At 35.7% G+C, this 108,349-nt stretch overlaps 2 protein-coding genes across 2 annotated transcripts; both read left to right on the plus strand.

Moving 5' to 3' along the window:
• Positions 1-28,738: 28,738 nt before the first annotated feature.
• On the plus strand, positions 28,739-39,127 carry Cisd2 (CDGSH iron sulfur domain 2). The gene is made up of 3 exons (XM_089255895.1): positions 28,739-29,009; positions 33,819-34,030; positions 38,933-39,127. Exons 1-3 carry the CDS (start codon positions 29,006-29,008, stop codon positions 39,020-39,022), a joined length of 306 nt encoding a protein of 101 aa, XP_089112021.1. The 5' UTR covers positions 28,739-29,005; the 3' UTR covers positions 39,023-39,127.
• Positions 39,128-42,523: 3,396 nt separating this feature from the next.
• Positions 42,524-106,296, plus strand: Dlg5 (MAGUK family member discs large 5). The gene is made up of 26 exons (XM_089255910.1): positions 42,524-42,976; positions 60,451-60,611; positions 60,896-60,980; positions 61,217-61,368; positions 63,475-63,639; positions 64,597-64,920; positions 65,912-66,154; positions 66,769-67,093; positions 68,469-68,685; positions 69,592-69,727; positions 70,047-70,171; positions 73,223-73,325; positions 74,408-74,584; positions 75,075-75,258; positions 81,644-83,549; positions 84,136-84,298; positions 85,016-85,118; positions 85,824-85,992; positions 86,677-86,872; positions 88,040-88,142; positions 94,377-94,590; positions 95,936-96,180; positions 99,436-99,665; positions 100,829-100,938; positions 102,756-102,865; positions 103,609-106,296. The coding sequence occupies exons 1-26, from the start codon at positions 42,691-42,693 to the stop codon at positions 103,710-103,712; spliced, it is 6,336 nt and encodes a 2,111-aa protein (XP_089112036.1). The 5' UTR covers positions 42,524-42,690; the 3' UTR covers positions 103,713-106,296.
• The last annotated feature ends 2,053 nt before the right edge of the window (positions 106,297-108,349 follow it).

The raw sequence follows: 108,349 nt of genomic DNA on the forward strand, positions 1-108,349 counted from the left end.
AAGGGGGAGGGGCTCAGGAAGGGCAGGGCAAAAACTTTCTGAGTTTTTGAACACGGTGACCATATAACAAAAAAAAATTATTTATTTATTTTGATAACTAAACAACCCCTTGCAACATGAATGACGTATCTGAGGTCCATACATTATTTAGATACATTTTCTAATTGGAAGTATGCGTCTAGGATCAATGGTTCTCCAGTAATTTGCGGTGCGAGGAGATAGCTATGTATCCTGTATATGTAAAATTATTGTTAAGTATGGTATCCATAAGTGAAGAACAATGTGTATTTACTCTTTTTCCTCTCAAATTTCGAAAAATGTTAAAATATTTTTTCAGTTTAGTTTTCGAAATAATTAAAAAAAAAATTGCTGTAACTAATTATTTCCCATAGCCAGAAACGGAATTAAATAATATTCGACAATATGTGAGAAAAAATTAATTACAAGAAAAATTAAATTTTCTACTAAACATGAAACTCATTATCCTAGGAGGTGCGGGAAGGAAAATCACGTAAGTGCACTCACGGACCGTAGCCGTTGAACGTTATACAGAACGTTATACACGCTCAAAAGAGCCTTATTCTTCTTTATCTTGGAGTAACACAATAATACATTGGCATAAAATGATAATATTGGAAGAAAAAAAATGAGAAGATAAAAGTATTTTGTTGCGGAAATTGCCTTTTTTCCACCAGTTCGTCACATATTTGATGTCTTCGTTTGTGAGACTGGCTTAAGCATTGTCTTGCAAGATGAACTAATGAAGGTTTAAATTATTTACAAAACATATATATATACACATGTACACAAGTGCACACACATTTTTTAAAATTCGGACACATATTTTGTATGGAATATGTTTTTAGGCCTTAGATGTTTCTCTCAGAAACTCGCGAGTGTCGTAATTGGAGATCTTTCTCAGATATCGCTGACACGTCCTTTCTCTTGTTTCTCGAAGTAGTTTGAGCTATTTTCTTGATGTGGGAATACATGGACGATACCTTCAAATCTTTGTGCAGATCATGGGTGAGGCGGAAAATTTTTCGTGCTCCAATGAAGCGCCTGAGGACGTGATTCTGGAATTGTAATTTGTACATGTTGCTCTTGGATGCGGAAGCCCAAGCTGGGACACCAAGTGTTAACACTGGGCGAATAATTTGTTCCTACATCAAAACATTGTTCCTCGAATTGAGTTTCGAATTCGGATAGCAGAATCTCAATTAGATTCTCCAAAAGGATCTGGGCCTTTTTGATTGTTCTTGATATGGCTCCTAAATATGAATCTTTCATCCAGGGTGACATCCAGGTTCTTAGTTTGAGTCGATGGCACGATTTCTTGTCGCTCCATGATCATCTTCGTGTATGATGGGATGAGTTTGTGAGCCATATCATCACACATTTGTTCGATTTCAAATGGGCATTGTTGTGTGCATTTCATCTTCCAACATTTGTTATCAGCTTCTGGAGGTTACTTAGCGCCTTCAAGGGCTTCCTGTCGGTTGAAATTAATATAACATCGTCAGCATATAAACCCAGGATGCTCTTTGGTACCATAGGATACCATCCATTAAAATATTGTGGATCATCGGGCCCAAGTTGGAACCTTGGTTAATTCCTGCGGTTATGTGTCTTTTTCCTGATAATGAGTCGTTTATCTTGCCCTGAAAGGTCCGAAAAGATAAATATGAACTGAAAAATTTCATTATGATTGAGAGGTAGCCCCTATTTATCATTTTGAAAAACAGCCCTTGATGCCAAATTTTATCAAAGCCCGACTGCAATCTAAAAGGGCTGCAACAAAGTAATCTTTATAATTTTTAACTGCTTGAAGTCACCCTAACAAGCTGATGAACTGTTCCGTGCTCTGCCTCGAAATCGAACTGTTCCGTTCGCCCTAAGTTGAATTCTTAAGTAAATTCGATCTGTCTTGCAGCAAACAACTCTTGAATAACTTGGACAGATGAGAAAGAAGAGCGATATGCCTGGCTTAACGTCCAGGACCCATTCGTCGAACCTCTCGTTTAGGAAGTTCCTGATAAGGCTTCGCGTCTCGGCCCTTCTTCTATTGTACTCTGAGTGAAAATCTGGATACCTGGGTTTTCTGATACAATTTTCTGTATCTGTTCTTTCTTACCTTTTCTTTGAGGGAGATGGAAGCGCTAGTGTATTATGACTTTGAAGTTTCGTAGAAGCTGCAATGTCAACGCATGCCTGTATGTCATTCGTGATCTTTTCCAACTGGGTTTCCACATCCTCTTCTGTTTCCTGCTGTGGAATCAGTATAGATATGTCTTGGAGTAAACATTGGTATTTTTTCCAGTCTATCTTTTTGGAGGTGTATAGGTCGGTACACGGGTCATGCAGTTTTTAAGAACTTCAACTGGTAGGTGATCTGAGTTAAGAGCACTTAGAACCTTCGATTGTAGTTGAAACTGTAGGTTTTTTATCAGCGTTATGTCCAGAGTATCTGGTCGGCAGTTAAGATTCTATGAATAGTAATAGTAAGTATGAGTTTGAGATCCTACGATATCCGCATTTCTGTCGCAATGTTCTTTTACATGCTGAAGAGTCAGTTCTGGAACCCCAGTAAGAATGTTTTGTATTTAGGTCTCCCACACACTGCTATAGTTGGCATGTTGTCTGTGAAGAAAACTCTGATGACTTTACAGTCCAAAATCTTGTCTGGCAGTTTATACAGCGACGCGATTCGCATTTGTAGACGCGACCGAGCAACAAATCGACGGCCACAGCCTCCGCATCTGTGGAAGATGGTAACTCCATGATGTTGTAAGGAAGAAGATTTTTTAACATATATAGTCACACCACCTTTGATACCAGTGATTTTATCATTTCTTACACATGAGAAGTTCACAATTTTTGCCCTTTTCCCAGGATTAAAAAATGTTTCGGAGACACATGCCACGTCAATTTTTCTGTCTTCAACAAACTGACGGAACTCTGACAAAACACTCTCCAATCCGTCTGCGTTCCATTGTAGAAGAGCGGCGATTGGTTTGACCTCTCTTGGCAATAAGTCAGCACTTTTAAGATCTTTAAAAGCGTTTCCTCTAGTGGCGTCCTTCTGTTCTTTGGTTTGGTACTGAGCGTGGCGGAAAGGCATTCCTCGACTGTATCAAAAATATCGTCTAAATGAAAATCTTGGGTAATGATGCTGGAAACGACATCCTTCCACCACTTACTCGTTGAAGATTATAACCTAAATTATTTCCATCTGATTCCGAACATCCATCTTTTGTTTGTTAGGTCCATTTGTATTAGATCCTTCTCTTGAATCCACGGTAAATTCCTTGTAGGGTCCTTGTGTCGGTATCCTTACTGGGTTTTTGCGTTGGCTCCCCTCATTCTCTTGTTGTGTCCTTGTGTTGTTACCCGTCTATTTTCTTGACTCCTGCTGACTGTGTGCTGCATGAAAATTCGGCTGTAGTGGTTGGACCTAAACTTTTCTACAATCTCTTCTGTGTCTGAAACATTCGACAGCTTAAGCCGGCAACTCGTGGCTATGGTAAAACAACTTCACCAATAGTGCTTTATTCACCAATGTCAACATCACAATAAAAACCTTGTGTAAGTGCCAGTAATAATAAAATTCAGAAATGAGCTATCGTACACCCTGCATTTTATAGGATTCTGATTTACTTTTGTGCAGTGTCCTCTTTCGACAAAAATTTGAACTTTCCTGTACCAAAAAAATTCCTTTCCTTCCCCCCCCCCCTCCTTCGTGAGAATAACTTTTTTCGCAATCCGCATTTAACTTTCCCAATTCCTTCCATTTTTATAATTTTTTAGACTATTTACGAATTTATGGGACACCCTGTATATTACACGAAAGCAGAACATTTCGCGAAGGAAGGAAATATTTCTCAAGAATGTTTTGAAAATTTATTTTCTTTCTTATTTATTTCCTGTCATGGAAATTTTTAATCAAATTTAAAAAAAAAAACGAAGAAGGAAATATAATTTCGAATCCCGATAAATATAATTCTTAAAGGGAGCCGGAGGGCTGATGCATCGTTTCACAACAACCAATACTCAAAGAGAAGAAAACAAAAAATCAAGGAATGAGGGGGGAAAGTATTAAATTTTTTGGTCCTTAAGTTTTATTTAAGTCGAGACAAGTCTTTAAAAACCGTAACCTCTCTGAAGCGATGTTTGTAAAACTGGAGTTGCAGCCACTAGTTTCCGTATCATCCTTATGGGACAAACGCCGCGCAATTAACTTGAGCCGATATTTTTCAGCTAGACATTGTAAATAGCGTGCAAACTTAACTTTCAGACATCTGAGTATGGGCTAAGTAAGGTAAGCTGCGATCCATATATAAAACCTCTTTTTTTTTCCACTTTTACTCAACACTGTTTGTTAATCCGTATTCAATCGCTGACTCACTGTTTTTTTGTCATTTTTTGAATTAAGTATGACATTTGCAGATAATGACTAATGATTGATTGCCCAGGCAGGGCGATATTATGTGAACACATAGTTTATTGATGTAATCCAGCCAGCAAAGGAATTGAAAATATGTATTTCTCTCGTTATTTTAAAATACGACACAGAACGTAGAGTGTAATGTACCGCAACATGCATACGAAATACAATTGAGAAAACACAAAAATAATTGCCTTTCGTAAAGATATAACAGACATTGGAACTGTTTTTTATGTATATTTAATACTCGAAGAATTACGTGTGGCAAGTGAAATAATAGTGGATTTACTTTACTTTCCCCGTGATGAAATAACAGAAATATTAATGACTGAAAAAGAATACGGAGGCAGTCGTAGGGGAAAAAATCAAGAATTTAAACTACCGATATCTTGGCCCATTCGTCGAATAAAAATCCCTGCATAACGCATCCATGCAGAATGTTACGATTTATAGATGATAGATGACGTGATTCGTTCGATGACTCTCAGAAATATCGAAATCTGTTGACAACAGCAGATGATACCGGTTCAGTTTAGCGCAAGGACATGCGATTGGCGGAGAACTGGCGGTGGGTTGGCAAGAACATTCCAGAGGGTTCCGCCCCTCCAGACAGTGGCACCACAAACCTGGTACTATGAAATATAAATTTGTGGAATATTCTTTTTCTCGAAGTTTCGACCAGACCTATAAATAGTAGGGAGAATGAGAATAGGAGATTCCAGAATAGAAAGACCCGATAAAAAGTCAGTTGTGATTGAACTTTGTGAGAAAGGTGTTAGCATTTATTTATTTACAATAACCCCAGAAGACATGAAATGCACTTATACTGGAAGAAAAAAAAATAAAAATAATAGAACACGGGAAGCATTTCGCATACGGAGTCAGGTCGAAATCCTCAATAGCAGAAGGAAATTTTGCGTAGGAGGCGCATACAAGTTCTGATGGAAGACTGTTCCATATTCTCGCCACGGCATCTGTATCCGTGGAAAAAGCAATCTCTTCTGGCCGTTGGTATTCTTATTTGGGAGCGATGTAAGCTACGTAAGTTAACTCGCCTGTCTATGATCTCAAAGAAAGGTTCTCTCGATGGTAGATAAACAATTTAGTGAACTATTTTGCAGCACATCTTCCGATCTGCAGCGATTCTATGCCATTCCAGCGAGTGTAAACCCAGAAATTGAAGTCTCTGATAATAAGATAGACAGCTCATGCCAGGTATTCGTTTAGTAAACGACCTCTGTGGCTTTTCGAGGAGCTGTATGTCCTTGATTTTGTAAGGGCTCCATACTTGCGAACAGAACTCCAGAGTCGGGCGAACGTACACACAGAAAGCATATGACAACGTATGCAACGTAACACACTTACGGTATGCCGTACGTAACATATATGAAATTCTATTAGCTTTGCAGACTATGCCATGATAATGATCAGTGAAATCCAGAATGCGGCTCATTGCAATACCTAAATCCAAGCATGTATCCAATTGCTGTAACGTTTCATTACCTACTAGTTGATAATATTCAGGATCGGTGCGCCTGCCTAAATGCATTGATCCACTTTTTGATGTTGAAATATACTGACAACTCCACTGGAAAAGTTGTTAGCATGCAATTCTTAGGCCCCCCAGTGTTTTCCACTGGAGAGAATAACTTCACGTTATCAGCGAATTGCAATAGAGAGATGGGTGACACAGCCTGAGTAATATCGTAAGTGTACAAAGTAAATAAGATCGGGTCTAACGCCGATCCCTGGACGACTCCGCTTGGCACCTGACATTCTCTAGACATGACGCTGGCTACGTGAACCTGATGAACTCTGTCCGATAGCAGTTCTTGAATTATCCTCACAACTTTATCCGGAACCCCCATGCAAGCTAGCTTCCTCAGTCGTAGCAATCTGTCTACTTTATCAAATGCCTTTTGGAAATCGACGTAAATTACATCAATCTCTTGTCCAGAGTCTATAGCTCTCTCCCATGTATACACAAATCAACTGCTGCACTGGTAAGGAGCGGCCAGGAATGAAGCCAAACTGAACTGAGGGGATTAAGCCCATCTCATCGGGAAATGGAAGAAACTGATTGACGATGCATCTGTCGAAAAATTTGCAGGATATATCGGTTAACGATACCGGGCGATAATTATTCGGATCTGCCCTGGAGCCTTTATTCTTATAAATTGGACGAATAACCGCTAGCTCTCTGATTAGGTTGTAAATAAGTGTAAATTGCTGTTCTGTAAATAAATCCGTTTGTCCGTCGAACCGCTCCTTGTTTTGCAATCTCGAAGTCTTGTGAAAACTATCCGGAACAAATATGTATAACAACAGTAGCATTAATATACCGTACTGTGGTGAATAACACAGCGAATTCGCTCGAACTGTGTGGGGGGGGGGGGGGGGGTTGAAAGTTTCTGGTCGTCCCGTATACACAGGATTGAAGTGCGTACACAGGAGAAGGAAGGTGCATTGCATTGTTTTTCTCAAAAATTATTAGGGGTCAACACCCTTACGAAATTTATTGGGGCGGGGCTCAAATGGCTTCAGCTCCAAGGTTCTGGCACCTTTGGTACTCACCTATTACATCTAGTTACGTCCGTGATCGTTCGGAGCACTACGAAGAGCGATAATCGACTGAAGTTCGTTTCCTGTGATTTTTTTTTCCAGTTTAGAGGCGAACGGTTTTTCAACTTCGAGAAGCGAATGCGAACCGATTTCTTCTTTGAAAAAGTTTCTCCGCCGAGAGCAGTCCTTTAACTCCAAGCAATTGCCATCTTCACCTCAAACTATGGAAGACAAATGGCACCACCAAAAGAACACAAAACATGCATAACTGTAACAACATAAATACTTTAAGGACCATGCATGGGACTCAGGACCAACGTTCCGGCATGTACCGATTTGTTAAAAATTCCGCGCAGGAATGTGTACGAGTAACGTGTACAATTAAGTGGTGGTAGTTTAAAGGCGAGAACGGGAATCGATTTCCTTTTCGGTAAAGTCCCTTAACAAGGAGCGGCAGACCCACAACAATATTTTTGTTATAATTAGGTACAATTGTGAGTAATGTTTTTGTTTTTCCACCATGTTCTGTTCTTAACAGTGAAATGTTCGTACACCACTATACATATAAAAATAAGGAATCTCCTTGACTTCCCTCCCCCCCCCCATTGTTTTCTCCATATGTGGCTCTTTTTTCCGCTTCAAATCACCCTCTCTAAGGGCAGATTCCGTAAATTGCTTCCAGCGATATGCCCGAGTTGTTATCGATTAAAAAAAAGAAAGCAGCCCCACAAAACAATAACTACATGCATGAAATAATTTCGACCATTTCATGATTTGCTGCACACGAGAGCTAATTAGACCGGGACCTACAATTTATTGCCGATTCCGAACGGCAGCCTTTTTTATACTCACCGGAAAATGGTGCTCTAACCCAACACTATCTATAGCAGCAGGCCTCTGCACGCAGTTCGTGACGTCACTGAAGAGGGTCACACATGTAGCCATTGGATATAGCAGGCCGACGCGTGCGGCATCTTTACTCCTTTTTTGTAGTATATCCAATGACTATAGGTGAAATGGACGACTTCAATGACGTCCGAGCGCGAAGGCTTTCTGCTATAGATAGTTTTGGCTACACACTCTCGGTGTGGGATTCCCTGCGGTAGCGATTTTTTTCTGTGGCCGTGTCGCTGTTTCTGTTGTACCCCTGTGTCGGGAAAATTTCTGACAAAGCTGAACCGGGTATCGAACTCGCAACACCTCTAAACATCCTTTGGTACTTTAAGCGAGTATCTTATAATTAGCGATAGTAGCAGCAAATAACTCAATCATAATGGTTATAAGGAAGCTTCCTTAAAGAAAATAATAGAAGCTAATGTGCATAACAACCGAGGACGGATCTAGAGACTCTTGTCGGAAGAGGGGGATTTTTTTTTTTCAGGGTGGGGGGGGGGGGGCTATGTTATACAAATTTTTCTTTCAGTGTTGGGTTTTATTCTTCTGGGGGGTAATTATACCGATTAACTTCCTTGCCCGTGGAAACAGCCACTGATAAATACTGTGTATGAAAAAATTGAGGGGGGGGGGGGAAGAAAGCAATCTGGTTTTTGATTTGGGACTAACTTCGAAGAAGAAAAAATTCAAGAAATTGGTGAAGGAGGAGGGTCTGGAGTGTGTCTTTTTCTCGAAGTTCAACCGAAATCACAGCGAATTGTCGAACTTCGTTTAAGAAGACGCTATTCGTCATGACTACGACCAGCTATGGCTACGATCAATATTTCACTCGGACGCGTGAACTTTGGCGTGATGTGGATGCGAGGGTTCGGAGGCGCGAAACAAGCAATTCCTTCCCAAAGATAGATTCATCGCTCTCCACTAGTTGAATAACAGAAAACCCTGCGCTTGCGCTAGGCTGGTCGATAGACAGGTATAAAGAAAGCAAAAAAAAAAAAAAATGCCGCCTTCTTTTTCAAATGATCTCCTTCCCCATCCCAGATATACACTCGAGTTCATTCATATATATAAAAAAAACCACTTTGTCCATCTTCGTTTCTTTCTCTCCCCCCCCCCCCAACCTCAATATTGGCACACATATATGCAAATTTAGGGTGACGGGATCGTCTATTTTTTTATTTAATTTAGTTCAAAATATATCTCACTTGCAATACAATTCAATTCTCTGAATGAATTGCTCCTAAAAAATTAAGGAAATCTAACTCTGCTTTTTTTGATATCCTATATGATTATTAAATAATCGCGAAAATTCGATATTTTCCCATTACAATGTCTACATAATCACGCCGAAATGTAAGAAACACCGAGGAAACAAAACTGCAGATGTTCTATTTTCTAAAGACATCATTCTGAACATCATAAACTCGACGGCAGCAGTAGAAGTACCTTCAATATTATACTTACATAACGTAAAAATTCAAGCATTTTTACTTCAAAATATCGAAGACAGGTGACAACACTAGCTACAACACGAAGCAAGCACAACTCTGACAACATAAATACGTTACAGGCACACATAGACTCAGCACACACATTCCGTCATGTGTCGATTTGAAATTCCACAGAGGAATGTGTACGAGGTGCATGTACTCGTACTTAAGCGTGTCCGGAAAATTCACCGCCAGCAATTCACCGCCGGAAAATTCACCGACCAACAATTCACCGCTAGGAAAATTCACCGACCAACAATTCACCGCCATGCAATTCACCGCTAAGAAAATTCACCGCTAGGAAAATTCACCGACCGACAATTCACCGCCATGCAATTCACCACTAGGAAAATTCACCGACTAGCAATTCACCGACAACAGTTCAATGCGAGGGAGTGAGCGATTGAGTTACTGAATGAGTGAGTGACCCAGTGAGTCAGTGATTGAGTGAGCGATTGAGTTACTGAATGAGTGAGTGACCCAGTGAGTCAGTGATTGAGTGACTGAGTCAGTGATTGAGTGACTGAGTCAGTGATTGAGTGACTGAGTCAGTGATTGAGCGACCGAGTGAGTAAGTGAGTGAGTGACCGGGTGAGTGAGTGACCCGGTGAGTGACCGAGTGAGTGAGTAAGTGATTGAGTTACCGAGTGATTGAGTGACCGAGTGAGTGACTGAGTGACCGAGTAAGTAAGTGATTGAGTGACCCAGTGAGTGACTGAGTGACCGAGTAAGTGATTGAGTGACCGAGTGAGTGAGTGACCCAGTGAGTGACCGAGTAAGTAAGTGATTGAGTGACCGAGTGAGTGAGTGACCGAGTGAGTGAGTGACCGAGTGGGTAAGTGATTGAGCGGGTGAGTGAGTGACCCAGTGAGTGACCGAGTAAGTAAGTGATTGAGTGACCGAGTGAGTAAATGATTGAGCGGGTGAGTGAGTGACCCAGTGAGTGACTGAGTGACAGAGTAAGTAAGTGATTGAGTGACCGAGTGAGTGAGTGACCCAGTGAGTGACCCAGTGAGTGACTGAGCGACGAGTAAGTAAGTGATTGAGTGACCGAGTGAGTAAGTGATTGAGCGGGTGAGTGAGCAATCCAGTAGTGACTGAGTGACCGAGTGAGTAAGTGATTGATCGAGTCAGTGATTGAGAGGGTGAGTGAGTGACCCAGTAGTGACTGAGTGACCGAGTGAGTAAGTGGTTGATCGAGTCAGTACCCAGTGAGTGACTGAGTGACCGAGTGAGTGAGTAACCCAGTGAGTGACCGAGTAAGTAAGTGATTGAGTGACCGAGTGAGTGAGTGACCGAGTGGGTAAGTGATTGAGCGGGTGAGTGAGTGACCCAGTGAGTGACCGAGTAAGTAAGTGATTGAGTGACCGAGTGAGTAAATGATTGAGCGGGTGAGTGAGTGACCCAGTGAGTGACTGAGTGACAGAGTAAGTAAGTGATTGAGTGACCGAGTGAGTGAGTGACTGAGTGATCGAGTAAGTAAGTGATTGAGTGACCGAGTGAGTGAGTGACTGAGTGATCGAGTAAGTAAGTGATTGAGTGACCGAGTGAGTGAGTGACCCAGTGAGTGACTGAGTGACGAGTAAGTAAGTGATTGAGTGACCGAGTGAGTAAGTGATTGAGCGGGTGAGTGAGCAATCCAGTAGTGACTGAGTGACCGAGTGAGTAAGTGATTGTTCGAGTCAGTGATTGAGAGGGTGAGTGAGTGACCCAGTAGTGACTGAGTGACCGAGTGAGTAAGTGGTTGATCGAGTCAGTGATTGAGCGAGCGAGTAAATTGGTTAGTGAGTGAGGGAGTGGGTGAATTGGTAAGTGAGGGAGCGAGTGAATGGTCAGTAAGTGAGTGAGGGAGTGAGTGAATTGGTTAGTTAGTTAGTTTTTAACGTAGTAATGTCACAAATGATTAAAAAATCCGATTGTTCCGAAAACGTATTTATGATGAAGTGTAGATTTGAAGACACTTGGATCGGGAGTCCTCTTCGTCGTCAGCCGCGCTTTGACATTTGGAACTGCTTTCATGGAACGCGTAACGATTTACCAACAATTCTATAGAAGGATGGCATCGAGCGTTCCAACAGCAATTATCTGCTCACCACCCAGATATATGGAAGTTCATCGGTGCCATAAAAAGAGAACTGAGTTTGAATGAAGTTCGGATGGAGCAAATTGTAAGTGGACAAAACCATCACATTGATTAGGAGAAAGAAATACCGGGACTCTGCGCAGAGATTAAAGAATTTAGTTGATAAGTATCATCAAGGATGTGACATTAAAGACTGTTTGAGAGGTATAGCTCATAATGTATCATTTTAATTATGATATCAATATTTGTGAGAAATGAATATTTTTCTCCCGTTTTTCCTTACATTTGCGTGTTATCTGTTTTTCTAGATTAGTAGATTGGAACCCTTTAATTATAAATATGTAAGGGAGGAAATCGTGTCGAAAATTGTTAAATAAATACTGTATGTTTTGAATGAAAATTATGTCAGATATTACTAATTAAATATTGTAGGTTTTGATTGAAAATTACCAATTAAATATGTATGTAATGAAAACTGTGTGAAAATTGTCCTTCTAAAATACTTCTCTAACATTGCCAAAAAGAATGTCATTTTTTATATCGTTTTTTGAAGCTGTGGTTCCGTGAGTTTCAGTTTTCGAAAATGTTATTTGTCACCCAAGAGGTTTTATGTCCAAGAATTGGATGTTTAAAACGAGATAATTTCATACGATTTTTGAACTCACGCATATAACTTTAAACAATATGAGGCTATGGCTTTCTTTTACCAGTTTTGCTGATTGAGAAAATTAAACTTATCTTTATATTCACTTTATTTCATTAATTTGTTTTCCAGCATCAGTAGTAGGACATAATTATATGGCCTCTACAAAACGAACTGCGTCGTAGTGAACTAATATGAGGTGGGGATCATACATAATCACCGGTAAATGTTAGAAAATAACTAAAAGAGCTCTAGAACAATATTCTAAAAGTGAAAGCAATACAGCCAGACTCGGTTATAACGCCGAAATCCCGCGAAATCTTCGATGTCGTTATAACCGAGTTTAACTGTATTTAAAATACTGGTTTTAATAGGTGTGGCATCATCAACAACCAATTTCAATCCACTGCTGGATGTAGGTGTTCTCCTTAGATTTCCCCTCAAACGAAATGCGATATTTTATGAAATTTTCGAAACTTCTATATGGTAATATTGCAACAAAAAATTAAACAACAAATTCAAGAAAGGAAACAGTTATTTTCCGGATATTATGCTGAGATGCTTGCCCGGTAGGCAAGAGGGCCTGGGTTCGAGTCCCGGCGGAGACGTGATGACTTTTCTTTCCGAGCTCACCTCAGCATAATATCCGGAAAATAACTGTTTCCTTGATATCTCTGGCTGAGAAAAAAGCCATCTATATCTCTCCAAATTCAAGAAAACTTCGACTATAAACGAGTAAAACCGTGACATTTTTCAAAAAGTCTGGATGGAGAAGAAAAAACAGAAAAACCGAACTGTCACGGAAAATACGAGACAAAATGCAGGACATGTGGTCACCGATGCTTAGACTAGATTTTTAAAGATTTTTAAAATCACCCCTACGAACAGCGAGCTCTAAATCCACCCCCGTCTTCAACATATAGGCTTGTGTCATCTGCGAATGAAATTATTTTACCGTTCTACTTAATTTTACATAAATCATTAATATAAACTAGAAATAATTATGACCCAAGGGCCGATCCTTGTGGGACTCTTTTCATTATATTTCAAATGTGCTGATTTTACCATTTATTATGGCAGCTTGTTTCCTATTGTAGTAATATGTTTTAAACCAGTATAGTACATTACCTCATTTGCCTGCTGAGAAGTGTTTTTATTTGTTAGAATATTTAAATAAACATAATCGAATGTTCGTTTTAAGTCTAAGACTGTAAGTCAAATGTCAAAATTCAATCCCCCTAATAAAGAGGGGGGGGGGGGTTGAAAGGTTATATGGATTAATCATCACTGAGCCGAAATCCCTGAAGCCATAAATATAAAATTTAGTAAGCATTATATGTTATTACCAGTTGTTATCCGCGGCTTCGCTCTCGTGTGTTTTTGCAATCTCAAAATTACTCTCACCTCATAACCCCCATGGGTGATGAACTTTCAGAAATCCTGTCTTAGTGTGTATGTACATTATAAAATATAATACTAACTAAATTTCATATTTATGGCTTAAGCGACTTCGGCTCAGTGCTGATTGCTCCATATAGCTTTTGAAACCCCCCTTAGGGGGTTGAATTTGGAAAAATCCTTTCTCAATGAGTCTATATTACAATATTGATCTAATGTCATATTTATAGCTTCAGCTGTTTCGGCTCGGCATAATTTTAACGTTGACCCCCCCCCCCCTCCGCTCTTATGACGCCCTTAGGTTGTCGAATATGGAAAAACCATTTCTTAGTGAGTAGGGAGTCTTTACGTCGTGAAAAAAACTATTCACAAAATTTGAGATTTACAGCTTCAGCGGTTTTGGCTCGGCGATGATGAATCAGTCAGGACATGTTATTTTATATACAGTACTAGGGGGCTCTGCCCCCCCCTACCACCTTTGGCGGCCAACCCCCCCCCCCCCCTTTTCTCTTCATAACATATCTTGTTTATTTCGTTTCACTTCATCAGCGTGCTATGGAAAGGGACACGTGAAAGCACCAGCTTACAGAAGAAGCGAATTTTATAATAATAAAGCAACAAAAAACAAATGTGATTCATCAAGTAACCCCAGAAAACTTCCCCATGGGGGTCCCCAAACTCCAATTCGTTGAATTGTAGTGGGGGCCCTGACTGGGTTTATCTCCGGCTACCGATGTGTTGCAAATTTTACAATGTTAAACAACAAAAATCAATGAGATTCATCCAGGGACACCCGAAATGAAACCTGTCAACTTTTCCCATGGGGCCCCGACCTGAAGGCTTGTCGGACATACCCCCTGTGAGTGGCCACGAAAATTTTTAATTTTTATCAATTTAAAAACGAATAAATCCAGGGCCCACATCCAGTAACGGGGACCCAATACGCAGATATTTAGTGGGGCACCCAGACACTGGATTTATCTCGGGCTTCCGCTGTTGAAAATTCTACAATGTTAAACGACAGAAAAGAATGAGATTCATCCAGTGCCCCCAAAATGAAACGAGACCCCTGACTCGGAAGCCAATCGGGCATCCCCTGTGAGGGCCACTGCAAATATTCATTTTACCAACGAATAAAATCCAGCCCCCCCCCCTCCCCGCAATTATCCTTGACTGAATTCGCAAATTTTATGGGGTCCCAGACTGGATATACCTTGGGCTTCCACTATCGCAAGGACCCCTGGAAATGAAACCTTTTAACTTCCCCATGAAGGTATATGTGCAATCCCCCGGGTACCCCGACCCTGTATGTTGGGAGCACTGGTGACATATGTATATTTTACGTATACATACCTCTCGGCATGACCCCCACGAGGGCAGGGCTGACAGGGGCCGGAACGTTTCTTATCGCTTTTTGATATTTTCACACTATAAATTAAGCACAGAGGGGCCCGTGAAAAGCTGGTTTGGGGGCCCGCCATCTATTTCAGCTTAGGGGACCTGCTGTAGGATGTGGGAAACTCTGGGTACATGCACATTACTTGGTCCCGATGTGTCAAATGGGTCCCGATATATGCAAGAGTTAAATGAAAACTTGACCCCAAAATCGTAACCGACTTCCGTAACACAAAAACGTAACAGATTTCCATCACTCAAAAAACGTCACCGACTCCCGTAATAAAAAAATCGTCACTAATTTCCGTTGCATAGGAAGTATATATATACGTATATAGTAAATATAGAGTACATATACTAGATACGCACTAAGGCGGGATTCCTGAAAGTTCATCACGTGAAATCGCGGGTAACAGAAATCCATTGGTTACTGATGATCAGCGATGTTTTTTATAACATCAAAGTGATAACAGGAGATGATTTTAAGCATTTTTAGGGGGTTGATTCATCGCGTATCCACTTACTTTATTATCTTTTAATTCTGTTATTATCCCTTTTAACATTTCATTAGAAGTTTCTGAGTAAAACAGAGTTAATGGAATTTTGTTGAATATACTATCTTGTATTGGGCAACAGCAATTTGTAATTTATACAAATACAAGGCCACAACAGGCAAAATGCCCAGCGAGAAAAATATGCCCAATAAATATGGATGTCATATATTTAAAAAATACAGCAACCCGAATCCGTATCATCTGAATTTCTTCTCATAAAGTCATTATTTAAACTTTCCGCCATATCCTTAGGACATGGCACTTACTCACTCAATAGATCACTCACTCACTAGATCGCTCACTCACTTAGCAGCTCGCTCACTCACTCACGGACTGACTTACTCGCTCATTGAATCAGTAACCCACTCGCTCACTGAATCACTTACTCACTCGGTCACTCAGTCACTCACTGGGTCACTCACTCACTCAGTAACTCAATCACTCATTCCCTCGCTAACTGACTCGCATCGAACTGTCGTCGGTGAATTGCATATCGGTGAATTGTTGGTCGGTGAATTTTCCTAGTGGTGAATTGCATGGCGGTGAATTGTTGGTCGGTGAATTTTCCTAGCGGTGAATTTTCCTAGCGGTGAATTGCATGGCGGTGAATTGTTGGTCGGTGAATTTTCCTAGCGGTGAATAGCATGGCGGTGAATTGTTGTCGGTGAATTTTCCGGCGGTGAATTTTCCGTAAACCGTACTTAAGTACAGTACAGTAATACGGGGTGGTCATAAAATAACTTTGCCCACATGGCCGCAGCACCTAATGGCCGCCAAAAATTAACTAATCAAATGAAATTCGAGATTATATACGAAAAGAAAGAAAAACAAAACTCTAGCGCTCTCTCTCTCTCTCGTTCACAGTAATTGCAACAAAACTTCGAAAAATTCTAAAGAAAACACTCTTTCTTTTATGCATTGTAAAAATTGATTGGCGAAGTAAAATACCATGCACGGCGTTGAAACGGTACCCGTTGCACCATAAACGCTTGTGCAGAACATAGACAAAGGAATACGTTCTCCCCAAGGGCTTGGTGCGCAATTTGCTCGGTCAGAGACCTGTTGATTTTTGGAAGTTCCCGACCGAGCGTTAATTCATGAACCCCTTGCTGAGACCTTTCTCTGTCAGCATCCTGTGTCGGCGTTTATGGAAAATAAATCATTGGTATGTATGGTATGTAGATCATTTTGCAACGAATAAAAGTGAGTGTTACCATTTGAATTTTTCGAAATTTTGTTGCTGTAACCGTAACCGCGAAATAATTGTTTTGGTTTTTTCTTCTCATTCTCGAGAACAAACACCTATATCTCGAATTTCATTCGCATTAGTTGGTTTTTGTGACTACTAGGGACCCGTATATCGCAATGTTATTTTATGGCCACCCATACATAAATGAGAATAAACTGAACATAATTGAAATATAAATGAAAAAAACACCATAATTAAAGCCGGGTTTTCCTAGGAGTAGAATTTCTGCGCCGTGTGCAGCGTGAAAACGCTGATTGGTTAAAAACTTGAAATTCAGGTTTTTTTTTACCAATCAGAGTTTTCACGCTACAAATGCTGTAAAAACCTGCTCCTAGGAAACTCCGGCTTAAGGCTTTTGAAAACCAAATTGGTTGAAATTCAAAAGTTGAAGTTTCATAATGTCTGACGCTTCCTAAATTTCAACCTAAAGAAACTTAAAACTCTTCTTGATAAACTTCCTCCCCCCCCCCCCCCCACTGAATACAGTACTATATTTCGAAAAATATTCACAACTGTGCTGCATTTAAAGGATTGCGCAGAAAACAGACACAATCAAATTTTAAAATATAAAATACCCATCTGCTTGAAATTTTACTCCAATTCCAGTCAAGTTACTTGCATCCTAATTCTGGTTTGATATAAACTTCATTTACCAAAATTTATATACATCTGATTTCCATTTATCAGTCTAGCGATTTATTTTTCCTACATGTGATATAATTGTAGATATTGCTGTACCTACAATGGGCAATACCTACAATTATTTCAAAATAAATAAATCGTTTCCTAGTTCTTTCGAAATTTAACTATAAATATATTTCGGAAACGAAAACACGCACCATTAAATAAGCACGGTGTGACAAAACAGAAATAAAGAGTCAAGAACATAATCACATTATATGCGATTTTGTAACTCATGCGCCAAGTTTCCATTTATTTGTCATGCAAAATATACGGGGTGTTCCTTCAAAATGTCGGGAAGGAATAGAAATTCTGGGGTCCTTCTAAAAATCAAAGTAAAATATTAAAAATTATCAGCACAAAGAGCAGAATCGTTCGGTGATAGCTAAAGCACTCAAATATGATTATTGGGGAAAATTTAAAAGTTATAATTTTTACACGAGGCTCCCGGCCGAAAAAAAGCAATTGGTAGAATTTACACCTTTTTTAATACCAAAAAAGATGCGTTTCGTAACAATTGAATACAAAGTCATTTAGATACTGGTGAGTGAAATTCTTGATTTTTTGCTTTTTTTTTTTACCCGGTCTCGAAAAAAATAACCCTGCGATTAAAAAAAACACCCTGTCGGAAAAAATAATCATGCGATTTTAGATTGAATTGAGCTTTCCGCCACATCAATAATTTAAAAAATGAAATTGAATTCTTGGCTTTCAAAATATTTAAATTCGCCTAGGCACACGAAGCCCAGAAAATGAAATATAAAATAATTAACCGGACCCACTTTTTTGAGTTTTAATATCCATGAAATAGCATTGATCTCAACTTTTTAGTTATTTCTTCTCAAGTATGAAAATGAAAGTTAATGTCTCTTATTGCCTTTTAATATTAAACTGCAACAATTCATGTAGTTCAATTCCTAAGGTGTTTTTTTAATTAATAATGACTCACATAAATTACATTGAAATAATTCCGCACCTTTAATTGGACAGGCAGATAGATAATTTAAACTTCAAATAAATATACATATATATATATCGAAATATTTATAGTGAAAGAAAAATCGATTTCATTTCCACATTTCTTTAATAAGTGTTACTTTCAATCTTTCATGAGCTGAGGAGGAAGTCACCATGTTGGTTACCTGGGATACTGTTTGTATGTGATATTAGTAATTCCTGGATTAATGTTTGTATGTCCCTCAAAGAAAGAGGGAAATATCACGTGATCCAAAAAACCTCATACGGAAAGTTGCGATATTAGTGATTCCTGGATAAGTGAATAAATTCTTATAAGGCATGTACGTGCCACCGCTCAGATATCCAGCCAACAAGGTGAATCCTACAGTTGGGGAGGGGGGGGGGGGTTGTCACCCTATACGAAGTCAGTTTTTTTTTTAAATCGGAAACCAATATTCATTCAGAAATTATTTCAAAAATATTACAATTATTTGAAATAATTCTAAATTTTTAGCTAAATTTACCGTTTCTATCATGTTATCCTCGATAAATTTTTGATTGCGGAATGAAATCAGAATAAATTTATTTAGAAATGAGAAAAGGTTAAAAACCAGCGCTGCTCTCAATGAAGCGAGTGGAGAAGACTAATGATTAATGAGAACAATCAATAAAAATTTTCGCCGTCTCTTGTATTCTCTTTATTGAAAAACTACTTTGAGACAGATTGAGTCGTGTTGGTTCGCTGTTGAATACCTCGAGAGAGAGAGAGAGAGAGAGAGAGAGAGAGATAAAATAGTTTCCATCGCAAAAACATTTAGTCTGCAAATGTGCAGATTAATTTCCAACGTAATTTGCTCAAAACGGATAAAAAAGGCACCAGATAGGTATCTGTTACCTACTTCAGAGGCGGATTCATGGTTTTGTTACCATAGTGTTGTCTACCACCGTGAAGGTTGCCGTCATGGTCCCGTGTTCAAACCCGAGAGAGAGAGGATATAGATTAAAATATTTTCCCTAACGGGGGAGCTTGAGACGACCATCGATAGATAGCGTCTTGATTTCCAACCCATCTCATTAATGGCAGTAAATTTCAATAAATCGATATGGCCAGAGTTGCTGTTTGGTAAAATAATACATAGTGTTACGAAAATTATGCTTAACCAATTTGTTGAAAACCCCTTAAGTTAACAAAACGATGAGGAAAAGAGAAAATTTCCCGTGTCTATTAAAAACTAATGCAGTTGAAATTTGAGACGAGACGTTATTTATAGGTCACGTGTTCAGTGAAGATCTCTACTTTTGTAAAATAGCTGTTTCTGTGAATAAATCTATTGCTTCCTGCCAATTTTTTCATCCTCTGCTCATTTCAACGATCTGTGAGAAATTTTCCGGAACAGTATATTGCTAGACGTCTCCCGCCCCACTAATCTAACAGCAATCGTAAATCTAACAGCTAGAGAGGAGTAGTATTGATTTTGATTGAGGAATGGCTAGAAAACAGTCGTATTGAGATTAAGCATTTTAAATTTGCTAAGTTCAATAAAGTTTGTTTTGTTATCGTTTGCAAAAGCCCGGAGTATATTACTTGAATCTGTGGCCATTCCTTGGAAGTTAAGTTGACAGATATTTTGAGAAGCGGGATTCAAGGACAACACTGCGATTAGAGCCAAAGATATCGCTTCTGGTGAGAGGAAGGAAGAAAGACCTGTAGAGGAGTGCTTGAGCGGGAATTGGGAAAGAGGATCCCGTGTCCAGGTGACAAAGTCGCCGACCTGAGAAACCTCATCAAGTCTGAGAATTATGAAGAAGACTTCATGAAGGGACTCCTCAAGCGGATCATCGAAACACATCGAGGAAGAAAAAGCCGAGTGACAATGAGAGGAACGAGGATCCGAGCAGCAATTTGAACTGGAGCATCTCCGAATAGCGTGTGCGTCACGAAATGATGATGACACCGAACGCCGTCACGTCGTTTCGAGCGATTTGACGAAGACGATACAGATGTTCAACTCTGAAAACGGAGATTTGAGTCTGTATCTACAGTACTTCGAGTGCCAAGCAGAACTCGCGAAAGTGCCAGAGGAACAGTCGGTCACTAACTTGTTGGTGTTGCTAGTGGGATCTGTTACCTTTTTACCTTTTATCGAAATTTCCGATACCCAAGGAAAGGATTCGCGAACCCAAGGAGAGGATTAATGACTACGCTTTCGTCAAAGGACTGTTGCTGAATCGATTCAAGTTAATGGCAGAAGTCTGTCCAGCATGAGCGACGTCCAAATTCGACTTGAAAAGGCTTTAGTTATGAATTGAATGTCTTCTTCTCCTAGTGGCTGTCACTCAAGTTTTTATGTATCTATTGTGTATTTCCCAATTCTTCCGATATATCTCGCAAGGCTTCCTATGTGTACGACCTTTCGTACGCACCGAATTGTTTTCGATCGACTTAACCACTGTTAACTCTGTAACTGCTGTTGTGGGTGGGGTACGACTGTCTGGACGCTCATAATAGTACGAAATGTTATGCTCTTCAGCAGACCGCTGAATGGGAGCAGCTTCTTGGCAGTTGGCCGAGTGCGAGTGGTGACTCCTTGGCAGACAGCCAAATAGAAGTGTCTCCTCGGCAGACGGTCGAGTATGAGCCGGGTGCTTCATCTCGTCACTCAGCGATCTCCCACAGCGGCAGAACCATATTTTTCACATATTTGTCATATTTTGTTATTTCGTTTTTATATTAATTGTCAGTTTTTGTGGGCCGCACTCGTGGCCTGTTGGCGATGTGCTTTTGTGCACCGGCACTGTCCTCCCCATTTTGTGTGTTTTCTTCCCGTCAGTGATAGTGGGATCTGTTACCTTTTTACGCACAATAAGGTTGGATTGACCAGGGTGCTCCAGCGAGTGTGGTTGGTTGGCTTGATCTGGACGGCTTGCCAGGCTCATTTGTGGCGTGTTTTTCCACCTTGACCTATGACCTTGTGGCAAACCAGCTTATATTCTCCTTTTGGAGACAGAGTGGGGGTCAAGGTTGGACTGGATGTCACTACTGAACGTAACTGAGTTCGAGTCCTTGAAAAAACTGATCATCACAGAGCAGATGAAATCGCTGGTACCGACGAACATTCATTAACATTTCATAATTGATCAATGGTTTAGCTTTGTGAACCCTGATGAATTGGCCAAAAATGCTCGATGAATATGTAAGCGTGAGGTCTGAGATTGAGGATATGAAAAGTCGCAACTTCGCCGGGACTGATGAACGAAGGTTCGTATTTTGCAATGATCAAGGAGAAGATATTCGCCAAAGAACTTGTGCTCAGGATCGAAGTGTGGACGTAGATCCACGGAGACATACGATGCTGGAAAGGACTTTGAATGGGAACAATTGGCCTCGTTTGGGTGAAGTTGTGCGTGTGCCGGCGAGGGACAGCGTGTCAAGCCAACCCGTTCCGAGAGACAATAAGAGGCAGAACTTAGAGCCCAGATGTTTTTCATGTGGGCACCTGGTTCGTCTCGCGTGATTGTTCCAGAAAGAAGAATTTAACCATTCGCCAGTGTGGTGTGGCCGGACATATTCAGAAGCATTGCGATCAGACTGCAACGAAGAAAGTAAATTTGGCAGCAAATAGTTGTGCTGATTGTTATGAATGGAACTGCATCAAAAATGCCAGGATCAATGACAGACGTCTCATCTCATGTTTGATCGACACTAGAAGTAGTATGACGTTGTTGGAGAAATCTGTAGCAGAGGAGCTGAAATCGGAAGAATTGTTCGGTTATGGAGATTTGGTGAAGCCATAAGCAGTTGCACATGGGCAACTTAACGTGAATTTGGAAGTGGATGGTGCGAAGTCAGCTATTGATGTGTTGGTCGTCGATGATAATGCACAGTCGTATGACTTGATAATTGGATGGAACGACCTGCTGTCACAGGAGATCGTGTTTGCCGAGAGTGGAGGAAGACTGCGCTTGTGTCACGCAAGTGAGTTGCCATGTGTTCGAGAAGAAGTCAGAGCTGAGGAGAAAAGGATAGAGCTGATGACCGTGAATCCAGAAGTGAACGGTGCAACGATAGAGGTTATTGATGCCAGAACAGATGAAGTGGAGGACGGACTGGTATAGGAAGCCAAGGAAATGATGTTTTGCTGGAAGTCGTGAAAAGGGAAACGAAGGTTCCGATTTTGAATGTAGGGGAACGTGGTGTGAAGTTTGATGAAGGACAGTGTATCGGTCGTATTTCAAGCGTTGATGATGAACTGAGCATGAGCGAATTATACGAATCGGGTGTAGCTGTAGGAAACTCCATAAGTCAGAAACTCTTTTGTGTGTGGTGAACTACGCAAGAATTCAGATGTTCCAGTGGATCAAATAGTAAGACTTTCGATAAATTGTTGCGTAAGTGCGGCCGTCATAGGATCAAGGGACATTCAAGTATCCTGCGAGGATGATAGTTTCAAGTGTGGTGTTAAAGGATGAACTGAGTGATGAGTCACAGTCTCACAATAAGAAGTTCGCCGATGTGGGTTCTACCACGTGTGAGGGTATCACGAGGACGTAAAGGACGAGAAATTCATGTAGATGAAATAAATTTTAACGATTCAACTGGAAAATTCAGGAAGACATTAAGGAAGTTGAAGGAAGCAAATCTGTTTGTGTTCCGCCGTATAGGACAAATTTGTCTGAGAGGACGGCAATCGGTGATATCCTGAAAGAATGGAAAGATAATGGGATAGTCACAAACTAGGTCACCGTATGCTAGTCCAGTATTATTGGTGAAGAAGAAGACAGGTGAGAACCGATTAGAGTTGTAGACTACCGTCGATTGAACAATCAGACAGTGCAGGACAAATTCCCATTGCCACATATCGATGATTTACTGGAAAATTTGGCCGGGTATAAAGTGTTTACGACATTGGATCTAGCTCATGGATACTTGCAGGTACCACTAACGGAGGAAGCGAAGTTGAAAACGGCATTCATCAATCCAGATGCAACAGGACAACGGGTTCATTGTAGTAAAGGATATCGTTGCATAGCGAGAAGCCGTGTCGGATTAACGCAATTTTGTGGGGAGGGAGACGGTTGGTTGGAAGATGCAACAAACCGGGGGAGCTGGGGTTATGGGGTCACCCCCAGAGAACATTTCATTTTATTTTATTGCTCTGGACCCAAGTAGTCGCCTGACGTCAAATATGACGTGAAAATTTGGTCATTTTCTCTGAATGACGTCAGTCAAAAAAATCGCATCATTTCAAAGTCATTTAATTGACCATTTTTTTTTAAACCACTCAAAATACCACCAAGTTGGAACATTTGGCGACAGCCCCAAATCGACAATCTGATGATACCAAACCAGAAACATAAAAATATGACTCGAATCATGGAGATTATTCTAGAAAGATTATATTGCCTATAAATATGTGGCGCCACTTTTCCGGAATTAATGCAGTTGTACTGAAGTTGTGAGGTCTAATCTGTAGATTAGTCGCTATTTTTAGGTCACGTTTCGTGAAGATCTCTGCTTTTGTAAATAGATGTTTCTGGGAATAAATCTGTGACGTTCTGCATTCTGTTTCATCCTCCGCTCAGAAAAATGATCAGGAACAATATAATTTAATAGGAGTCTTGTATGAAATTTTTAATATTAGACTTACAGGGCAATTTCAAACAAATATCGTTCAAGAGGAATTTATTGCTGTATTGAGTATCGTTGTGGCAAAGTTTGCCTTTTTAACTAGTTCCAAATTATTACTCTTTGGTCTATGCAATGGAATCTGATTAAAGCCCCATTTGGTATTGTCTATGTAAGTATAAAAACTGTATCTACGACAGTTCAGTGCTGCGACAATTCAGTGCGAGACAATTCAACGCAGTGATTGTGTTTTGTAAATAAAAATTCCCTTCCCACTTTTCCAGACTTAGGACCGGCATACTTTCAAAATGCTTTGAAATGATTTTGAAAATAAGGTGTGGTTAGATTTTTTTTTTTTTTTTTTGACACAAATATGTCGTCATGAGAAATGTATTATCATGTCATAAAAAGTAGTTAACGCTTGCAGCTGAAAATTTCCACGTGCTATTCCTCGTAGAAATCATCTGACGTTCGATTCTCGTAATTTTGAACTATTAAAAAAATCCTTTTTTCAGTGTCCCATAGCTCTTTTACGACGCTTAGTACCCAAGTTGTCGCCTGACGTCAATAAAAACGTTTTTGGAAGTCATAAAATGTCTCAAACATGACGTGATTAAATAGTCATATGTCCATTTTGGAAACGTCAAAAATTACCATTTGCGAATAGTTCAACTTTCAGAAGATAGATGGCGCTATTCGAAGAGACGGAAAGGGCTAAAATGTAGGACTGTGTGGCGAAGCTCGGATTCGAACCCAGACCGTTCGAGGATTATCCCTATGTATCTCACGCCATGCCTCTGCTGCTCGGGCTTAATAGCAGTGCGCACCGGACGTTATTTTATGCAGACTTCACAAGTATTGATTAGTTATATTACAATTTCAGCAGGCCCATCATGTAGGGGTACGGCGGGCGGCCGTTGCCCCTCCCCCCCCCCCGGCTTTTGAAAATACGCTAAAAAAAGTATATAAACTGAAGAGCCAAAAAAACTGGTACAGGCATGCGTATGCAAATAAAGAGATATGGAACCAATCAGATTACGGCGCTGCGGTTGGCAACGCCTATATAACACAACAAGTGTCAGGCATAGTTGTTAGATCGGTTACTGCTGCTACAATGGCAGGCTATCGAGATTTAAGTGAGTTTGAACGTGGTGTTATAGTCGGCGCACGAGAGATGGGACATAGCATCTCCGAGGTAGCGATGAAATTTGGATTTTCACGTACGACCATTTCACGAGTGTACCGTGAATATCGGGAATCCGGTAAAAAATTAAATCTACGACATCGCTGCGGCCAGAAAAAGATCATGCAAGAACGGGAAAAACGACGACTGACGAGAATCATTAAACGTGACAGACGTGCAACCCTTCCGCAAATTGCTGCAGATTTCAGTGCTGGGCCATCAACAAGTGTCAGCGTGCGAACCATTCAACGAAACATCATCGATATGGGCTTTCGGAGCCGAAGGCCCACTCGTGTACCCTTGATGACTGCACGACACAAAGCTTTACGCCTCGCCTGGGCCCGACAACACCGACATTGGACTGTTGAGGACTGGAAACACGTTGCCTGGTCTGACGAGTCTCGGTTCCAATTGCTTCGAGCTGATGGACGTGTACGGGTATGGCGACAACCTCATGAATCCATGGACCCTACATGTCAACAGGGGACTGTTCAAGCTGGTGGAGGCTCTGTGATGGTATGGGGCGTGTGCAGTTGGCGTGATATGGGACCCCTGATACGTCTAGATACGATTCTGACAGGTGACAGGTACGTAAGCATCCTGTCTGATCACCTGCACCCATTCATGCCCATTGTGCATTCCGACGGACTTGGACAATTTCAGCAGGACAATGCGACACCCCACTCGTCCAGAATTGCTACAAAGTGGCTCCAGGAACACTCTTCTGACTTTTGGCACTTCGCTGCCCACCTAAATCCCCAGACATGAACATTATTGAACATATCTGGGATGCCTTGCAACGTGCTGTTCAGAAGAGATCTCCACCCCCCCCCCTACTCCTACGGATTTATGGACAGCCCTGCAGGATTCATGGTGTTAATTACCTCCAGCACTACTTCAGACATTGGTCGAGTCCATGCCACGTCGTGTTGCGGCACTTCTGCGGGCTCGCTAGGGCCCTACACGATATTAGGCAGGTTTTACCAGTTTTTTTGGCTCTTCAGTGTGTGTATATATGTGTGAATTATGATATTATGAAAAGGCGAAAAAATGAGAAGAAATCGAAAAATTGGAGAAAATAGGAAAAATATGGATCAATGAGGAGGTCGTTCTCAAGGGGGAACCCCCCCCCCCCCATTCCTCCAAACTGCAGAAATGTTTCTAATGATGGTACGCCTAATAAGCATAAAATTACCACCCGTTCCCCCTACTGATGGTAATTTTACGCCTATTAGTCTTACCATCATTAGAAACATTTTTGCAGTTTGGAGCAATGTGGGGGTGGGGGGTTCCCCCTTGAGAACGACCTTCTCATTGATCCATATTTTTCCTATTTTTTCCAATTTTCCGATTTCTTCTCATTTTTTCGCCTTTTCATAGTATCTTATTTTTAATTTCGAGTTATGTGTATAAAGCAGCCTTTTTTGGCGCTATACTCTAACTTTTGAAGCTTTTCATTGAAATATGATTTTTCATTGAAATCTGGTTTTTGTCAATTACTCTGTTTATGCATACTATACAAATATATACATACATTGAGTACATGTGCTTTGCCCCCCACCTCCTGCTGAGTTTAGCCGATGGCAGTTATTTTTCCGTTTTCTTTAATTCTTTTATCCTTGAAAATTATAAGAATTATAAACATAATTATTTGCGTTATTTATAATTATCGAAAAGAAAAAGATTTTAAAAAATGCATTTTTTTAGTTCAATATACACGTCAAAGAATTCATTGCATCTTTTTCAATTGTTGATAGATTTCATAGATTCTCTGATCTTCCGTAAAAAACATGATATGGATGCAATAATAATTTATGTAATGTGTTGATAAATTTATATGAGCATCTCATTGAAAAGTTTTTCATTTCCATTCAAACAAAATCGCAATTAAAAGTACTTCATTTATCTTGTGACAACCAGTAACGAATAGGCGTGAGGTAATTTTGAAACACCCTCTGAAGGTTCATTAACAAACATTTTGGATAATTTCGATATTTTCATCCGGAACAGAATTTGTTTCAGTTCGAAAGAAATTAGTGATTTTTATGACGCAAAATCCTTTACGCCACTTCATGACTAGCCATGAAGGTCATGAAATGACCTGATATTTCATTGTGGTCATCAAGTATCACGTTATTTCCTGATCTTTATCGTTCGTGGTCATTAAATGACTTTGAAATGACGTGATTTTTTTTTTTTTTGACTGACGTCATTCAGAGAAAATGGCCAAATATTCACGTCATATTTGACACCAGGCGACTACTTGGGTATTTCCTTGACCGAGAAGATGCACTGCTTTAATTTAATTTCTTATAATCTCACCTTCGGTCAAGGAAATGCTAAGCGTCGTGAAAGAGCTATGGACACTGAAAAAAATAATTTTTTAAATAGTTCAAAATTACGAGAATCGAATATCAGATGAATTTCTACGAGGAATAGCACATAATTTTTAGCTGCAAGCGTAACTATTTTCATGACATGATAATCATAAGCCTAGATAGACTTGGAAGTCTGGGGGTGGGGGGGCACGATGATGATGATGTCAGTTCATATATACTCATATACATTAGATCAGTCGACTTCGCCTTTGACGCTGGGGGCAATGCCCCGCCATGGCTCCCCCCCGTCCCGTCCGTCCGTTCCCCGTATCTCCGCCCACGATAATAATACATTTCTCATGACGACGGCATATTTGTGTCAAAAAGAAATTCTAACACCTTATTTTCAAAATCATTACAAAGCATTTTGAAAGTATGCCAGTCCTAAGTCTGGAAAAAAGTGGGAAGGGTATTTTTATTTACAAAACACAATCACGGCTATATTGTTCTCCGCTGAATTGTCTGCGCTGATTTGTCTCGCGCTGAACTGTCGTGACACCTTAAAAACCATTATGAGAAAATGAAGAGCTACGTAAAACTTATTAGATTGGGACGCAGAAGCCCAGGTCGATAAGATACTTACCTAAAGTACCAAAGGATGTTTAGAGGTGTCGCGAGTTCGATACCCGGTCCGTCCTTGTCAGAAAACTTTCCTGACACTGGGGTACAACAGAAACGGCGACATGACAGCAGAAAAAATTGCTACCGCAGGGAGTCTCCCATCGAGGAGTTAGCGCACTAACCTCTCAATGAGTATAAAAAACAAGTCTGCCGTTCGGAATCGGCAATAAATTGTAGGTCCCGGTCTAATTAGCCCTCGTGTGCAAAAAATGATCAAATGAACTGCGAATAAATGATTACGATCGTTTAGTGACAATGGTTTATGTGGGTTTGATTTTCAAACTGAATAATCAAAGGTGGACGATACCAAATGCGTTGTCAACTTTGCTCACACTTGGCATCATTTTTAGTGATACTGTGAATGTCCCGTATTTTTCCCAAACAAATATGGTCAATCTATGATTGATCGTTTCCAAGGAAGTTTTAGCAGTTTAGCATATTTGGCAGGTTTTTTTCTCAAACGTGGTTTTTTTTGGCGAGAACGGCCGTTGTACCGTATTTCTCTGGATGAAATATGGTCACAAGTTGTGAAGTGAGATCCCAGAGTAAAGAAAAAATTCTTTGTTTACTAATTAACCAAGTTTCGGTGAATTCCGAGATAACAGTATTCGCGTAGTGGCAGATTGATCTATTCCACCCACTGAGCTATAAGTAAAGTTTACTTATAGCTCAGTGATTCCACCGCACAGATTGATCATCTTGGGTACTCTTCAACAGGGGATGGGTCCGAAGGCATAAAGCCCTGTATAATTGAAGAATAAGAAGATCGGGATCTGGTCAAGTTTGATTGCTTGCAGAGCATTTTTTGAAAAGACTGATTAATATTGTGCCCTCTATTTTTGCTGCGATGTGTGAGTACAGCAAATGTGGCTTATATTATTTTTAATGCATTGAAAGACGTGAAAAGTTTTATTTATCGAAGGTTGTTTGCGTTGACTGCATTCGTACGTGATTAAATGATCATTCATTAGTCGAGGGTGTCTTGTTCTGTAAACTCGTGATGGCATAGATCTCAATCGAAAAAGCCATCCGGGAGAGGGCGATAAATTAGAAAATTTCCAAGTTTTATGATTTCACTATAGGCAACTCAGAGCGTCTGTTAATATCAGTTCGCTTCCGAGTAATGGGCACTGTTTAAAAGAAGCTTTTTTAATACCTAATTTCAAAGGAATAATTTAAATAATTTCTGTTAACGTGACAAAAAAATGAATGAAGATGCTGTGGAATAGAGCATTTGCCACTACAATTAAATTCACAATCTACCAATAAACATGCCGTATAATGCACCTAGTAAACATTCAGAAATTTCTAATGAACCCGTAATGCTCATATGTGTAGCCCTATAGTGTTTATGTTGTCAGAGCTATGTGTGTGTTTCATGTTCTGCCATCTGTCTTCCCATATTTTTAAGTGAGGATGGTAAATGCTTGAATTTCTGTGTTATGCAATTATCTTGAAGGTATAACTACTCTCTGCAGAAACATTTTTCAAATGGATGATTGACTTGCACGTTCACGCCTAAAAGTTGGGAAACCAATTAACATGTGGGGGACATTCCCGCTCCCCTCCCCAAGACCATCAATGACTGATAATGGAAATGCAGTAGGACCTCATCATAACAGACTAATAGGGGCTGAAGGTTGCACAGTTTATAGCAAATAATCCCTACAGGGGTGTCATACAACAAGGTGCAGGTAATGAAAGTAAAGTATTTAGCTGTAAAAAGTATTCATTATGTATCGAATAAAAAACAGCCTTTAGTATAGGTTGAATTGAAAAAGACTGCATTAATCTTAATTTTTCTGGCTAACGAGTTGTACAAGTCATCTATGTTTATGCAAGAAAGAAATGATCGATGTTTAATCACTTGCTTGAAATGCCTTATTAAAGGAGTTAATTCTTTTCTTAACATTTTTGTTTTAGTGCTTAAAACTAGTTTTAACCTCATCAGATGGAAACAAACATCTTTTATTATTAAATTTTTTATTAACTGTCCGTTATTAGCAAAGTCTGTTATTATGAGGTTCTACTGTATATGAATTGATATCATTTCTTCCCCCCCCCCCCCCACAGCCTTTGAAGTTCATCTCCACCTATGATTAACATACTGCTGATTACATCACCAATAGTTAAACAGTGTTAGTCAAATCTGCTTGTTTATAATAATGTAATGTCCTGGTGCGAAGAATAGAGTGGATTAATTAAGCATACAATATTCTGGATATTTCTACAGTATAAACACTTGGAAAAAGAACTACAAGAAATAAAGGTGCACCATCAACCCTATGTGGATAAAGCACACTCCACCCAGATTGATGAGGGCTTTATTCAATTGACTGAGACAGAAACAAGGAACTTCCAAAATAAGGAAAATTTCTCAGATAGCATTACACCATTGCTGCTCCCCCAGAGATTTATAAAATATGGTATTTTTTTAACCCTAGAATACTACCTAAAACAATCTCTGCTTGTGATACCCATATAAAACTGTCTCTTAAGTACCATTCTAGGATTAAAAAGAAACTAAATTATGTTAAAAAAAATAGATATAATTGTCTTGATTTGGTTTAGTTTAAAAATACAAATAAAACTATCAATTGAGTGTTTTTCCTCAGAGAAAACAACAGGGTCAGTAAAAACCTTGGTTTCTTCAGGAAAAAACCCACTGGGTGTTTTTTCCAGGGTTCTTGATATTGAAGAACGAGGAAAGCAAGTTATGTATGCTGTTAGCCTAGTGGTTCCAGGGGCTGTAGAAGCTATGGGTATAACATAGAATCCTATGGGTTAGATTGTGTTGGGTAATTTACAGCAATTATTATGTAATTATATATTACAGTTGCCCCCCCCCCCCATATACGTGGGGATTACGTTCCGGGGGGCCGTGAATACGGAAATCCGCTAATAACAGGACAGGAACCATAGGTTTCTTATTGTATATCTCGTTTATCAAACATCATGAGAAAGAGCAGGGTGGCGCAGAGGTAGAAGGAAATGTAAAAGAGGGTGCAACGATTGTTGGCGATGTTTTATGAAAGAACGTTGTGATTTTTCTGTGTTTGGCGTGTCTTCTTCATATCATCAAGTATGTTGACAAGGCTTCCTCTACTCATTTTTCTACATGTGAAGAACGTAAAATAGAGGGATTTATATGTTATGAAAATCTACTGCTGATTTCAGCTTGTTAATTCCTTCCAGTATGTTACTTGTGGTGAACTTGTCTTCTACTTCTTTATCTCCATCTTCATCTGGTGCTGCTTTAGTTTCAGGACCAGTTAGCTGCATTAACTCCTCGGTCAACCCAATATCAAAAGAACTTTCAGAATAGCATATATTCACTCTCATGGTACCTCCTGACTTCCGGAGCGAAACACCATATAAACTAATCCAGGGAAAGGGTTTTTATAGTCCAAGCTTTTTTATTGTTCGTCCAAAATACTGGGAGCTTTGGCTAATTTTTCCCTTCAACGCTCGGATTCGTAGATTTGAAAATGATGGTGGGCTTTATCATACGCATTTTCATGCGCATACTCATACGCATTTGCGCAAAACAACATAGTAAGTCTATCTCTATCCGCCTTAAAACCAGGAGCTGGCTTTTTTCCTCTTGCTTAACTTCTTTGCGCCATTTTCTTCCAAAATAGTGTAGTTTCTTCAGCATTAAACACCTGGTGAGGTGCATAACCCTTCGCTTTAATAATTTTCTGCAAATTTTTTGAAATTTTCTAGCTGCCTCCTGGTCGGCAGAGGCTTGATTGCCAGTGCTTTTTAAATTGCTTGATCCGAATAGTTTTTTAAACCTATGAAATAACCTCCTTACTTGCATAAAATTCTGATGAAATAGATGTTTCACCAGCCCTTTATAGAAGAGTAAAATTGTTTCGCTTTTTCCGTTATAGCATTACAATCAATTGAAATACATTTTTGTATCAGTCTTGCACCCACAAAAAACAGTATTTTCTGTACGTGGAACACATGGATCCCATAGGCGCTGCAAAGTTTTGACTGCCACGGGTGCAGCTACAGCTCAACGAATTTCAGATTCCATTTTCTTAATATATCTCACCATTCATTCGTTGATTCCGTAATGGGGGACCACAGCAGGTATTGACTTTGCCAAGCATAGTCAATATATCAAATTTTTCTTGTCAAGTTTTAACTTTTTTATCTATCTTTTCAAAGCATTATCAGTAACACTAGAAGAATGAGCCATCCTAAACAAGCACAACTCAAATTTTTTGTAAACTAAACATGTGAACGACGAATGCTGAGTGTTGTAAAAAAAAAAATTCCAATGAAAAAAAAAACGCAAATACGGGGGGGGGGGGGCGACTGTATATCAGTTGCAGCTCGTTACAGAAAATTTGGAGGGGTAGTGTCAAAATTGTTTTGAATTTTATTTGATAATGGCGGGGGCCGATGTCTTCAGGGGCAAGTATGGCAGTTGCCTAAGGCAGGGGTCTTCAACCTATCAGACACAGCGGGCCGAATTGAAACATCCCACAAAGTTCGCAAGCTACCAACTTGTGTAATTTGGTGTTATTGCAATAGAAAAGGGATCAATTTGGCCCAGAGTGAAACAGAGACGAAAATTTTGACATTTTTTCACTTCTGAAAAGTTTTTGATTAATGACTGATTAAATTCTCGGATTTATTTTAATCTGAAATCACTTTAAATGATTTTCTGAAATGAAACTTCTTTCAATAATTATGCAATTATTCTTTTATTGATTGTGAGATATTTTCTATCTCATTGTTTCTCTTTTTTGATTTACAAGTTATTTCTTTTCAATTCTGAAATTATTTGTTCCAGAAATTCTAAAATTATTTTTTCATTAATTCTGAGTTTCATCTTTTTGTTCAGGATAATTTCTTTCAATAGTTCTAGAATTGTTTTTCAATCATTTTCTGAAAATGATCGGTGGGACATTACAAAGAAGCACTGAGGGCCAAATGTGGCTTGTGGGCCATATGTTGAAGAACCCTGGACAAAGGCCTCATGATTTTGGAGCTGCCTAATATAGGCTATATCCACTGACAAACATCTTTGACCTTAGTTGCGGGGGCTATTGATTTCTGCTTTGCCCAAGGATCCTCTCGCATCAAAATTGGATCCTGGCACAAATGTATTGGAAAAGTTGGGAACTTACCACAGAAATACAATATTTCTCTGGTAACTATTATGGTGATGGTAACAAATATATGTCAGTTATTCTCATGAAATAGGACAAAAAATGAAATAAAAAGTTACCAAAACAATGTCAACCTAAAAATCCAAAAAAAATTGCAGGGACACTTCTTTACCTGCTAATAAATGAAATATAGTCAGCAATAAAGTTTGTTAAAACCTAAGATTCAATAAGCAACACTTTAAAAAATTTCCACCTAGCTGAAGGAAATACTTTTCTATGTATTTTTCGTTCAATTCGTTCGTAAAATTTGTTCTATGTGTTATAACATTTGATAGTTACTCATCTATTCATCTATCAGCAGAAACTACTTTAGCTGTAGTAGTAGAGGTTTCAGTAGTTTCACAGTTAAAAATAAAAGTAAAGTTTCCTTCAGGGCTGAGGAGAGTAAAGAAAAAATTTACATTGCATATAAAAATATGAGTTTTAGCTTGAGTCTTAACTTTTTAATGTCACATTATCTATCTGTTACAGGGAAAGATTATATGCCAGCTTTACCTTGGCTGTTCAGTGCTACAGCTCTCACTTATGCTGTGTATGTGAGTTACCGCTTTACAAATAGGAAGAGTAGTAATACTCAAGTTAATTTAAAGATATCGAAAGATGATTCAAAAGTTGTGCATACATTTGACATAGAGGATATCGGTAATAAAGCGGTGTACTGTCGTTGCTGGAGGTCAGAGAAGGTAATTTTTCCTTAGTATTTCTTTCTGAGAAATTTTTTATTTGTCATTGCTATGAGGTTCTTTGTCTTTCAAGTACAGTAGAGTCTCGATAATTTGAGTTAGGTACTGGAATTCTTCAAAATTCCTTCCTAAAGAACGAATGCGAGTAATTTCAGTTTTAATTGAATAGTGTCTTAATCCCTAGGTAGGGGGATCTTCAGTGGAACTCCCATGCCAAACTTTTCCACAGGCCGTTGTATAATAAATTTATAATGTTGAAAAAGTAATAACATTCATATTGGGATCCCAGGGTATGAAGGCTTGACAGATCTAATCTTGCAGCTCTGAAGTGTGTCGCCAACCTCTGTCAGGGGCATCGCGAGGAGTTGGTGTAGTGCAGGGGCTTTGACCACTGCCACACCACAGGCCACATTTTCAGTTTCAGCTAGGCCTACATGTCCTTAAGCTACATTAAACATATGTTATCAAAGTGCTTGGTGGGCCACAAGTATCTCTTCAGTGGCCATACATTGGCATAGCTGCCAAGTCTCCCGAATTTTTCGGGAATCTTCCGAATTTTAGCTTCATCGTTCGACCTCCCGAAAAGTTCTTAAATCTCCCGAATTTTTACAAAAATCACAAAAATCCCTAATTGTCCCTAAAAATTCCCTACTTTGTTAAAAAAAATCCCCACTCATGAAAACAATCCCTAAGGAATTTCTTGTGGGGCATGAAGCCTCTTTTTTTCCCCCTTTCAAATTGCCGTCACACGTTGTAAATGGGGAAATTCCCTTTTTAAGGAAGTTTTACAAACCCTCTGATGGTAACAAGAAAGTTGTTTGTCTTATCGTGCAGGGAAATGGCTTAGCAGCCAATAATCCTGGATAATAATTGAAGATTATAGTGATGCGCATATGGTCAAAATTTCTTTTGTTGAAGTTACGTACGTGCGATATAACAAAGCATGAATACTGATGAACAAAAACATATTTAATCAATTTTAAAGATACTTATTCTGATGAATTTCCTTTCATCAAACGTTCCAGAAGAGGGCGACTTTTCTTTTTTGTACAATTTGTGTTACGGACATAAACATCGATCATGGAAAGACTGCCATCATCACTCGTGAAATGAAAAAAAAAACATCAAGCAAGTGTCACAAAAAGTCAGTGTTCTTTAAAAATTGACGCTTTTTCCCTTCATCTTCCGATGATTTTGGGGTCATTCGCGCAGAATGTTTGTTCACAGCATTTCTGATTGAACACAATATTTATTTTTACATCATTGAAGTTTTGGCCTCCAATTTCACTTGTTTTTTGCGTAGGAATTTCACATTCCCAAGGGTTTTACTTCCATGTGTGTAAAATCCCTATTTTAATTTGACTTCAGTTTTTGAGTAGGGATTTTATTCCCTACGCTTTAACTTTTATGTTTGGAAAATCCCTATTTTATTTGGAAAAATCCCTATTGTATTTATTAGGGAGTGGTTTTAGCATAAAATACGGGTTTGCGCGAAAATCTCCCGAATTTTCATTTTCAAAAGTTGGCAGCTATGCATTGGAGACCCCTGGTGTAGTGACGTCTGTTCAGTGCTTTGAAGCAATTCTTTTTTAGACTATTCTGACAAGCCACAAGTAGAAAGAGTTGGAGAAATACTGAATTAAGCCATTGAATCAAGAACAAAATTAGAGTAAAGAGTAAGTATGAATACAGAAGTCTAAGCCCCCACTCCCTAAAAGGAGGCCTCTGTCCCATTTACTTTGGATTATCAAGACTCTACTGTATAGTGCTCAATCTTTTTGTACAAGTATGTACTATTTCCCTCTTACCACCATATGGTATATGTACGCTTGCACAAGACTCAGTTTGCACTCGGAATGTGTCTAGCTTTCCAGAACGAAATATGCCAAAAACGGTGACGTACGATGCAGACCAATCTTGGAGAGAATTTTTCTGTGCAACTAATATTATGGCGATTTTCACCACATCTTATCTTAAGAAGTATTTAGACATCTTTTAATGCATGGTATAAAATATATTATGAGAATGGTTTGATATTTTTTCAAAAATATCAAACCATTCCAGACTGAATACATCTATTTCTGTGAACAAATCTATTTACTGGTTAACCAATTTCTGATTGTAAAATTCAAAGAATTCATGTGTAAATTCATACAATTTTACGAAATATCATACAATTTTACATATAGATACATTTAATATGTATTTTTGACTGAAAATATCAGACCATGATATTTTGAAAATAAATATCTGATACACATATCGTGATATATATTGATTTACATATATATCGACGAAGCCTGATTTTTAGACATTTTAAATGTATGACATGAATGTCGCTCTCCACTTGTTAATACAAGATATACAGAAGACTGGATGTTGTGAAGATATTTAGTATTTGAGATGTTAATTTTTTAAAGAAGGAAAAAACTCATCTCTGATATATACTGGCATATATATGCTCTAGCGAAGGAAAATCTCTATCTCCTCTGTAGCTTAGTGGTCAGAGCACTCGTCCGGCAATCGAGGGACCTGGGTTCGACTCCTGGTAGAGGCAGAGATGAGTTTTTTCCTTCCTTAAAAAATTAACATCTCAAATACTAAATATCTTCACAACATCCAGTCTTCTGTATATCTTGTATTTTAAATGTATATTTCTGCACTGCTAAATGCATGTTTTCTCATTTCTTGCGCATATTTTTCAGTTTTACTGCATATTTTTAGGGCATACTTCAGTGCTTTTTTTATGCTTTTTTTTTTGTATATTTTTTCAATTTCTGTGCATATTTTTCTGCATTTTTTTTGTAGATATTTTTAATTTTTAGGTCAAATTTCTGCATTTTCAAAAATCCACAGATTATTAAAAATGCAGAAATCCACATATTTAAATGCATTTTTATTTGTCATTTAACATACGTATATTTTTAATATTCCCATGGTGTATATCAAAAATTTTTTTAGAACACATTTTCTATTTTGAGAATATTTCAGCCTATATATTTTTATTTTCATGCATTTAAAATGCATATTTTAACATTTTTATCAATTTTTTTTTATCTTTAATCCCTTACTTTAGCATTATTAGATGAATTTGTTTTCATTTTTCACGCACATTTTTGATTTTATATCATATCTCTGCATTTTTAAATGAAGATTTTGTTTTAATTAGTGCAGGGTTTCAGCTTTTTTTATTGCATAAGTAAGCGGTTTTTTTGGGGGGGGGGAGGTTTTTTTTGTTTTTTTTTTTGTGCATTTTTTGCCACTTTTTAGCTAGTATAATCTAGTCTTTAATTACTACATTAATAAAATTGTCCCGTTTTTTCTGTGTTTTCAATGAAGCTCTCTTGTATTTTTATTTTTCACTGAAATCAAGCAGATCATTATGACTAAAAATATTTATCACACACATATTTGACTTTCCGGATTTTTTTTTCCCCATTGAAATTCATTCTGATCCATGTGCAGTAATACTTCGTTTCCCACCATTGATGATTGTTGGTTTTTTGTTTTTTTTTTGGAGATTTTAGCAATAACTGGAAATTTTGCTCAGTTTTAGATCATATTTGCAAAATTTGGCAATATTTTTCTCGAGAAAGCATGGTCATTTTGAGATTGCAATAGCCCAGGTTTTTTTGGGAGGATTTTTAACTTTTACGAAGCATAATTTGAGGACTCTTACTGGTTTTTCTATATCGATACGATAATTCAGAAAAATACTTATCTGACCCGAAGATGTTGATTAGACAAAATCAGAAGGCTTTGAGTAAATCATAAGCATTAGCACCTATACCACATGCTAATCAAGGCTGTTTGAAATGCTGTTTTTAAGACCAATTGAGTTTTTTTTAACTGTTATGTAGATTAAAAAAAAGAAACCGGGATATTTTGAGAAGTTATTTCTAATAAACCCACTAGTACAGTGGTTCTCAACCTGGGCCATATGGCCCCCTAGTTGTACTGGGATACCTGAAGGGGGCCACGGAAGAAAATTGGAAAAGGGGCCATCACAGGTGGTTTGGAGGGCTTCAGAGAGTTGAGAAGAAAAATTAAGGTATGAAGAAATAAAGCTTTTATATTAGTGACTATACACTTACAGAATCCAACAAAACCAGGGCCGTCTTAGGGCATGGACCTACCCGGGCCTCACCACCTACATTTTGCTACAAGTTCCCTAGAATGACGTTTTTCGCAGGTCCCTGGCTAGATTTTTCACAAACTACCTTCTCTATATTGAATTATAGTGTAAAAAACAAAAAATGATGAAAACCATATCAAGCCCCAAGCTGCAGCTCTGACTGTCCCACTCTTGTGAGGGGTCATGCCCATAAGTAAGGTGGGGACATTATGATATTTGTATAGTACAATAAATTTTGAAAATAAGTAGGAAATGTGTAGGCTGTTTATTTTCAGCTAAGTATGGGACTAACATAGCATCACTTTGCCTGGGAGGGGGGGGGGGCTAGATGTTGAGACGGTTCTGATAGAACTCGGACTAGCGGGGAGATCAATAAATTCTAGGCCAGTGGTCTGGATGCCAATTTTCTTTGCAAAATTTTCGTTCAGTATAAATTCAATGAAAAAATTATTTCAATACGTATGAAGGATCTTGCTTCTGGATGAGAGTTGAAGACTCGAGGTAAGACGGGGGCCACGGGCAAAAAAAGGTCAAGAAACACTGCACTAGTACCATTAAGAAAGAAAAAAATCATCTGTTCATTTATTTTCAAAGTGTATTTTTGAGAAAGTAATGAAGTAGTATATTCCCTTGTATCATTGATTATTATACTTTGGGCATCGCGGAAAAAGTAATTTTTGGAATTGTGTTGTTTTTTGTCATGAAATAGTATTTCTCCACTTCTTTTAAGAAATATATATGTATGCATGGTTTTTTTCCACTTCCAGTTTCCCTATTGTGATGGCACTCATAACAAGCACAATGAATTGACAGGCGACAATGTTGGACCCCTGATACTGAAGAAGAAAGAAGCATAAATTTTGTTTAATTTTTTCTATATAGATGTTATAGTTTAATTATTTTATATGCATATCAACTGTAGTAGGAAGAAATTTTGATTTGAAATGTATGTTGTTTATTGATTTCTGAGTGATTATTTCTTGTGTTAACATCCCCCCCCCCCTTTTCAAACAAGAATTACACTTTTTTTACACATATTTTACACTTTTTTTTTGGTATCTCTTGTTTAATTGCCAAATATCCCCTCGTTTTTCCTTCTTAAGTCTCAGCAACAATTATGAGATTTCTTGCCTAACTTCATGCTTTGTATTTATCTGGCCTTAAAACCCTCTTATGACGATGACAAACCCAGATGGTATTCATGTTGGAGCATATTTTTCATTCATATAAAGGAGGGGGAAGATGGTGTTTTCGAAATATAACTTTACTGAAGGAAAGAGGAGAAATATAGGAATATGCCCCTACAGTATAGAAAAAAATGTTCTTAATGTTTTCAACCCCAACAATAAAAACCATCACCTGCTCAAAACTGGTAAAGATAAAGTTCTGAGAAAGAAGTGGTATTTTACAGAGGGTTTGGTTGTTTCCTCCATGCCAATTATAATGGGAACCAGTGAAATTTGTAAAACTGCTAAAGGGTTAAAACAGTTCTCAAAGTGTGCATCATGAAGAGTTGGTATATGATGCGTATAAAGACTATTCTGGGCAGTTGCGGGTGGAAAAAAGTGAGAACCATTGGGTTATAACAACTGCATCCAGAGGCGTAGCTAACTCTTGAAAGTAAATGCAACTTTGGGCGTAGCCGAGAATAAAGCATCGGTATGCCGTGCGTTGCCATATGTCCCATACATGTAGAATTTTTTTTGAGCACACAGGAGATGGGGGAATGCAGTGCATTCATGAATAATATTGTCTCAAGTATTCGAAGTTCCAGCGACCTAAACAGCATATCTTGTTGATGAAACATTTCTCTCGCAATAACTTATTTTTTACATTAATTTTTTTCAATTATAAATTTTCATAATCCGTGAGTTAAGTGACACGCCTATTTCATATTTGCATGATGTGAATGAATTCATAAAAAAAGAATTTTGAATGAAAAAATGCTGGCTTGTTTCCGCAGTTCGGTGATTTTTTATACGCAGGACTGACAGAAAAAACTTCGTAATGAAAAGACATTTTATCATAGGCGGCGATAGACTCGGAAGTCTGAGGGGCAAGGTCCTTATTGGGGGGGGGGGGAGCACGATGATGTCCATTCATATATGATTATATACATTAGATCTGCCCACTCCCTTTTTGACACTGGGAGGCATTGCACCCCCCCGTATCTCTGCCCATGCATTTTATCAGAAGATCGGAACGGACACAAAACCTTGAGAAATACTGGTAAGTTCCGTATCTCTTATGGTCATTGCAGGTTAGAAAACTCCAGATATTTCCTATTGAATGGGCTGACCATATTTGCACGAGCGAAATACGAGGCATTGCCAATTATTGCTAGAAGTAAGCAAAGTCACCAACTCGTACTAAAAATCGCAAAAAGAAGTCGCCAATCCACGAAATGAAGTGCCACTTCAAAATTGCAGTGAATTAAAAAAAATGTATGAGATGAATATTCTTGTTCGCAGTCGTAATTATGTCAATGTAATTTCTGAGTTGGAAACAATTTTAATCTGATTTTAAGGATAAAAAGTAAAGTTGGCTTCATTGAAAATACGAGACAGTCCCGGAAAATACGGAACGTATGGTCACTCAACTGAGGAGTGAATGTCAAGAAATTTCCAAGTGGTGTTTCAAAAAATTAACAGGCGAAATAAAAGAACAATTTTGGTTAAATTTTCGTGAAAAAAAAACGGGGTTATGGAAAAAATTTCCCTATATCTTGGCTGACCATATTTACTTGAGAAAAATACGGTATATTGGGCTTCCAAGTGCCCCGGGCATCGCGGAAAATGAAGCGCTACTGTAAATTGCAGTGAATTAAAGAAAAACATGACCATTACAAACGAACACCGTTACAGCGACAATCAACAAACACTTTTCTATAATCCCCCAAATAAGTTTTCATAGGAGCAATTGCAGACCTGGAATTCCTTTACAACGAAATTTTGTTTTAACAAAGTGATTTCTTCTGCCTCTTGGAGTTTCGTTATAACGGGAACTCGACTGTATATTAGATCGTAGTTATCGTAATGCAATTTCTGAGTTGGGAAGATAATTTTAATCGTTGATTTGAAGCATATATAGGCGGAGGTAGACTTAGAAGTCTGGGGGGCACGATGATGATGTCAATACATATTCGATAAGTCGACTACACCTTTTGCCCCCAGCGTTCTTCTCCCCAGCACGACTCAACCCACACGGATAAAAGGCTTATATCTCGGGAGGGACAGAGCCTGGGCACGACCACCTAGATAACCTAGTTAACCTAGTTTTTTTTTACCGTTATTGCAAAAATTCACGATACTGCTGTAAATGTTTATATATTTTAAAATTAAACGAAATGTCATAAGAACTAGGGTTGCCTCTTTTGAAATATTGTCATATGAGGTTTTTTAGGGAAACGGGTCCCAACTCTACAAAAAAATTTATGTTAATATTTTACATTCCGTATTATTCATTGATTTCAAAATTTCTGAATGTAAGTTGCTCCACAGAAATCAAGTGACACCCCCATCCATCCAATAAGGCAAAACAATGAAGGGTTACTAGGACTGCCAGACTTTTCATATAGAAGGAATTTGATAAAACACGTGGGGGGGGGGTAGGTAGGGTGCATGCATTGGTTTGTATGTTCATGAATTAGTGAGGCCACATTTCACAAAAATTCTTGGGGGATCAAGTGACCTGAATCCTTAAGAGTTTTGCCACCTATACCCTGCCCCTAGCTGAAGCAGTCAAGAGATTTTATGTTTGAAGTTGATACTCAATTTCCTAGCAGAAAGAACATGAAGTGTTCTTTCTGCTATACTAGATAACTAGGTTATCTAGGTGGTCGTGGCCTGGGTCGTGTTTGGTCTGTCGGCGGGGGGGCATGCTCCCCACGTCCTCCCGTATCTCCGCCCATGATTTTAAGAATAAAAAGTCAAGTTGGCTTCGTTGGAAAACGGACATTTTTACAAAAAAACGTCAGAAAGGCCAAAAAAAACAGGGACTGTGTCGAGGGAAATACAACGGCCCGTATAGTTACTGTCTGTAGCTCAATATGCGGTATACGGCGACTTCACATTCCAGAGGATTCCTTAACCGTGGGTTCACCGAGTTTTTGTTAAGATTTCAGTTGATTTGTGAGTTCTTAAGCGAAAACGGCACATTTTCTGTATATATATTCTATGGTTGTTCTGATTTCGTGAGCTGAGATAGCTTTGCGTACATATGGACTGCCTGATGAACCAGAACCAATATTTTATTGTGATACCGTAAACGAAGGAAATTTTTGAATTTCATTCCTTCAAAAATCTCTTTTTTTTTCTTTTTTTTTAAAATCAGGAACAAATATTTTTCCAGCTGATGTCGTCATCGTTGTTGTTGTTGTTGCTGCTGATGGTTTGTCTTTCTCGACTGTCGCACGTCATTGAACCCTGCGAAACATGGCGGCTGTCAGTGGTGGTATAATGTGTTTGGTTTTTGTGGGGAGCAGTAATCACTGGCCCTATTGAACTCGTTTCGAAATGAACAGATTATGGAAGAAAAACACAAGGAATTGCTCAAATTTTACAGAACTCGATTTTTGCAGTGCGTCGACATCGACAGATTGATCCCTTACCTACAATCCAGTGGAGCGTTAAGTTGTGATGACGTGACTGACCTGAGGAAATACGGCAGTCCTGGCGCTAAAGCTGAAAAATTGCTCGATTTATTACCTTCGAAAGGTCCTCAAGCCTTCCAGTCGTTCTGCCTGGCCTTGGAAAACACATACCCGCACCTGCTAACGGTCATGTTTCTTAGCGGCAATAAAAAAGTGGGAGGTGAGTTCCGATTTCACTGGCTACACCTTCGTAATACGTGCTACCCACCCAGCGGACGATCCCATAGCGCTCCAGAGAAGAAGAAGCGCGAATTTATTGCCAAATTAACTAAACGGGACACATCTGTCTTTCCCCCCCCCCCCCGCACCAACATCTGAATTATTTCTGTAGGAAGTAGTAAACAAAAAACTGAAATTCATGTGAAGGGTATGAATGTTGAGCAACTGTAAATTGTGTCTTGTGTAAGGACATTATGATGTCAGCGAAATTATGTCCAATTTCTTGCTACGATTATCGTGGGTAGAACTCGTTATCATTACTCTAACTTGTGCTGATTCATTGCTCGGTGGATCTACTCTAAATTGCTATATATCTATGCTAAATTGCTCTCAGATGCCATGGCTTATTCATTTCATTGCTCCGTTGATATTTGAAGGAGAGTTTGTGCTGCTGTATGTGGGGATGTCCAGATCATACAGCTAAGAAACCGGGACATGATGTGAATTCCTTAATAAAAACTTGGGGTATCTTAAAAAAAAATTTTCAGAGAGGCCTTGACAAATTGCGTAGCAATGGCTAAAATTATCTGTTGGCGATAAAGTTTGGGGGTGGGGGAAGGATTTACACCCTACATTTCATCTATAGGTGGTGTTGGCTTTTTACAATATGTTCAGTTTGGTGTTGAATTGCAATTAACTTGTCATGGGCTTTTAGGCCATTGGAGATATTGGGGGTGAGAGTTACATATACAGTCAGACCACATTACAGTGACATCTTGGCTAACTAAGCTTTTTTTGTGTTTATATGGATTCGGTTAACGAACATTTAGGTTGTATGCATGCCACTCATCACATCAGAATTACTCTCACTTGAGTCTGATTAACTTATGTCCACGTAATAATTTTTTTACAAATGTACTCCCACTTCTCTTTCTGGAAGGTTTTCAACCATTTCATGTAAAATGAAAGATTCATCGCCAAAACAGAAAATTCCTCAGAAAAACCGGTAGCTTATGTTTTCAGAGCATGCATTCTTTCAGTGCGAGACTTAACATTGAACAGTCTGGGAGATTATCTTCTTCATCTACATGTATCGGGCACAGAAATGAGCTTGCCAAATAACAAATGGGTAGGGAAGGGACACGTGAACTCTACTGGGTTGTGTCAGCTCCTCACCAGCTTTAATAGACTAATAGTATACATTATTGTAAAATAGAAGGATCTCAGAGTATCTGTCTTGCTATAAATTCTCATTTATCTAATTTTGAAGTTGTTTATTTCAGCCTTCGGTAAGTTTTCATCTTTTTTTTATAGTGCTCTTTGATGTTTTAGAAAACCTTTTTTTTTTTTTTTTTTAATTTTGGGCAGAAATTAAAACATTAAACAATTTCCCATAGAAACTTATGGAAAATTAAGCTTTGGCTAGTGAATATAATTCCAGAACTTACACGGAACTCTCCCAGTTTTCCAGGACATCTGGCCATCCTAACCATGTACCTCTGTATTCGTGCCTATATGTGTGTCTGTTACGATGTGTAAGTTCCATGTTTCTCAATGTTACTATTCATAGATTGATAGAATTTCAATCTTAACTTTGTTACGCAGTTGAGGTGAAATAAATACATTCAGCGTATTAAAACAAGTCTTCAACAAACCCCAGATCGCCATGGTGACTAAAAAGCTTGATTTATATATAACTTATTAAGCTTGATAATATTTATTTGCAAACATTTATCAAGCTACCTCTCCCACTTGTGTTTTCCCATCTTTTAACATGTGTTTGATGTTTTGTTTGATATCACTCCTAATTTCTTAAGTTCCTAATTTTAGCTACACTGGAAGACATTTTAAAATATAAAAACTATTACTTCTACTACTTAATCATGCATGTAACTCGTACACATTTTCTCAGCAGAATTTCTAATAAAAAACTACTTTGTGCCTAAAATTTCTTAGTATGGTTACTAATTCAGAACCTTATAACATGGTAGGTGCAGATCTAGAGGGTGTGCTGTGGCTATGGCCCCTCCCAAGAGCCAAATAATATGTGAAAAGCTGGCCTGTATTGTAAAATACAGGACAATCCAGTGAACCTACACAATAAATCTCTCCTCTTGACATATAAGCCTTTTATTTACGGCCGCAACAAAGGTGTATGCAGAATCCACTAGAGAGGGCACAAGGAATCACTTACAGTGAAATTTGGAGTTGATAATCTTAAAAAAAAGTTTCAAATTAATATAAACTATAAGATAAATTAATAAAGATATTTACTTTTGAAATTTCAATTTCTTAACTAAAATATTTGAAAATATCTTTGATTTTTTATCTCAGTTGTGCACAAGTCTCCTGGGCATGAAAACAATACAAGATTTCCGCATGTATAACAACGCAAAAAGTGGTCGCCCGAAAGCTCAATGTTTTGCATCATTCTTCCAACTAGCTCTTAGTTGACTGAAAATGTTTTTGGGGTAATATTTCCCACAATAGCATTTTCTACACGAAAGAGTTATTTTCTTAAAACTAATCTTTTTTTCTTTTCTTTTTTTTTCATTGTTTTGCGACACGGTTTTTTAACTGTTTAAGGGCCAAACTATGAACAAAATCACTTGTTGTTTTGAAATTTGGAATTCGAGGTCCTTTTGCATGCCTATATATAGATCAACTTTGAAATTGGAATTTAAAAAAAAAAAAATTTCTTTGTTTTCCATGATGCTCCATAAATGAAACATTAGCACTTGGGGAGAGGTGAAAGCGGAAACTGGTATCGCCTATATTCTCATAATTTTTTATTTCTGGAGTACAGTTACCACATGAAATGTTCTATTTTCTACTACAAATTCACAACACACACCGATTTTTTTAACATAAAAATGTGTGGAGAGAATTAAATTTTTTTTCTAATGTTTGTGATAAAAGAAGGAAAATATCTTTATGGACCCGTTTGTCACATTGGTAGCATTTAGTGTTTTTTGGCAAACTGCACCCCGTCCTTGCTCCGCAGACACAATATAATGGCCATCAGATAGATGATCTGGCATCTTTTTTCAGTTGACAACGTGGACCTGGATGAATAACTAACACCTCCTTTGTTCATTGTCACTTTTCTTCTGAAGTCCAAATGTGAAATAAGTTCCGCTTCTTGCAACCCTGAATGAATTTTCTAGCATGCTATAATGGTCATATTTCAAATCTTTTCCAATAGAAACCAGAGCTGAAGTTTTTATTGGATTCTAGGAAGAATTTTTTTTTTTATCCCGTGCAATGGGGTTTTTTTGTTTTTTTGAATTGCTCAAAACTGTCTTGCCTTTTCTTGAAACATTCACATAAGTGCTGCACTTTTTCTGCCCTACATTTTTTGAAGAACTGGTTTTGGGAGTTTCTAATCCTGGTTGTTGCAAAATATATATAGCATTTCAGCATTCTCCATACATCAGTTGGAACTGTTGTGGCTAGATCATTTTTAACAATAACATCTCCATCTGTGATGCTCGTTTATAAATATCCTATTAGTTATATATATCTAAAAGTTTCTAAATATCCTACAGCCTCTTCTAATGTTGTGGTAATATAAATATAAACAATTCACACCAGAAAGCACATTCCTCTGTGTCATATTACCCCGAATTCGCCCCTATACACATGTTGAATGATCCAATAGAATCCTGCTCTCTTGCTCTTGAAAAGTCAATGTTTCATAAATGGAACATGCATATTTGAATGTGCATACCTTGTTCATGTGTAACATTAAAAAAAAGTAATTGATTAACTTTGATTGATATGTCAAGTGGTAGAATCACAGAAAATTTTCAATTTACTTCAAAATGGAAATTTTGACAAATTTTAATCAAAATGGAGAAAAATGCCCAAAAAATGTCAAATTTCAAAATTCTGTCAAAAAAGTTTTTATTGACCTGAAGTTTCCAAATTTATTTCAGAAAATATTTTGTACTCATCTCTATCTATATACACTATCTACCAATAAGTATTTGGACACCTATGCAAATGACGATATCTGCGGTCCTGAGATACGTCACGCCCTCCGCCGGTATATATCGTGTAGGAAACAACATCGGCATTAGTCGCATGCAAGATGCCGCGCAGTTCGGAGCTCTCTGATTTCGAGAAAGGTATAATTATCGGGTATCACAAAAATGACCGATCCTTAAGGGACATATCTAGCGAGCTGAAGTACCCAAAATCGACAGTGGCCTATGTGATTAAGAAGTGGAAGGTGAGCTGTGATTGTCGGAATTTGCCCCGAGTCGGCAGACCAACGAAACTGGGAGATAGAGACCGACGGGTGCTGTCCAGAGAAATTCGGGAGAACCACACCCAACCGATGGCCCTCATCCGCGAGGAGTTTCAACAGGCATCCGGGAGTATTGTTTCAATGAATACCATCTGTAAGGAAGCACATCTGATTGGTTTTCATGGTCATGCTGCTGCCCATAAGCCTTTGATCACAAAGTCCAACCGCGTTGCTCGGTTAATGTGGTGCAAAGCACATCAAAATTGGACCATAGATCAGTGGAAACGGGTTCTTTGGAGCGACGAATCAAGGTTCACCCTCTACTGTTCGGATGGCAGGGTCTGGGTCTGGCGTCTGCCTGGAGAATGTCTTCTGCCAGAATGCATTGTGCCAACAGTCAAGTTCGGCGGAGGTGGAATTATGGTCTGGGGGGTGTTTCTCCTGGTATGGACTGGGACCCTTGGTCCCCATTCATGGGAAGCTCAAAGCCGATGCCTACTGCACTATTTTGGATGACAATGTGCTTCCTACGTTGTGGCAGTTTTACGGGGTGGACCCCTGTTACTTCCAGGACGACAATGCCAGCTGTCATACTGCGAGGTTAACCAAGGCTTGGTATGGTGCCAATGGGGTTCATCAAATGGACTGGCCTGCCCAGATCGGAACCCTATCGAGAACCTCTGGGACGAGTTGGATCGCCGAATTAAGGGGTGCCCTACCCGTCCAAAATCGGTGAAGGAACTGACATGTCTTCTCCAAGCCGAGTGGAAGAAAATACCACTAGCCGTCACACAAGTACTTGTGGAAAGTATGCCCCGTAGGGTTCACGCTGTAATTGCCTCTCGTGGAGGCTCTACCAACTATTGATTTTGAATAAAGTTAGTTTTTCTTTTCTATCACAGGTGCCCAAATACTTATTGGTAGATAGTGTATATAAAATTGATTTTCTGTCTGTGTGTGTGTGTATGTATGTTCTCTATACAAATCTACAATTTTAGATCGATCATCGCCAAATTTTGCATATATACCAAATAAGACCCGACTTAAATGATAGGCTACTTTAAAATTTCCTCAGATTAGGGCAAATGCCCCAAATGGGCAAAAAACTGTCGGGGCAACAATAGTTTTTGGACCTCAACAATCACTTTCCGAATGTTTACTTTGGTTACCGTGGTTCCCTAGCAATGCGTTTCAGACGTGTTTATGCCTTTACAATGGTTTGTCACTTCTTTAATGCTGCCAGTTATGTATGATAATTTATGCCTTTATAATGGTTTGCTACATTTTCAATACTCTCAGTAATGAGGCTTTTTGAATAGACGTCATAATCATCACCAGCATCGCTTTGAGAGTCAGGAAAAGGGTGATCCTCATAGAAATCAGTGTTAAAATTGCCGATTTTATTGTAGAAATGCGGAAATTTGGTGGGGTTTTCAGTCTCATCAATAATTTTGAAAATTGTATTGAATTCTCGATTTTTGAAATATTGAGTTCGCTTAGAGTTATACGGAGCCCAGGAGAGTAAATATGAAGTAATTAGCCAAACCTATACTTTTGAGTTTGACATTCATGCAATAACATTGATTTCAACTTTTTATTTATATCTTCTCAAGTGTGAAAATTAATGTCTCCTTATTGTCTAACTGCATAAATTCATATAGTTTAGATTGTTTTAAAATTAATTATGGGCTCATAAAGTACATCGAAAAAATTTGACAGCTTTAATATTTTTTGATGCAGATGAATAACTAGAACTTCAGGGGGGGGGGGGAATCGAAAGACTTGGCACCCGTTGAAAAAGAAAAAAAAAAATATTCATTTCTACGTTTCTTTAAATCTAGATTTTTTTATTTCATGAGTCGCGCAGTAAGTCACCATATTGGTTCAATTTGGACACTTTTTGTATGTCCCTTAAAGAAAGAGGGAGATATCACGTGATCCAAAAAGCCTCATTGAAGAAAACCCGGGCAACGCCGGGTATTAAAGCTAGTATAGGATAAAACCGAAAATGTTAGAATAAATATTTTTATAAATAAAAACTATTTTCCATTTATGGAACATTGGCCTTGGTTAAATGGTTAAAATTGAGCTCAAAATTTGACATGGTAGATAAAAATATATGTATCTAGTGAAATTGTGACTGAAAACTATCAAAAAAATCAATTCACTTTATGATCTATGGTTAAGTGGGATAGTGATATGAAGCACATTAGAACTGCGGAGTAGTCATTTTTATTTCAGTTGGAAAATCCGTTTTTATCCAAAAATACATTATGAATGAATTTTTTAGGAAATAAAATTATTGTTTATTTTTCTGTTCTAAAAGTGGAGTATAGAATCGCCCATGCTTTGTCAAATTTCAGGCATAAACAAACATACAAAGTGTTTAAAAAAAGATGGGCTAATTTCTAAAATGGGGTAGAATGCGCTCAAATAATCTATGTTTTTACATGTATATAACACAACTATTTTGGCATCATTATACAATTATATGAAAAATGATAAAATTGTAAACACTTCATGTTCTTTCTGCTAGGAAATTGAGTATCAACTTCAAACATAAAATCTCTTGACTGCTTCAGCTAGGGGCAGGGTATAGGTGGCAAAACTCTTAAGGATTCAGGTCACTTGATCCCCCAAGAATTTTTGTGAAATGTGGCCTCACTAATTCATGAACATACAAACCAATGCATGCACCCTACCTACCCCCCCCCCCACGTGTTTTATCAAATTCCTTCTATATGAAAAGTCTGGCAGTCCTAGTAACCCTTCATTGTTTTGCCTTATTGGATGGATGGGGGTGTCACTTGATTTCTGTGGAGCAACTTACATTCAGAAATTTTGAAATCAATGAATAATACGGAATGTAAAATATTAACATAAATTTTTTTGTAGAGTTGGGACCCGTTTCCCTAAAAAACCTCATATGACAATATTTCAAAAGAGGCAACCCTAGTTCTTATGACATTTCGTTTAATTTTAAAATATATAAACATTTACAGCAGTATCGTGAATTTTTGCAATAACGGTAAAAAAAAAGAAGAAACCCCTCTGTAGTTCTAGTGTTAATGTTGTAGTTAACATTTTTTTCTACCAATTAATGCCCATGTACATGAGAATAAGGATTATTTTTTTCCCCTTTGTTGATGCAAAACATAGTGTGGGGAATCAAAATGAGATGGAACAATTCTTCAATTATAAGCCATTTATCAAACATACAAAAATATAGGTCATGAACATAGGTGTAAGCAAAGAGGGGTTTTGTGTTGAAGCGCCTCCTCTCCCCCCCACCCCAGAATAAAAAAGTTTAGTGCCCAATAAAATTCTGTGTACTCTACTTGGTCATGAATGCTTAGACACACATGTAAAAATAATTGTGCTATTTCATTTGCAGTAAATAGAGGGATCTGTGGTTTTCCAAGTTTGAGCCTAGAGTGCGAGCCAATCTCCCATTTATAAAAGTCTTTTCACAGAGAGTATAATCAGGCCTGCAATATCAAAAAAATTCATGCATGACACAAGTAAAAACCAGGTAGCCAATTTGTCTGCTTCCAAATTCAGAAGCTAGATAGCAGCACGCAACAAGCATTTTACAGAAACAGATTTCACGTTCAAGTTCACAACACACACTCAGATTCTGACATGTACTCATTTGTTAGAGGTTCCGTAGAGAGGAATATAAATGGTGCATGTGTGGTTTAGTAGTAGCAGCAAATAGAGGGAGTGAGGTCCCTTATAAACGTGCTACTAAGAAGCATGAAAGCATGCTATTTTTGAGCATATGCAGCCAATGAGGTTATTGATAACATTTGTACAAAGGTTACCAGCGATTGCATTGGTTGCATATCCTTAAAAGTAGCATGTGTATCACCGGTCTAACTCTTCAAAGAGCATGATTAATAAGTAACAAAGAAAAGAGAGGGAAAGAAGTATGTTGCGTTTTATTTTTGCCACTTACACAGATGTTTCTGGAATGCTCATGTGAAATTTTTATTGTATAAACATTTTAGTCTATCAAAGAGAATGAAATGGTGTAAGAGAATGTTTTTTTACTCAATTTTCATGAAAAGCAAGATTATTTAGTGTAGCTCAAATTAAAACTTATTTTGCAATATTAACTGTAACTATGGTTACTATGTTATATGATAGCTGGTAGTAGTATTAATATAAAGGAGCCAAATGTAAAGTTGAATAATCAGGGTTTAAATATTTTATTTCCATTGCTATCATATTGAGTAAAAATTGTATTGGTTGTGGAGGCAATAATTTTATAACACAAAGGAAATTTTTTTCTTCAAATTTCTCTGTTGCTGAGTGTAATACAAGAAAAAAGAGAAGAAAAAAAATTCATGGTTGGTTTGAGTTCGCTCAAGTGTTTCACATGCTCTAATTGGTTTCAAGCTGTACCTGCCTCATTTATTCAATTGTATTTAGGTCACCTGCATTAATTTTCAAACTTGGTTCAGATCTTTTTATAAGTATATTGTGGAGAAACATGGTAAATTTAAAAAATAAAAATGTTAAGCAAACGTCCTGCAAAAACATGTAATTTGAGATTTCATACCTTCTCGCAAGCATTTCAGAAAATATGAAATTGGGAGAAGAAGTGTTATATACATATATTTATTTATCAGAACAACATGGATATATACATTAAGGAATATTGTTGAAAACTATATTTTAGGTAATTAAGTTTTTAATCATTCTTAACTGAAAATATGAGACTAAATGTGAAACTGTTCATTAAATGAACAGGAAGTATTTATACATCTTTAGATTTGGGTGGAGGTGTTGGCAAAAATTATTCCAAAGGTATGTTTAGTTTAAATTTTTTTTTTTATCTGATGATTTGTCACTTTTCAAGCACAGTGTAAAATAGGCAATCTAGGCACCTATAGTCTGTTCAGGATCACTTGGGTCCTGATGTAAATAAACTGCTGTACCAATTTTTGATATCGCTCCGCATTCTTTATTTCTATTGGTTGTAATTTTACCTGCCCCTTCATTACATGTTCCAAACACGTGAGTTTTTTCCTCAAACATGAGATTGTAAATTCGTTATGAAGAATTTTCCTGCGATGAAATTTTTTTTCACTGTTCTCCAAATTTTGTTGAAATAAAAACTGTTGATAACACTAATTAAAATAGAAAGGGGTATATATCTTTCAAAAAAAATTTGATAAGGTGTTTTATCGTTATCATGGCACCCTCCTAAAGAGTTGACAGGGCTCCAGCCCAGGTACCTGCGACAATTCTTGTGATTTTTTTTATTTTTTCACGCTAAAAGTTTAGTATATAGAAGCAGGATTGTCTGGTTTAAACCTTGGTTTTAACCAAGTGGTTTTTTTCAAAAAATCAAATAAAAGTAGCCTAAATATATATTTTTTTTCCTTGAAAAATATCATATTGGTTCATTATTAGCCAAACTTTCATTTTTACCACATTTTATATCCTTGGGGTACATTCTCATCTTTAAATGACATAAGATTTTATAAGTGGTTTTTTTCGAAAAGTCTCATAAAAGTGCCCAGAATATATATATTTTTTTTCATATGAAGTTTCTTAATTATTTAAAGTTATATACAAAAGCCAAAATTTCTCATTCTTACAACATTGTCTAACCTTTTGCTACATTCTGATGCTCTATCTTTAGCAAATTCATAAATAAGGATTGCATCACACATCTAAATGTAGTGGTGTATTATCTCACAGGGTTTCTTTTTCCCTTCACAAAGAAGCAGCAACAGTAGTGACACCATCATGCTAGGGGCAGGTGCATGGCCCCCACATAGGGGGAGGGGCTGACAGGGCTCTAGCCCTGGGGCCCGGGACGATTATCACCATTTTTTTGCTTTTTCATGCTATAAATTAGCTACAGAAGTGGCCCGTGAAAAGTCTGACCGCGGGGCCCGCAAAAGATCCCAGCCTAGGGGCCCCGCTACAGGATGTGGGGGCCATGGGTAGGTGGTCCTATAATCCAATAGAGACCAGCTGTCCTTAAAGGACAGAGACTAGTGTACTAGTAGTTACATCACCTCACATACATTTTCATTTTCTTTCCCATAAGAAGTAGCACATCTCCTACTGTATATCTTCCAGTCTTAATATTCAATAGTTTTTTTTTAATACTTTTGTGGTAAGCCCAGTTAATCAAGATTCTACTGTATAGTAGTAGTAACAGGTTTATGAAAAATAATCAGCTATATACAGGGTGATTATACACTGAAGAGCCAAAAAAACTGGTAAAACCTGCCTAATATCGTGTAGGGCCCTAGCGAGCCCGCAGAAGTGCCGCAATACGACGTGGCATGGACTCGACCAATGTCTGAAGTAGTGCTGGAGGTAATTAACACCATGAATCCTGCAGGGCTGTCCATAAATCCGTAGGAGTAAGAGGGGGTGGAGATCTCTTCTGAACAGCACGTTGCAAGGCATCCCAGATATGTTCAATAATGTTCATATCTGGGGATTAAGGTGGCCAGCGGAAGTGTCTAAAGTCAGAAGAGTGTTCCTGGAGCCACTTTGTAGCAATCCTGGACGTGTGGGGTGCCGCATTGTCCTGCTGAAATTGTCCAAGTCCGTCGGAATGCACAATGGACATGAATGGATGCAGATGATCAGACAGGATGCTTGCGTACCTGTCAGAGTCGTATCTAGACGTATCAGGGGTCCCATATCACGCCAACTGACTGCACACGCCCCATACCATCACAGAGCCTCCACCAGCTTGAACAGTCCCCTGTTGACATGTAGGGTCCATGGATTCATGAGGTTGTCTCCATACCCGTACACGTCCATCAGCTCGAAGCAATTGGAACCGAGACTCGTCAGACCAGGCAACGTGTTTCCAGTCCTCAACAGTCCAATGTCGGTGTTGTCGGGCCCAGACGAGGCGTAAAGCTTTTTGTCGTGCAGTCATCAAGGGTATGGGCCTTCAGCTCCGGAAGCCCATATCGATGATGTTTCGTTGAATGGTTCGCACACTGACACTTGTTGATGGCCCAGCATTGAAATCCGCGGAAGGGTTGCACGTCTGTCACGTTTAATGATTCTCGTCAGTCGTCGTTGGTCCCGTTCTTGCATGATCTTTTTGCGGCCGCAGCAATGTCGTAGTTTTAATTTTTCACCGGATTCCCGATATTCACGGTACACTCGTGAAATGGTCGTACGTGAAAATCCAAATTTCATCGCTACCTCGGAGATGCTATGTCCCATCTCTCGTGCGCCGACTATAACACCATGTTCAAACTCACTTAAATCTCGATAACCTGCCATTGTAGCAGCAGTAACCGATCTAACAACTATGCCAGACACTTGTTGTGTTATATAGGCGTTGCCGACCGCAGCGCCGTAATCTGATTGGTTCCATATCTCTTTATTTGCATACGCATGCCTTGCCTGTACCAGTTTTTTTGGCTCTTCAGTTTAATTTGTAGTTTTGATTCCAAAACTATTCAATAAGAACTACTGGTCAGAATGACTTGAACATTTTTGGCCAGCAGTATAATCTATTTTGTGCAACCACATCATTTCAGCACTTCCACAGCATCAGTGTGTGGATAGAACTTCTATCAAGATGCACATTGCAATACCAGCAAAGCAGCTGCTGAAGGCCCATTTTGACAGGATGCACCTTAACCCTTGCAACTTCTGCTTCTGGCTGTGGGGGGAGGGGGGGGGGGGAGTACCTCAAAATTTCATAAACAGTGGTCGGATTGCAAACTTCGGTGAATTGCAATCTCCAGCACATTCCCTATATGTTAGAAGTTCCTCAGGAATATTAACGTAGGGGTGCGTTTGATTTAATAAAGCTGAATTTCAATCACATCCACATCATGACCCTGGCATATTCTAATCTGTTGTTGAACAAGAACTTTTGTGCTTTCAACCTCATAGCCAGAACACGGTGGGGAACATATTTAACATTTCTTGAGTAAGTTGTAGTTATTTGTTCAATTACTTCGTTTTTTGTGATGTTTCCATGAATTATGAAATCGTGCAATGCTATAATTAAGTTATCATTTTGCCATGGCTGGCTATCGTTTCCATTCTACGAGCAAATTTCCCACATGTTGGATGATGTCATTAATTTTACATTTTTAAATATTTTTTCCCCTTTACCAAATAAAATTGCATTTTTTCAGGAATATTCATGTCAATTTTCAAGTCATTTTGACAATTGTTCTTTTTTTATAGTGTTTTGAAATCAGAACCTTAGTTATAATCACCCTGTATATCGTAAATCATTGCTAATTAATCTGCATTATTTATGCTTCATTAAATACATTATATTCACCTAATTTTTATTATAGTTTTTGCAAAATAGCTTCCTAATTAAGCATACTGAAAGTAACTTGAGAAAACATCTTTATATATTATATATATGATTAATAACAGCATTAAAAGAATTTTGAAACATGAAGTAATCCATTGAGTTAAGCAAAAAATAATTAAATTGCAAAAGTTGGTTTTTGTTAAAATGTAAGAAATATTTATTGATTAATTAATATGGGAAGTGTTAATTACCATTAATAAACATTTTATTTTAATTAATTATTAGAAGTTTCAGTGATTTTCCAGAAATTTTATTTTTTAATGTTAATACTATTGAAAACGAAAACCAGTTGAAACCAAAAAAACCTGGTTTAAACAAAAAATAAAACCGGGTTTTTTACCAACCCTGTATAGAAGGGCTGTTGACAGGTTGGTCTGAGGGCCTGCAAAAGATCACCATTTGGGGGGGGGGGGGTCTTGCAGCAGAATGTGGGGCCATGGTCGTTGTTAAAGCTTGTGCGAGTTGTTTATTATTTTACAGCAGATAGAAAAATCCTCATTTTTTCTTATTACTTTTTTTTTTCTTCAAAATTTTACAATTTTATTTCTGAGCTAATTTACGCTGTATGATTTTCCTGTGCCGGATATGCATGCTAGGTCTACCAATTATAACGTGAAACAAATTATACAAATACAACGCCACAACAGGCAAATTGCCCAACGAGGTGGCTGACTTAAGAACATCATGGATCCCCGAGCCATTTTTTGAAGGCCCTACCTACTACTACTACACCACACATGCACCCCGCCCACACACCCCCGCCCCCCCCCCCCGCGCGGAACCCCCCAACGAATCGGTACATGCGGTTTTGTTGTTTCTCTGTAATACTTGTTATGTGTAGTGCTGCCATCTGCCACCAGTTTTTCTAACTATGAGTGAAGTGTTATGATTGAATGATTTATCATTGTAGGACTGTTGCTCTCTGTGGCGAGACTTTTTAACGGGGAGATCGGCTCGCATTTGCGCCTTAAAGTTGGGAACCACAGAAAACCAACTTCAGCCGACCGCCACTGTGGGGTTCGAACCCGGATCCTCGCATTGCGAGTCCGTCACTATAACCACTCGACCACCACAGCGGCTAATTCCATTATGAACAATTTACCGTTGTGTTGCTGCTTTTTATTTTTCTTGTGGGTCTGTATAATTAAATATTTCGTAATTATCCACGGGATGTTGCAGTTCCACTTTCACAAGAGAGTCATCCACATTATTTTGTTTCTTTACTCCAACCTGTTGTTAATATCCTGTTTTTTGCCAACACAATTTTGGGTTTTTTTATCCGTGCGTGCATTGCGAGCCATGACCCCAACATCTAGCAGCGGGAGCCCCTGGACTGGGATCTTTAATGGGCCCCCAGGCCAGGCTTTCTCACGGGATCTATAGTGTCTGTCATAATGAGGCTAACTGAATCAAAAATGAGCAGTACTCTTTCGAACCAGATTTTCAAAACTTTACCTTCATGTATTTGTGATAATCCTCAGACTTTATCGGCTAGCCGCCTTTGACGAAACCAATATTACTTCCTCCCAACAAGCTGCTCGAGCAGAAGTGCAAATTCTTTGGAAATGCGTATATTCACCACGATAAGTGACCCCCTCCCCCCTATATCCAGTGTAGGTCAAAGCGTGTGGGTGAGAAAAAAAAATTTTGTTTAAGGCAACTTTGTGTGTTTATAAGAGTCCAGAGCAGTTGCAAAGAAATGAATTTTCAAATGGCTGTGCCAAACATGATAGACACACATATTTAGTTTATGTCATCAAACAATAAGGAAGAAAGCTCCTTTTTCTTGGGAAAACTCTTGACGATGTGTATAAAAGTGTATAATACCAAATCTGTTTGCGAATAGGAATAACAATAATAAAATGAAACAATAAAACTTAGGTTAAAAAAGGGAAGGTAATGTTTGAGTGAGAAAGGACTATCCTGTGAACACCCCCCATGAAGACAGCAGCAAAAATGCTTTGACTGATCTTTAAAAAAAAAAATTTCCCCCTCTTCCAGATAACTTTTTTAAAATATTTATAAAGGAATAAATATTTTAAAAAAATAAAAATTATGAGGTATTTTATGATATGAGGGGCAAACAACAAAGGACTATATTTTTGGCGGTGTTGCACTGTAAGAAAGGTGAAATGGACATCTTTTGGCATCATTTTGGGCATCGCACACGTGCGATTTTGGGTTATATGTAATTACTTCTGGCATTGCACACGTGCGATTTTGGGTTATATGTAATTACTTCTGGCATTGCACACGTGCGATTTTGGGTTATATGTAATTACTTGTGGCATCGCACACATGCTTTTACTTACATTAGGACCCAAGTTAGAATGAACAGACTTTAGACAGCCCACTTCGAAGAATCAAAATTCCTGGACACAATCAAATACTCATTGATTTAAAGGGCCAGTATTTTTTATGCCAGGGGTTCTTGACCTTTGGTGTTCCACAAACCCTTTGTGCCAATAAAATGAAGCCCACTAGAAATAAATGAGCTTTCTTTGCAGGTTTGAAGTACAAATTACTGTATTGAAAATGAGTGTTATGTCAAATGAAAATGAAATTTTAGTTTGCATCGCTCTCAAGAAAATTATAAATGAAGTGTAAACTATCAAAGTTTAACAAGAGTACGTTGAAATGCATATGAAAAAAAGCCATTCTAAAGTTATATGCTTTCTATTTTCATTTCTTAGTTTTAGGGTGGAAAATAACCTTGATTTCAGTAGATTTTTTTTTTTTGTTGTTGTTTGAATGAACATTTCAAAATACTGTAGGCTATTTAATTTGAATCACCAGTCATAATTTTAACACACATCATATAGAACAGAATAAATGATTGAACACAAAATATTAAAAAAATGGTAACAAAAATATTGATAATTGAATGTCATTACGGTGCCTATATAACAATTCGTGTATGCAAAGGGGAAGGGTAACTCTTCCACTGAGCTGAGATTATAGTTATTTTTGCAGTAAAAACTCAGCAATGTGATGGATGGAGCTGAAGATGATCCTGTTTGAAAGTGACAGCCCAGGTGCAGATAAAAACCTGGCCTATAACCTGGGTCAGGACCCAGATAAATTGAGAGTGCAGCGGCACCTCTAATTATAAAGGAGCTATCTTTATAAATGGAATATATTAACTTCATCAAAACTCTCTAATGATATCAAAAAATGGTATCATTAGAGAGAGGTATATTTTTTCACTATATAACACTGTAAAATTCTGTCTGCCTTGTAGTTTATTCTTTGTATTTTGATATCTTTGAATACAAAGGGATAAAGAAAGAAAGGAAAAGTTTTCTTGTTTGTTTTTTTTTTCAATATACAAGAAAATCCTGATACATTTGAATAATCGACGTTTGCGTGTACCCGAAATTCCAAAACGAACACAGCTATGCGCGTTTCAGAACTATATGAAGTTGTCTACAACAGCGAGTAACTCCTGCTATAAGGAGTTTCAATATTTTTCTTTGTTTCTGCTACTAATGAAGGAACTTCACATAGTTCCGAAACACATATAGGTGTGTTCGTTTTGGAATTTTGGGTACACGCAAACGTCGATTATTCAATCGTATTATCAAACCCAAAAGGTAATTCATTTCTAAGAAAATCCTGAACTACATTTTTTTAAAAACTTGCATAACTTATCAATATTTTTTCTTAATTCTATAAATAAGTTTCATAACCTCTTTTTGATCCCACTCTGTGGTTTTCACAATAATTTGTAAATTTAAACACAATACTAGTGTCTAACTTAGTGCTAAGCTCACCAGATTCATTTTGGTGATAGAGTTCTGTGTCACCCAGACTAATGACAAAATACTCATTGGACTTCAACAAAATTGCCAAGTGGTCCACCTGGTAAAATAGGTGGTGGAGAGAGGGGGAAAGAATATGTGAATTCAATGCCAATTATGAAATCTAATCATATTGCTGGCAATTGCTTCTGTTTTACTTTTGGGTTATGGCTAAGTCACTGAAACGAGTACTGAATTTCCAATAGAATTATTGCAAATACTGTATTACCCTGGTTATCCAGCATGCTGTAAAAATCGAGGGTCGCCAGCTTTTTGAATGTTGGAGTCTGGTCCATTTCCGGCATGTCTGGGAAAATCGAAGTTTAATAAGAATCGTAGAATACATTCAAAAACCAATATCAATTCATATTAAGTATTGAATAAAAGCAAATCAGGATTGCTTTTCACTGTAGGAAACATGTTTTATACTAAGGAATTCAATAATGATGATAAAAATTGAGCATTTACTTATCAATTTAATTTAATTATTGCCATCCCAATATGTGCAAAATACAGATACTGTACTGCATGTTGAGAGATTTAAGAAATATGCTGTCGCTTTTATTATGCAATATCATGGTATGCAGTGTGATTATTCAATTTTTCGTTCTGTTCATTAAAATTTTACAAACTATGTCTCCATTAAACTAATCTACGTGTTCGAATATTCATGATATCTGACACTTTTAATAAAAAATCAAGATTTTTCAGGAGCAAAGGTCAAGCATAATGCTTGAACTAATCCTAAAGAAAGGTTTCCTAAATGCAGAGAACAGACAAGGTTCAAATCAGCCAATTCAATCAATTCTAAGAATGCAGATATTCACAACTTATCCGAAACTTGTCACTTGAATTTCTCAGCATGCCAGAAAATATGAGTATTCCTGGCATGCTGGGGCAATACAGTAAAAATATTCTGGTAAAGAAATCTATAATTGCATGCTTGTGAGCATACTAATGTCATAATAGTGGGCTTTCATGATAATGCCTTCATATTTCTATTTGAGTTTAAGCAAAAAAAAAACCAGAAAATACGTGATGTTTAAACAAATTTAGTTAGTTTTTTATTACTTTCTTTAAAAATAAAGGTATAAGTGAAGATATGCTAAGGAGTAACCCAGCATCAGCACCTCAGTCATTATGCTCTCATCAGGATATGGATCATTCATCAAGTAACATGTCTATTTTGAAGTCAGAGCTACAAATAGTGAACTCTGAAAGAGACTCTTGGTGTAGAGATCATTCTAAAGTAATCCCTGTTTTTAGTCTCTAAAAAAAAAACCGTGTTTTCTATCTATAATTTTTTTTCAAAATGTGATTTGATATAAAGCTATTTTTTAATATGTTCCATTGGAATGATTATGTCTCATTTTGAATCTCGACCATAACTTTTAATACTTTTATGGGTGTTTTTCTTTTAATTTTTTTTATTTTCCTGTATTGAATCTAATTATGAGGAACTTTTTACTTCAGATCTCACAAATATCTAAATTGGTTTTCTCCTCGAATATAATTTTTCTTCATTTTTACCAGATGGATAGAGATTCTTCATATCGAAGACTAACCGCAGGTGGTGATAGTATTGCATCATCTTTGAGCACTCTGAGCAAAAGTCACAGTGAGTGTAAACTTTTTTTTGTTAACGAATGGATGTTCAAAATTGATAAACTTTCTTGGTTGTTTCCATTGCTTCAATTTATGTTTTTGTATTAAAAAAGGGTTTTTATTTATTTATTTATTGTCATATTAAATAGTAACAAGTTCTAAATTTCACAAATTTATAGTATTTTAATGCCACACATTCAATGTATTCAGATATTAGTCAAGCCATTTCTTTTGTTTTTCTTCTTTCAGTTAGTACAAGTGACCATTCTTTAAATACCTCTCGTGAATATGACATTTTGCATCCTTCAAACGAAATTTATGTTCGTTATCCTGGGAAAGAATTTCCTCACAATGCTGAATCACCACTAAGAGAAAATGAGTTTTATCATTCAAAACAAAAAGTAGGTTTGCTTATTTCTCATCTTTTTTTTTTCTTTTTGTTTAATGTATATTTTCCTTCAAGTGTGATTTTTCAGAAAAATTTAGGCTTTTTTTTAAAATGAAAAACTGTTCAAATTAATTTTTACTATCGTGCTGCAGAAAGTACTGTGAAACCTTGCTCCAACATACTCAATATAATGGTCTTCTGTACATTGATATCTTATCAAATCATATTTGATATTGCTTTTTAAAATTTTATCACAATTCAATCATATTCTTTTTTACAATGAACCTTTCTTTAACAATATATTTTTATAAAGAAATTTTGAAACTGCAAATTCAATTTGTTTTTCCCAGGGCACTAAGTGCCATCTATATTTTTCACCACTGTGGTTACTTATTGCAAAGGCATAATGTGAAATGCTATAAACTCTTTTACATTTTGAAATATCTAACTGAATTTTATCAATAAGTTATTAGCCATAGTGTTTTTTAACTATGAATGAAGAAAAGAGGTCCAAAATAATATTTCACCTTACACAAAATTTAATGCCCCCCCCCCTTTTTTTTTTACATACACACTGACATAATTTCCAAAATTTTTGTGTTGTCCTCGGACTCTAGTCGCAAACAGTAAATTTTGGGTGCTGACACCAATTTTTTGGTTGATATGACCTAGTGGCTGAAATTTCTATAAAATATTATCTTCACATTATCATTTACAATTTAGTTACATACTCTTTAATCCTCAAAATTTAACTCTCATCATCTATAAGTGACTAGTTGCCCACATCTTCGCTCGCATGGATTTGGTAATCTGAAAATTGTTAGATGATGATTCCCTCCTATAACATTTCAAACCCTCATGACCCCCTTGGAGGTTGCATTTGCAGAAATCCCATCTTGGCAGGATTACTCTATATTACAAAGTATAATACTGAACTAATTTCATATTTGTTGCTTCCAGCATTTTGGGCTCATCGATGATTGCCCCCTTATAACTTTTGATCCCTTCCCCTTATGACCCTGTTGCAGTAGAATTTTAAAAAAACCATCGTTAGTGAGTTTTTACATCATAAAATAAAACTACTGACCAAATTTCATATTTATAGCTTCAGTAATCTTGGAGCAGCAATGATTGCCCCATATAACTTTTAAGCCCCCTCATGACCATTTTAGGGGGTAGAATTTTGGAAAACCCCATTGGTTGAAATTGGTCTTTACGTCATGAAATAAAACTACTGACCAAATTTCATAAATATAGCTCCAGAGTGGTTTCAGCTCGGTGTGATTTGTCTATATAGCATTTGAGCCCTCTTATGACCCCCCCTTAGGGGTCGAATTCGGAAAACCCTTTCTTAGTTAGTCTTTACATCACAAAATAAAACTGCTGACCAAATTTCATAACTAAAGCTCCAGAGCGGTTTCGGCGCGGCGATGATGAATCAGTCAGGACATGTTATGATATATATATATATGTGTAGATTTTTGCCATGATAAGTTGAGGAAAATAAAATTTTCAAAAAAAATTGTGGCGTTTCTTTAAAAAATGATGTACTGCAACTTACCTGGAGGCAAATAGGTTTTTTTTTCTGCCATGAATTGGTCATTCCATTGACCTAGAAAAATTTTATTCCTGTCAAAAATTAGTTTTTTAATAATAATTTTTTTTAAATGATATGATCCCCTCGTGTGCTCTCAAGAAATCTGTATGATCTGTGATTTACATCATATTTGTGACTTGATCAAAGCTGACTTATGCAAATTTAGTTCAAGGAGAAAAAAAAACCACTTGTGTGTGTGTGTGAGTCAATAGTCTTAATAGAATCCTTTCGTAATTATGATATTAGCGCCTGCAGATCTGGTTTCCTTCTCATCCCATCTGAAAAATATTTCATGGTGATGTCTTTTCTGTCATTATGCATTCATTCGTCATGATACTGACAGTACTTTTTGTATGATAAAAATAGAGGAATTAGAAATCAGGATTTGACTCCCCCTTTTCAGTTTGTAAATGATAAAGTTGCTTACACTGATCTGTTGTAATATTTTGTGGCAAAAAAAAAAAAGAATAAAAATAGCATTTTACTCATTTGTTTATTACATAGTATTTTTTCTTTAATCAGTCACAATCTTCTAAGATTGAAGAACGACATGAAACAATTATTCTGAAAAAGCAGTATAATGAGTTGTTGGCTGATAAACATCGCTTGGAACAAGAGATAGAGCGCTTGAAAAGATTTAGAGAAGAAGATCGGAAAGAAGTGTCTGAACTTCAGCGGCAACAACAGGTAATTTTTTGTATTGATATTTAAAATGTTTGAGAATAAAAAAATTTCATATAACATTTTTTTAAAATGATTGAATCCTGCATTAATTTCACTTTGTCTTACACTTCAAAGCCATGTTAAGTTCAAAGTTAAATAGCTGTGCTTTCATGTTTCTCATGAAGATTGCAACAAGGGCTAATCCAAGTAATTGGTGAATTGTTAATTACATTTAAACATTTCAATTGAGTCAGTTAATTTCCTCACCACACATACAGGCTTTTGGCAACAAATTTGGATGATCTCTATTAGAAATACTGGTGATAAATCTGGTAGCCTTGTTCGCAGGTTAAAAAAAGAAGGGGAAAGAAATGAATACTAAAAAAAAATGGGGGAGAGAAAGGCCTATAGTAGATTTCACTTTTGCCCTCAACCTCCCCTACCTGTTCTTTTTCTTTCTAACATACATTATATACAGTAGAAAGATCAGCCCTAAGAAGGATACATCATTATATGGGGGGAATCACTAAACAGGTGTATAGGAAAAAGGGGAAGGGAAAAAACTACTTCAGTGCTTAGAGTCACAATGAAACTTTACTATGATAAGGAAAAAGGGTAAAGAAAACAAAGAATTGGAATGAATTTTCCCCAATTGCAATCAATCATAAAGGGGTTAACTTGATTAATCTAATCAAAACTCTGTAAAGTTTAATTTAAATTTTCCACTGAAAGTTTGCAAACCAACTTTATTTGACAAACCTTATTAGACCTTTCAAATCCTTGATCTTTCATACTTTTTGTGCAAGTAATAAAAATTAATAATGAATGTTTCTTGTATCTTAATTCTGCATTATTTTCACTGATGTACAAAATAGTGTTGCCACCCATTGTAAAGAACCTTTAGTTCAGGCATTAAGTTGTATTCTATTATATCCTGAACAAGCATGATATATTTGCTATTAAATAATTACTTTTTATTAGGAAGCATTAATGGAGAATGGTGGTGAAGGTGCTCATCAGTTATACCTGAGTGTTGTGAGAAAGTGTGAAGCCATGAAAGATGAATATGACAATTTACATAAAAGGTATGCTGATCTGATGGCTTCACATAGTGCTACCATTTCGAAATTGGAAGTTACACAAGAAGAATTAACATGCTGGAGAAAAAGGTACGAGGACCTTGCACATGAAAGAAATGCTGCTATGCATGAAAGGAATGGTCTTCAGCAACAGTGCACTGCTGCTATTCGTCAGTGGGACAATGCACTCAGAGAAAGAAATGAAGCTAGAGAACAATTAGCCAAGGTCGGTGACAATTAATGTCATCTTTGTCTTTTTCATGCATCTATCTACATTAAATAAATTATAATTCAAATTCGTAGATAGTTTATTAAAATCATTTTTTGTCTTACTTTTGAAATCTATAAGTTTTTTTTATAAAGATATGTGACATTTATTCAAATGTTTTTCATAATATCACCTTATAATGAAAACCTTGTACATCAATTTTTTTTTTTTTTTTTTTTTTTTTTTGAAAATCACTTTTTGACAGTTTCAAATTGAGAACATCATATCTCACCTATTACAGCTATTGAAAGAAAAAAATCAGCAACAGTCTGCTCTATGTAGAGAAAAACATGAACCCCTTTTTGTGTGCTATTCAATGGGATGTTCCATCCTTTTTTTTTTTTTTTTTTGCTTTTCCTGTAAAGTTGAGATTTTTCTATGTAGAGCCTTTTCATTTTAAGATGACGATATGTAGTCAAATTTTTGATGTCTCAAAGTAATTTTAATCTCTGGTGTTTAATATACTTTCCATAAACTTTCTATAACTTGAAATAATGCCTATTTCTGGGAGCATTTCGAGGCGTTGAAATTTGACTTATATTGCCTATTTGACTAATCTGTCAATGTTAGCCTTCAAGTGTTTGAGTATGAGAGCAAAACAGATATATGAGCTTATCTTATAGTAGGATAATACAGAATGATTAAAAATGTAGAAGTTTCTCCGATTTAAAAAAAAAAAATTTTTATATCAATTTTCATCATCAATCACAGTTTTAAGAAGAAAAAAATTGAAGATATTTCAAATATAATAGAAAATTTTTATACTTCACCTAATACTGCAATTTTTCTGGTCAAACGATTCCTTTTTTTAAAAATTTTATTTGTACATTTGTGATGTATAAAATTATCTCTATGTGTGAGGAAGAGTTTGAATCAAATGCATTTGATTCCTCATATATTGATTTTGTTATATTTTGAGTTATTGGTTTCACAATCTATTTCTCTTAAGGTGCAACAACAAAGAGATGAAGCTATGAAAGAGATAAACCAGGCAATGGCTGTGAGAATAAAGGCAACTAAAGATCTAGCTCGTTTGACAGAAGAAAGAAATGCAGCTGTTCAAGAATATTCGCTAATCATGTCTGAACGGGATACTGTTCACAAGGAGATGGAACGCTTGCAGGAAGAATTAGCGGAAGCCCAAAAATTGGCCAAGAATGTTGAAGGTCAAAAGAAAACTACCATGGAAGAGGTGAGTTGTGCCCTTGATAAGTTTTTTCTCTTTTTTTTTTTCTCAATGTCATATAGCTTTTTATGGGTGCAAACTATATTTATTTATTAGTTGCCTATAAAAAATTTCATCATCCAGTGCAATGAAATCATGTACTACTGATATATATATACACTTCTGTTGCTAATCCTAATAGTCAAGTTGCCAATCAAAATCTAAAATATTTTTATTGTTGCTAGTAATATGAAAAATATCTAGAAATATGAATTCTAATATGCAAATATAAATAGATCTCTTTGATACCTTTTAATGCTAGCAAAGATTGTACAAGTTTATCACAATTTTATCTCATTGTTTTCATTGATCAGGCTTTAAGCTTAGTCAAAAAAATTCCACAGTGATGCCGATTCCAGAACAAGCTTAATTTTTAAAAGAACAAGTTTAATTCCAGTGAATTAACATAGCATCTAATGTCATTAATGAATCTTATGTGTATGTTAATGATTTGGTTGCAATTTATGGCTGACTGGAAATGCTTTGCAGTGAACTTGAATTTAATCAGATTTGACATTATGTTGGTAATATATAGACATTTGTTGATATGCATGCATACATAAATTGTTTGTGTAAATTAGGTTGAGAGTTTACGTCGAGAAATTGCAGCATCTTTACAAGATCGAGATAGGGCCCTCAAAGAATGCAATGATCTTAGAGAAAAGTATGGAGACTATGTCACTGGCAGAGATGACAGCCAACGGGACAAAGATTGGTCAAGAAAGTTTGAACCTCATTGGGATTCAGTTGGTAGGGATAGTACACGTAAAGAGACCCAGTGGGAAAATCCATCTCGTGATAGCCATATTAAAGCGCATGGACAGTGGTTAGATGACTTGGATCAAGCTAATACTGAGATTGAAAGCTTAAGAAGGCAAATAGAAAAACTGCAAACAGAATTATTGGGTATGTATCATGTAATTATGATGTCATGGTTTTGATAGAGATTAAATATAAACTATACAGATGTGAGTAGCTAAACAATTGATAATTTAATTTCAATAACTTGTTAAAAGAGAAATGAACTGTAGATCCTAGAGAGCCATTTTTATTCATAGCCTATTACCGAGGTTTTCAACCTCTGCTCGCAGAGCCCTTAAGGCTCAGCGGCTGCTTGAAGAAAATAAAATAAATTAGTAAATTTGATAAATAAATATAAAAAAGAAACTTAAAAAAATAAATTTCATCTGCTATAAGAGCTTTTTTTTTTCAAGATGCTTGCGTGAGATCATAAGTTGTTCATTCACATTATATCACTAAATAGATGAACACATGATATCCCATACATGGTGATGTACATAATGTTGTGGTCATTAATAGAAAAGCCAATGCTGAGAATCTCCAGTTCTTATATATGTGAGGTGTTTTTTTTATCAATTTACATCCACATTATCAGTTATCTATCAATATGTACACATCCCCATTACAAAAACTTTTACCCCAGCAGACAGAACAGTGATGATCCGCAAGTTGGTTTTTTATGGTTTTTCCCAACTTAAAGGTGCTGTCTTCTCTCAGGAAAAAAAATCTTAACTGCAGCATTACTGTAGCTCATGAAATACATTCATTAAAATATTCATCAGTGCCAGTCTTGATTTAAAATGTTAAAACAGCCCCTAAACACACACGCGCCCGAGTGACACAGTGGTACAATGCTCGTCTACCTATGAAGGATGCCGTCAGTTCCGCAGGGTTGATCCTAGGGTAGGGCGAAGATATGTTTTTTCCCTATCGAGCCTGAGGATGCCACCTTTTAGATAGCGGCTTCATTTCCTGACTTAAACAGTAGTAAATTGCGGTTTGGCGATATGACCAGAGTTGGTGTGTGTAAAGTATTCCATGACGCATAACATGCACTTACATACCTCCCCACTTGATTTCCCAAAAACGTGTATCTAATATGGCTATCTCTTAAGAGGTAAATTGTAGTAAATTGTGTCTTAATTGTGATGAACAAAGTTTGTAGATGGTCAGTAATTATGCCCACTGAAATGCAACCAAGAGAACATATGAAGGAAGCACTGCTCTTTGTTTTCTGTGATGTATTTCTTTTCAATTCATGATCTGGAAAAATCACCCATTATGTATCTTTCTTTTTTTCACAGTTATATTGTGCTTTTTCTTTGTCTCCTGACGTGTTATATAATGAGGGGTTATCTTCATGTTCTTTGTTCATGTTTTTATTGTAGTTATATGATAGCATGACTAATTAGTTTAAAACTTTGGGATTTTAATACATTTGATTTTGATGACAATATTCAATAATCATGTTTTATTGTAGAAGCCCAACAAGAAGCAGAAGTTTGTAAACGTCGTAGAGACTGGGCATTTAGTGAGAGAGATAAAATTGTTCTGGAGAGAGAAAGTATACGTACATTGTGTGATAAATTAAGAAGAGAACGAGATCGGGCAGTCAGTGACTTGGCAGAGGCTCTCAGGGATTCTGACGATATCAAGAGGCAGAAAAATGAAGCATCAAAAGAATTGAAAGAACTCAGGTGGGGTCATCTTTTGCTTTTTTCTCCCCTATGAATTTGAAAGCCCTTTTGAAAGTTCATTCAAGGTTCACTTATCCTGATGTGAGCTGATATAAGTAACTATGGTAAATAACTGAAGGTCACTAGAAATATAGTAAGAAAACCAAAATCCTAATGAGGCCTATTGTGAGATGTGACGTATCCATAGGCCCTCTGTCCGAAATTATCATCGCATAAATACATAAATGTTTACTTTTTGTTGTTTTTCATCGGCAGCAGTGGTCGTGTGGTGATGATCAAGGCCGATCGTGATGTTAAAATGCAGACAAAATAGAGTGATTGTGACAGCGTAGGCCGGTATTTAAAGGAAAAACTCACGACCGCACGTGTCTGAACAAGCCAATCGGCTTCAAGGTCATTTCATTCACATATAATCGCAGGCCGGCAACATCACGATTGGCCTTGATTGCTGCGACATGACCATCACTGTCGATAAAAAGTAACAAAAAGTAAACATTTATTTTTTGTATTTATGTGATGGCAATTTCTGACTTTTACACCAGGGGCCCATAGATACGTTACAATGGGCAAAATCTCACAGAACAAGAATAAACAGTCTGTCTTTTATTTGCTTTATTTGCAATTTGTTATATTGCTGTTATTTTTTATTTGTTATATTTATTATATAAAAGCTAATATATTAGCTTTTGTTATATTAGCTTTTATTTGCTTAATGTTATTTCAAATTTCGTGCAATTATTTGATTGGTGAGAGGAAAAAAAATGAGAGAAAATCTTATATATTCTTCATAAATAAAGTACAATTATATTTTGCTCCCACATTCATTTTCTCAGAATTTTTAATTTGTTACGTTGCTTTCATTTTTCAAAATTAAAAATATGAATATTTTTTTCCCCTTTAATACAGAGAAAAAATAGAAGCGCAGATGGAAAAAGAATCACGAATGAAGCAGCTGAATTCTGTGGGTAATAACCACAGTAGGGATTCCGCTATCGATGCAGATATGCAGGAGTGGGATACCGAAACTCTAGAAATTATTCTGGTAAATATTTTCTCTCTTATGTGTGCATGTTGAAGTGGACTTACAAACCCAAATGACAGTCACAGACACTCCTATTTATACCTTTTGGTGATCCGATTCCAAAATTTTCTTTAACACTTTCTTGTTAATTTATTTGAACTTGAAATCATGAAGATTGAAATTTACTGGTCATTTTTGGGAGATGGTGATAAATGTTAATCATTGTGAGTAAAGAAATGCTGTGAATAATATTTCTAAATTATTATAATATTTTGTGTTGGGATGAAACTCACATATTCCGCATTATATTACAATTGATTTTTAAATGTTTTTTTTGCAGAAGTATGGTCCTGATGAAGGATTTGGTTTTGAAATAAGTGGAGGCAAAGATGATCATGGGAGAAGTGAAAATCCAATTACAGTTAAAAGTGTGTCTAAAGGTTCCAAAGCTGAAGGAAAACTAAAGTATGCATTTCTATGATACAATGATATTTCGGCTAGTGAAAGTAATTTGTTCCAGAATCATGTTCATTAGCCAAAATCTTCATAAGGGAACATGATTTCTCATAGGTTTTTATAGAAATTCATTTAATTCATTCTAGGTAATGCTCAAAATTTAAAGATAAGTTTTCTCTAAAAACACAGAACTTATAAAAAAGACAAAAACTGACTGAAGACTCAAATGAACAGCTTCAAAATTGGATAAACAGGAATTTATAGAAAGATGAAGATACTGAAGATTTTTTTTATATATATACAATCTACACCACACCAGCTGGTTGACACAACCCAGTCAAGTTTGTAGGTGTCCCTCATGCATTTTTAATTCGGAGGACAGCTTATTTTTGTGTCTGATACACACGCAAATAGAAAAGATAAGCTCCTACAATATCTAGAATGTTCAGCTTGATGCCCAGAGTCTTGCACTGAAAGAACGTGTTCTCTGAAAATACAAGGCCATAACAAGCAAAATACCCAATGAGGTAGCTTAAGAAAAATGTCTAACAAATATGAATGTTGTATGTTTCTAAAATACTGCAACCCTATTAAAAGTGCAATTATAAAAACTATATATGCATGATAAAATATAATACGAAGCCCATAAAAAAATATTTATGGTTGTCTTATTCTAAGTATGGATAGCTTCTCGATTTACCCCAATATATTATAGTATTTCTTTTTAAACGTATCAGTTGTGTTGATGATCCCCGTAGATAAGCTATTCCATTTATTCACATGCCTCTTAGAGAAAAATTCCCTGAGACACCACAACCTGAAGTTGTCCCTTATCAATCGATACTGGTGCCCTGTTGTTGAAGCAGTTCTATTGACAACGTATTAATAATTCAACATCAACATACGCTGCTTTTTTTATTCCATTTTTATTAGCTGAATCTTTCATTCATCATGAACATTCAACATCTTTCATTCATAAGAAAATTAAGAAAAACAAATGAAGGTACATTTTAAAAAAGATTCTGAAGTGGACATGACTTAATCGAGCTGGAGTGACTGCAATTCCAATGATGACTAATGCTGAAATTCTGCTCCCTACTCAGCTGTTTTATGTTAGTGCGTGCATCCATGTCCACGGAAATGTTTGTTAGCAAATCCATATCTTTTAGCCGAGGCAGAAAAATCATTGTTATCTGAAAAATTCATAAGCTGAGGCATTCACTAGCTGAGGTAGCACTATATTTGAAATTCATGATTTATGCAAGTTTTAGACTTATTTACTCTTGTAATAAGTTGTAATAACAGAGTTGCCAACTGCTATGGATTGTTTGTAGTTTCTACGGACGGTCGCAATGAACTACAGAGCTACGGGAGACTCAGACTCTCCCAATACTATGGAAATTGGTTTATAAAATCTGGTCTTTGAGTTTCTTGTGGTGTTTTACTTATTTTTATTGTTATTTTTATAAAATTGCATTGATCTTTACCATAATAATGAATTTGTATATGCATGTGAGAGAATTCAAGAGAAGACAAACTCGAAGCAGATCTGTTTGTGCGTGGAAGATAATCTGTAAAGCCATGTCTAAACCCCCCGCTCTACTACTCGATGCCTAAACACGCAAAAGACTGTTTTCTGTCAAAACCACCCCACGCTGTGGACTAAACAGGTTTTTGAGTGGGTCAGTGCTGTGGGTCCGGACTCGGCTTCATTTGTATAGTGCATGGTCGAGCTTGCGGAACTTGTGTCGGAAAGAATGTTTCGTTGTAGGTACCGTATGAGCTGTAATATGAAGAAAACAGGGATGGGGGTTTTGGGTTGCTAGACATCTATATACGGCCCACACGGTCATATGCAGTTTGGGATTGCATTGAATATTCGTGAGTTATGTAGCCTGAGCCTTCTAGGTTCCAGTGCCACTATTTAATGAACTTTCAATTAAAATTTTAAAAAATATAAACTTTTGAGTGATTATTTTTTATTGTACCATATTTATGTTGTCTTGGGGAATGGGGGAGCCCATTGCAAAGCTGAACATTCATCACTTCTGACAAGCTTTAAGCCAATGTTGGCATGTCTGTAATAATTTTGTCCCTATGATACACGTACAAAAACTATCTGTTTAAGTTTTTCTTGTTTCAAACTACTTCACCAAACACCAATTCTGGCCATATTGCTATATTGCAATTTACTGCCATTAATGGGATGAGTTGGAAATGAAAGCGCTGTCTATTGGTGGTCGCCTCAAGCTCGTTAAGGAAAATATCTTATCTATATCCTCCCTCCGGTTTGAACATGGAACCGTGACAGCAACGTTAATGGTGATAGACATTTGAAACTATTGTGATTTTAGATGTAAACATTGAAAATTTACATTTAAATGTTCTTATTTTTCAGTAAGATCAGTAAACACAGAAAACAGGCTTATTATTGTCATAATATTTGATCGCCTTCTCTTTGAATCCTCATAACCATATCAGCCATGATACATACTTTGAATTTTATAAAAAAACATTCAGAGTTACTTTATTTTATTTTATTCCTTTATTACATATATTTACTTGATCATTATATTGCATACATTATTTTTAGGTTTAAAGAAATTTTCAGAATTAATGAAAAACAGCTTTGAAAAATTATCTCAAACATCTCTCAAATAAGTGTAGAATTATTTACCTCAGTTTTATACATATAATTCTGTTGATTACCTCCCATTTTCTCTCTCTCTCTCTCTCCTTAAAATTTCATTAGTGGTGATACAGATCACTACTGCTGTGCTAACCGTAAGATCTTGTGTACATTCATAAGTTATAAAATGTTGGTAGCTTAATTTCTTAGATTTTTTTAATGGACATTCATGTTGCAATATTTTGTTCATGGAGTAAACTTTGCTGTGTATTACTGGATCTCAAGTAGTGCCTCTCAAAGTAGTGAAATTCCCAGGAATGGATTAATTATATGCTGGGAATTATTGCAATTCGACTATGTGTATCTATTGTCTGCTGAATATAGTTGAAACCATTCTCTAGTAGTCATTTAATTCTTTCTTGTTATGGCAGGATAAATGATTGTATTATTAAAATCAATGATGTTGATGTGACTAGTTGTGATAGAACTGCTGCAATGGAAGCAATAAGCAATAATAATGGAAAAGTTTGTTTGGTAAGTATATTGAATTACATCTACCTCTGTCAAAATGTTTATTAGATGTCGAAACTAATGGCAGTGAAAATGAACAAAAAAACCCACAAATTTTAGCATGAGACTGATTGCACTGTACTCTCATGGCTGTCATGTATTATAGTGAAAATATCAGAAATGCTCATAATAATTATGGTAATGGTAAAGATAGAAACTAGTGGTGTCTAAAGATAGGCACTGTTAAGATAAATCTAATGATGCGAACATATCTTCAAGAGTGGTGCTAATCTGCTCTGGTTCTGCATATCGTAACAAAGTGCAAGAGAACTTATACATTTTTTTTCATTTTTTTTTCAACGATACTTATTTGAATGTGTAATATTTAGTAAAATCATCAATACACAGGGCATTTTCATAATAAAAATTATATTATGATAATTATGGCATAAGTTATAAATACTCCTCTTGCATATTTGTGTGATTTAAAGTTTTGTCCGAGATTTTCTTTTTAAATTTTAATCATGATTGGTGATTGTGCCATGCCAACTTCTGACAATGTTTTTGATGACAGTTGGTGATCTCCTGTATTTTAAGATGCCAGTTTACATCATTTTTCTCAATCAAATATGGCCATCAGATGATTTGGATTACTGTTTTTGCAAAATACATTTCTGTTTACTACAATTTTTAGCATATGTTTATTTCTACACCCTGTACTAATTTTAGTAGTAATTAGCAAATTTCATTTAAAACAATAAATTTCAATTACTGGCAAAATTTAGTGATATCCGTATTTAGGATCACAATTTCCTGCATTCTCCTCGATGATGTATGGTGAGCCTAGGAATAAAAATATAATTTCATTTGAACCCATGTATATATTACTAATATGAGTTACAACAATTTTAATAACTTTATCAAGCGTACCTTCGGATCACCTCTGGTTCATGGAGCATAGGTTGAGAAATGCTGACCTAAAAGATTCAAATATTTTATTCAGATTTTTAATATAATTAAGTAGCAAAGTGTTTTTTCCCTCCCAGATTTTAGCAGATTTATATGTTTTGTTTCTTTCCAATAAGCCATTAATGAATTACTTGCAGGTTTTGAAGAGACGTAAACTAACTAGCAGCAGGGGTGTAAGCAATATTATATTGAATATTCATGGAGGTAAGCGACATGGACTGTCTCTAGAAAATGGTGTGTATGTGAGTCGTATTACTCCTGGATCAGTTGCTGCTCGTGAATGCTCAGTTGCAGTGGGAGATAGACTACTGGCTGTAAGAATCTCCAGCTATTATAACTTTCAATGAGCTATCAGATGATTAAATAAAATTTTAAAAATTCAGAATTTTAAATTTCTGAAATTATTTCTTTAAAATGTCATGTACTATCAAATATAATTTCATAGGTATGTGCATGTGTGCAATAAGCATAATATGTGTTTGCCATAAATTTCCACACCAAGTGTTTCGCTTAAAAAAATCTACTTATAAGTATCATTATTATCTTTTTCAAAGGCGTTAAAGTTTTTGAGCTAGTATTATTAAAACCATGCACTAATTTAATAGAAGTTCTTGTGGGGAACTTCTGGTTCATGTCAGGAGAAAGTTGTTTATGCTATACTTTATTTTGTTCATGCTAAATAATGCTTACTGTCCCATATTAGATAAAATAATAATTGGTTAGACTTCACAAATTAATGCAAACTTTGTATTACAAAATTTCATGTTCAAAAAATTGTAACATGCTAATTATTTTATTTCTTAGGTAAATGGTAAATCAGTTGAGAATGTGCAAGGAGCCGAAGACTTATTTGATTTGTCAAGTTCCACCTTGACACTGCAAGTTTTGAAATGCATACCTTGCCCAAGTTCCCCTCCTAGCTGCTGTTTTTCTAACAATCAGATCACAGAGGATAGGAAAAAAGGCTCCAGTCCTAAGAACAGCAATGGTAATAATTCTGTTTTATCTTCCTTTCATTACATCATCCAGGTGACCCCCCCCCCCCACCCAATTAACTGGTATATCAGTGATTCCTGTGAGATCTTTGTGGGATACCATGGGATATTTTTGGAATAAAATTATTTTATACCTAATTGTATAGACAGAGCAGTGGTTGCCAATCATTTTGTCAAAGGAATTTAGCATGCTGCAGAAGTGTGTCAAGATGAAGTAGAGGTATCGCAAATGTAAAAGGCCTTTGAAAAGTTGTGTTGTCTGAACCATGGCTTTGTCAATGGTAACTGCATTGTAGATGTATCATTTTATTGCTTGAAAGCTTATGAAATCATTCTATAAATTCATTCAACCCATATTATTTTTTTACCAACTGCTCTGCAGCATACTTGAAATGATGAAATCCATTCTGGATTCTTCGTGCATGTGTTATTCTAGTCATTTGCCTCCCTGTTTACTCTGGCAATATTTGATGCATTTCTTTTGCTGACATTCTGTCAAGAAACAAACTTCATCATTTCAAGCTGCAAATATTTTGAATCAGTTAAATTTCATCCTTATATACAAGGTTTGTTCAAAAAAGTATCCAACATTTGTTCATAAAAAATATATATTCAGATACACCAATCTTACACTAATCTCCTTCAATGTAGTCCCCTTGGACTGCTGCCACACCTTTCTCCTAACAGTTCTGTCACTGTTGAAAGCAGCACTGGAATGCCTCATTTTCAGCTTGAAGAAGAGCCAGAAGTCACACGTAGCCATGTCAGAGCCTGACAAAGCACAGGTCTGTTGTGTTTGGCCAGGAAACACTGTATCAAATATGAAGAATTGATAGGTGCATTATCTCCCTTGGATTTAAATCCCGCTGGTGCCACTGTGGTGGCTGACTAAAATTGGTTTCCTGCGGTTCCCAACTTCACAACGCAAATGCGAGCTGATCTCCCCTTTAAAAAGTCTTGCCCCAGAGAACAACGGGACTACATCTGGTACAAATATTCAGTCATTACACTTCACTTCTAAAATATAAATGGCAACACTGAATAATTAGACACAAAACTAGATACACGCTCAGACTGCTAGGTACACACACTTACACTTCTGGCACAACTCACTGGGTAGTAAATTGCCCATGGCTATAGACTGGAGTTGTGCTCGGTTTGAAAGAAAGAAAGGTTCATTATCGTGATGGAGCTGCCTGTTGCCCAGAGGACCTGCCGTTTGCATCTTGCAGGCAATGAAGAATCTCTAGATCAGTGGTTTTCAACCTTTTTTCGTCCATGCCCACCAAAATCCTACTTTCCCCTCCCCCCCGACGAAACTTCATAGTTCCATAGCAAAGTGCCCCCAACCATCATTTTTTGCTTTTCCTCCTTGACCCCTTTCCAGGGGTCTTTGCTTTGCCTCCCCCAATTTTTGTCTACTTTTGATTAGTTAAAAGTAATGGTTCTTAATCAGAGGTTCTCTGAGAGACTTTGGGGGAGGGGGTCTGTGAACTTGGATGAGCAAACAATTGACTCATTATTTTGCATTGCTCAGAATATAAATTTTTGAAGGAGTTCATGGCCTTCATTTTCTTGTAACGGGGGGTCCGTGGACTTTATCTTACTGGCATAAATTTTCCATGGAACACAAAAGATCAAGAACCCTTAGTCAAATCCCTTCCACTGAAAAATAAAAGAAAGAAGTCATCAAGAAATTGTTAAAAATAACAATTTGAACTGATATAAAAAATGAAGGGAGGTCAGAAGGTTCCAGAAGCCTTCATAGAAAAATTGCCACTCAAATCGTGCCCTTGGGGAGCATGGGGGCCCTCACGTTGGGAATCACCGCTGTAGATAGTACCTTTTGGTGATGGGTGTGGTGTGTGTACTCGTGATGAACCACGGCACTGAAGTCAAAGAAGACAGCAGCATGACTTGAACATTGCTGCAGACCTACCTTACTTTTTATGGTTTCAGGGAGATTGAATGTTTTCATTGTGATGACTTCAACTTAGTTTCTGGGTCCTACCCATCAACCCAGGACTCATCGCCTGAGAGAAAGTTGTGTCCACAGTCACCAGCATGTCCTGTGCAATCTCCAAACAAAATTTCTTCTGTTTGATCATTGACAGCTTTGGCACAAACTTTGCTGAGATTCTCTTGAAGCCCCAAATCCTCAGTCCAAATGAATGAATCTAAAACCAATGCTCACCTTGTCTGCAGTCACTAATCATAATCTCTGATAATCCCGCTTCACCACTGTTGACCTTATTTGGTCAATGAGAATTTCATTTCTGGATATTGAAGGCCTATCTAAGAACATGCTTCACACTACACTGATGTGCAGCTGTCTTGAAGCGTTTGTACCACTTCTTTTTCTGTGTGGTGCCCATTGCTCTATCCCTGAAGGCTTGATGAATCTGGCAGATCATTTTCACTTGGGCATCACCAAACTTTACTCAAAATTTAATGTAGTAGCATTGTTCAAGTTTTTCTGTCATTTTATCAAAAATGGAAATTTGACAGTGCTTACTTACACTTCCTCACTCACCGACAGTCTGCTGGTGACTGGTAGTGTTCGCAGGCAGTAAAAAATCCATGCATGCACTTTAGGATTATGTGCACCAAACCATGCCTTTGTTGCTTCATTGGCTTATCTACAAAAAATTATGGTTGGGTATTTTTTGAACAAAATTTGTATTCCTTTCTATTGCTATCTCACAATGAATGGATATAATACTTATGGCTGTTAACATGCAAGCACATGTTAAAACGATGCTTATTTGGAAAATGGTATTCTCTGTGCTTCACAGACCGGTTTTTTGTGGGAAAATGTAGCCACTGCTCTTTGGGCTGTTAAAAAATAACAGCCATGTTAACGCATGTGCGATTAGTATGTTTTCAGACTTTTTTTCCCACTTTTCTGTAATATTTATTTTGTGGACGTGGATTTTTTGGGATACGTTTCAAAAATTTAAATTTTATTCACGAACTCTGAATTCATTTCATTTTTTTTCCTTCTTTCTCTTGGTAAGTCTGTTTTGTGGACAAAAAAAAATGTTTTTTCACTATTTTTTGACAATTCTAATGCAGTTGAATCCTGTTTTAATAAATACTGTTATAGCAAAAAAATATTGTTCTAACGAACACTTTTCTAATCCCCCAGCTAAGTTTACATAGGAACATTGCAAAAACCTGGAATTGCCTTATAACGAAATTTCGTTATAACGAAGTGATTTCTCCAGTATCTTGGAGTTCATTATAACCGGATTTGACTGAACAATTTAGATTACAAGGACTTAGAAAAAAAAATTTTTTTTTTTTTAGTAATTTCTTTTGCAAAATTTGAATTCCTTCCTTTGGTTTCTTTCTTGGGTACTTCATAGTTTCATGAAATGCATATCATTTTTGGACAATTCAAAGTTAATTTTGCGGATTACCAAACATACGTATAAACAGTGGATCTGTCCCGCCTATAACATTTTTTTTAAACCATCATGGGAAAACGCTTTAAACGGAAAATCTTATCGAGAATGAATAGAGTTGGAACCATGGCCCCCCTACAAGGGGCGGGACTAACAGGGCTCCAGTCCCGGGACAATTACCGTAATTTTTTTTCATGCTGTAAATGCACTAAAGAAGGGGCCGTCAAAGATCCCAGCCTAGGGGTCCTGTTTCAGGATGTGGGGGACATGAAATAGTTAGTCTTAATATGTGAGAAAAAGTTGTGGGGATGTTATAAGCACATCAGCTGTATATGTAATATTAATAATAATGAAGACATTCAAATCTGTTTTTGTATATGTATATACATATATTAGAAGCTTGAATTCTATTTCATTGTCATTGCATTCAATTTGTTCTGTTCGTTTGGTAATTAAAATATGCTTTAAATTATTGAAAGAAAAAAAATTGATCATTGTTAAATTTTTTTCCTGTATTTTTGATGATTCAAAGTGATTCACTGATTAAAATTTCTAGAGGTTTTTTCAGAAAGCATTATAAATTTCATATGGAACATAATTTCTCATCTGTTTTTCAGATGTTTGGTTCTCTTCCTATGGCTAGTGTCATGTCGGAACCGTGTACTATAGTTATACTGTGCCATTTCATTATGTATTTAAATGTTACACGGCACTGTATATATTTTGTATAACTGCAAAATTTGGATAACTATATAAATTATGTACTTATTGGATGCTTATTATGAGTATGCATTTAAGCATTTTGAGTACAACTCTTAATGATATAAAAAAAAAATTCTAGTTTAGCTTCTCAATGTAAAGATAAATTGTGCTTCTTGATACAATCTGTTTGTAGTCCAATGTTATTAGTAATGTAATGCGCAGATGAAAATGTATTTCCATTTTCTTGTTTCCAAGATTTTTTCAGCACACAAATCTCTGATACGAGGCAGTATGTTTTGGGATATACCTTGAATATAGACTTTTACATTTTTCCTGCATAATAATGAACACATAAAACATGTTTTTTTGTAGTGTAAAGACACTGTACTCTGAAAATAATGTTTAAAAATTAAAACTGGAAAAAAAAATTAAAAATTTTGAAAAAAATTAGTCAATTAAACTTTCAAAACTATGATTGCTATTTATTGTACTCATAAATATATTGATAGAATAATTAAAAGGCAGAATATAGCGTGAGACCCTCTTGTTGTAGGGTGATTTCATACAAATTATCAAATTATCTTTTGTGAAAAAGTGGAGAACCTGAGAAGGGGGGGGGGGGGATTTTCATAAATTCTTAACCTATTTTTTATGTTTTGCAATTAAAAGAGAGAACTGTCTAGTTAGTACCACATTTGAAGAAATAGTTGCTATTCATATAAATTAATAATTTTATATACTGATTAAATGAAAACATTAAATTGATACATAATTTTTTCAAACTTCTCAAAAACGTTATTTTAGCCTTATGACATCACATCGTATGTTAAACAAATTGGACAATCATAAATTGAAAAAAAACATTCAGAAAAATTAAAGTATTTGTATGCTCAACATTGGGTCATAAAAATAGAGGACGGGATTAATCAACTGACTTTATAATTGCTTTAAATTAACCATCATACCATCAATAAGTTGCGCAAAATTTTTTTTGGAATGTAATTTTTTCTACATTTTTAATAATTATACACTTGCAAATGATGATTTCACAAGGAAATAGCATATTCTCTTCCCATCCCCATTGGTATTATTTACAAACAGCACAGAGTATTGTTTACACACCGGCATTTCTTTGATGGCTCAATCAAATATACATACATAAACCTCTGCTTTTGAAAGGAAAAGTAATATGTATTTTTATATGGAAAAAGAGAAATTGACTTTTCTTTCGTGAAATCATCAGACATTAATATTTTTTCAGCATTTGCAATAATATTGTTATAAAAAAGCAGCACCAGTTGGCACATGGGAAAATCGGGTGGGAATGCAGAAAGAGCATCAGCCCTGGGCCGGGGTTGATCATAAATTTTTTGTTTTTACATTGTAAATTTACTTTCAATGGGCCCGCAATAAATCCTGGCCGTGGGGACCTTGGTTGTGGGATAATCAGGGACCATTCAAGTGCATTATGTATCACACTTGGATACTTAAATTTGTTTATATAATAATTTTATAAAAAGAAAATGAATAACTGTTAAATAAACTTTACATACCTCATTAATTACTTAAGAATCGTAATCGTATTCCTCCATATCTTCCAGAAATGTGATCGAGCATGTTTCTTGTCACGAGGTGAAACGTATGAATAGCTATACCACCGTCACAAACATCTGTTTCTTGAAATTTCTCTAATTCGTTACTTTATTCAACAAAATAAAACTACCAATAATAAAAACAAATAACATCTTGCAAAGATAATCAATGCGATCGTCCTCTATCTTGTTTTCAAAAACGCTCACAGCAGCAGAGGAAAAAAGAAAGAACACTTGATCTTTTATTGACGAATCAGCATCAAGATGATCATCATCACTCGTTAAATGCCATGGACTTGTCACAGCTGCTCACTGTTTTGTAGAGAATACAAATCTTTTCTAACATGCACTTTAACATTCACCTGCATGTTATTCAATTGGCCGTTTGACAATCGCTCCATGAATATGGTCATTAACAGTGCATAGACATCTAACAGAAATGCTGGCAGAGACATTGTTTGATGATGATTTGTTTAGTGACATTGAATCATTAATAGCTCTTTTTTTTTCCTAAAAACACACAGAATTTGTAAAAAAGTTTGGGTGGGGAAATAGAGAGCTATGTTTCAGTATTGCTGTCTAAGACTCAGATTTCTTAATTCACTTTTTTGATTTCTTTTATATATCTCTTTGTTTTACGAAAACTAATCATCTCTCATTTTTTTCTCCTCTGGCAGGTAGTGATAGTGTTCCAGCATCTCCTGCAGAAGATGGTAGCATACATCACTCGAGTCCATCATCGTCCAGTGAATCAGCCTCTAAAACTTCAAAAGATTACAGCTTGAAATCAGTGGAAACTAAAAAGAATTCATCTAGCACTGAACGTCCTCCTTCATCTCCCATTTTCCGGCATAGAAAAGCAGCATCAGATGATCGTAGTAAATATCCATCATCTCAACCTACTTTGTTGGATAGGGCATACCACAAGTTGTTTGGAGAGAAAAGATTCTTGAAAGAAAAAAAACGCTCTCCATCATCATCTGGTCGTGATGAAGAAGATCCAATTGCTGAACTGGATTCTGTTCTTGAAGTTCACAGCAAACCATTGGTCAAACAAAGCTCAAAAAAGCAAGAAAAGAATGGTGGTACATGGCCGAAGTACAAAGGTCCACTAATACAATATAATGAAATAGGCACTGTCACCAGATTTCCAAGTCGTAAAAAGTCAGAGAGGAAGTCTCTAGCTACTGTGAATAAACAGTTTAGTTTGTATGAAGGGGGTGTGAAACATAACTCCAAACCACCTAATTCACGGGGTAGTAGTGTTCTTGAAGATTCTAGTGATAATGAAAACCATAGTCATTGCTCTGTAAGTATGGACAGAGAGAGGATTTCAGTGTTTGTTGATTGCCAGCGCAAACATCAAAATTCAGATTGCTCAAAAATAACTAGTATTCCTATAAAATCTTCTGCTGCGATACCCACCCAAACATCAAGTTCCGGTTCATCGTATACTTCTCCTGAAATAGGAAGTCCATTGAAACCAGATCAGAGTAATGAACAGTTGAATAATATGAGGCCATCTCCTTACAATGGTAGCGCCAGTCCCAACTCTCTCCTCGATTATTCTGTTGTGTCTGCATATCGAAATAAAGATGTCCTAGAATACTACAAAAATCGAAGCAGAACACGCCCTAGGTCAGCTCATTTCGGAGGTACAGATTCTGACTGTTTAAGTTCTCTAGAGTCAAACATCTCCAGTCCATCCTATGGTAAAAATATGGGAAGCAATGGATTGGAAAGAACTAGTTTCAGCAACACAGAAGGAATGCCTTTGTCTTTCTCTCCACACAGTCGACCGCTTAGTACACATTCTGGACACATGTATCCTGTTGTTCCCTCTACTTTGACAGCATCCGTCATTAGTCCATCAAACCTTTTGCGCAGCAATGCACCATTTTATACAATCAGCAGTGGACAGCGTGGGTTGACTCATTCTCATCATCCTCATAACCACAGTGTGGGCTCTGCTTGTGGAAATCATGGCAATGCTTTAGTGGTGTCACCTTTACCTTCATCATCACGTTATTCAACCCCTCCTAGTTTTTCTGTCTACACGTCAAGATGTGGTGACTCTTTATTAACAGCATCAGCAACTGACTCTATGTTAGCTGAATCCAGATCTTTTCATACATGTGCAGATGCTGGACGATATACTTTGAAAGATAATGGTAGACATAGTTTTACACCATCGCCTTCTCCTTGCCCATCTCAGTATAGTTACTCTAATCCATCTCCTACTCAAAGTATTGACTTGCCTCATTACCATCCTATGAGCACCTCTTGTCAAAACCAAAAACGTGTTGTACCTGCTCATTCCCATATGCACACAATTTATAGAGATGATTCATATAGCCCAGCAGTAGTTGATGGTTTATTGACGTATCCAAAGCGAAACCAACGAATTCGTATACCTTCAAATCCCAGTGTGACATCTAAATCTTCAGCTGGTAAAGTGTCCAGCAGCTCCATCGAGAAAGCTTCCTCAGTCTCAGAAAGAAGCAGCCCATTGCCTCCATTCACTGTAGAGTGGCTAAATCAGGATGGCACACCAGCTGTGTCTCAAGAATTCAGGGGACGCATGTAAGTTCTGAAATAATTTATTGCTAACAGATATTAATTTATTTTGTCTAAAAAAATGGAATGTAGACTACATTTCTCTCTTTATTATCAAAACACATATCCTTGAATACTAGCTTTTTAAAGTGAATGCAGTGGACTGTCTCAAATTACTAGGATGGGTCAAACCAAAGCCACCTAGTATAGAGAACTTTGGTTATACTAAAGACAATTCCTGAAAATATAAAAAATAACAGTCTGGCAGTTGCTGACAGATTTATTTTGTTTGGAATAAATACCTAAAAATACTAAGTACTCTGTACATATCCTGGGGTCTAATCGTATGCCACTTGCCAAATTTTTTTAGCTTACCTGGGTTTGCTGTGAACAGTTTCACAGCTACTAGGATTTTATTGAAGATCATGGCCTTATCCTACAAATCAGCATCAGAAATAAGTGCTCCTTGGGTGCATACATGACTGTCTGAAACAGCTCTTGTATACAATATTAACTGTGGTGTGACAAAAATGATTCTTGTAACAGCACACATGATTTTCTTATTACTTTGGTTTTTGACTGAATGGTTTGATTGATTGGTTTTTCTTTTCAGCCCTAAGCCTGGTGATTTAAGAAGCATATGTATTGAAAAAAGTTCAGAGCCTTTGGGAATTCAAATTAGTGGTGGCGCGAATGGGGGAATCTTTGTGTCATCTGTAACTGAAAACAGTCTGGCTGCACAAGCTGGCTTACAAATTGGAGATCATCTACTTGAGGTTTGATTAATTATTGTGTTGATTTATACTGATTAAAAATAAAGAGCTTACTACTTCTTCTTTATAGATAAAACACTTAAAGATTACAAAATATCCAGGAAAATATATAACAAAAAAGAATAGTCTAATTTAAACATAAAGTTTCTGAATATATTTGACTATGTCCAAAGACTCATCTGATTTTTATGGTTTCAAATAATTGTTTGTTGCTTTCGATATATCATGTTCAGGAACTGCACCATTCGCGTTACCAACCATTACAATATTTTGTTCATTAATTTTACGGTGATGCATATTATCAGAGTACTTTTTTTTTTCCTGTGAGTAGCAAATTTTTCATCTGTGGGTGATATGGTGATTGTTTCTTCTCAAATCAGTGAAATTTGCTCATGTGAGCTATATGATGATGCAAATTATATGCAGGAAGTCGCTATAATTGAAGTTGTGCTCTCAGTGTATAGTGATATAATATATATATATAAGATGAATTTGGACAGAATCCAAATAGCATATAAGGCAAAATCATGTTAATGGTCATTTCTCGGTAATAGGCATTTATAGATTTTTCTGTCATAAGTATTTTGCAAGTTTTCAGTTATTTTCATATTAACACAAAAGAGAGAAATTGGGGAACCAATATTTTTCTGGAAAAAGGGGTGTATAAAAGATTACATTGTTAGAATATATTTATTTACAATGAAAAATTAATTATTTCAGGTGTGTGGAATAAATATGCGCAGTGCAATTTATCGGCATGCTGCCAATGTTCTTAGACAATGTGTAGATAGCATTACAATACTTGTGCAATACAATCCTGAAAGTAAGTTTCAAATTTTATTTAATTCTTGGTGCATCACAAGCTTCTTTTTTTTCAACTTTTTCATGTAGGTTTAGTTTCCCTACTTTTATTTTTTTTTATCTGCTCCCACAACTAACTTTTTGCTCTGTATCAGTGTTTCATCTAATTCTCTTACCTTTGCAGACCTGTTCTTTCCCAGAACTGCTTGACAATATATTTGGCAGTAAGAGGATGTGTGCAGTACAACACAAAAGTATCGTGCTTTCAATTTGGAAGCTACATGGGAGCATTTGAACACATAACATACAAACCTCACAGACATTCATGTAAACATTATAGACTACATACACAACACTTTCTGCATGTATAAATTTGTCGGAAGTTCTTCAGAGGAATGTTGTAAGAGATTCATATTTGGTTTGGTTGTCATCTTATCAAATGCATTGAATCAATCAACTGATAAAAAGAAAATCACCATTATCATATTTGCGAGCACATAAGATGCACTCGTATTTTATAAACATTTTGTAAACTCTCAAACTCTTTGTACTGTTGCATGAGATATGCTCTGTTTTTCAGACCTATCTTCTACAGAGAAAGTGTCTTATTTTCTGTCACAAATGGTAATTAACAATAAGAAATGGACTATACTTAAGTTTTATACCCAGAACTTTTATTTTTCTTTTACATGATTCAATGAATCATTAATTTTTTTTTAACTTGCAGAATATCAAGAAATAATGGCTGAGAATGATGGATCAAGTGAAGATATATCACCTTGTGAAACACCTGTTTTGCCACCAAAATCAAGTCACATGAAATCTCACAGCGTGTCAATCGAAGATATTCCTGGCTCTGCTGCTTCAACTTTGACTAAGAAAAAAAACAATCTGAGGTAACAAAACAGGATTATGGATCATAGATTTCTATGTAGCAGCCCCAAAGTAGAATGGTTTGTATTGTTCTGCAATGAGCCCTCAGCTGACTGGAAATGTTTTATGGTAAAAATTACCATAATAGTGTTTTCTACACTTTTCTTGAAACTCTTTCGGATTGGTTTGCTGTAGCACTGATTTTTCTGTGACATACGCCGTAGATTTTGGCGTATTCTGCTTTGGGGTGGAGCATGTAATTGAAAAAAACAACACACATGCCCTGTCAAAATGCCTATGCATGCTGGGTAAATTAAAGCCCTGGTGTGATCTAAAACTTATAATATAGGTTATAATTTAAAGAAAACGAAGTAAACATGTTGATTAAATAAATGAAATTTATGTATACAGGATTAAAACAATGCAAATTTCGGCTTAGATATCCAACAAACTTTAATTAATCTTTTTTGCTAGAATTTCAATTTATGTTGATTGAATTTATTCATACGCTAATTCTGCTTGTCGAGGTTTTTTTTTAACATGAACACAGATTTAATAGTTTTCAATTTTTGACTGCTGATTTCCGATCTGACCTCAAAAATAACCATTACTTCCAGTTTTTTGTTAATTTTATAAGACCAAAAATACTGATTTATTTGAAGAAGTAAGTCTATTGAATATTTAAAAAAAATTTATATTTCATTTAGTCTGTTGCCCAGTGAAAAGCGGAAGAGCATGAGAATTTCCATTGCTCCAGAAGCTCGTTTGATAGTTTTAAAAAAGACCACTTCCAACCTAGGAATAAGCCTTGTTGGTGGAAATGCAGTCGGCATATTTGTTCATGCAATTCAAGATGACTCCCCAGCTCAAGACAATTTGAAAACTGGTGATCAAATATTAGAGGTACAGCATATGTTTTTAAATTTTAATTCAGATTTATTTTCTTCCCTACATATCCTACACCTTCACTTTATTTTCAACAAAAAAAATTAATAAATATATAAATGAATATATTATTATTATTATTTTTTTTTTTTTGTAATGAATACAGATCATTTAGTTATGGAACTGTTCATTAAAAAAGTTACTGTTCATTTTGGTTATTTTGGAAGTACCTTCCTAGCATACACAAAATATGTTTTATATACAGAGTTGCCAACTACTGCATATTGTCCGTAATTTCTATGGGCAACCGCTATAAACTACGGAGCTAAGGGAGACACTCTCAATAATACAGAAATCGGTTTAAATAAAATATACAGGTATGTGAGAGAAGACAAACTCAGAGTCCATCTCTTTTGTCTATGCGCGGAAGGCAATCTGTGAAGTCGTGCCTAAATCGGTCACTCTACTCGATGCCCAAATGCGTAAAAACCTGTTTTATCACCCAAATTCAGATTTTGATTGATTTTTATAATTTGTGTGTTTTAGTTCCCCTTTTGATCTTTCATTTTATACAATCAAAAAATTTATAAAGAAAATTTTCCCGTTATGTTTTTTGGAATTGCACATGTCCATAAAAGCAACATAAAAATTAAAATTGTATTCCTCCATAAAAATAGGTTATTTAAAAAAATGAAATTGATGGCGTATGTGTTGAAATGTTTGATTTTTTTGTTTTTGTAAATTAAGTTTGGAATCTCGCATGTTCAGGCAAAAAAAAAAAGCAAGTGCTTTCATGAAAAAAAAAAAAAAATTTTATCAATAAACTCAATGTTTCCAGTTATGAATATTGGCTGTTGAAAGGTTAATGAGTTATGACTGCCTGTTGTACATTAATATGAATTTGTTTTTTTCCATTATGGGTTTTTTTTTCATCTTGAAAACTTTCATTCTGTGTGTTAATCTAAATCATAGGTGGTGAACCTGGGTATGTATTACCAAAATCGTTGTACTCTGAGTGGCAGAATTACTCTGTAAAAAAAATTTTTTTTAAAGGAGTAATTTGTAAATTAGGACTTCTGATGTCAATATAGTGAAGACTACTACCGTCAAAAGTGACTAAATTCAAGCCCTCAGTATCATGTTTGTTAATTTTGGTTCTAAATTTTTGAATACTGTATTTTTCAGTATAATGGCATAGATCTTCGCCACGCAACTGCCGAAGAAGCAGCATATGAACTTGCCAAGCCTGCAGATACTGTGAAAATTTTAGCACTTCACAATTTTGAAAGTTAGTATTCTTATTTTTCATTTTGTAGTTTAACCATATCAATTAATCCTGCTTCTTTTATTAACTCATTAATGATCAGAAACAAGATATCTCTTGCCCTGTGTAATTGGAAGAAATACATTCAAGCTTTCTCTCCCTTCCTGTGGGATTCTTCATTAGTAACCTTGTAAATGAAGATTGTCTTTTGTTTTTCCTTTTACGAACTTATAATTCCCTTACCTCAGCATTATAAATTTTTATCTTTTCTTCCTCGGTACAATCCAACGATTTAAAAAATATAGTATAACATACATAGGGAAAGGATACCTGGGCGAGGGAGAAAGAATGGAAACGTGCTTTCCTCTCATCTTTTCTCCTCCATTTCCCATGTGTAAACAATGATATTAGTTTTTGAGATTTATCTCTGTTCAACTGAACGTTGTCGTCAAAATTTGTTGCCACAAGCCTGTGCGTATAAAGGTGTAAATGATTTGCATCAAACATCATCTTCAAGCTAAGATTGATGAAAGTGCGAATTTTGTTTTTGTCATTCATGGTAGTTAAAATATTCATGTGATTTTACATGTCAAAACAAAAGGGCTGAGAGATCACATTTATGATTTTAATTTTTTTTAATAATTAGAAAATAATATGTGTACAGACAAAAACACATTAGAGGAATTCAAAAGTTTAGTATAATTCAATTCAAAATTTAAAGCAATGTATAAGTACCAGGGTTGTAGGGATTTAAATCAATTGATGTAAATCAGCGATTTAAGTCATGATTTAAATCAACTGATTTTTTTTTAAAAATCACTGATTTAAATCAATTTTTTTCAGATATGAAAAATTATCTGTTGTAATTGAATAAAATTATTTATGCAGCTCTAAAGTGATTTAAATTTTTATTAAATTATTTTAAAAATATCTATTAATTTAAATATTATATTTTCAAATATTTTTTTAAATATTATAATATATATATTAATATGTATATCAAATATCAGAGATACCATAGTCGTACCAATTTAGCTGATTAATGGTTACCCAAGATTTACAATGAAGTTAGAGGATGTAAAGTTGACTTATAAAATCAAAAATTGCATGGCGGTGGATGGATATGCATAATGAATAAATTCTGTGCATTATCAAACAGTGTGGTAAAGCCATCCATGTTGATACTATCGACACATCCGGCTTATCACATGCTGGAAATTATTTAGCAAATGTAGTTTTTAGTTCAGCGAAGTCAACAGAAGAAAACTTCAAATGTAACATCAAGTTTTGTTACTGCAAATATGGTTTCTTCCAGAAAGACTCTGGATAAAAAGCTTAGCTTTTCTGGACTTACACTTATGTTAAAAATTCGTCAGTTGTTACCAAAGTTTGTGAAGACCACAGATCTCAGATAGTAACATCTCTAGTGAAATCTTAAATATTGATTCAAAAAGAAATGTCAAGGACATGATTGCAATTCTGAAACCAATAGCCAAAATTAATGATTTTGTACAAAAGAACACACACAACTGCTATATACCGGAATGTATATTGGCATGGAAAAAGCTGCAATTGAAGATAAAAGAAGCATCAACATCAAACAATAAAAAGGTTTTGCCATCAGAGTATAAAAATATATATGAACAATCATTAACAGATGCACACTTTGATGCATTTATTCTAAGCTCATCAGTGTTTACTTCTAATAGGGAATTAATGTCACAAAAGAAGAGAGAAATAAGGGTCGTATCAAATATCTAATTTATCAAACAAAAATGTCGTTCTGGTTTCTTGGCAATTACATTAAAGTTTTTGGGAAAGTTAGTACCATTTTCATGCTAAAAAAAAATTTCGTCAGTTGTTACCAAAGTTTGTGAAGACCACAGATCTCAGATAGTAACATCTCTAGTGAAATCTTAAATATTGATTCAAAAAGAAATGTCAAGGACATGATTGCAATTCTGAAACCAATAGCCAAAATTAATGATTTTGTACAAAAGAACACACACAACTGCTATATACCGGAATGTATATTGGCATGGAAAAAGCTGCAATTGAAGATAAAAGAAGCATCAACATCAAACAATAAAAAGGTTTTGCCATCAGAGTATAAAAATATATATGAACAATCATTAACAGATGCACACTTTGATGCATTTATTCTAAGCTCATCAGTGTTTACTTCTAATAGGGAATTAATGTCACAAAAGAAGAGAGAAATAAGGGTCGTATCAAATATCTAATTTATCAAACAAAAATGTCGTTCTGGTTTCTTGGCAATTACATTAAAGTTTTTGGGAAAGTTAGTACCATTTTCATGCTAAAAAAAAATTTCACCCTAAGGTTGTTGATACAATGTCTGATTTTGGAATCAGTGGTTGAATAGTTTTATAATGTTTTGAGTAAAGATACAATTTCAGAGCTTGATATGCAGGGCAACTAGGGGGGAGCAGGTAGGTCTCGTGCCCGGGACGCTGGACACGAGGGGGCGCAAATTTCATTCTGAAACCTCTCCTTCAACATTACAAGAGGGCATCAAAATGCGCTCTTGCCCCGGGTGACCAAGCATCTAGTTGCGGCCCTGGCGATATGTGATTTGTAAACATGCTAACTACAGCCAAATCATTGATGCCTGTGTTGAAAGGATTTTTTCAAGGTGCAGTTCATTCCAAATAGCCATTAAAAAGGCCTGACTGAGGATGGCAAAATTTTGTTCCTTTTAGGTATTTTTATTTCATTTCCTCACACACACAATGCCTACATCCAAGCACTACTTCATGAAACACAAATTCCGCCTCCTCAACACCTTCATCCAAATTTTCCTTTATGGTGCTCTGCTCGTACCATGCCGCCCTCGTAAGTAGAGAACAAGGGTGCATTTATAAGATACCCGTCATCTCCAATAAGTCCAAGTTATCAGTCAGTCATTAAAAAGGCAGACAAAGATTTGTTGATCATTCATTGACATTCTTTTGAGCATCAATTATAGTGATGATAGTATATGGAATCCTAAAAGTAGAGGGGTGAAAATTAAAGTTTGTCAGAATGAGGGGATATGAAACATCTTTTTCAAGCAATTGCAGATAGATAGCCATCTAGCATACCACAAAGCTATCCTCAGCTGGACACTGAGTGGTCTGTTGAGGAGGGTTGGGTCAGAAAATCAAATAAAGAATGATTGTTGTAGTGTATTTTTTTATGACTTTCAAGAAGGGTGTCCATCCATTGCCTTTGCGGGAAAGAAAGAAATAGTATTATGCTAATTACTGCTGGAAAATGAAAGGTGGGAGAATGGCACCACCTGTTTTCTTAGGGATATTTGTTAACCTTTCCCCCCCCCCCCCCCTCCCATGCTGAGGCTTGCCAATATGGTTCTTTAGGCAGGGTCATAAATACAAATCAATGAAAAACAGAAATTTTAAGAGTTTCACGAAAACAAGCATATTATGATTTTTTTTGTGTTTATCCAATTTGTCATAAGCTTGTGTTGCATCATTATAAGGTTTCGAGATTAATACAATGTCACTTATTGAATCTAACATTATATTTTTTATATTTTACAATCTAAAAGAAGGTAAAACTTTTTTGTACTGCTTTTTTTTTTTTCAATTTTAATTTAAAATATCAAATACAAACTTTAACAGAAACTTATTTGGTTACTAAAGGAAAAAAAATAAAAATAAAGAGTAATAAAATATATAGAAAAATAAATTAATAAAAGCATGCTTTGTTTTTTATAATTGCAATGATAAATTAGTGCTATGTGTTTGTTTAGTGTGGAATGTAGAGTTTGATAATAATTTGGTGACTATAATTATCTCTATACTAAAAGCGGAAAATGTTCAGCTATACAAAATATCTATATCATTACATATGTGTGGTACATCAAAATTCAAAACATAAATTTTGAGGTCCCAAGATATTGGATGGCCTTTGTCGTAGCAATCTTCATTGCATTATACGTGTGCATCATTCAATATTTAAACGCACTCTCGGTTTCCTTGTTAGACTTATATATCATTCAAGACAATTGAATAATCCACGTTAGATTTACCCAAAATTCCAAAACGAACACGACTATATGCGTTTCAGAACTATATGAAGTTCCTTCATCAGTAGCAGAAACAAAGAAGAAAGAAAATATTGAAAAACTCCTTATAGCGGGAGTTACTCGCTGTAACTCCCACTCGCGCAGCGAGTAACTCCCGCTATAAGGATTTTTTCAATATTTTTTTCTTCTTTGTTTCTGCTACTGATGAAGGAACTTCATATAGTTCCAAAACACGTATAGCCGTGTTCATTTTGGAATTTTGGGTAAATCTAACATTGATTATACAATTTTATTATCAAACCCAAAAGGTAATTCATTTCTATCATTCAAGATGCCATGTTGAGACTTAGTATAAATGTGAACATTGCATAACTGGAATGCCTTTGAAATTAGCCCAGCTCCCCCCCCCCCCCCCATATACAGTATATTCCATTTACAGTGTTTTCCGGCATAGTATTACTTATTTTCATAGTTCCAACTCTATTAATTCTCATTAAGATTCCCTTTTTAAAGCAACAATCAACAGGAGAAATGTAATTTTAAATATATTCAAGAATGTCTTATTGCCATTTGGTTTGCTGATTTGGGTTTCTATATCTAATCAAAGCAGATAATGTATTGATACTTCCTCCAAGGTTGAACCTTGGACTTTGATTCAATTCTAAAAGAGCATATGGCCACATTTCAAACAATTTAGATCTTTTTATTTGAGACTCGCTGCATCTGCTAATTTCTCAGAATAGTGCAATAAATTCTCACGTAAGTGTTCACTTTGAAATGTTCATAACCAGCTCTCAATGCTTCTCTTCTCTTCGTATCTGTCAATCTAAAGTTTATAGTTTTTGGACTGATAATACGCATGAAAAACTAGGTCAGTGAGAGAAGTGTTTTCACAATCTGCGAAAATTTTGTGCTAATTTGATATTTGGAAATAATGTCCAAAGATTTTGAGTTCAAGTTGAAGTAAAAATGTCAAATAATTGAAATTGTGCATTGCATAAATTAAATATTTTAAAATTGAAAATTATGTGGATGAATCCTGACCAAAGCCAAATGTCTCATAATGTGAATGTCATGTAAGTGAGAGACTTATAAATATGGTCTCACTGAGTCACGGATTGCCCACAAGGGGAATTTATAGACATTTATGCACAACCGAGCCCCTCTTGGTCTTTCTTTTATTTCCTTCCTAAAGTTCCTCCTTTTGAAGGTAGTTTGTCATCCAACGAGACATCACATTTCCATGTTGAATGTGAATCTCACCGCATCAAAATTAAAGTCAGCAAACCAATAATTTTCTTATTTGAAACCTGATTATTTATAATTTCTGATGGGTTTGAAATTCTGATAATAAATCATTATATATATACAAATTATTTAAACTTTTTTTTTTTTCAAAATACAGTTTTGTCACTACATAAATTATTCAAACAATTATTACAAAATTTTCACAATTATTATTATTAATTCTGATTAGGGCTACAACATCAATCTATATTCTTGATAAATGTATTATGACTAAAAATGATGTGAAAGGTTGAGCTGTCAATTGTGTGGCTGCTTTCTCATTTCTTTTTTATCTGCATGAAGAGAATAAATTTAATAAAACTGCTTACTACCATTTTTGGAGATTTTTATCATTATAGGAATACATATTTAGAAAGCTACAACTCATAGTTCTGAATAAAATATGTATAAACATTTACCCAAGAAAAACTAATTTGTAAATAATACAAATTTCATCCCATACCGTGACTAAGTTCGCCTCAGCAATAATATTTAAAAACTTTCTTTCTTACACTATTTTGTTTTTTCATGCTAATTTTTTTGTTATTGGTTACCAGTTACTTTTGGCATGGCCTGAACAGAAAGTTTATCATCAGTCATTCATTTAGCACATTAAGCATCTGTGATAAGCCAGAGTTTGAATTAAAATATTTAAACATAGTCCCCACAGTATTGAATTTTGAAAAATAAGATAAAATCTCTTTAGTGAGATTGTGTTTTATATATATATATATTGTTTTCCAGAAGGGAAAAAATGTAACCCACATAACTTTTTAATGCCTTAATAGCTGCACGGCAAAAGAAAGTAGCTTTAATAACTTCATTAAAAAACTTTGTTAGTTTCACTTTTACGTAAGTCAAGTTTCAAGAAGTGTGATTTTATTTTATGTGCTTCTAAACAATAGAATTCTTTTATGCAGGATATAAAGAGATTCAAGATCAACCTGGTGATTCTTTTTACATACGAGCGTTATTTGATAGATTGAATATAAATGGATCCTTAGCATTCCAAAAGGATGATATTTTGTATGTCGATAATACTATGTATAATGGTGTTCCTGGACTTTGGCAAGCTTGGCTGGTTGACGACGAAGGGGAAAAAGTTAAATGTGGATTCATACCTAGCAAGTACAAGTGAGTTTTTTTTTCTTTCTCTCTCTCTCTCTCTCTCTCCCTCCTTTCCCCCCCCCCACTCACTCACACAATGAATTTTAATTAATACTATTTTATAAATGCTCTATATTTCAATCTGATGACTAGAGCCTAGAATATATGCATTTGCATATTTTGTCCTTTAATCAAAGAATTTTCAGAATAAGTGCATATTTTGAAGGTTCATTAAAAGCTCAATCACTTTTTATAATTTATTAATATTAATATTTTCATAACATACTGTGTTTTCCCCCCACAGTGGTGTGTTATAGCAGTGAGATTGCGTAAAGCAGGGGATACCTGTAATTGATTAGGCTTATATAGTTATGAGTAGAGCCCGGATTATATGCACTAAAAAAGTGACGAAATATGCTCTAAAAATATGCAAATATGCACTTGAAAATGCCAAAATATGCACTTAAAAATGCCAAAATATGCACCTAAAAATGTGGAGATATGCACTTAAAATGCCGAAATATGCACTTAAAAATGCCAAAATATGCATTAAAACCCAAAATATACACTAAAAAATCATGAAAAAGGTGAAAATTATCAAAAATGAGAAAATATACATTAAAAAAAAATCACTATGCAAAAAAGCAGATATGCTTTTAAAATGAATATTTTCTATTTCTTAGTGCATATTCATTTACAAAAAATTATCCCCATATTTACCTGCATAGGCAAAAAACTTCTACATATTTTTTATTAAGGCATTTTTAATTTCTAGTTTGTTGTAGCTGCTCAGTAACGGAATAACCAGTAATAAAAGAATTTCAACACTATTTCTAAAAGAATTGAACGCTTTTGACATATTTCTAAAAATAGCCTTAATAATAGAACACTTGATATTTGGAAAATATTAACATCTCTATTAATTCCCTAAATTCCACCTGCGGCAGCGAAAACCCGATGTTATAAAAATAGTGAACCCCCCCCCCCCCCCTCAGATGCGGTCACCCTTTTTTTACGGCCAAATAATATTTTCACCTCGTATAACAGAAGTATTCATTTCAAATCCCTGATCAACGGCCACCCCTCATTTACGAAAAAAAATTTTTTATCCCGCCCGTCAACGCAAAAGAGAAGTTTTACTGTATTATTAGAAATATTTATTTGAAAGATCATAAAAAAAGTGTGTGATTACGCTTGAATAAACTTTCAAAAATATGCATTTATTCTGAAAATTCTTCAATTTTATGCATTAATGCTAAAAAAGGCCAAAATGTGCAAATGCATATGCACATATGCATTTGCATATAATCCGGGCTCTAGTTATGAGTTTGCGTTATCACATTTATAATGATGTAATTGTTTCATCCCAAAGAGTTGAAGAAGAATTGATGATGAAGCGAAGTCTTGGGGACCTTGATGGAGTAGATGGTGGAAGGCGTGGATCCACAGCTGCTCGCCGCAGTTTCTTCAGGCGTAAGCGTCATCATCGGAGTAACTCCAGAGACAGTAAGGAGTTGGCATCTTTCTCTGATGTGTCTATTAACAGTTGCAGTGATTCTGGAATATTGGGTGAAGAAGTGGTTCCACTCACATACCAAAGAGTTGAGAAACAACAATGTATGAACATCTTTTTTTATTTAATTTTATCAAGTACATAATCTCTTTAGTTTAAATTTATTATATCCAACATTTTATGGAGAAAAAAAAATAATTTAGCTCAACTTGTGCTGTTATTAAAAAAAAATACTTAACAACTACATATAATAAATATGCATGAGTGTAATGAAAAAAAAATCATAATTTGTTGTGGATAATCCGTTCATTGTACATTTAAAAAAACCATCTGAATGTGAAGATTTTTGTGGGCTGCTTAATATCTGCAGCATTTTTTCCCTGACAGTTTAGAAAATAAGTAAATATTTATGCTAATAAATTTAAAAGATGCAGTAGATTCTCGATAATCTAACTGTTCTTTAATCCACTTTTTTTACAGGAAAACATGTATACAAACATGACCCATAAATATGCGGACAAAATAAAAACATGACAGACAAATGAAAAAAAAAGATAGCATACGCTGTGTGTGTGGGGCCTGAAGCAACTATATACTATATGTGTGCCCCTATAAATGCAGTAGAGGGTGCTGTGATACATCTTATCTTATGAGGGTTGTTGGCTCTTGCATATGTGAGGAAATGGAAAATATCACCACATCTTCATTCATCTGCTGCTTATGGGAGAACAATACCAAACAATAATCTGTATTGTAACACACCCATCACATCTATACAGTTCAGTCTTTGCTTCAATTTGATTCTGTTTCATTTATGATAGTGTCTTGTATGTACCCCTGTTGTTTCTCTTGTATGTGTGCAGTGTCAATGCTGTCAAAACAAAAACATAAAGCATTAACCATTTAAGCTGCAATTAGAAATTATTGAAAATAATTCCTTCAAACTGTCATATCTTTTTTTAATGAAGTAGGCTTTCTTAAGATTTTCAGCAGGTGCAACCTAACAGGTGTAGGGAAAAGTTTCCCATTGAGAAATCAACTTTACAAAATATCCAGGGTTATCAATGCTAAAATGAGAGGCTTTCATGAAGGTGAGATGAACTCTCGCTCAGAAAAATAAAATTATTAAAAAGCTTGAGAAAGTGGGAAGTTGGTTGACCTTGCCAAGGAATATGCTCTTAAGCAACCCCAGTTTTTTTACTCAAATGGAATAATACAGTTGTATGTGTATTATTCCATACACACACACACATACAGGATGATTCAAAACTCGAATATACAAACTTTTAGGGGAGGTAGAAAACACAAAAACAAAACACAATCACATAGGGATTTATGACCAGAAACCTTAACCTGACCAGTTGGAAGATAAACTTCTCCTGGTTTGAGTTGAAAACTCCAAAAATTGCAGCGGTTCTGACGTGCAAATTGATCGTCGAACCTAGGTATAGGGGTGAAAGTTGGAGGATAAACGAAGATGCAGAAATGACAAGCCAATGATAGGTGAAAAAACTCTTTATTTAGCTATATTTTACACGAGGACAGTGCATGTGAAGTTTCACAAGTGCTCCAAGTTCTTACCATCCACAGTTATGCACACTTCACAACAGCAACGCTTTGATTGTCAAACCCTTTTAAAAATGATAGTGGATAGCAGTGCACCCTCAAATTTATTTCTTCTAAGTACAACATGAAACTGAAAATAGAATCCTACTGCAATAAGGTGGAAGTGAGCATGAATTATATATACAAGTTCACTAACTGAAGGATGTGCCTAGAACAGGATATGCATTGAGCTACTGAAAGGGGCAAATAACTTATAGAAAGGAAAAATAAGTCATAAATGTTAATGTTATGATGTATTAATACTTGAGAGTAAATAATGGTTAATATTTTCTTGATTAGATATAAAATTGTAACAAGTGTTGAAAAAAAAAGTTCTGTAAGTACAGTGATACCTCGGCTAACAAATGCCTTAGCTTACAAATTTTTCAGCTAACAAAGATTTTTCATGATTTTTCTGCCTCAGCTAAATACGGATTCAGCTAATGAACATTTTTTATGATATGACGTATAAAATAGCCATGTCATGAGCTGAATTTTCGCACCAATCATCATCAGAATTACTGTTGCTAGAGTCTGATTAACTCATGTCTACCTCAGAATTTTTTTCAGATGTACCTACACTTTTTCTGAAATTCTTTGAACCATTTCATATAAAATGAAAGATCCTGCCAAAATAGAAAATGCATTGAAAAAAAGGGGCAGCTCTTGTTTTCAGAGCATGTGTTTCAGTGCAAGACTCTTAACATTGAACTGAACAGTCTGGACATTCTAAGGGCTTATCTTTTCCATCTGTATGTATCGGAGACAGAATTGAGCGAACTAAATCACAAATAGATGGGGAAATTACTATATATGAACTATACTATATTTTTACTATACAAACTCGACTGGGTTGTGTTAACACCAACTTTAGTAGACTAAAGCTGGTGTGTGTGTATAAAAAATAAACAGATCTTCAGTACCTTCATCGTCCTGTAAATTCTCATTTATCCAATTTTGAAGCTGTTCATTTATTGGCTCTTGTTCAGTTTTTGTTTTTTTTATACCACTCCTTGGTGTTTTAAAAAACTTACCTTTAAGTTTTGGGCAGAAGTTGGAACAAATCAAACACTTTTCCATAGAAATCTATGGGAAATCATGCTTGAGCTAATGAACATGATTCCAGAACAAATCATCATCGTTAGCCAAGGTATCACTGTAATATCAAAATACAATATGTCATTGTTAAATTTGATTGTCAGCATCATGGTAATAAAAATCGATCAGTTATTAGTTTTTTAATATTTATTTAAATAATAAATTGCATTATTAAAACTCAATATCAATCATTTAAAATTACCAATTCCACTATTTTCAATCAAAAACAGCAATTTTATTTATAATTTCGATGGATTTTAAGAAAATTAATATTCGGCTGCAGAATATTCGGCCAAAACATTAGCCAAATATTTGGATATTCGGCCAAATCATTATTCGTCCCATCACTACTTCGAAGTAAAAAAATTTGTATCAACAGATAAAATGCTGCCAACACAAATTATTATACGAGAAATTATAGTAATCTTTCTGCTTCAATCTGGAAAAATTATAATGTATTAACAAGAAAAAATTTTTCTTTCGAATTATCTTTTAAACTTTCAATCATATTACTAACAAACACTGGAAAATAAATCGGGTGGAAAGAGGGGGTTAAAAAACTTGTTAATTTTTAATGTAGTTGTACCATTTGATTTTTTAGCATTCTTTTATTTGAATGGTCACTATTTTTATACTTTTTCCTTTTCAAATTTCAGATCTTACTTTGCGTCCAGTGATTATAGTGGGACCATTAACAGAAGCTGTTGTTGAGCAGTTGGAACAAGATTTCCCTCATCTTTTTCAGCGATGCATTCCAGAAAGAATGAAAGGATCTCAGTCAATGATGGAGCGGGGGTTACACGAGCTCAAATTTGTGGACTTTCGTCGTCGTGGCAATTATTTTGAATGTACTATGGTAGCTGGTATAAAAGAACTTTGTGATAAAGTAAGTCACAAACAAAACATTGGAACAGTTATATATTTCTCATATAATTTACACACACTAATTATATTAGATGGCATGTTATAAACCAACGTGTTTTTGCAAACTAGTCCTCTGGTACCAAACAATATGTCATTCCTGTTTGAATTTTTTCCCATTTCTATTCTTCAAGTCTGAGTTAATAAAAACAAACCTCAACTGTACTTAACTTATTCCAATGAAATTTACAACCCCCCCCCCCTTTTTATTTATTTATTTTTTTAATTGTCACCAACATATAACTTCTTTTGGACATAGCTTCCATTTCCAACAGCTGAGAAGGCATTCTAGTAACTATGAGGTGTATCTCAACTAATACTCAAACTTTTATGAAGCAGGTTATAAAACTTTTTGCTGCTATGGTTACTTTAACTTGACTGTGTGCATGGGATCTATTAAACCCCAATCCTTATAAAAGAGACTTTTCATCTTAACCGACGCATGAGAACATCTCTATTCTTTCAGTAACATAGTTCAAATTTGTAATATCAATAGTGCCACTAAAAACACTCGTCATAAATTTATTTTAAGGAAAATTAATTGGGATCTCTGCATGTTTATGCATGATTTTTGAAATTTTGTTAAAGTTTGCCTTGAAACCAGTGCCTGGTATTTTTCAAGATGGTATGTGATGGTTGTGTTTAAAAAAGAGACAACATCCAATCCAGTGGTAAACTAATCAAGTTGAAGAGCAGACATTTTTCCAAAACCCATTAAAAAAATTTAAACAGGTGGGTCCGCTATGTGCTAAAAACAGTTAATTGGCAAATGACAACAGTAAGGTAAAATGTGAAATCAAATCAGTAAGGCCATCTTTAGACACTGTTTTCCTCATGACTGCCCAATCTTTGTTGCATATCTACCACTGTTCCTTATAAGTTGCGCACACAAAATCCACCATCAAGTAAATATGACATATTTTCAAAAATAAATGGATTCATGCACATAATATCAAAACTGTAGGGAACATTGATATCAATCAACTTCTAGGTGTCACTAGTCCAGGAGATATCGTCTGCATTAATTTTAAATTTGTTTGGAATTGATTGGATGAAATGTGAAAATATCTGGGGGAAAGAATTATGTCATTACACATATTAATTCAGTTTTTTTTTTGTTTTTTTTAGAATTTTCACGCTCTCTTGGACTGTAGTCTTTCAGCTGTTGAACGCTTGAATCAGTGTAATTTGTACCCCATCGTGATATTTTTGAAATACAAATCAACAAAACAGATCAGGTGAGTCTTACTTCATGTTTGTAATTGCTAATATTTTTCTTATGTACAGTCAAAATTATGGCATGTATCATTTCTTGAACATTTCTCTCTTACTGATATGAATTATAGAGGTCTGGTTAGATTTAAAATACAGAATTTTTTGCATTTCCAGAGTTTTTTTCACATTATATACTTTCAACAGTGTCCTTGTAATAAATACCCTTAAAATGTATTTTTTTCATCAGCAGATTGTGGCAAAAATTTAAAAACTGTCTTAAAATTATGGTAAATACTTCAAAAAAATCTTATGAATGTGATTTTAAATTGACTGAATTGTTATCTTTTTTATTGTAAAAAAAACATTGTCCATAAAAAAATTGTAAGGAAAAACAAGGTTAATATGGGTTGAAGGAAAACCTGGCATTGTTGGGAAATGCAATTATTGGTAAAAATTTGAATGAAAATCATTATTTAAAAAACTCAGAAATTAAAGACAACGAGCATGGAAAATTGCCAAGAAATTCAATTGCCAAAACTCATTTATATATTTCAAATAAATGTATCTTCAATTAAATGACATCAAAACTGTGATGACATTGATATTGGCATTGCTGATAGAAGTTATATGCTATTATAAGGAAATATTTGATGTTGGTTCAAGTTGCCAACAGAAATTATCCCCAAATGCTAGAGTGATGAGGAGGAAAATAAAAATTAAATGCTTCATGCAGACCTGCCAACTCTCCGGATTTAGGCGGGAGAGACTGGATTTTTCATCCTTCCTCCTGCTCTCCGGATTTATTACAATTTCTCCGAATTTTGGCAGAAAATTAGATTTTACACAAGCTTTGACGTTGTGATGTCAACGACTGCCGTGGTCATTTCCATCGAGCAGCCGTAAAAAAAAAGTCTTGGTGACCGCATTTAAGCAACTGGCAAAGGCGTCACTTTGTTTACGTACCATTTATCGGCAATCATTTATCTGGGGGAAGCCCTTTGTTGCCGAAATTCCTGTATAATTGTTATTGTATTCTATTAACAGCCGTGCGGTAAACACAAGTTTTTTCGTCAGCAGCTTTGTATTTTGAAGTTTTTTAACTGTTTCCTCTGATTAAATATGCCTTCAGAAAGAAAATATAAAACTTTAAGCTATATAAAGCTTTTAAGAGTTCATATACTCAAGATTATCAATCACTGATAGCATCTACAAAAAGAAACACTTATGTTTTATGAACAGTATGTAGATGTGATTTCTCTATTCTGCATGGGAAAACTGTCATGCAATTATATTCTGCTCAGGGGCAAAGCACAACCTGCCTTGGGGGAGGGGGGATTGAACTTTTTCTTAATTGATGAATTTTTTTTTAAATCAAGTCTATTAGTGCCGGGGAGGGGGTACCCCCTCGGAGGAGAATCTCAGGATTTCTGAATTTCAAAAGTTGGCACGTCTGTTCATGTGAGGGAAAAAAGCTTGAAATCAAATAAGAATTATAGAGAAAGAAAAGATAAATCTCATATTAAATGCTAAAAGTCAATGTTGAGCCGAGAAATAAAAAAAAAAAACAAAAACAAAACCAGATTTTATTGATTCAAATAGAAAGATAGTGTGTACAAGAAATATGTACTGGGGGGGGGGGGGAATCAGTCAGCAGTAAAATATGTGGGAAAAGCTTTGAAATGCTTTTTCAAAGTTGACTGGATACCTGGAAAAGACATATTCATAGGGAAAAAAATTGATTGCATTAAAAAATTTCTGAGATAGTGAAGCTTGCTGAGCTAACATGTATTTCCGTAAATTACAAAATTTAAACTTTTTGTCTCCATTGTTATTTATTTAGAGAAGTCAAAGATTCCCGTTACTTGACTGAAAAAGTTACAGTGAAAGCAGCTAAAGAGATGTTTGAGCATGCTATGAAAATTGAGAGTGAATACAAAAGCATCATCAATGGTAAAATCTTGTATTTATAAGTTAATAGAATCTACATTTTTTAATTAATAAAAACATTTATCAATATAATATGCAAATATTTATACTGAAAGTAAAATTATGTAATAAGTACATATACAGCCATCGCTCTATATAATGACCCCCCTTTTGTCCCATCGAAAACAGACATTATATTGGGAGGGTCGTTATATCAAAAGGAAAACATATATGATAGTCTTCATATGAAAACATTTAGAAAACACAAACCTATCTTACCTATCATAGGAATGGAATGGTCACAATATGGGGTCGTTATAACAATATAAAAATTGCATTTAAAGTGCTATTTTTTTTTCTAGCAATGGTGTATCAAAATATTTTTGAGATTGAGATTGATCTAAGAAATGAAATTCATTTAGCTTATTATATAACATTAATTTAAAAAAATAATAATTAGATAATTAATCAATTTTTAAACTTTAGATAAATTTATTTCATTTTGTTTATGGATGGTAGCTGTAATGAGATGTGGCAAAACAGCTTACCATAGACACTTAAAATTTAAAAATTGATGACTTTGGTGAAAAGTACACTTTTCACACACTGCCTTAGAAAGGGTTAACATGCATTCTTATTTTTGTTTCACACTTCATAAAGAGGTTTAGCATTTTAAAATTTTTTGTTGAATTTAGGTTAGTTTGTTGTTGTAGTAGGTTATTTTCAATGTTGTAGAAAGATTTTTTTAACATGCTGTCACATTTTAGCTTCCATTCCTGGATCTAATTTGGCATACATGTGCACTCAAGTCAAAGCTTGTGTTGAAGAGGAACAAAGCAAAGCCCTGTGGGTGCCAAGTGGAAATCTGTGATGGGTTTCTTTTGAAGACCAGTTTATTTTTTGCTGTTTTTTTAAGCATTTGTGCACAAGATATCAATCATCTGCAAATCTTTGAAATCCCTATGTTTCATATGTGTGTACAAGAAAAACTTGTCTTTTATAGACTTGTATAGTCAGTTTATATTTTAACATGATTATATGATAGATTTTAAACCGCACTGTAGGTATTAAATTATGAACATGTAAAACCAGGGCTTGACGAATCAAAAAGGTTTTAGGTGCCAGCCGAATTTCTTAGGTGCCAAGAACGATTTTAATTGAGAGAAACACAGATCCTGAATAATGTTTGTTTGAATTTTCCTAGACTTAATTTCCTTTATGTTAAAAGACTCACTTTTATGGTCAATGTAGCAATCACAAGGAAATTTTAGGCGCCAATACAGATTTTGTAGTTGCTATGGGAACCTGGCACCTAAGATTTTTCGAGCCCTGTTTAAAAATAATCCTTAATGCAGAAGATATTTCTAGACAAATGTTCATATGTAGCTTTGATTAAATTAAATTTATTCCTTCTCTTTTAAAAACTCAACCTAACACTTAAGCTTGTAGCTAATATTTTGTAACAGTATAGTTTCTTTTAAATTCCTTACTTAACTAATCATATCTGTACATTCATATTGCATTTCAGGTACCTGAAAGCAAATTTGTAAATTGCCAAACAAAAAAGCAAACACTGTTTTGTTAAACATTCACTGTAAAATCTACAGGGGTAGAATGTTTGATATAATTATGAAATATTCAAAACCTGCAATAGATTTTTTTAAGGTATAAAATTTGAGCAAAAATGCTTGTAGAAAATTTGTATTTTTTGTTTTACAATATTTATAATTGTTCTGAATATGCATAAGCTTGGCAAAATTCAAAACAAGCTTTTGAGGAAATCAATTTTTCTCTTCTCAGAGAAGGGTCATGAAGCAAATTGAATAATGAACTTGTTTGTACAGCTGCTGCATAAAAATCTGGCGTATCTGAAAGTTATCTCTTTCTAATCGTATTAATTTCAAGAAATGGGTTTTGAACTTTCAAAAATAAATGGAAATCCAATTAACATCAAGCAAGATGCCCATTGACTAGATGGTTCAATTTATCTGATATTAAATTAGAGAATTAAAAATGCAAAGGATTCAGCTGTAAGAGCTTGTTTTTTAAATAACCCTCCTGCATTTAAAAAAAAATCGGATTGGATGTGAAGTTTTTATCTCAGTTTTTACTTTCATGTTAAAGAACGTTCCTTGAATCATCAATTCTAGAAAAAACAAATATATATATATTGCCGTTTTTTATTGGAAAGCTTTTTATTTGTGAAAGTGAGGACCCTTCACCTCATGTGACTGGAGACGTCCATACATATCTTAAGTATTAAGTCTAATCTTTTATCAATTTTTAGTTACAACCATTTGAGATCTGTTTTTACTCTGAATTTGCTGTAAAATTATTTTATTCATGTTTGAATGAAGTTCAAGTGTTGGATTCCAAAATTCAAGTGCAAGTCCATAATTTGATTACTAATTGGTGGTTTACTTGAGAATGATTAAAAATTTACCTGAAGCAATTTTTACTGTCTTAACTAAATTATCCGTCCATACATCAGTATGTTCAAATAATAACTATCATTACGTTACTCAACTATTTGAAAAGTCATTTTGAGTTGTTTTGAATTATTTTTGCAGAAATTGTGGACTTTCCTTTTTACTGCAGAAATAGGGTTTAACTAGTTTTATGACAATATATATATGTTCAGGCATTTTAGCGTTCAAGAACAGTTGCTAGGATCGTGTGTTATTGATTGGACTATAGAACCTTTGTTTTTCTAGCTGAAGTATTTGCACGTTTTTAATTATGTGTGATGAATTGTAATTTCAAAAATAATGCATTATTGTAAATATGAAAAAAAACACTTTTTCATCAATGCATTTTCAGTTACCCACTATTGAACTATTTTTTTACGAATTCACACATTTTTTTGTATGCCCGGCATATTGGATCCTGTTCAATCATTTTTCAAAATGAATTAAAGACAGTAATTGCTTATAAGTTTTTTTCATGTCAGAAAGGCACTAGACGTATTGATTATATTTCTGTAAAGAACAGTGTCCTCTTTATCTCGTCCAGAAACTTTGAGAAAAAAATTACCTCAACTGCCATCCATTTTATGCTTTAAATGCTTGTTTCTGAAGCTGTGAGATCATTGAAAAAAGTTCAATCCAAAGAAGCCTTCCATTGGCTTTATTTGATGTAAAATATACTAGTTGAATTTGCTGTAAGTTGATAAAAATATAGTTCCAAAAATGATTACTTTCCCTTCCTACACTCAAATGAAATTTTATGACACACATTAAGTTTTATTTTTTATTTATTTATTTTTTATTTTATTTTTTGTGAAAGTAATGAAATGTGGAGTTTGATATCTAATACTTGCATTGTGTTGGAAGAAAGTTTCATGGTAAACAGGGAAACATTGAAAAGTCTCATCTGCATACATGATTTTGTGTGTTAATAAGAAAACTGTGAAGGACAGGGTTATAGATGAAGAACAATTTATTCTTTTTCTTTTTGGAGTCGTCAAAAAAAAATTAATTGCAGTTTTTTCTTTTTTTCTTATCTTTCTCTTCTGCTCATTTCTACTCTCAAAATTGTATGTATTCAATGATGGTTTAAATTCACACAGGGTTTTAACAATTGAATTTCACTGATAAAATAAGCTTTAATGTTCAGTAATAGTAAAGTGTGTGTAAGATTTGATTATGGTTTTTTTCTTCATAATCATCTCAAGTATGAGATAAAATTTATAATGGGGGGGGGGGGGGTAGCATTTTCATTAATCCTTTCCTAAACCCCTAATAGGTAGAAATCACTAAACCCCTTTGAAATTCCATTCTTTTTCTTTTTGATGAAGTAGGCTTTCTTCTGATTTCCAGCAAGCACAAATAAGGGGAATTGGGAAAAGTGTTCCATTGAGAAATTTACTCTGAAAAATATTTAGGCTTGTCAATTTTAAAATAAAAGACTTTTAAGGGTACAAGACATTTCCTCAATGTCACTTAAAGTGTCAAATTCAGTCAGTGATTGAAGCGTGTGTCCTATGCATCCTCCTACTGGTGTGTGTGTGGTGTTTTTTTTTCAGGTAACCAACAGATGAGGGGGGTTAAAGTCAGAGTGGTGACTGACATAATCCTTATATTTTGAGAAAAAGTTTTACTAGAATTGTTTTCATAGAGTCCCATGTTAAAAATTTTGGGATTTCACAATCCAGTGGTGAACTATTGGCTTAATTCATTTTTTCTTTTAATAGTTTAACACTTCTAGACTTTAGTCAGAATTGTTGAAAATGTCACTTGCACCACTCTGATTTCAACCCCCTTTATATAGAGATTAGTTGACTTGCCATGGTTCATGAGATGAATGATATCAGATCACATGCCAAAAAAAGTTGTTGTTAGAATGCATAGTTAACCATGATCCTTTATATCTTGTCAAAGGTTCATTTATTTGGCAAATGAGCCCTCCTTCCAATATTATTTTCATCATCTGAATCACTCTTTTAATTCTGGCATCATAAATATATGTTAGGGCCATTCATACACACACACAACACATTATGGCTTGTACCAATTCATTAGAAATTCTTCAGAAGAATTTTTATGATGTGCATGTACGGTTTAGTAGTATCACTCTTTTGTGGCTTGTTGATTAAATTTTATTAGTTCACACAAATTAGTTTCTAAACAAAGGCAGCTCTCATTTCTGAAGGTGATTATTCCTTGATCCATTGAACTCTCAGGCTTTGCTATGAAAAATTGTCTTTTTATGTAGTAGCTTCTTGAAGGAATACATAAATCTGTTTTTTTATTTTTACTTAATGACTTAATTGTACTACATTTAAATGCTCAACCATGTTCCTGTCCTGTCCAGTTTTTGTTGGCTACAGTTATTCATTTATTGCCTACATTATGCAATGCCTGTCCATATATGAATATATTTTTGCCATGTTAATTCAGATAAACATGTTTTCAAGGTGGCTTTTTTAATTATTTTTTTTATACATAATTTGACAATATTTTTTTTTTCTTCCTGGATTAATGCTTCCAGTTATAGTGAGTTGGAAATACATAATTTTGAAATTAGATTATTTACAATGGTTGTGGGTAATTTTGATTTTATAACAATAAATTATATTCCTATGACAAAGAAATGAGCCTGCAGTGATTCTGTTGTAAGTTTTAAGTAAGTATCAAACGTTCTGTCAGTTTTTGTATTGAAGCATAAAAAAGTAATTCAATATCAAATATACAAATCAAATTTTGAAAATTGCCACTATATTATTCAAAGTTTAACTCTCTTAACATTGGTAATTCAGGATCAAATAGTTAGCATGACTTTTTTTTAAATAATTAAGTCTTAGTTACAGGGTTGTTTGGTTTAAACCACGTTGGTTTAAACCATGGTTTAAACCTTGGTTTTAACCAACTGGTTTTTTTAAAAAAACCACTTTGGTTTTTTTCAAAAAATCAGATAAAAGTGGCCTAAATATTATTTTTTTCCCTGAAAAATATCATATTTGTTCATTATTAGCCAAAATGTTTCATATTTACCTCCTTTTATATCGTT

Source organism: Pholcus phalangioides, unplaced genomic scaffold (assembly GCF_987345545.1).
Source record: "Pholcus phalangioides strain wild (caught in Gottingen) unplaced genomic scaffold, Ppha-v1.0 ptg000004l_1, whole genome shotgun sequence".
NCBI lineage: Eukaryota > Metazoa > Arthropoda > Arachnida > Araneae > Pholcidae > Pholcus > Pholcus phalangioides.

Excerpts from the sequence above, each read along its gene's own strand:
- Cisd2 (XM_089255895.1), top strand. Across the intron at positions 34,031-38,932 it reads GTTGCTGGAGGTCAGAGAAG|TTTCCCTATTGTGATGGCAC; the intron begins GTAATTTTTCCT and ends TTCCACTTCCAG.
- Dlg5 (XM_089255910.1), top strand. The coding sequence starts at position 42,691 with ATGGAAGAAAAACACAAGGAATTGCTCAAATTTTACAGAACTCGATTT. Across the intron at positions 42,977-60,450 it reads CGGCAATAAAAAAGTGGGAG|GTATAAGTGAAGATATGCTA; the intron begins GTGAGTTCCGAT and ends TTAAAAATAAAG. Across the intron at positions 94,591-95,935 it reads TTCATACCTAGCAAGTACAA|AGTTGAAGAAGAATTGATGA; the intron begins GTGAGTTTTTTT and ends TTCATCCCAAAG.